Below are 144179 nucleotides of genomic sequence, written 5' to 3'. Positions count from 1 at the left end.
CCACCTATAACGCGTACACACGTACGGCAGAAATACAACTTCCATGGCGCCCTAGCTTATCTTTATCTGAAATGTGCCTTTACTTTCTGTGCTTTTCTGTCTTCTATCTATTAGTTTTAGGTGCACAACAGTGACTTGATATTTGTAAATATAGTAAAATCTTTTCCCTGGTGGCTCGGAGGTTAAAGCGTCTGCCTGCAATGCGGGAGACCCAGGCTCGATCCCTGGATTGGGAAGATCCCCTGGAGAAGGTATAAATAGTAAAATGATCATCAGAATAAGTCTTGATAACATCTGTCACCATACAGAGATACAGTTTTTTTAAATATGCAGTGTAGTGTTATTGACTATAATGTACATTATGTTCCCATGATTTATTTTGTAACTGAAAGTTTGTATCATTTGACTCTCTCGCCCATTTCTCCCACCCTCTGCTCCCCCGTCTCTGACAGCCATCAGGATGAACCATCCTGGATTCATCTTGTGACTTAAACTTATTTCACTAAGTAAGACTGACTCTCGAACAACATGAGATTTAGGGGCAGTGACCCTCAGCACAGTCGAAAATTTGCATTTAACATGCAATTGACTCTCCATTTCTTAGACCTCAAGTAGAGCACAGTTGCTTGGATGAGAATCTCATTCTTTACACTGTTTGCCTCCAGAAAGACAGTGATATATCACTTTTTTCTCAGGTGATAACCTCATAGGAGAGCTGAGACGATCAAATGAAATATTTATTCTTCTCAGACTACTTGGCATACGGTAAGTGCTCAGTGAATAGGAGTGATGTCTTGCTTAGGAATGCCAGTGATAAAAGTATAAATAGGGACTTCCCTGGCAGTCCAGGGGTTCAGATTTTGCCTTCCAGTACAGGGGGTATGGGTTTGATCCCTGGTCAGGGAGCTAAGACCCCACATGCCTCCAGGCCAAAATAACCTATATGTGAAACAGAAGCAATATTGTAACAAATCCAATAAAGATTTTAAAACTGGCCCACGTCAAAAAAAGTCTTCAGAAAAAGTAATCTGCAGAGGAAGCACAACTTTTAACCCACATAAAACTAAGCAATAGGCATTAGCAGTGTGTATGTGTTCAGTCACGTCCGACTCTTTGTGACCCCAGGGGCTGCGGCCCGTCAGGCTCCTCTGTTCATGGGATTCTCCAGGCAGGAATACTGCAGTGGTTATTCCCTTCTACAGGTTATCTTTCCTTCCCAGGGATTGAACCTGCATCTTCTGCACTGCAGGCAGGCTCTTTACCTGCTGAGCCATCAGGGAAGCCCAAGCAATATATAATACATAATTATACATACAATACATAATTAAGTGGTTGTTTGGAATAGCTGAGTGGGGTCAGGAACTAGTGAATACAGTGCGTGCCTTTACAGACGGCAAGATGGAGGTGAGAAGCTGCCAGTCTCAGGGTTAGTGGGAACCTTATATTGATAGATATAAGGGTCATCAAGGTTAAATTCACCCATTCCAGTCCATTTTAGTTCACTGATTCCTAAAATGTTGACGTTAAACCTTTCCATCTCCTGCTTGACCACTTCCAATTTGCCTTGATTCATGGTCCTAACATTCCAGGATCCTATGCAATATTGTTAGAACTGGACATGGAACAACGGACTGGTTTCAAATCAGGAAAGGAGTACGTCAGGCTGTATATTGTCACCCTGCTTATTTAACTTATATGCAGAGCACATCATACGAAATGCTGGGTTAGATGAAGCACAAGCTGGAATCAAGATTGCTGGGAGAAATATCAACAACCTCAGATATCCATATGATGCCACCCTTATGGCCAAAAGCAAAGAACCAAAGAGCCTCTTGATGAAAGAGAAAGAGGAGAGTGAAAACTAAAATCCTGGCATCTGGTCCCATCACTTCATGACAAACAGATGAAGAAGTAACGGGAATAGTTACAGACTTTATTTTGGAGGCTCCAAAATCACTGCAGATGGTGACTGCAGCCATGAAATTAGAAGATGCTTGCTCCTTGGAAGAAAAGCTATGACCGACTTAGAGAGCATATTAAAAAGCAGAGACATTACTTTGCCAACAAAGGTCCATCTACTCAAAGCTATGGTTTTTCCAGTAGTCACATATGGAAGTGAGAGTTGGACTATAAAGAAAGTTGAGTGCCAAAGAATTGGTGCTTTTGAACTGTGGTGTTGGAGAAGACACTTGAGAGTCCCTTGGTCTGCAAGGAGATCTAACCAGTCCATCCTAAAGGAAATCAGTGCTGAATATTCATTGGAAGGACTGATGCTGAAGCTGAAACTCCAATACTTTGGCCACCTGATGCGAAGAGCTGACTCATTGGGAAAGACCCTGATGCTGGGAAAGATTGAAGGCAGGAGGAGAAGGGGACGACAGAGGATGAGATGGGTGGATGGCATCACCAAGTCAATGCATGTGAGTTTGAGTAAACTCCGGGAGTTGGTGATGGACGGGGAGGCCTTGTGTGCTGAGGTCCGTGGGGTCACAAAGAGTTGGGCATGGCTGAGCTGAGCTGAGCTGAGCTGAGAGTGGTATGAAGGCGTGCTCCTGTCATTCAGGTGACAGGATGGGCAGTAAGTCATCCTCCACGCGTCAATAATTCATCCATTTTGCTTCCCTTGTTCTGACAGGTGAAACATCGTTCCAAAACGTCCTTCCTGGAGAACAGCACTGAGGTGAATGAGTTTAGACTCTTGGGACTGATGGATGCCCCAGAGTTGCAAGTCCCCCTGTTTATAATATTCATGCTCATATATCTCATCACTCTCACCGGAAATCTTGGGATGATCACGTTGATTCTGCTGGACTCTCGTCTCCACACCCCCATGTATTTTCTCCTCAGTAACCTCTCTCTGGTGGATTGTGTTTACTCTTCAGCTGTGACTCCCAAGGTGATGGCCGGGCTTCTCACAGGAGATAAGGTCATCTCCTATGGGGGATGTGTGGCTCAGGTGTTCTTCTTTGTGGCCTTTGCCAGTGCACACTGCTTGCTCCTAGCTGCCATGGCCTGTGATCGGCATGCCGTCGTGTGTAAGCCTCTACATCACGCCAGCACTGTGACCCCCAGTGTGTGTGCTCAGATGGTTGTGGCCTGCTATGTCTGGGGATTTGCTGAGTCTGCCATCCACACTGGACTCACTTTCTGCCTCTCCTTCTGCCATTCCAATGTGGTCCATCACTTCTTCTGTGATATTCCTCCAATCCTGGCTCCTTCCTGCTCTGATATCTACGTAAATGAGATGGTGCTCTTTATTCTAGCAGCTTTCAATGTCTTTTTTGCCCTGATGGTAATTGTGAGCTCCTATCTGTTTATATTATTTGCCATCCTGAGAATGCACTCAGCTGAGGGGTGGAAAAAAGCCTTTTCCACCTGTTCTTCTCACCTCACTGCTGTCACCATCTTCTATGGAACTGTGATCTTCATGTCCTTACAGCCAAGTTCTAGTCACTCTATGGACACCGACCAGATGGCATCTGTGTTCTATACAATAATCATCCCCATGTCGAACCCTCTCGTCTATAGTCTAAGGAATAAAGAGGTTAGTAATGCTTTCAGGAGAGCCATTGAGAAGATGAAGCTTCTTTTCAGTACATAGATTTAATTAAAGAGATTATACAATATGTATTGCTAATCAGTTAGCTACTGTTTTGTGATAAACTCCCAAGAAACTTAGTGGCTTAAAGTAGTAGTGAAAAGTGAAAGTGTTCATTGTTCAGATGTGTCCAACTCTTTGTGACCGCAAGGACTGTATCCCACCAGGCTCCTCTGTCCATGGGATTCTCCAGGCGAGAATACTGCAGTGGGTTGCCATTCCCTTCTCCAGGGGATCATCCTGACCCAGAGATCGAATCCAAGTCTCCTGTATTGCAGGCAGATTCTTTACCAGTTAAGCCACCAGGGAAGCTCAGAACAACTGTTTTCATTTCTCTTAGTTCTATGGTTGGCAGGGCGTTTATTTTTCTGCTTTCACGTGGACTCATGAGGTTGCCTATTTTCTGCATGGTCAGCTGGGCTGAAAGCTTAAAGATGCCCCTGTGTACCTGGATGCTGACTCTGGCTGCTGTCTATCTCTTCTACACATGGTCTTTGATCCTCCAGAGGCTGGAAAGCTTTTTCTCATAATATTTTCAGGCTAACATTCTCACAGTGTGATAGCAAAACTAAAAAGCTTCTTCAAGTCCAGACTCCCAATTCACGACATTTTTTTTTTGACCATGTTATACTAATCAATGCAGGTCAAAAGGATGGTTAAGATCCAGACGTGAAGAAAAAGACTCTGTCTCCTGAGGAAAAGAACTGCAAAGAATTTCTACTCATAATTTATTTATCACAATTAGGTGAAAATTCTGTAACAAAGAGAGGCAAAACATAGTGGATTTTAAAATAGAACTATTTATTTCTCAAATAGTGGTAGCTAATGCAGCATGGTGGAAAGGAATTATCTAGAGAACTTATGTGTCTCCGTCATCCTGGGACCAAGTTCACTCCACATTGTCTCTTTCTACCATTGCCTAGAGTCTTGAAAGTCTGTCTTCATTATAATTATTATATCTAGAGGAAAGGAGAAATAAGTAAGCTAGAGGAAAAATAATTTCTTTTCAAGAAAGTGATGTAGACGCTATACACATTATTACTGAATACATTCCATTGGCAAGAATTGACCATAAGCTGTAGCAACATGAATGTATTTGAGTACTTTTGGCTCAGTGGTAGGGACTGCATTGAATTTGTAGGCTGCTTGAGGTGGTATGGCTGTTTAAACAATATTAAGTCTTCCAATCAATGGATATAGACTATCTTTCCTTTTTTTGTATCATCTTTAGTTTTTTTTTAACAATGCTTTGTAACTTTCAGTGTACATACAAGTCTTTCAGTTCTTTGATTAAGTTTATCCTTCAGTATTTTCTTCCTTTTGATGCTATTGCAAATCAGCTGAGCCTCAAACACTCCTCAATATTAGAGGCATGGGCTCTCTGCACAGTTAAAAAAATCACATATAAGTTTAAAACAAATTGCAACTCCATATCTGCAATTCTACATCTGCAGATTCAACCGATCACAGATTGTGTACTACTCTTATACATGTTTAGTGAAAAATAATCAACATATGAGTGGACCCGTTCAGTTTAAACACATGTTGCTCAAAGATCAACTGTACAGCTATCAGTTTCCTTTCCAAATTGTTCATTGTTGGTGGGTTGCAAAAAGAAGAGCTGTTTTCTGCAAAAGAGACACATAAGGAACTATTTAGAGTGATAGAACTGGTCTGTATGGTACTGGGATGATAGATACTGACTCGATGCCCTTGTCAGAACAATGAAACTGTCTTCCTGATGATTCAGACGGTAAAAGAAACTACCTGCGATGCAGGAGACCTGGGGTCAATTCCTGGGTCAGAAAGAGCCCCTGGAGAAGGGCATGGCTACCCGGCTCCAGGATTCTTGCCTGGAGAATTCCAGGACAGAGGAGCCTGGTGGGCTACAGTCCATGGCGTTTCAAAGAGTCAGACACAACTGAACAACTAACGCTTTCGCTTTCACTTTTCCTTTCATGGAACTATCTATATCTATATAGATATAAATATCTATTTATCTCTATATCTCTATATCTATCTATCTATAATATTTATTCCAGGTTTCTCTGCTTAGAGGGCCTGTAATAAGTGATGCCCAGTAGCAACAACTATACCCAACACACCACTCAATACTAAATATCATTATCTAATAAAAGGAAGGAGAGAAGAGGAAGAGAAGGGGACGACGGAGGATGAGATGGTTGAATAGCATCACTGACTTGATGGACATGAGTTTGAGTAAACTCCGTGAGTTGGTGATGGACTGGGAGGCCTGGCTTGCTGCAGTCCATGAGGTTGCAAAGAGTCAGACACGACTGAGCAACTGAACTGAACTGAATAAAAGGAAGTATGGTTCTTTGGAGAACTAGCTGATTACAGGATTGGGACAAGGATAATAACGAATAAACCTGGAATAGCTTGTAGTTCCAGAAAATAAGGAGGAACCCAAAAAACAAAAGGGTTGGGGCATATTAGAAGGAAACAGGAATAAAACGAAACGTGCTGTGAATAGCCAAAGATGGGGCATCTTGAACAATGCAATGAATACCACGGCATCAAGTGTGATCAAAGTATAAAGCAAATATACGCGACTGCATGCCGATACAAATAGCGAGGAAATAAATAACTCTTCCTTGTAGAAAAATTCTAAGCTATATAGTTATACTCCCTTCTACCTTTAATGTGGGCTGAACTTAATGACTTCTTTCTGGAGTACAGAGTGTGAAAGGAGAAAAGTTAGCACTACATTGAAGAACCTGGCAAAAGTCTCTTGAGGAGGTGATTGAGGTTAACATCCCCCAGTGACAAGTCTTGTTGGTAAAATGTATTATCTGATAGGATGTGATACAAAGGTTACTTCTCCTTTCTCAAAACTTATACATTCTGTATAACTGTGACCAAAAAATCAGCAAACATATGTTGAAAGACTTTCAACAAAACACTGGTCCAGTACTCCTTAAGGATATTAAGGGAAAGAAAAATGAGGAGACCGAGAAACTGTCGCAAATAAGAGGAGAATAAAGAGATTCAACAAATATATGCAATGTTGTGCCCTTGATTAGATGTGTGAGAGCGAAATGACGTAATTGAAAATATCAGTGATGATCTGAACAAACTATTGAAGTTTCAGATAGTAGTAACCTGTCAATATTGGTTTCTTAGTTTTGACAAATATGATAAAATAAGGTCCATCTGGTCAAGGCTATGGTTTTTCCAGTGGTCATGTATGGATGTGAGAGTTGGACTGTGAAGAAGGCTGAGCACCGAAGAAATGATGCTTTTGAACTGTGGTGTTGGAGAAGACTCTTGATAGCCCCTTGCACTGCAAGGAGATCCAACCAGTCCATTCTAAAGGAGATCAGCCCTGGGTGGTCTTTGGAAGGAATGATGCTAAAGCTGAAACTCCAGTACTTTGTCCACCTCATGCGAAGAGTTGACTCATTGGGATGCTGGGAGGGATTGGGGCAGGAGGAGAAGGGGACGACAGAGGATGAGATGACTGGATGGCATCACCAACTCAATGGATGTGAGTCTGAGTGAACTCCGGGAGTTGGTGATGGACAGGGAGGCTTGGAGTGCTGCAATTCGTGGGATCGCAAAGAATCGTACACGACTGAGCGACTGAACTGAACTGAACTGAAGATGTTAAAAATAGAGGAAACTGGGTGAGAATTATGTACGTCTTGTCTGTTTAGAATCATTTGAGTTAAATGAATAATTATTTATTAAGAAAATTTGCAAATTGTATCAAGTAGGAAACTTCTCATAGTCTCATAGTTTGCCTTTTTGATTTACTAAATAAAATTCATTTCACGTGTTATTTTCCCCTTAATGAAAAATCACTAATGAAAAATTTATATATGGTTTGATATTAATCACTTAATACTGTTGGTTTCCAAAAAACTAATTTGTCCTAAGGTACAAATAGTGAGTGAGAATATAGAAAAAAAAGCTGTATCTCCTGAAATGCCCTAAAATTATTATCTGAAGAATTCTCTAAAGAGTAGTGAACTATAATTATCAATGATTCAGATATATTGACTTCTGGGCACCAAACTGAATTCTTTAAACAAACGTTTATTGAACTATTAGTATGAATCAGATCATCATTCATGTGTTGTGCATGAAGTTGTTCATAAAGAAGACAAAGTCACTCCTCTGGTGTAGTGTGCGTTTTGGGGAGAAAGGTAAATGAATGGATAAAGAAGGAAATAAGGTCCTTTCCTGGTGGTGCAGTGGCTAAAACTCCATGCTCCCATTGCAGGGGCCTGGGTCCTAACTCTGTTCCGGGAACTATTAACAGATCCTACGTGCCACCGTGAGGATCTCACATGCCACCGCTAAGACCTGGCACAGTCAAATCATTGACTATAAAAAGCCTTAAGACAGGAAATAAATAGGATTTGGGCATTGACCAGAGCAAAGGAAAATAAAGCAAGGAACGGAAGAAGGGAACAGCGTTCAGGGGCGAGGGGAGCCATGATGCGGCAACAGTGAAGCAAGCCTGAAGGAGTGGGAGCCTTTGGTCTTTAGAAGCAGTGAGTGCAAACACCCTGGGGAAGAAGCACGCTGAGATTGTCCAGGAACAGCAAGGAAAGCGGTGTGAAAGAAGTGGGGTGAGTGCCTAGAAGAGGTAAGGTGCCACAAGGCTCATCTAAAACCAGAAGATTTATGAGTGAGTGGCTTTGGCCATTTTATAGTATTTCCAGGGAGGAAAATGGATGACATGACTATTAGTGCATTTTTTTTCAAAATGTAAGAGATAGTGGTCATATATGGGACAACTGGAAAGTTCCGTTATTATTGACTGATCACCTTTTCTTGTCCTGTGGGCTTCTTGCTTCTCAAGATCATCCTGTGACCTACTCTTTCTATCAGATGACACACTAAAGACAGAGATATTGATTTCTGTAAAATGTTATACAAATGTGGTGCTGAATAAATCATCCAATAAAATCATATATTTTTATTAAAAACCCTTGTCACAATTTTCTTCATTCTGGACTCTTTAAGCAGCTTCTCAACTAGATAAATAATGTCAGACATGAACATATATTGATTATTTTAAATTTTTATTTAAAAGCTAGCCATACTCCAACTCCTTTAATAAATCTCTCACTCCTGTGCGTATGTGCAAGGACGAGATTCTCACATATGCTTCTGCTAGTGGGTCTCTGCATGCCATGTTTCATATATGCTGGCATTGCCACATGATAAGGATAATATCAACATGTGAATAAATAAAATATAATTAACAAAATTCACTACAAGCAGGATTTTAGTATTCTTAAGGTCCCTTCTGGCCATCCTCAATCAACTATCACATATTTGAACATAATTTTTTTTGTTTTTCTAGATGATAGATTTTCGAAGAAGGAATGGTGTTACCTCAGTAATTTAGGGGCAGTATGAGCCTTAAAATGTGAATTACTGCATGATGAAGGTCCGAGGGGAATGAAACTAAGTCATTTGGATCCTACAACTTTAAAAGATGAAGCTTAGAAAATTTTGCCTTCATAACCAACTTCTTGAAAGCGTTTTTGACCTCCTTGTTCCTCAAACTATAGATCAAGGGCTTGAGCATGGGGATGGCCATGGTATAGAACACAGATGGAATTTTGTCTGTGTCCATGGAATGCCTGGAGCTGGGCTGGGAGTACGTAAAGATGCCTGGCCCACAGAAGATGGAGACTGTGGTGAGGTGAGACGCGCAGGTGGATAAAGCCTTCTGATATGCCTCAGCCGAGTGCATCTTCAAGATGGTGGTAAATATGAACAGGCAGGAAATCAAGATAACCAGGAGGACAAACACAATGCTGAAACTTGCCACCACATGGAGAATCAGCTCACTGATGCGTTTATCAGGGCAGGAGAGACATCGCAGAAAAAGTGGTGGAGCACATTGGGCCTACAGAAGCAGAACCGGAAGATGTTTCCCGTGTGGATGGAGGGATTCAGGAAACCACAGAAGTAGGGACCCACAGCCATACAGGTACACACACGTGCTGTCATGGTGGTGTTATAAAGTAGGGGGTCGCACACTGCTGCGTAGCGGTCATAGGCCATTGAGGCCAACAGGTGACTTTCCACAGCGGCAAATGCTGCAAAAAAGGATCTCTGAGCAGGGCGTGCATGGTAGGAGATGACCTGGCCTCCTACAAGGAGCTCAGCCATCACCTTGGGCGTGACAGCTATGGAGTGGCAGAAGTCCACCAGAGACACATTTGTAAGGAAAAAGTACATGGCAATGTGGAGACGAGAGTCCAAGAGAATCAGCAGGATCAGTCCCACAGTTCCAACCACGTTGACAAGATAAATGAGCGTGAATATTATAAACAGGGGGACCTGCAGTCCTGGGGCACTGGTGAGTCCCAGCAGGGTGGATTCAGTCACTTCTGTATTATTCTCCATGGATGCAGTTTTTGAATCAAAGGAGGTCCTATGGCGAAGAAAAAGGAAAGGGACACAGTGATAAACAAGCGGGGGAGTGAAAGTGAAATTAATTCAGTACTGTGGGCGCATATGTGTGTATATATGTGTGTGTGTATATACACATATACAAATATTTCATTAATGGGATCATTTGAACTTCAAGATTCTCCACATCTGAAGTACAAACTAAACAAAATTTAAGCCACAAAGTATCTGTAGAGTTTCACACTGTTGAAGCTGAGGCATCTTCATGGATCATTTTCCAACTTTTAAATTTTGTAAGTTCTTGAACTGAGATGTAGAAAATATTATGTCCTGATTAAGATGAACTGTCTTAAATAAATATATCTGTTAATTCAGCTTTTCTCAGCCTAGTAAACACTTAGGTCTAAATTGCTCAAGTGCCCCAAACTGCCCTGAACACTTGACATGTATTTTCTTTTATTTCTCTCAACAACCTCATGAGATTGATTGTTATCTCCATTTAACTCAAGAAGCACAGAGGCTGAGTATTGTATTTAAGTTTATAAAATTATGACTGCCAGAACAATGTTTGTACCCAGCTTCCGGGGTGGCTCAGACAGTAAGGAATCTGCCTGCAATGCAGGAGACTTGGGTTCAATACTTCGGTCAGGAAGATCCCCTGGAGAAGAGAATGACTACCCACTCCAGTATTCTTGCTGGGAGAATCCCATGGACAGAGGAGACTGGAGGGCTACAGTCCATGGGGTCGCAAAGAGTAGGACACAACCGAGGGACTTTCACTCTCAGAGTGATTACACTGCCAGTGTAAGTCCACTGTCTTAACTGAGCTTAAAATCAAGTTGAACTTAATTCAGTTTGCAGTTACTCTGTCTCCAGTATTCTAAACCAGCCTTTGTTTCACAGTGAAGAAACTGAGAGACACTTGCCCTGTGCCCGTGGTGGGGTAACTGGGGTGGGAGGGGCTGTACAACCTGCAGAGACAATTCAGCGAGGGGGGTGCAGCATCCAGCAAGAAGCCTGGGCTCTGGGATGCGATGCCCACAGCCTGCCACCCACTACCTGGGAATCACTGAGCCTGACCTAACTCCCTTGAACCGATCTTTTTCATTTACAAAGTGACAATAGTAATAAGACTAAAAAAGTGTTAGTCGCTCAGTCATCCGACTCTTTGCAACCCATGGACTGCAGCCCACCAGGCTCTTCTGTCCATGGGATTCTCCAGGCAAGAGTACTGGAGTGGGTTGCCATGCCCTCCTCCAGGGGATCTTCCCAACCCAGGGATTGAACCTAGGTTTCCTGTATTGCAGGTAAATTCTTTACCAGCTGAGCCCAGTCCCTGCTTAACGAGACTGAACAAGGTATGATTATGAGAATTAAAGGAGATAAAACATATTAAAAGCAATGAGTAAAATGCTGGGTATTGAGTACAGTCTGATCACATCAGATGTAATGTTAGTATTAAGGTGAGCTGGTCACCTCCGTGATTGAGAAGCGTGGGTGGTGCGGTGCACGGTTCAGGCGTGGGTGAGCTCTGTAGTGCTGCGGCCCTCCTCTCCCCTTCAGTCCACTGACGTTTTCCTGTGTCCTCCAGGGTTTCCCAGGCTGTCCCTCCACAGCTGTCCCTCCACTCCGCCAGAGTGGCTCCTCTGGTCATTCCATGCGAGTGATTCTCTTGCTCAGGTTCCGCCTTTAAAATCTATGTTTTAGCTTGGGTTGAAAGGGTCTCTTTTTTGTTTTTATTTCGGCCAGTCCGTGTGGCTTGTGGGATCTTAGTTCTCCAACCAGGGATTAACCCAGGCCTTCGGCAGGGACAGCCTGGAGTCCTAACCACTGACTGCCAGGGAATTCCCAGAACCTCTTTTTAGAAACTCATCCTTTCTCTTATTACTATCTTCTCATGGTTGGACCACAGAGGTCAAGGGCTGAAAATTTCCTAGTTTGTTGGCAGTCTTCAGCCTGGCTATGGGTCTGGTTTCGTGGTGAGCCCCATGTTTGAAATTTTTATATGAACACGTTCTTGTGTAGGAAGAGTGCCTTAAATATTTCTTACTTGAATTTAATCCTTTAGCAGGCCATCTGTTATTCTTCTCTACCGTTGTACTTCTAATTGTCAGATATATATTTAATTTATTTATTCATGTGTTTATATGTATATATACAGATAGATATCTCTTTTCATTTAATCCTCAGTCATGTTGTAAGGTAGGTATTCTTATTCCTATTTTACCATTAAGAGACCTGAGGATTTGGGAATTACATGAAGCTCTCCATTTACATAGTTAGTATGAGGAAAGTTAAAGATTCAAAACTCAAACTCAGCTGTGATCAAATCAAAAACCTTATTTTTTAGCTCCCTCTCTATTTGGCCTTTATAAAAGTGCTAGTAATAATGATGAGGATGAGGTTATTGGGGAAAGATTACAATGGAATATTGATCTTGCTAATTCAATTATAACACTTCTGTGTTCTAAAGAAGAATTATTTCACTCTGTTCTGGTGTTTTAGTGTTTTTCATTTAAGTTTCTTTTTATTTTCCAATAAAAGGACAAGAAATAGTAAATAAAATGAAGTAAGACAGCATCACTTACTTTTTTTTTGCTAATTTTTTTTTAGGAAGGCAGTATGATGATATTCCTTGTGTCACTAAATTTCCTATTGATGGAAGTTTTGACATTTAAACTCCAGTCTCAACTTACTGTTTTAGGGAAGAAAATTGTCAAAATATCTATTTCTGTGCTCAAATAGTTCATAGTAGCTAAAAGTGACCCACAGATTTTTGCATGAATTACACTCACTAAAAATTTATATGAAACATAAAGTCTTACCTTACTGCTGGAAAAGACAGTCCCGTACAGTGAATCTAGAATCAGCATTTAACCATGGAATAATGCATGTATATAGGTAGAGATTGGTGTTCTCTGTCAGGCACTGGTCAAAATGTTCTAAGACCTCTAAGTTAAGTAAAGATGGAGGAAAGAACCCAACATAGAGTTAGAAACCTGGGAGAAAGTCCTGAATACTTCACTAATTCTTACTTTGCTCTTGGCAGAGTCACTTGTCTTCTGCTTATTTGGAAAATGAAATAATGAAATTACCTCTTCCACATATTTCACAGAATTGGGCCTAGGATTAGCAAATGAAGGAAGTGCTTTAAAATGCCTTGCTGAAGTGCTATCATTTTAAAGTCAATCAATATATATTTTTAAAAATGATTTTCTTTTAAATTGGAGGATCATTGCCTTACAATGCTGTGTTAGTTTCTGCCTTACATCAGCATGAACCAGCCTCAGGCACACATACGTCCCCTCCCCCTAAACCTCCCTCCCGCCTCCCACCTCCCACCCCATCCCGCCCCCCCCCCTCCCACCACCCACCCCATCCCGCCCCCAGCCTCCCACCACCCACCCCATCCCGTCCTCTAGGTTGACACAGAGCCCCAGGATGTTTTCTCTGGCCAAGACTGCAGCATCACAGCAAATCCTCAGGTTGGGGGTTTCAGGGGGAGAACCCCTGCATGTACTTACAACTGCCAACAATCAGAGGAATAGAGATGGCAGCCAAGGGATCTCAGCTAAAATGATGTCATACTGAGTCACACGGGGATTTCAGAGACTAGCTCATGGGAATCAGGAAGGAGTTACAGATACCTGGAGCTCTTCGGGGATATTCCCCACGAGGGCATCTATAGCTCTCATCTCTTTCTTAGGGAAGGAAGAATTGAATTACCTGCGTGATCTAGCTGGATATGTTGATGGTATCATATTGCTTGTTATTTCTTCTTCTTTCTCCATTTTCTAATTAAAATAAATGTGCGCTCAGTTGCTCAGTCATGTCCAGCTCTTTGCGACTCCATTGAACGTAGCCCCACAGGCTCCTCTGTCCATGGGATTTCCCAGGCAAGAATACTGGGGAGGGTTGCCATTCCCTTCTCCAGGGGACCTTCCGGACCCGGGGACTGAACCCATGCTCCTGTGTCTCCTGCACTGGCAGGCAAATTCTTTACCACTAGCAGCAACAAGCACTCAATAGCCATAGATTTTGTGGTTTGCTAAGTCACTTCAGTCGTACCCAACTCTTTGCCACCCCCATTAACTGTAGCCTACCAGGCTCCTCTGTCTGTGGGATTCTCCAGGCAAGAATACTGGAGTGGGTAACCATTCCCTTTTCCAGGGGATCTTCGCAACCCAGGGATCAAACCCAGGTCTTCTGCATTGCAGGTGGATTCTTTACCATCTGAGCCACCAGGGAAGCCCAAAACTCATAGCGTTTAGTGTGTGATTCTAACTGATCAAAGTAGAATCTCATAGGTCAATTTAGAATTGGTCAACCTCACCCACATCTTGAGACCCTACACGTCACCATCCACATTTCCTAAACCAAGATGGAGACTGCCATTTTATCTTAATGAGAACACACGTAGTAAATCACTAGGATTGTGGTGAACACCCATTTGTGCTTTTAAAAAAATGTATTCTCTCATTTAACCATTATAATAATCCAATTTTAGATGTCCTATTAAACTTTTCACTTTGTATACAGAGAAAGAAAGGCTCTAAGAAGTTATTTTATGAATAATGTCTCCCAAATAGTAAATGGTGGGGCTGCTTTTTTAATATATATGTACCTTTTTCCAGAGTCCAAGCTCTGCCTTTGATTCAAAGCTTCACTCTGTCACTTGTAAAGGTCCACAAAACACTTACTCTTTTGTATGACTGTTAAGAGGATCAAGTAGTTTTTAACATCAACCCCATGGACTGTAGCCCTCCAGGCTCCTCTGTCCACAGGATTCTTCAGGCAAGAATACTGGAGTGGGGGGCCATTTCCGTCTCCAGGGGATCTTCCTGACCTAGGGATTGAACCCAGGTCTCCTGCATTATAGGCACATTCTTTTCTGTCTGAGCCACTAGGGAAGCCCAACATGTTAGATGTAAATGTGTACTGAGGGTGAGCATTATATAAATGTAAACTGTTAGCAGATTCAAGTCACTGGACTTGGGAGATGAGTTTGTGGATGTAAATGTGTACTGAGGATGAGCGTTATATAAATGTAAACTGTTAGCAGATTCAAGTCATCGGACCTGGGAGAAGAGTTTATGGTAAATATGTGATCCTAGACAAATTACAACCTCTTTCTGCGCCTTAGTTGGTTCATCTGCACAAGCAGGAAGCTGTGCAATGCGTGTGCCCTGTATGGACCCTGCAGCTTCAACAGGATGGAACTATCAGTTCAGTTCAGTCCAGTCGCTCAGTCATGGCTGACTCTTTGCAACCCCACAGACTGTAGCACGCCTGGCCTCTCTGTCCATCACCAACTCCCGGCACTTATTCAAACTCATGTCCATGGAGTCGGTGATGTCAGCCAACAGTCTCATCCTCTGTCGTTCCCTTCTCCCCACCACCTTCAATCTTGCCCAACATCAGGGTTTTTTTCAAATGAGTCAGTTCTTCGCATCAGGTGGCCAAAGTATTGGAGTTTCAGCTTCAGCATCAGTCCTCCCAACGAATATTCAGGACTGATTTCCTTTAGGATTGACTTGTTGGATCTCCTTGCTGTCCAAGGGCCTCTCAAGAGTCTTCTCCAACACCATGGTTCAAAAGCATCAATTCTTCAGCACTCAGCTTTCTTTATAATCCAACTCTCATATCTATACATGACTACTGGAACCACAGCTTTGACTAGACAAACCTTTGTTGGCAAAGTAATGTCTCTACTTTTTAATATGCTGTCTATGTTGGTCGTAAATTTTCTTCCAAGGAACAAGCGTCTTCTAATTTCATGGCCGCAGTCACCATCTGCAGTGACTTTGGAACCCAAAAACATAAAGTATGCAGCTATAAGATAAATCATACATGTAAGATATTTACTAGTTTTTGTTTGTTTCAAAGCTAAGCTCTAGATGAAAGAATTGTGAAGAATAATTTATTGCCATCATAAAGTGGCAAAATAACCGGGTGTTTCTATGATCCCAGCGCAAACTCTTTGCTGTCTACCAGATGTTCCCTGCTTTCTCATTACCACAGAGAATTTGGAAAATTCCCATGGAGAATGGTACAGAGGGGACAGATTTCATCTTGGTGGGTCTCACCAATGCTCCAGAACTTCAGATCCCCCTCTTTATTGTTTTCACCCTCATTTACCTCATCAGTGTTTTTGGAAACCTGGGGATGATCACACTGATCCTGTTGGACTCCCGTCTCCACACCCCAATGTACTTTTTCATCATTAACCTCTCTTTGGTGGACTTTGGGTACTCCTCAGCTATCACACCGAAAGTGATGGCTGGGTTTCTTAGAGCAGACAAGGTCATCTCATACAATGCCTGTGCTACTCAGATATTCTTTTTCGTAGCCTTTGCCAGTGTGGAAATTTTCCTCTTAGCTGCAATGGCCTATGATCACCACGCCGCAGTGTGTGAACCCCTACGTTACACCATCACCATGAAGACGAGTGTGTGTGCCCGTCTGGCCATAGGCTCCTACGTCTGTGGATTCGTGAATGCCTCCATCCATGTTGGGGGCACATTCAGTCTTTCTCTGTGTAAGTCCAAGGTGGTCCATCACTTTTTCTGTGATATTCCAGCTCTCACGGCTCTCTCTTGCTCTGATAAACATGTTAGAGAGGTGATTCTCGTTTTAATTTCAAGCTTTAATGTCTTTTTTGCTCTTCTGGTAATATTTATTTCCTGCCTTCTCATATTTATCACCGTCTTGAAGATGCAGTCAGCTAAGGGATACCAAAAAGCCTTGTCCACCTGCACTAGTCACCTCTCGGCAGTCAGCATCTTCTATGGGACCATCATCTTCATGTACTTACAACCCAGCGCCAACCATTCCATGGACGCAGACAAAGTGGCCTCTGTGTTCTATGCTATGGTCATCCCCATGCTGAACCCTATAGTCTACAGCCTGAGGAACAAAGAGGTGAAAAGTGCATTCAAGAAGGTTTGGGGGAAGGCAAAATTCTCTCTAGGATTTACATTTTAATGCTGTATTATGCAAAATAATGTAGTTTCGTTTGTCTCAGTTCATTCTATTCTCTCTTTTTAGCCATACAATGCATTTAATTCCTAAAGTTATAGTCTTACCACTTCAAAAATATGTTGTTTGGGGATAATAAAATATGTCTGGAAATGTAATAATTGAAATAGTATAGCTCAGGGAAAGAACAAGATGTTTTGGGTCTTGCTTCTCAAACACCTTAGTCATGGATTTGATTTATTCACTTGTTACACAGGCTTTCTCTCTACCACATGTCAGTGCAAATGTACATGTAAACCAGCGAGACAAGCAAGGCTATGATCAGAAGCACATACATGTGCTCTATGTGGGTGCATACACGTGACAGTGGTGTAAATGTCAGTGATAAAGTGTAGGTGGTTTTTAATAGAATAACAGGATAACTTTGGGGTATTAGAATGTAACCTTATGTTTAATTTATTTATTTAGCTGAATGCCTCTTATAAGTGTCTTAATTAGAGAAATATTTTGTAACTCTAAATGAAAGTATGTGCCTTATTGGCATACATTATTGCTGCTGCTGCTGCTGCTAAGTCCCTTCAGTCATGTCTGACTCTGTGTGACCCCATAGACAGCAGCCCACCAGGCTCCTCCATCCCTGGGATTCTCCAAGCAAGAATACTGGAGTGGGTTGCCATCTCCTTCTCCAACACATTATTGCAAGACACATAAACATCACATTTAAATGGAGCTATGTTTCTGTCTTGGCTGAGTCATTTTGAAGAATCAAAAACCAAACATTTGGTTTTATGAAAGGATGAAAACACTAGAAGAAAAATGGAGGGAAATGAAGCATGTTCAGTTCTTCACAGATGACCACACATTGTCACAATGTTTAAAATGCCCTGAGAGTTGTTGTTCAGTAGCAAAGACGTGTCTGACTCTTTGTGACCCCATGGACTGTAGCATGCCAGGTAGCCTGCTAGGCTCCTCTGCCCACGGGATTTCCCAGGCAAAAATACTGGAGTGGGTTGTCACTTCCTTCTCCAGGGGGTCTTCCCAACCCAGGGATCAAGCCCGCGTCTCCTGCATTGGCAGGCGAATTCTTTACCACTGAGCCAGCAGGGAAGCCCCGTCAGTACGTTTCTCTGCCTGCAAATGCTGTGAAATGGTTAATGTTCATTCCTGGCTGAATTGGGCCATCTCTTGTCACTCCCAGTGTCTGCTTCCCCACTCCATTCATCTGTGATCCTCTTGCTGTTTCCTGACCAGTCTGCACAGGCTTCTGTTTCATTGCTTTTGTACCTGAGGTTCCTTCTGTGGAATGTCTGCTTACTTCACTCAGGGTGTCTTTAAGTGTTATCCTAACATGGAGAGCTTCCCTGATCATTGTTAAAAATAGTCACTCTCTCCTCCCCACATACACATACTCCTCATCCTGTTGAAGGAGGAAACAGAACAGGCTGTATCTTGAAAGCAGGACCCCATCTTGGGTTGGACTGCGGACTTTGAGCTCTACATCCAGTATCTGTGGAAATGGCATATCAACTGGAAAACCAGGCCCCTGAAGGAAGAGCCCCAGGGCGCGTACCTAGACTCTTCCTGGCCTAAAAGAATACCCTAATTATCTGTGTAACCGAATAGAATCATACATTCTTTTATGCTTATTGGGGTATGACCACAGCCCTATTGATAATTGTCCACTGTTAACTACCTAGGCTTAAGGCATATGAATCATGGGTTAACTTTGGTTGTCAGGGAATTGGGGGAGGTGGGTTTGGGCACGCAGGTAGGGTATATAAGGTTTTCACAAAAACTGGTCGGGGTCCTTGGCTAAGAGGAGACTGCCTTGGGCCCGCCGGTGTAATGAACTGCACTCCACTATCTGCGTCGTCTTTCTGCACGAGTTTGTTTCTGAGAATGCTTGGCTACAACAATGGCTTGTACAATGGCAAGTAAGCACCAAATGAGTTCTATTTGGTAAATTAAAAAAAAATACATTAATAAGATTATATTAAATTTACTCAGTTAATTTGGAAAATTACTTCATACATACTGATTATACTTCTAACTGAAATGCTTCATAATATTCACATAAAAATACCTGTCAGTAATAAACATAAGATACATTCTATATCATTATGCATTTAATTTGATCCTCAGGGAACTCGATTCTATACTGAAACTTCAAAGGGAACATGCACCCGTGGCTCCTTTTCCCGTCTCTATCTGACTGTAGACTTCACCATCTCAGCATTGGTGAGATCCTACTGGAATGTGTGAAGACGATCATGCTGCTACGTGTAGGCAGTGAAGTATATCATAAGATTCGCATCTGTCTTTATCATGATGTTTCTCTGTTGAAACTTAATTAGTTAATGTTAGAGCCATTTTTGAGTTATAGTCAGTTTTCAAAGATCGTGTAGAATGTTCCCATGTGAACTTGTGTAGGCTGGGAACCGTGCAGCTGTGGTTATGTTAAGGGTTTAAGACTGAGCAACAGTCCTGGATTATACATGCGGGCCCTAAAGGAAATCACCTGTATCCCTGTAAGAAGAAGTCAGAGAGATTGGCTCACAGAGGAGGGGAAGGCGGTGTAGCTATGGAGACAGAGACTGGAGTGGTGCAATTACCAGAAGTGGAAAAAGCGATAATGGATCCGATCCTACAGCCTCCGAAGGGATCACCGCTGATCTGGCATGGTGAAACTGACGTTGGATGCCTCGCTTTTGGAACTGTGAGAGAATAGCTTTCTGTTCTTTTAAGCCGCCAGGTTTTTAAGTGTTGATTCTGGTTTGGGGGAAGAGGAAAAACAAGAGCATTATGCCGAGAGCGTTCTGTAGTGCCACGAAGTAAAGAAATGCTCAAAGAACAGAAGGCTCGTGCTATGTCAGGGAGACAAAGGATCCAGTGGAAAACTGTTCACGTGGTGAAAATGGGAATAACTAGAGCAAAAAAAATAACCTGGGATTGGATTACAACCCAAGGCACATATGTATGAGAACACACTAACAAAAATACATGACTAAGTAATTAATAAATCGGGAAGAAGAGACAAATCTCACTAACAGAGCTCTTGTTAGAACATTGCCCCCTCTAGGAGGTGGAGCTTAGTTCCACAACACCTGGAGTTCAGTAAGCTCGACTTAGTGACTTATTTCAAAATATAATATAGTCACAACCTGAAAGTAAAGAGCTATTTTATTTGCTGGGAATGTTTAGGACTCCGAGCCAGGGAGACAGCATCTCCGTAGCTCTGAGAAAACTGCTCCAAGGAGGCAGGAGAGGAAGTCAGGCTATATACAAGTTTGCAACAAAGGGAGCAGGCAGTCTGAACGTATCAAGTTAAGGAATTTAGCATTCTTTGTACAGGAGATGCAAGCCCCTGGGCTCTGCGAATTCTTTCCTTTCATGTGCACCTCCCTCCGCTCTCTGGGGCCAATCCTGTTTCCTGGCTCACCCTAAGGGATGGTGGATGTGCAGTAGGTTGCTTCTTGCCTTCCCCAGCTCCTAAGCAATTGCCCTGGAGGGTGGAGGCATCTGAGGGATCCCAGCTTGGGGAGCCCTCATTCATGTTTGGAGGCCAGAAATCGCTGATGGCTGTGACATTTCTTGCTTATTGATATGGCAGGAGATATTTTCATTTCACCATAAAAGTGAAAAAACTAACATTGCAACAGAAAGAGCCACTATTCTACTACCTGTTTCTTTGTATTTAGTTTTCTTAGAGTCCACACATAAGTGAGATCAGGCAGAAATTTTCTTTCCAGTTGTGACTTATTTCACTTAGTATAATGTCCTCCAGGTTTATTTATGCTGTTGCAAAAGGCAATATCTCCTCTTTTTAAGGCTAAATATTATTCCATTGCATGTATATATGCCACACTTTCTTTATCCATGTATCCTTCAGAGACACTTAGATTGTTTCCTTAGCTTGGCTATTGTGAATAATGCTGTGAAATACATACATAGAAAACCAAGTGAGTGTATGAAAAAACGTTTATGTTGATTACATTAACAGCGACAATCATATCACTGTGTATATGTACATTGAAACATCATGTTGCACGCAAATACACGCACCAGTTATTTTTTTAATTTTAGTAAATAAGCAATCCGGGATATAGAGAAAGCTGGGTATGGGTTTATTAGCTTCGTATGGCTTCTACTGCAGATTACATATTTTTATTGTGTATTTTACGTATTTCCACTCGAATCTGTACTATTTCCTGCTTTGTCTAAATTTTGGTTTTAGTGAGTACTTCTTTTCCCTTGAGATTTTACTCATTCCTAAAATAAACACTCACAGCTGTAAGGATCTCTATGAACACTGTTTCTGTTAACTATTCAATGTTTGGTATGTAGTGTTTTCATTTTTATTTGTCTTAATCTATTTTTTATTTCTCTTTATTTGTAATCCCTAAACACTAGAACCAACGTAATGTCTCTGGCACTACTGGTAAAGAACCCGACTCTCAACGCAAGAGGTACAAGAATTCGACCCCTGGGTTGGAAACTTCTCCTGGAAGGGGAAATAACAATCCACTCCAGTATTCTTGCCTGGAAAATTCCATGGACAGGAGCCTGGCAAGCTACAATCTGTAGGGCTGCAAAAAGTCAGACACGAGTGAAGCAACTTAGCATGCATGCACGCAACAAGGAGGAGCTGATGAAAATGGAAGACTATTCAAAAAATTCCACTGATAGTCAGGTTAACAGCATTGATGGATGTTAATTGCATTATAGTAAGTGAAAGAAACAAGACTCCAAGACCAAATATGCTAGAAGTCTAGCTAAGGATATTCTTGCTAAGGCAAAGTTTGTACGCAAGGCATTTGTGTGGTTTCTGGGGGCCGCAGGGAGGAGCAGGAGTGGATCAGAAAGAACCACAGGTTTTGTCGACGTGATAGAACGGTTTTATATCTTGATTGCAGTAACACATAACCATATACGTTAGGCCAAATTTTAAAAACTATATACAAAAACTGTAGATTGTAATATTTGTGAATTATGTATTTAGAAAAACTCAAGAGGAAAGAACAAGTAATACCAAAACATGCATGCACACTCATATGCAATAAGGTCCCCACAGGGTGTTCACCTGCTTCTTCCCTGGGAAGGTGGGGTGAGGAGCTGTAGATGGTCCCACGGGGGCACCCTCGGAGAGCTCCATGTCTATGATTCACTCCTGGTTCCCTTGCACCAGCCTCTGAAACACCAACAACACTCCAAGCAACATCTCTTTAGAGGGGCCTGACTGCATGCCAAGCTCCCTGGTCAGCGTATACTCACCAGAAAGTTAATTATCATCATTGTACAAGGTCTCCCTCCTACCTGAGAAACTGCTATGTGCCTACAACCATGGCCAAGAAAACCACCTCTATATAAAAATGATGCCAACCTTCCCTTATTTACTATCTACAGCGACTAGATCTGTAAATTATGTGAGGGAAGTTATTTTATTACATTTATCTTGCAAATAAGGAGAGGCTAAGTGACTCCTTTTGGGGCACAATAAGAATTGATAATGGATTTGAAACTTGAACCCAGGCTCCTCCATCTTCGTTAGTTTTCTTCCTCTGTATTTCTCTGCTTTAGAGAATTCGGAACCTTTTGACCACTACCCTCTTTCAGTACTGACGAACTATTTTATGGCTGAATTTCTCACTTCACACTCACTATTCAAAATTGATTGTCTCTTCCCGTCAAGGATCAAGGTAAGCTATTATAGTCCATGTATATCAACGTGTGTGTGCTCAGTCCCTCAGTCATGTGTGACTCTTTGCCACCCCATGGACTGTAAACTGCCAGGCTCCTCTGTCCAGGGAATTTTTAAAGAGAGAATATTGAAGTGATTGCCATCTCCTTTTCCAGGGGATCTTCCTAACCCAGGGATTTTTAGTAAAAAGTGCAATCCATTTAAAAGGTGTGGGGAGACTATGCATGCTATGAATTATTAGAGCACAGGAGCAGATGCTTTGAATATTTTTATAATAGTAGTTGGGGCTTCCCTGGTGGCTCAGAAGGTAAAGCATCTGCCTACAATGCGGGAGACCTGGGTTCGATTCCTGGGTCGGTAGAACCTGGGGTATAAATGTCAAAACATTGGTTAGTAAGGGATTTAGTGATAATTATGAGTCCTGCTGCTTCCTGAATAAGTGAAAGTTGCTCAGTCGTGTCTGACTTTTTGTGACCCCATGGACTATACAGTCCATGGAATTCTTTAGGCCAGAATACTGGAGTGGGTAGCCTTTCCCTTCTCCAGGGGATCTTCCCAACCCAGGAACTGAACAGGGGTCTCCTGCATTGCAGGTGGATTCTTTACCAACTGAGCTATCAGGGAAGCCTTGAATAAAAAGAAGTTAAAAAAATAAGATATATGATACTTTGATTGTGTAGGTGTTAATTTCAGCTGGTCTCCCATTGGAGGTTTAAAACAAAGGCATATGTGTGAAAGTGATCATTTTTAAACTGCACAGGGAACCAAATGAACTCGCAAGATCAAACTGCAGTGTAACCTTTTCCCCATAACCTCATCCTTATTATACAGGCGCCTTTAGATATACTGACAATGGAGTGGATAAATGCACACATCTTTTTCATTATATTGAAACTGGACTTCAATCTTGAATTCTGAAAGTTCTTCATACAATGTATTTGTAGAATATCACATAACTTCTCAAAGCTCTAATTCTTGTAGTGGTAACGTAAACATAATAACGCTATCCAGTGTACACACATATATGCACACACACACAAACACACACACACAAACACACACACACAAACACATACACACACAAACACATACACACACAAACACACACACACAAACACATACACACACAAACACATACACACACAAACACACACACACAAACACATACACACACAAACACACACACACAAACACACACACACAAACACATACACACACAAACACACACACACAAACACATACACACAAACACACACACACAAACACATACACACACAAACACATACACACACAAACACACACACAAACACATACACACACAAACACACAAACACACACACACAAACACACACACACGTGTGTGCATGCTAAATCGCTTCAGTCGTGTCCAGCTCTTCGCGACCCTACAGACTGTAGCCCGCCAGGCTTCTCTGTCCATGGGATTCTCCAGGCAGGAATACTGGAATGGGTTGCCATTTCCTACTCCATGGGATCTTCCCAACTTAGGGATCAAACCCACGTCTCTTACGTCTCCTGCATGGGTAGGCGGGTTCTTTACCACGAGTGGCCACATGCACAAACTTAAATGTAAAGCTCTTAGCATTAAATCAAGATAATTTTGAAGTACAAATTATTAATGACATAATGCACAAGGTAATTAGGCACTTCCATTTCATTACAATTTATTATTTCATGGGTCACTTTTCCGTTTATTTCTCATTGCTCCAGGACGTCTCATGGTTCCCAAACAGCACTAATGGAAAACAGCACAGACGTGAGTAGGTTCATCCTCTCGGACTATCCAGTGCCCCGAGCTGCGCAGCCCCCTCTGTATCACGTTCACTCTCACAGACCTCGTCACTCTGGTCGGAAACCTGGGAATGGTCACACTGATTCTCTTGGACTCCCGTCTGCACACTCCTATGTACTTTTTCCTCAGTAACCTGTCTCTGGTGGACTTCGGCTACTCCTTGGCCGTCACTCCAAAAGCCACGGCTGGGGTACTTATCGGAGACAAGTTCATCTCCTACAATGCATGTGCTGCTCAGATGCTCTTCTTCATCGCCTTTGCTACTGTGGAAAATTATCTTCTGGCCTCAATGGCCTATGATCGCTATGCAGCCGTGTGCAGACCTCTGCATTATACCACAACTATGGCGGCAAGCGTGTCTGCTCATCTGGCCATAGGGTCCTACATCTGCGGGTTTCTCAATGCCTGCTTCCATGTTGGAGACGTATTCAGTCTTCCTTTCTGTAAGTCCATCACGGTCCATCATTTCTTCTGTGATGTCCCAGCTGTCCTGGCTCTCTCTTGCTCTGAAAAGCACATTAGCGAGGTGGTTCTTGTTTTCATGTCGAGCTTTAATGTCTCTTTTGCCCTTCTGGTTATACTGATCTCCTACCTGTTCATATTTGTAAACATCTTGAAGATGCACTCAGCTCGGGGTCGCCAGGAGGCCTTCTCCACCTGCGCTTCCCACCTCACCGCTGTCGCCATCTTCTACAGGACCGGCATCTTCGTGTACTTACAGCCCAGCTCCAGCCACTCCCTGGGCTCAGACGAAGTGGCGTCCGTGTTCTACGCCACTGTCATCCCCATGCTGAACCCACTGGTCTACAGCCTGAGGAACAAGGAGGTCAAGAGTGCATTCAAGAAGGTAGTTGAGAAGACAGATATATCTATAGCGTTGGGACTTTTAACACTGTAGTATGCACAGTAATCTTATCTAACTCCTCTCAGACTTTCGCCATGTAACTTGTTGCTTTTCAAGTCTGTGGACTTGAAAAAAATTACATTTTTGAGGTGACATCTTTATCTCTTTAAAAATCTGTCACCCAGTAAAAAATAAAACATATTTTAAAATCTAAAACCTGAATGAGACTGGCTAATGGGAAGCTTTAGAAGTGTTAAGAACCACTTGTCAAAACTTATTGATGCTATTTTCACTTACATTTGGCTGACTACCTGTCAATGCAAACATCAACGCTAAAACAGGAGTACAGTCAAGCCCATAAACAAAGGTGCAGGTATGTGTCTCATGTGGGCACATACACACTGGAAAGAGGAATTTGTCAAAGGTAAATGAAATGTGGCTGGCATAAGAAATAACAAAAGAATGCCATCTGCAGCAACACGGATGGAGCACGAGATTCTCATATGAGTGAAGTCAGTCACACAAAGATATATGATATCACTTATATGTGGAATCAGGAAAAAAAAAGGTAAAATTGACTTATTTACAAAAAAGAAACAGGTTCACAGACATTAGAAGCAAACTCATGGTTACTAGGAGGGAATGGGGAAGGAAGGGATAAATTGGTCAATTGGAACTGACGTGTACCCACTACTGTATGTAAAATAGATAGCTAATGAGAACTTATTGTATAGCACAAGGAACTCTACTTAATATTCTGTAACGACCTATATGGGAAAAGAATCTACAAAAAGTGGACATATATATATATGTGCATAACTGATTCATTTTTCTGTATAACAGAAACTAACAAAGTATTGTAAATCAACCATACTCCAGTAAAACTTCTTTTGAATGAAAAAGTGAACTGTGACTAGTTTTTAATAAAAATAATTTTAGCAGTTATTTGATATTAAATATAAAATTATGTCTATTTGCAGTTATTTCTTTTGTTGAATAACTATTCTGTGATTCTGAATAGGAGAAAAATAATTATTTTAAATGAAATTCTGTACTCTTTTGGCACATTTTATTAGGAGATACATAAATATGTTGAATTAATATTTCTTCTTGACTGAATCACAACATATTCACACTACAATTTTCAATAAGATAAAATAATCAACCCAAATCCATAGCTCACCCTAATGGTATTCTACATGCTACTGGTTTGGACAAATGTATAATGAACTGAATGCATCATTATAATACCATGAAGAGTATTTCGATTTTCCTAAAACTCCTCTTTTTAAATTTTAATTTTTATTTTATATTGGAATGTGAAGCTAGTGATAAAGAATCTGCCTGCCACTGCAGGAGGTTCAGGAGACAGGAGTTCGATCCAAGGAAGACCCCTGGAGGAGGAAATGACAACTCACTCCAGTATTCTTGCCTGGAAAATTCCATGGACAGAGAAGCCTGGCAGGCTACAGTCCATGGATGTGCTAAGAGTTGAATATGACTGAGCGACTGAACACACACATTGTTGATTTACAATATTGTGTTAGTTTTTGGTGTACAGAAAAGCGATTCAGTATATATACATTCTTTTTCAGATTGTTTTCCTATACAATTTATTACAGAATATTGAGTAGAGTTGCAGGGCTATACAGTAGGTCCTTGTTGATTATCTGCTTTGCATATATTAGTGTTTTCATACTAAGTCGTTTCAGTCGTGTCTGACTCTTTGTGACCCCATGGACTATAACCCTCCAGGTTCCTCTGTCCATGTGGTTCTCCAGGCGAGAATACTGGAGTGGGTTGCCGTGACCTCCTCCAGGGGATCTTCCCCACCCAGGGATGGAACCTGCGTCTCTTACGTCTCCTGCGTCGGCTGGCAGGTTCCTTCTAGCACCGCCTGGGAAGCCCCATGCATAGTAGTGTGTGTATGGTAATCCCAGGCTCCTAATTCATTACACCACTTCACCTCTGCATTCTGATAACTGCAAGATTGCTTTCAAAGGTTGTGAGTCTGTTTCATAACTAAGTTCATTAGTGTGATCACTTTTTAAGATTCCACATGTGAGCAGAATAAGGTTCCACATATATCTCTCTCTGTTCGACTTACTTCACTTAGCATGACAGTCTCTAGGTCCAGCCATGTTGCTGCAGATGACGTTATTTCAGTCTTTTTTAACGACTGAGAAATATTCCTCTGTGTACACCTACCGCATCTTCTTCATCCATTCACCTGTCGATGGACATTTAGGTTGTCGCCATGTCCTGGCTATTGTAAACACCTTTGCGATGATCACTGGAGTGCATGTATCTTTTTGAACTATTGTTTTCTCTGAAATGTGCCAGGACTGGGATTGCTGGATTGTGCGCTAGTTCCATTTTCAGCTTTCTGAGGAACCTCCATACTCTTCTCTGTAGTGTGCGAAGTTGCATTCCCATTGACAGTGTAGGAGGATCCCCTTTTCTCCACATCCTCTCCAGATGTTTTGATGACGGTCATTCTGACCATTATGATAATCTAAAACACAAACAGAACAAACTGAAAACATACTCATAGAGAAATAACTGATGGCTGCCCCTGGGGTGGGAGTAAGGGTGCAAAAGAGGTGAAGGGGATGAGAGGCACCAACTTCCAGTGATAAAACACAGGAGCCATGAGAATGTAATACACAGCATACTGAATATGGAAAATGACATTATAATGCCTTTGAAAAATGACATAAGAAATAAATTTAAATTTAAAAACAAATACCAAATAATGGTAAAAATGTAAAATAATTCTAATGCATTGCTGGTAAGAAATTGACATGGTAGAACACTTCAGAAAATATCTTGGCAATGTTTCATTTAAATAAACACATACTCACCCTATGATCAAGCAGCCCATCTAGATATTTATCCAAATGATGTGAATGCTTGTGTTCAAATATCTTAGGCAAATGTTTATGTCAGTTTTATTTCTAATCACCAGACCCTTAAACAAACACTAATGTTCCTCAGCTACGAAGTAGGATAAACAAACTGTAATGTCCATTGTGCAGAATATGATTCTGCAGTAAAGATTCCGTTATGACACAAGTAATAACAAGAGTGAATTCCAAATACTAAGTGAAAGATTACCAACTCAGAGTGCGTATTCCAGGATTGCAGTGAGGGACACTGTTGCAAAGGCAAAGCTCTCTGATTGTCAGGGGTAGTCGATAGGAAAATGTGTTTACCCAAAGAAGTTTATAGGAATTTATTCAGGTGATAGCGGTTCTTTGAAAGTAAACTTAACAAAAGTCTTAGAACTGTACACTAAAATTTTGGATATTACTGTACGTAAATTATATGTAAATTATGTGTTCATAATAAATTGACCAAAATAACAAGAAAAAAAGAAGTAGTAAAAAAACATGTGTGTACAAAGGGAATAATCAGCATGGTCCCCACAGGCAGTTTAATTGCGCCTTTCATGGGAAAGTAGGGTGAGAACCTGTAGACATGCCCACGAGGGAAATTCCTGGCGAACTCTGCGTCTCTATAACATCCTCACGCCCCCCCAGCATTAGCCTTTGAAAGCCCAGTATCCATGTGACCTCATTTTAGAGGGACGGCTCTGCATGCTGAACCCATACAGCCATCATTTATTCATCTGACTAGTCATACTTGTCAGTACACAGAAGCTTCATCCCAGCATTTGACATGTACCTGTACCCAGAGCCAGGGAAACACCCCAAGAGAAAAATGAAGTTGACTGGCTCTTAAAGGATAATCTCTTATTGGAATTTGTTATTTACAGAAACAGTTCTGTGAATTATATGACAGAGGTAATCCTACGATGTTTATTGTTCAAAGGAGGAGGAGTTAAGGAGACAGAGAGAATGCACAGGAAGTTCAGGGATTAAACCATGTTAATATTCTTTCTTCCATTTTCCTGCCTTAGAGACTTTGGGATCATGAGACCATAATTGGAAGGAGAGCTCCTCTGACAGTATTTCTGCATCATTCTACAGCTGATATCGAGGTGAGACTGGGATGCAAACGTCAAACTTCCATCAGTAGAGTTTACTGATACCCAGGAAACCCCATCCTGCTTTCCAAAAGATATGAACAGAAAAATAACCTAGATAGATTCTCTGATTGAGTAGTAATTTCATCTTGTTCATCAAATATTGGCTGCTCCATAGAAGTAAGAAACAAATCAATACTAACGAACAAAAAAAGCAGAGGTAAAAAGATCCTCATGTTACTGAGTCCAAGCTTGCTTGGCTTGCTGCAAGAAAAGTCAATGAATCTGAGATGAGGTGATGGGACTAGGAAGGGACTTTATTTGGAAGCTGGCTGGTGGAGAAGACCGCAAGCTAGTGTCTCAAAATAATCCTCTTGCCGGGGGCTTGGTGGCCAGGTTCTTTTATGGATCAGAGATTTGGGGGGCAAAGGGGAGGTGAGGAAACAAAGTAAAAAGACCATTTAATTCCTGCAAATATCTCCTAGACTGGCGAGCCTCAGGCAGGGGGACGTGTTCACTTCACTTCCTTAAGTCATTTCATGGCTGCTGTGAAACGGAATACCTCCTGTCATGTCGGCTAACGAGGATGCCACATCTACCTGTGATTCTGGCCTCCCAAAGTGGATCTTGGGGCCAGGAGAGTTAGTAGCATGTGAGGGGCACTGGCACTGCCCCTGGGGACACAAAGGCCTCAAGAGTGGGGCATCCTTCCCGGGCGGCCAGAATCAGGCTCTCTCTCTGAGGTAGGCCACTGTGCATGTCTGCAATAACAAAAGCAGCAAAACAAGGCTTAAAGTCGCAGAAGCAGACCCCGTGTAAAATCTAAGTTAACCCTTCCTGCTTACACTTAAACTGTAACAGCACCTGGGCTTCCCTGGTGGCTCACTGTAAAGAAGCTGCCTGCCAGATGAATTCTTCAGTACCATTTTTCTAGATTCCTTATATGTGTGTTAGAATGCGTTGTTTATCTCTCTCTTTCTGACTCACTTCACTAAATAGGTCCTAGGCTCATCCACCTCATTAGAGCTGACTCAGATGTGTTCCTTTTATGGCTGAGTAATATTCCATTGTGTACATATCCACAACTTCTTTATCCATTCATCTGTCGATGCGCATCTAGGTTGCTTTCATGATCTAGCTATTGTAAATAGTGCTGCAATGGACAATGGGAGAAATGGGAGAAAGAGACATAGAGAATAGGCTTACGGGCGTGGGGAGAGGGTGAGACGTATGCAAAGAGTAACATGGAAAGTTGCATTGCCATATTAAAATAGATAGCCATCGGGGACTCGCTGTATGCTCAGGAAACTCCAACAGGGGCTCTGTGTCAACCTAGAGGGGTGGGGTGGGGAGGGAGATGGGAGGGAGGTTCAAAACAGAGGGGATACATGTATACCTATGGCTAATTCACGTTAAGGTTTGACCAAAAACAACAACATTCTGTAAAGCAATTATCCTTCAATAAAAAATAAATTACCTTTTTTAAAAAAGAAGTTGCCTGCCAGTGCAGGAGATGTGGGTTCAATCTCTGGGGCAGGATGATCACTGGAGAAGGAAATGGCAGCCCACTTCAGTGTTCTTGCCTGAGAAATTCCATGGACAGAGGAGCCTGGAGGGCATAAAGAGTTGAACACATCTTAGCAACTGAACAACAGCAACATAAAAGTGTCTAACAGGAATTAACAAACTCCAAACTGCATTTTGACCCTTTCTTCATAATTTCATGCTTATTTTACTAGAATGTGTACACAAGTTAGCAGTGAATGGCTAAAAGCATAGACTTTTGATTTGACCAAAAGTGGATTTAACTCTTGAATCTCGACTCTCATACTAACTGTGCAATATTAGAGCAACACATAACTTCTTAAGTCTTTAATTTCCTAATGGTAAAGTAGAAATCATAATGCTACTTTCCTTACACACACACACACACACACACACACACACACACACACACCACTCATTTATCTATAAAGAACTGGTTGGTAACAAAACATAGTATATGCTAAAAGTGGTCGTGTGTGTTTGGGCTGGTAAACATAATATCTTCAAGGTACAGGCTTGTAAAACGAAGTTGCAAAAGTTTTAGGAGGAAAATGTTCAATTCAGTTCAGTTGCTCAGTTGTGTCCAACTCTTTGCGACCCCATGGACTGCAGCACGCCACACTTCCCTCTCCATCACAAACTCCCAGAGCTTACTCAAACCCATGTCCATTAAGTCGGTGATGCCATCCAACCATCTTATCCTCTGTCGTCCCCTTCTCCTCCCACCTTCAATCTTGCCCAGCATCGGGGTCTTTTCCAATAAGTCAGTTCTTTGAGTCAGGTGGCCAAAGTACTGGAGTTTCAGCTTAAGCATCATTCCTTCCAATGAATATTCAGGACTGATCTCCTTTAGGATGGACTGGTTTGATCTCCTTGCTGTCCACGGGACTCTCAAGAGTCTTCTCCAACACCACAGTTCAAAAGCATCAATTCTTTGGTGCTCAGCTTTCTCTATAGTCCAACTCTCACATCCAACTCTCACATGACTACTGGGAAAACCATAGCTTTGACTAGATGGACCTTGTTGGCAAAGTAATGTCTCTGCTTTTTAATATGCTGTCTAGGTTGGTCATAGCTTTACTTCCAAGGAGCAAGCGTCTTTTAATTTCATGACTTCGGTCACCATCTGCAGTGATTTTGGAGCCCTCAAAAATGAAGTCAACCCCTGTCTCCACTGTTTCCCCATCTATTTGCCATGAAGTGATGGGACCAGATGCCACGATCTTCGTTTTCTGAATGTTGAGCTTGAAGCCAACTTTTTCACTCTCCTCTTTCACTTTCATCAAGAGGCTCTTCTTCTTCGCTTTCTGCCTTAAGGGTGGTGTCATCTGAATACCTGAGGCTATCGGTATTTCTCCCAGCAATCTAAATTCAAGCTTGTGCTTCTTCCAGCCCAGCGTTTCTCATGATGTACTCTGCATATACGTTAAATAAGCAGGGTGACGATATACAGCCTTGATATACTCCTTTCCTTGTTTGAAACCAGTCTGTTGTTCCATGTCCAGTTCTAACTATTGCTTCTTGACCTGCATACGGATTTCTCAGGAGTTAGGTAAGATGGTCTGGTATTCCCATCTCTCTCAGAATTTTCCACTGTTTGTGGTGATCCACACAGTCAAAGGCTTTGGCATAGTCAAAAAAGCAGAAATAGATGTTTTTCTGGAACTTTCTTGCTTTTTCCATGATCCAGTGGATGTTGGCAATTTGATCTCCGCTTCATCTGCCTTTCCTAAATCCAGCTTGAACATCTGGAAATTCATGGTTCACGTAGTGTTGAAGCCTGGTTTGGAGAATTTTGAGCGTTACTTTGATAGCATGTAAGGTGAGTGCAATTGTGTGGTAGTTGGAACATTCTTTGGCATTGCCTTTCTTTGGGATTGGAATGAAAACTGACCTTTTCCAGTCCTGTGGCCAGTGCTGAGTTTTCCAGATTTGCTGGTTTATTAAGTAGAGCACTTTCACAGCATCATCTTTCAGGATTTGAAACAGCTCAACTGGAATTCGATCACCTCCACTAGCTTTGTTCGTAGTGATGCTTTCTAAGGTCCACTTGACTTCACATTCCAGGATGTCTGGCTCTAGGTGAGTGATCACATCATCATGATTATCTGGGTCATGAAGATCTTTTCTGTATAGTTCTTCTGTATATTCTTGTCACTTCTTATTATCTTCTGCTTCTGTTAGGTCCATACCATTTGTGTCCTTTATTGAGCCCATCTTTGCATGAAATGTTCTCTTGGTATCTCTAATTTTCTTGAAGAGATCTCTAGCCTTTCCCATTCTGTTGTATTTCTTTGCACTGATCGCTGAAGAAGGCTTTCTTATCTCTTTTTGTTATTCTTTGGAATTCTGCTTTCAAATGGGTATATCTTTCCTTTTCTTTTTTGCCTTTTGCTTCTCTTCTTTTCTCAGCTATTTATAACGCCTCCCCAGACAGCCATTTTGCTTTTTTGCATTTCTTTTCCATGGGGATGGTCTTGATCCCTGTCTCCTGTACAAAGTCACAAACCTCTGTCCGTAGTTCTTCAGGCACTCTGTCCATCAGATCTAATCCTTTGAATCTATTTGTCACTTCCATGTGTAATTGTAAGGGGTTGGATTTACGTCACACCTCTGTTAGTAGTTAGCATAAGATAGATGCCTTCTAAAGGCTCCCAGTTAGAAGAAAAGTATTTAAAACGCTGTTCCTACACCAGAAGAGATTCTAATGGAATACTTTACAACATTACGCTTGCCACCAAAATAGTGTTGGGGGGAAGAACCAATTCTGACTCCCTACTGAAACTGTTTCTTTGACTTGTTTTTGTTGCTTTTGTTACAACATAACATACATAAAGGCCTGACTCAGAAAACTCTGCCCCTCTGCCAGACTCACACTGAAGTGCCTTTGCTGAGAACCCTGTCCGCCTGTAGATGGCAAGAAGGAAGAAATGAACACACCCCCTGCCCGAGGCTTGCCATTCTAGGAGGTCTTTACAAAATGAACGGCCTTCTTATTTTGCTTCCTCACCTCTCCTCCATCTCTGATCTAGAAAGAACTTGGCATCCAAGCCCTAGTAAGATGATTATTTTGAGACATTTGTTTGCCATCTTCTCAGTCAGCTGGCTTTCTGAATAAAGTCATATTCCCTTCCACAACACCGTGTCTCTCAGATTCATCGGCCTGTCGTCTGGTGAGCAGAGTGAGCTTGGAATCAGTAACAACAGCTCTAGAGAATGAAGACAGCCCGCAAACAAGGGGCTTTCCATGCTAGACCCCTGTGGTTCTGCTGAGACGACAGTAATAAGAGAAAGAATGAGCTTTTTAAAAGGGACTGTTTCAAATAAGGTCTGTATTTCGAGGAAGAAATTAAGCAGGAGAATGGGTCCCATGTAATTACTGAAACAGCCAATCGTATAGGCAGAGCAAGGGCAGCCCGAGAAACACTGGAGGAAACAGAGCGATCTCGGTGCCGCTTGTGTGTGAAAATAGGCAGATTGAGGGGGAAGGTTGTAAGGCTAAAACTTGTGCATTCCTGAAGCCCTCCAGGTCACCACCCAATTTTTGCAAACCAACATATCGATAAGCATCCCATCCTCATAACAGTATAATCACTATTACTCTTAGACTATGCTAACCATCCAGAATTTTACTTTTAAATGTATTACTTTATTTAATTTTCACAACAATACTAAAAATAGGGTCATCAGTTCAGTTCAGTTCAGTTCAGTTCAGTCGCTCAGTCGTGTCTGACTCTTTGTAAACCCATGAATCGCAGCACGCCAGGCCTCCCTGTCCATCACCAACTCCCAGAGTTCACTCAGACTCACGTCCATCGAGTCAGTGATGCCATCCAGCCATCTCATCCTAGGTTGTCCCCTTCTCCTCCTGCCCCCAATCCCTCCCAGCATCAGAGTCTTTTCCAATGAGTCAACTCTTCGCATGAGGTGGCCAAAGTACTGGAGTTTCAGCTTTAGCATCATTCCTTCCAAAGAAATCCCAGAGCTGATCTCCTTCAGAATGGACTGGTTGGATGTCTTTTCAGTTCAAGGGACTCTCAAGAGTTTTCTCCAACACCACAGTTCACAAGCATCAATTCTTTGGTGCTTGGCCTTCTTCACAGTCCAACTCTCACATCCATACATGACCACAGGAAAAACCATAGCCTTGGCTAGACGGACCTTAGTCAGCAAAGTAATGTCTCTCCTTTTGAATATGCTATCTAGGTTGGTCATAACTTTTCTTCCAAGGAGTAAGCGTCTTTTAATTTCATGGCTGCAGTCACCATCTGCAGTGAATTTGGAGCCCCCAAAAATAAAGTCTGACACTGTTTCTACTGTTTTCCCATCTATTTCCCACAAAGTGATGGGACCAGATGCCATGATCTTCGTTTTCTGAATGTTGAGCTTTAAGTCAACTTTTTCGCTCTCCTCTTTCACTTTCATCAAGAGGCTTTTAGCTCCTCTTCATTTTCTGCCATAAGGGTGGTGTCATCTGCATATCTGAGGTTACTGATATTTCTCCCGGCAATCTTGATGCCAGCTTGTGTTTCTTCCAGTCCAGCGTTTCTCATAATGTACTCTGCATATAAGTTAAATAAGCAAGGTGACAATATACCTACTCTTAGACTATGCTAACCATCCAGAATTTTATTTTTAAATGTATTACTTTATTTAATTTTCACAACAATACTATAAAGTAGGGTCCTAATGGTCCTAATTTTGCAGATGGAAATACGAGCTTCAGGTGAGTTAGGTTAGAGTTACTCCCAGGTAGTAAAAGGCAGAGCTAATATCTACCTCATCTCCAACCCTCAGCTCCATACCTAACGCTCTGTCTTCCCCTCAGAACTGCCTGCTGGTTGGTCAGCCCCTGCCGCTTCAGTTATCTCATCACACGCACTATGCACCTGCTTCTCAGCTACTTCTCTGAAACATCAAACGCTGAGTTCAGACCGATGAAGGCAATGAGTAACCAGGAATGGAGTTAAACTCAGTTTGATTTAAACACAATAAAAACCATTATTTCAGGAGCCACTCCGTGTGGCTTCAGAGATTGCCTTGGGTCCAAAGCATGCCTTGTTAATTAACACTCATTTAAAAATAGACAAGATTGCTCAACCTCTTGTGCATTATAATTTAAAGGAATGCAATATCCTATCAAGACACGATGTTCTTGAAATATGATTAATATGTGTTTAGAGTCAGACCCGACTTGGTGACTGCACGACAGCATAGAAGGTGCCGGCAGAAGTTCCTGCAGAGGAACCACATGCAAGGACGGGCTTTTACTGGGCTCGGGAAAGAGTGAGTTGGCAGATGTGTTTATTCTGGGCTAGCTATGAGCAAGTTAGTTTTCTTTTTTAGAGTTTTTATTTGACATTTATACTGTTGGCTGTGCTGGGTTTTCATTGCTGCAGGGCCTCCTCTCTGGCTGTGGAGAGCAGGGGTCACCCTCTGGCTGGGGCCCACGAGCTTCTTGCTGCTGTGGCTTCTCTTGCTGGGAGCCCAGGCCACAGGGTGCACAGGCGCAGAGCTGCGGCACGTGGGCCCAGTCGTCCGGCTCCCAGGCCGTAGAGTACAGGCTCAGTAGTTGTGGTGCGTGGGCTTAGCTGCCCGCAGCATGTGGGACCCGCCCACGTCAGGAACAGAACCCCTGTCTCCTGCACTGGCAGGTGGACTGTACCACTGAGCCGCCGGGGGAGCCCCTATCAAGTTAATTTTCTGCATCTCAGCTTACAAACTCATACACTTTAAAAACTGAGGAGATGATCTGTGAAGACCCGTCAGATCCAACAGCATGTAAATCTCTATGGAATGAATGGACTAAGTCTTGTTGACAAGTGCGTCTTTATCTGGAGTATATTGAAATACGAGCTGTCACTGTAATAAGATAATACTGTAATGAAATATTGCATGCACGCTTTTCAACTGAACTTTCTGTATCTGTCACTGCTTCCGTTTTCTCACAGCCACAGAGCGCTTTGCAGTCCTCTTCCTGATGAAGAACGTGACAGGAGTGACTCAGTTCCTTCTCCTGGGCCTAACCAGGGACCCAGAGCTACAAGTCCCGCTCTTTATAACGTTCACCCTCATCTACCTCTCCACCCTGGTTGGGAACTTGGGCATCATCATGTTGATGCTATTGGACTCGCACCTCCACACACCCATGTATTTTTTCCTCAGTAACCTGTCTCTGGTGGACCTTTGTTACTCCTCAGCTGTCACTCCCACAGTCCTGGCTGGATTCATTCCAGGAGACAAGGTCATTTCCTACGATGCCTGTGCTGCTCAGATGTTCTTTTTTGCAGCCTTTGCCACTGTGGAAAATTACCTTTTGGCCTCAATGGCCTATGATCGCTACATAGCCGTGTGTAAACCCCTACACTACACCACCACCATGACACGAAGTGTGTGCGCTGGTCTGGCTACAGGCTCCTATGTCTGTGGTTTCCTGAACGCCTCCATCCACACTGGAGACACCTTCAGTCTCTCTTTCTGTACGTTCAGTGTGGTCCATCACTTTTTCTGTGATGTTCCAGCCATCATGGTTCTCTCTTGTTCTGACAGACAGGTTAGTGAACTGGTTCTAGTTTGTGTAGTGAGCTTCAATGTCTTTTTTGCTCTCCTGGTTATCTTGATATCCTATATGTCCATATTTATCACCATCCTAAAGATGCCCTCATCTGCAGGGTACCAGAAGGCTTTATCCACCTGTGCCTCCCACTTCGCTGCCGTATCCATCTTCTATGGAACGATTACCTTCATGTACTTACAGCCCAGCTCCAGTCACTCCATGGACACAGACAAAATGGCCTCTGTGTTCTATGCTGTGATCATTCCATTGCTGAACCCTGTGGTCTACAGCCTGAGGAACAAGGAGATAAAGAGTGCATTTATGAAGGCTGTTGTAGGTAAAACTGTCCCTAGGATTATGATTTCAACAATGTAAAATGATATCCTGACCAATAAAAGGTCTCTTGTCCTGAAAAAAAAAAAAAGAAACACTGTGTCCAGAAATATAATACCTGAATAAGACTGGCTAAGATGTCTTGTGGCTGACTAGTTTAAAACCTTATTAAGGACATTGGCCTATTCATTTATCCTGGATGCTTTTTTAACTAAAATATTTAACTCATGTATTAGAATATACGTATGTGTGTAATAGACTTCTATTTCTTTGGTTAAATGCTAACCTGTTAATTTAGCATTTAATTTAAATGTTAAATTTGAAAACAAAATGTTGTACTATTAAATACAAGTATACGATTTGGAGGAGCATGTCTTATCAAGAGAAAAGTATAGCATTTAAAATACATTAATATTTATATCTTGACTGAGTCATTTGATAGAACCAACATGCTCATTTTTACAATTTTCAAAGGATAATGTAGCCAGAGTGTAAGGAAAACAGAGAAAACGAAAAGTAGTTAAAACCCAAGATTTTTAGAAACATTTCTTTATTTATCTGGCTTAGCTGTGGGTCTTAGTTGCAGCGATCTGGATCTTTGCTTGTGGTGCGTGGGATCGGAAGTTGTAGCATGTGGGTTTAGTTGTCCTGTGGCATTTGGGATTTAGTTCCCTGACCATGGATTGAACCCATGTCCCCTGCATTGTAAGACAGATTCTTAACCACTGGACCACCAGAGAAGCCCCTTAAACACAAGATTTTGGTGCTGAGCATGCTCGCTTATATTAGAGTTTCACTTCTAGGCCCTCTTTCTACAGAGGTAGGAAGTATACATACACATGATTTGTATGTATTCATCAGTTCAGTTCAGTTACTCAGTCGTGTCCGATTCCTTGTGACCCCATGGACTACAGCACGCCAGGCCTCCCTGTCCATCACCAACTCCTGGGGCTTGCTCAAACTCATGTCCATGGAGTCAGTGATGCCATCCAACTATCTCATCCTCTGTCATCCCCTTCTCCTCCTGGCTTCAATCTTTCCCAGCATGAGGGTCTTTTCCAACGAGTCAGTTTTTCACATCAGATGGCCAAAGTACTGAAATTTCAGCTTCAGCATCAGTCTTTCCAATGAATATTCAGGACTGATTTCCTTTAGGATGGACTTGTTGGATCTCCTTGCTGTCCAAGGGACTCTCAAGAGTCTTCTCCAACCCCACAGTTCAAAAGCATCAATTCTTCGGCACTCAGCTTTCTTTATAGCCTAACTTTCACATCGATACAGGACTACTGGAAAAACCACAGCTTTGACTAGACAGACCTTTGATGGCAAAGTAATGTCTCTCCTTTTTAATATGCTGTCTAGGTTGATCATAGCTTTTCTTCCAAAGAGCAAGTGTCTTTTAATTTTGTGGTTGCAGTCACCATCTGCAGTGATTTTGGAGCTCCCAAAAATAAAGTTTCTCACTGTTTCCACTGTTTCCCCATCTATTTGCCATGAAGTGATGGGACCAGATGCCATGATCTTAGTTTTCTGAATGTTGAGTTTTAAGCCAGTTTTTTCACTCTCCTCTTTCTCGTTCATCAAGAGGCTCTTTAGTTCTTCTTCACTTTCTGCCATAAGGGTGGTATCATCTGTGAACCTGAGGTTATTGATATTTTGCCCAGTGATCTTGATTCCAGCTTGTGCTTCATCCAGCCCAGCATTTCTCATGATGTACTCTGCATATAAGTTAAATAAGCAGGGTGACAATATACAGCCTTGACGTGCTCCTTTCCCAATTTGGAACCAGTCTGTTGTTGAATATCCAGTTCTGTTACTTCCCGACCTGCATACAGATTTCTCAAGAGGCAGGTCAGGTGGTCTGGTATTCCCATCTCTCTCAGAATTTTCCACAGTTTGTTGTGATCCACACAGTCAAAAGCTTTGGCATAATAAAGTAGAAGCAGATGTTTTTTTGGAACTCTCTTGCTTTTTCTATGATCCAGCAGATTTTGGCAATTTGATCTCTGGTTCCTCTGCCTTTTCTAAATCCAATTTGGACATCTGGAAGTCCACAGTTCACATACTATTGAAGCCTGGCTTGGAGAATTTTGAGCATTACTTTGCTAGCATGTGAGATGAGTGCAGCTGTGTGGTAGTTTGAGCATTCTTTGGCATTGCCATTTTGAGGGATTGGAATGAAAACTGACATTTTCCAGTCCTATGGCCACTGCTGAGTTTTCCAAATTTGCTGGCCTATTGAGTGCAGCACTTTCACAGCATCATCTTTTAGAATTTGAAATAGTTCCTGGAATGCAAAAGTAGGAAGTCAAGAAATACCTGAAGTAACAGACAAATTTAGCCTTGGAGTAGAGAATGAAGCAGGGCAAAGGCTAACAGAGTTTTGCCAAGGGAACATACTGGTCATAGCAAACACCCTCTTCCAACAGCATAAGAGGAGACTCTACAAGTGGACATCACCAGATGGCCAATACCAAAATCAGATTGATTATATTCTGTGCAGCCAAAGATGGAGAAGCTCTATACATATACATTTTTACTATAAAGCAAACAGTTGTTCCAAATTTTGACATATGTGCCGAAATAGCTGGAGGAGAATGAGAGGAAGAGGAAGGGAACTCATGATGACAGTTTTTCTTGTTATCTGTTGTTGTATTAGAAGATTTCTATGTAAGCTTAAATTTAATATTTATATCTTTGTGAAATAAGTATACTGGATATTATATGGATAGGACTTTTAACAGGAATGAAACTAGGATTCAAGGACCAATTAATATTCCCCAAACCAACTCCATCTAAGTTGCTAATTAATCACGCTTATCTGTACAATCTAGGAAAATTACTAAAGTCCATGCTGTACCCTTGGGTAGATAGTCTCTGGGTATCTTCTCCTAAATGATTATAATACGCTTATAATCAAACAAATTGTTCCTTCTAGTTCTTCTCTTGCTTCCATATTTTCTCACTTTATCTCTCTCTTGTCTCTCTCCCTCTTCTCTCTCTCATTCCCTCATTCAGTGTTTAAATGAGTTTCTGATTGTGACTTATACTTTGTTAGTACTATAATATGATCACATTTTATATTTATAGCATTTTTATTGCTTTATACTTTTATCAATACAATCCATTATCTGCTATGTTAGCTCTAAGAGCATTAATAGTACTAATAATAACAGCAGTACTATGAGGAATAGTAGATTTCTATACTACTATGGCTTAATTGACTCCACTCATCTAATTTAAATGGGGAAAATGTTATTATTCTGATTGTTTGGATGAGAAAAGTGACTCTCAGAAAAGTTATTTAATTTGAACTGCATATTTAAAAGGACAATTATGATTATGGATTTTAGACAATTCTGCATGTATTCTAACATCATTTGAGAGCAGGAAATAAATGAAAGAATAATAACTGGTTATCTTTCTGCAACACACAATCTGAAAAGGAAACCAAGAAATCTTGGAAATCAAATACATATTAATAAAATATGCAGAGATTAAAGAACATACTTTTATTTTTTGTAGCAATATTTTATTTTATTTTATTTTATTTACTTTTTGGAGGCTAATTACTTTACAATATTGTATTGGTTTTGCCAAACATTGACATGAATCCTCCACGGGTATACATGTGTCCCCCATCCTGAAGCCCTCTCCCACCTCCCTACCCATCACATCCCTCTGCACCATCCCAGTGCACCAGCCCCGAGTACCCTGTATCCTGCATCAAACATGGACTGGCGATCCATTTCACATATGAAAATATACATGTTTTCAATGCAGAATGTACTTTTTAAAAGTGGATCAAAGAATAAATCTCAAGAGAAATTTTAAGATATTTTGGGCTAAATGAAAATGATAACACAATTTATCAGAATTTGTGGGATACAGAAGTAGTAGTATTCAGAAGGAAATTTACAGCATTGATTGCATATACTGGGGAATAAAAGATTTAAAATGCATAATCTAAGCTTCCACCTTAGGAAACAAGAAAAGAAGAACAAATTAAATCCAAAGTAATCAGACAAAAATAAATAATAAGAATTAGAGCAGGAATCTAGTGGCTCAGATGGTAAAGAATCTGCCTGCAATGCAGGAGACCCAGCTTCAATCCCTGGGTCAGAAAGATCCCCTGGAGAAGGAAATGGCAACACACTCCAGTATTCTTGCCTGGGGAATTCCATGGACAGAGGATCCTGGTGGGCTACAGTCTGTGGGGCCACGAAGAGTCAGACATGACCGAGTAACTAACACTTTAGGAGCAGAAATCAATGAAAGTGAAAACAGGAAATCAAGAAGAGAAAATCGATGAAACTAAGAGCTATTTCTTAGAACAGATTGATAAAATCAATAAGCATCAAACCAAGCTTACTGAAACACAAAGAAAGAGGACACAAATTAGTCACATCAGAAATGAAAGCTGGGATATCATTTCAGATTCTGTGGGCGTTAAATGATCATGAAAGAATAGTAGGAAGAACTCTGCATGCAGATTTGGTTACCTAGATGAAACTGATAATTCCTTGAAAGCCACAGTTTGCCAAAATCTCACAAGAGGACATAGACAATCTCAACTAGCCTATATTTATTAAAGAAGTTGAACTAGCAATTAACAATTCTCCAGAACAGAAATTTTCAGGCCAGTTTATTGAATTTTACCAAACATTTACAAAAAATTTTACCAATCCTTTGCAATCTTTTTCAGAGGGTAGAAGCAGAGGGAATGTTTCTTAACTCATTCTATGAATCCAACAATACCTTAATAACAAAACCAAACAAAGGTATTACAACCAAAAAGGCCAATATCTTTCATAAACATAGATGTAAAAATCCTCAAAAGGTATTTACAGATTAAAGTCAATGGGCAAAAAGAATTATACATCATAGCCACCTGGGATTTATCACAGGCATGCAAGATTGTCTATCATTTGAAAAGCAATTAATGTAATCCATAAAATAAAGAAGCTTAAAATGCATTATCATATCAATATATAAATAAAAACCTTTTGACAAAATCCAATATCCACTTATGATGAAAAATTCTCAGTAAATAAGAACAGAATACTTTGGCCACCTGATGGGAAGAGCCGACTCATTGGAGAAGACTCTGATGCTGGGAAAGATTGAAGGCAGGAGGAGAAGGAGGTGACAGAGGATGAGATGGTTGGATGGCATCATTGACTTAATAGACTTGAGTTTGAGCAAACTCCAGGAGCTAGTGAAGGACAAGGAGGCCTGGTGCACTGCAGTCCACGCACAAAAAGTCAGACATGACAGAGCAACTTAACAACAACAAAATAAAAAAAGGTTAGCTCGCTCGACTTGATAAAGACACCTACAAAATGTCTATGCTAACGTTGTACCCAGTGGTGAGAAAACAGATTTCTCACTAAGATCAGGAATGTCCTTTTATACCATTTCTGTTAGCACTGTACTGGAAGTCCTAGCTAAAGCAATATGATAAGAAAGTGATGTAAAAGGGAGATAGATTGGGAAGGAAGAAATAGAAACTGTCTTTGTTCACAGATAATGTGATCATTTATGTAGAAAATCAAAAAGGATAGACAAAAAACTCTCGGGACTAATAAATGATTAACAAGGCTATAAGATGCAAGGCTGAGATGCAAAATTTTATCACTTTTCTACCTACTGGCGGTGAGCAAGTGGAATTTGAAATTTAAAATGCAAGATTTTTTATATTAGCACCCCAAACATGAAATACAGTCATCCTCACATATCGACAGGGGATTGGCTCTAAGGATGAGTCAGATACCAAAATATACAGACACTCAAGTCCCTTATATAAAACGGTGTAACATTTGCATGTGCACACCCTTCCATTTACTTTAAATCACATTTAGATTATTTAAAATACCTGATACAATGCAAATGCAATGTGAATAGTGGTTGTCATCTGACAAATGCATTTTGCTTTTTGGAAACTTTTAGAATTTCCTTTGAAATATTTTCAATCCAGTGCACTGGTCTGTACAGGGACAATGAGAGCCAAGAGGAGTACCATCAGAGAACCTCCAGGAGAGTGATTTGGAGGAGAAAAGAAATCCATCTGACTACAGATCTAACTTTCCGATTGACTTGTCAGAATTAAGGCACTCAACTCACATGCTAGTAATGCTCAAAATATCTCCAAGCCAGGCTTCAACAATATGTGAACTGTGAACTCCCTGATGTTCAAGCTGGTTTTAGAGAAGGCAGAGGAACCAGAGATCAAATTGCCAAAATCTGCTGGATCATGGAAAAAGCAAGAGAGTTCCAGAAAAACATCCATTTCTGCTTTATTGACTATGCCAAAGCCTTTGACTGTGTGGATCACAATAAACTGTGGAAAATTCTGAAAGACATGGGAATACCAGACCACCTGACCTGCCTCTTGAGAAACCTGTATGCAGGTCAGGAAGCAACAGTTAGAACTGGACATGGAACAACAGACTGGTTCCAAATAGGAAAAGGAGTATGTCAAGGCTGTATGTTGTCACCCTGCTTATTTAATTTCTATGCAGAGTACATCATGAGAAACGCTGGACTGGAAGAAACACAAGGTGGAATCAAGATTGCCAGGAGAAATATCAATCACCTCAGATATGCAGATGACACCACCCTTATGGCAGAAAGTGAAGAGGAGCTAAAATCCTCTTGATGAAAGTGAAAGAGGAGAGTGAAAAAGTTGGCTTAAGGCTCAACATTCAGAAAATGAAGATCATCCGGTCCCATCACTTCATGGGAAATAGATGGGGAAACAGTGGAAACAGTGTCAGACTTTATTTTGGGGGGGTCCAAAATCACTGCAGATGGTGACTGCAGCCATGAAATTAAAAGATGCTTACTCCTTGGAAGGAAAGTTATGACCAACCCAGATAGCATATTCAAAAGCAGAGACATTACTTTGCCGACTAAGGTCTGTCTAGTCAAGGCTATGGTTTTTCCAGTGGTCATGTATGGATGTGAGAGTTGGATTGTGAAGAAGGCTAAGCGCCGAAGAATTGATGCTTTTGAACTGTGGTGTTGGAGAAGACTCTTGAGAGTCCCTTGGACTGCAAGGAGATCCAACCAGTCCATTCTGAAGGAGATCAGCCCTGGGATTTCTTTGGAAGGAATGATGCTAAAGCTGAAGCTCCAGTACTTTGGCCACCTCATGCGAAGAGTTGACTCATTGGAAAAGACTCTGATGCTGGGAAGGACTGGGGGCAGGAGGAGAAGGGGACGACAGAGGATGAGATGGCTGGCTGGCATCACGGACTCGATGGACGTGAGTCTGAGTGAACTCCAGGAGATGGTGATGGACAGGGAGGCCTGGTGTGCTGCGATTCATGGGGTCGCAAAGAGTCGGACACGACTGAGCGACAGAACTGAACTGATATTCTGTCTCTGACACGCACCATATTTGTCTGCCCTTGGTAAACTTGGGAAAGCACAGATATTATTTATCAACTTCTTAACATTTCTAGTAGCCTAACATTTAGTTGTAGCACATAAAAGAATGGAAAGGACACAAACATAATAAAAATGTGACAGATAAATTAATTTTTAGAAATATATTTCAAGTATCAAAAATCAAACTAAATGTAATTTTTGTACTCGATCTTAATTTTTTAAACGGGAGAAGAAAAGATATCAAGAATGCAAATACATGCATGTGCTATTCAACATATCAAATTATGTCCCTGCACACAGTATAACTGTTTCTTCTTTATATCAGGTGGGGTGAGGAGAAGGGATTGCACACAGCTGGGCACCACAGGTGCCGTATTCTCCTGAGGGATGCGCTGGTACAATTCTCTTCTTTTTCTCGTTCATTAGTCTCTGAAATCCCATCTTGACTCCACTTCACATTGTCTTAAAAGGACCAGACTGTAGGCACATCCCATTTGGTCATCATTGATTGAAATAGATGTTTATACTTTTAGTATATACCAGCTTCTTCCCAAACTGAATATTTTCAGTGCGTCTGAAACCACAAGTAAGAAAAGCACTGCAAGATAAACGTTAAATTTATTCATGTTGAAAAAGTTAAACCCTTCTTAAGATATTTTATAAAATTTACTTTCATCTGTTACAGGAAAAAAAATTGCAAAGTGTGTGGGAGAGAGAATTTTATTATCTCTATATCACAAATAAAATTAAGATCCACAGACGGTAAATACTTTTCCGAGTACCCAGAAAAATCTGCAGTAGGTGTAATACTTAAATCCAGGCTTCTAGCTCAGGGATAATGATCTTTTCTTCATCTCTTCACCTTCAAGGAACTTGAAATTTTTTGACCATTACATAAAAAAGGATTTCTCCTGTATTATTTATACGTTCTTCTAAGGCTGAATTTCTGATTTCAGATCCACATTTCAGTATTGTCTTTTCCTTCTTTTCAACAGCAAGGTAAGGGTCTATATTCAACATACACTTCTAATGAAGTGTAATTCATGCAGTCAATGTAATTAAAATGCAATTGATGCAGAAGCAGTGAAAAACCTACGTGTTCTGAGTCTTTGACCTCGTACCTGGTTGTTTGAGCACCTTTTCTGAAACACTGGCATAAGTGTAGAATTCAAATGCATAGCATTTTAACCGGCAGAGAGTAGATTAATATTATGAAATTCCATGCTGCTTTCCTTGAGCTGTGCTTAGTGGCTTGGTCGTATCCGACTCTTTGCGACCCCATAGACTGTGGCCCACCAGGTACCTCTGTCCATGGGGATTCTCCAGGCAAGAACACTGGCAGAGGTTGCCATGCCCTCCTCCAGGCTGCTTTCCTTAAGTGGAAAGACCTACGATGGGTTTCCCCAGTGGCTTGGCCATAACGAAGCTGCCTGCTTTACAGGAGACTCAGGAGCTGTGGGTTCCCTCCCTGACTGGGGAAGATCCCCCTGGAGGAGGTCACGGCAACCCACTCCAGCATACTTGCCCGGAAAATCCCGTGGACAGAGGAGCCTGATGAGCTACAGCCCATAGGCTCGCAAAGAGTCAGACACAACTGAAGCTACTGAGCAAGCACTCATGGAAAGACCTACAACAGATGGCAGGCTGATTGAGTGGGTTGCAAATTCTTTTTGTTTGTCACATGTTGACTTGCCGCTGAAGGGACAGATAGCCAAACGGTGCAACGGCACTTCTTTAAAAACCAGAAAGTTGTTGGTACATCATGAAAGTACCAAGATCCTTACTGCGTTTTCACGATCATTTCCCCACAATCTCACCCTTTCACTACTTGCTTATCTAGAAAACAAATCTGTCAATGCAGTGATTAAATGTACAGGCACTGGAATCGATTAGCCTTGAGTTTGTATGCTGGATAGCTCATACTATTTGTAAAATTTTAAGAAGTCACATTTTAACTGTAAATTAGATTGTGTGTGTGTGAGTGTGTGTATGTCCATGTAGTCTGTATCTCTCTGCTAATGCCTGTTTATGTGTCATCTATTATCAGTATTGTCTGTTATGTGTATATCTATCCCTCCATCTATGAAACAAACTACACGTAAGTAGCAAATTTAAGCTGTCCACTAACTTCGGGAGATCTGTTCGTCATCACAGAACACAGCGGTTTATGTGTGTGTAGATATAGAGATCTACGTCTATATGTATACATCTTATTCTACTGTGTGAGTGAGGTTTTGACAAACACAAATAATTTAAGGGGCAGACACATAAAATAATGTGTTTCAGGGCTGAAAGGAAGATGGTAGAGAATGGTGGTTACCAAGAATGGGTTCCTTTCTCCAATCTCCTTTTTGAATACGAAGATTTCTGTTTGCTCATAAACAGATATACAGGTTAGTATCACCCTCAAAACTATGACTTTTCACCCCTCCACACCTCAGTATCTATTTTCCAGCTAACTGTTGTTAGGAATGACAGCAAGATTGAGTCTAAGATAGGAGAGCACACTCAACACAAGCTAAACTGTGGATCTCAAGAAAGACATTAACAAAAAGAGGCTCTGAAGATGCCTGAGTTCTCATCTAGCATGATTGACCCAGCCAAGAGGACAGACTGAGAAATACAGGGTGAAGCAAAGCATGCGAGTGGACAGCATGTAGGAGAGGGCACATTAAAGACTACGGTCATCGGACTTCAAGCCCACCCGTCTGCGTCCGTCACCTGAATTTCCTAAACCGACCTAGAGACCCGCTGACCTACGCTAATATGATATTACGGCTAGCACTCATCAGAACTGTGTTTCAGATCCACATCGTGCTGTTTCATGGATCATTTCTTTTCACTTTTACAATGATCATTTAAGGTGGGTCTCAACACCACCTTCATTTTCTGACAGATAAAATGAGATGCAGGGAGAAGCTAGGACCAGCGTCTCCTGGGTAGTAAATGGTAGGCCTGCTCTGTCTAACACATGTTTTCTCAGAGTAAATCTTCCCTGCCCAGTGCTTTATCTTCTCTTCAGACCTGGCTTTGTTTGCTATGCATGTAACTCTAATGCTGCATTTAGCCCACATCTAAATGGGCTTATCTGCTGTGCATTTATTTATGTGTAAATCAACCATACTCCTCTATGTGTTAAATTCAGAATTGTAAAGATAACTAAATGTAAACTGAATGAAGGGAAAATCAATTCAAATTTTTTAACGGCCTTTAGGTTGAGAACCACTCAGGGTCTAAAGCGTGGCTTCATTCATCAATAGCATAACATCTGCATAAACTTGAGTAAATTATTCCATCTCTTTGTTGTCAACTTGCCACATATACCAATGAGAAAAATAACTAATCAATCATAGAACTGATAAGAGATTTAAAAGAATATGTACATATAAAGCATCGAATAAGTGAGCACTATAGAAGTATAAACTATTAGAAGACTCAAAATAACTGATTTAGGAGTTGGATTCACTGTCTGCATATGAACTTAGAAAACTTCAGTTCTAGCGGCAACCCAGTTTACTCGTATATAGAAACAAGAACTTGAGAAGGTGATCCTTGAAGACCCTCCCTCTTCAAATGTCTGCTACTGTATAAATAAGATATCACTACACTGCGCTGTCATGCCTATGTTACCAAAATGGTAAACGCTGATGAAAAACTGATTGTTCTAATAAAACAATACATGTGCGTTTCAGCTTCCGTGCAACTGCTTTTTGTTCATCCATGTGTTATTTCTCTTTGCCACAGAGCATCTTGCGACTCTCAAATCACTTTCATGGAAAATAATACAGAGGGAGCTGGCTTCATCCTGCTCGGACTCACAGATGACCCACAGCTGCAGGTCCCTCTATTCATAACCTTCACCTTCGTTTACCTCCTCACTCTGACTGGGAACCTGGGGATGACCACGTTGATCCTGCTGGACTCCCGTCTCCACATCCCTATGTACTTTTTCCTCAGTAACCTGTCTCTCGTGGACTCCTGTTACTCCTCCACCATCACCCCAAAGGTGATGGCTGGGCTCCTTATAGGAGACAAGACCATCTCCTACCATGCGTGTGCCACTCAGATGTTCTTTTTTGTAGCCTTTGCCACTGTGGAAAATTACCTGTTGGCCTCAATGACTTATGACCGCTACGCAGCAGTGTGCAAACTCCTACATTACACCACCACCTTGACCACAGGTGTGTGTGCACGTCTGGCCACAGGCTCTTGCATCTTTGGTATTTTGACTGCTGCTATTGATGTTGGGGACACATTCTATCTCTCTTTTTGTACGTCCAATGTCGTCCATCACTTTTTCTGTGATATTCCAGCAGTCATGTCTCTGACTTGTTCAGATAAAGACATTAATGAGCTGATTGTTTTTCTTATTTCAGGCTTTAATATCTTCTTTGCACTTCTTGTTAGTCTGATTTCCTACTTGCTCATATTTATCACCATTTTGAAGTTGCAGTCAGGTAAAGGATACCAGAAGGCTTTATCCACCTGCGAGTCCCACCTTGTTGCAGTCTCCATATTTTACGGGACCGTCATCTTCATGTACTTACAGCCCAGTTCCAGCCACTCCATGGACACAGACAAAATTGCATCTGTGTTCTATACGATGCTCATCCCCATGCTGAACCCCGTGGTCTATAGCCTAAGGAACAGAGAAGTCAAGAGTGCATTCAAGAAGGTTATTGAGAAGGCAAAGTATTCTCTAGGTTTAACCTTTTAATGGAGTGAAATGCACAGAAGTTATTTCATCTTTCTTAGACCTACTGTATCTCATAACTCAATGTTCACAGCCATGTAGGGACTCGAACATAAAATTTAGTCAAATATTGTTTATTTCTTTAGTTTTGGAACAGGTCCAAGCATTCAAAATTCAGAAATACGATAATCATTTTGAATGTGAAGTCAAGTGGGCCTTAGAAAGCATCACTACAAACAAAGCTAGTGGAGGTGATGGAATTCCAGTGGAGCTATTTCAAATCCTGAAAGATGATGCTGTGAAACTGCTGCACTCAATATGCCAGCAAATTTGGAAAACTCGGCAGTGGCCACAGGACTGGAAAAGATCAGTTTTCATTCCAATCCCAAAGAAAGGCAATGCCAAAGAATGCTCAAACTACCGCACAATTGCACTCATCTCACATGCTAGTAAAGTAATGCTCAAAATTCTCCAAGCCAGGCTTCAGCAATACATGAACTGTCAACTTCCTGATGTTCAAGCTGGTTTTAGAAAAGGCAGAGGAACCAAAGATCAAATTGCCAACATCCGCTGGATCATCGAAAAAGCGAGAGAGTTCCAGAAAAACATCTGCTTCTGCTTTACTGACTATGCCAAAGCCTTTGACTGTGTGGATCACAATAAACTGTGGAAAATTCTGAAAGAGATGGGAATACCAGACCACCTGACCTGCTTCTTGAGAAACCTGTATGCAGGTCAGGAAGCAACAGTTAGAACTGGACATGGAACAAATAGACTGGTTCCAAATAGGAAAAGGAGTCTGTCAAGGCTGTATATTGCCCCCCTGCTTATTTAACTTCTATGCAGAGTACATCATGGGAAACACTGGACTGGAAGAAACACAAGCTGGAATCAAGATTGCCGGGAGAAATATCAATAACCTCAGATATGCAGATGACACCACCCTTATGGCAGAAAGTGAAGAGGAGCTAAAAGGCCTCTTGATGAAAGTAAAAGAGGAGAGTGAAAAAGTTGGCTTAAAGCTCAACATTCAGAAAACTGAGATCATGGCATCTGGTCCCATCACTCCATGGGAAATAGATGGGGAAACAGTGTCAGACTTTATTTTGGGGGGGTCCAAAATCACTGCAGATGGTGATTGCAGCCATGAAATTAAAAGACACTTACTCCTTGGAAGAAAAGTTATGACCAACCTAGATAGCATATTCAAAAGCAGAGACATTACTTTGCCGACTAAGGTCCATCTAGTCAAGGCTATGGTTTTTCCAGTGGTCATGTATGGATGTGAGAGTTGGACTGTGAAGAAGGCTGAGTGCTGAAGAATTGATGCTTTTGAGCTGTGGAGTTGGAGAAGACTCTTGAGAGTCCCTTGGACTGCAAGGACATCCAACCAGTCCATTCTGAAGGAGATCAACCCTGGGATTTCTTTGGAAGGAATGATGCTAAAACTGAAACTCCAGTACTTTGGCCACCTCATGAGAAGAGTTGACTCATTGAAGAAGACTTTGATACTGGGAGGGATTAGGGGCAGGAGGAGAAGGGGACGACCGAGGATGAGATGGCTGGATGGCATCACTGACTCGACTGACATGAGTCTGAGTGAACTCCGGGAGATGGCAATGGACAGGGAGGCCTGGCGTGCTGCGATTCATGGGGTCACAAAGAGTCGGACATGACTGAGCAACTGAACTGAACTGAACTGAACTGAAATGTGGCTTTTGACACATTTTAATAAGATTAAATAATAACATCATCTTAGAAGTTAATGTTTGAGTTGTTACTGAGGGTTTTGGTAAGAGAAAGCATGTTCACATGGCAATTTCCAAAAGATAAATAGTCACGTTAGACTAAAAGTGGAGAGAATATTAAGACTTTTTTTACATTAACTTTATGACTACCATCTCTCTACATTACGTTAGAAATAGTGCAGTGATATTATTAAGGTTATTTTCTTTCATCTTTTTTTCAGAAATGCTTTGAAGTGGCTGATTTCACCATAATATTTAAGCTGAGCTATTACCTTGTCTTATCACTCTCCTACCCACTCACCCGCCTTTTCTCACACTGATTTCTTGCCATTCCTGGACAGTGCCGTGCATGCCCCTGCCTCAGAAGCTTTGTATTTGTCCTTTTCTCTGCCTGGAATACTTCTCAAATCATTCCATATTGCTTGTTAAATGTTATCTGTTTAGGGAAGTCGTTTAGACCTTCCCTGGACTACTTTATAAATTAGTCACTTCACTCTCTCTAAGGCTTCTTCCTTAGCCTGCCTTATTCTTCACAGTTGCCATCAACACTCAGTTCTTTTATCTGCTCACCTGTTCATCTATATCCCTCAACTTGAGTGGAAGCTCCCTGTGAGCTCTAGCTTAATCTTGTAATTTAACTGGAAATAAAACTTGGAATCTTAAATTAAAAGTCATTTTGTTTAGCACTAACAACTCATTAAATTTCAAGTTGTGTTGGTGGAAATAAGCCATAAAAACTCTATAAACTTCAAGAGAGAGAAGGCACCCTAACAACCACTTGATAATGACTTCAAATTTTGTAATAAATTGACATTGCCTGTCACAACAAATATTTGACGCATGAAGCAAAAGCATCTGGAAAACCAAAAAGCTATCTTCAAATACAACTACTGTCTTGATCCAGAGGAATTTCCAAAGTTTATTGTTTCTGTTGTCATCGTTTTTCTTCTTATTGTTCCTGCAGATTTTGAATAATAAGCATAATATTGCTGATGATGATGAATAGGTAGATAGGTAGATAAATTTAGATAGACAGCATATTTATTAGACAGTTTTTGCCTTCCAGGAATTGTGATATTTGCTATTTCTTGTTGTTGCTGTTTAGTCACTAAATCACGTCTGACTTTTTGCACCCCATGGACTGGATAGCCCACTAGGTTCCTCTGTCTACGGGATTTTCCAGCCAAGAATACTAGAGTGGGTTGCTGCTTCCTTCTCCAAGGGACCTTCCTGACCCAGGGATTGAACCCACATCTTCTGCATTGACAGGCAGATTCTTTACCACTGAGCCACCAGGGAAGCCCATGCTTGATATTTGCTATAGGATTTATCTAATTTAATACTCTCCAGAACTCTGTGAGGCATGTTCTACTACTATCCCTGTTTACAGGTAGATGAGGCACCTGAGGCTTAAAGTTGAGTAACTGTCCCAAGGTCAGCAAGCACGGGCTAGATTGGGGCTCCTTACCTGAGCTCTTCATTGTCATTAACACAGTCTTGCTGTGATCTCCTACCTATCCTATATAATCACTCAATCTGAAATTTACTGCTATTGCATTTTTCTTTTTCCTTTTATGTAGTAAAGATAAAAGTTCAGTCTGTAGAGACAGGAAGCCATCCACACCATACGTTTTGTAGCCCTGATGTGCTAGTACTTTGTAACGTGTGCAGCACGTGCAACTCACATACTCATAGTTGTGTGTGAGAAAATGAAGTACCTAGATTAAATGGATAGCATCTTTTGAATTCTAGAAGCTTTATTATAAGGACATAAAAATTTTAGAAAAGTGTTGAGTGGACATGTGTAAGAAACATCGAGGAAAACCACACTGGTAACCATGAGATCTGGATTCGCAAATCAGCCTTTGTTTTCTTTTTCTTGCTTTATTGCACTGGCTTGAACCATCAATACAAGGTTTATTAGTTTTGTATTCCAAATTTGGCCACCTGATGCGAAAAACTGACTCCCTGGAAAAGACTCTGATGCTGGGAAAGACTGAAGGCAGAAGAAGGGGACGACAGAGGATGAAATGGTTGGATGGCATCACCGACTCAATGGACATGAGTTTGAGCAAGCTTGGGGAGTTAGTGATGGACAGGGAAGCCTGGCATGTGGCAGTCCATGGGGGTCGCAAAGAGTTGGAAATGACTGAGTGACTGAACTGAACTTAATCCAGATTTGCTACCATGAGTTCTCCTTGGGTACTTCTTTCTGAGCCTATGGGATATAATTTTGTTTTACATGTCTTAGTTAATATTTTTATTTATTAACTTAATTTTTCTAGTTTTATTGAGATGTACCGAACACATGACAGAAATTTAGAGCATGCAAAGTGATTTGATATATGTATATACAGTGAAATGATTGCTACAATTACTTAACATTCATCACCTGACATAGTTATAAAATTTTTTCCTTGTGATGAGAACGTGTAAGATGTAGTCTATTCAGTTCAGTTGCTCAGTCGTGTCCGACTCTTTGCGACCCCATGAATTGCAGCACGCCAGGCCTCCTTGTCTATCACCAGCTCCCGGAGTCCACCCAAACCCAGGTCCATCGAGTCAGGGATGCCATCCAGCCATCTCATCCTCTGTCGTCCCCTTCTCCTCCTGCCCCCAATCCCTCCTGGCATCAGTCTTTTCCAATGAGTCAACCCTTCGCATGAGGTGGCCAAAGTGAGCAACTTTTGAATATACAGAACAGTATCGCTAACTGCAGTCACCATGTTGTACATTACGTCCCAGGACTTATTTGTCTTACAGCTGGAAGCCTGTGCCTTTTGACTGCCCCCACCCCCAGCTCCCTCACCCTTCACCCTCACCTCCAGTGCCCCCACCCTCTATCCCTTGCCTCTGGAAGCCACACATATCTATTTCCGTGAGTTTGAGTTTTTTAGATTCTACTTATAAGTGAGATCAGATAATATTTGTCTTTCTCTGGCTGACTTATTCACTTCCAATAAAATGTTGAAGAGAAGTGATGAAAATGAAAATCCCCTTCCTGTTCTTGACCTTAGGGACATCTTCGGTCTCTCAGCTTTCATTATGCACAGATGACTTTTTACCAGGTTAAGGGCGTTCCCTCTGATTCCTAGTTCGTTAAGAGTTGGGGGTTTTTTCCCCCCTAAAATCAGGGATGAATACTAGGTTTTGTCCAAAATCAATTTCTGCATCCAGTAAAATGATCAAACAGTTTAATTTTTTGCTTATTAATGTGGTAAATTATAGTAATTGCCTTTGAAATGTAAATAGTGTTAATTTTCTCTGAGAGAAAACATACTTGGTTGTGCTATCCTAATACTTTTATTGTCAAAGAAAGCAGAGGATGTTCCTGAGTATTCTTGGCTGCCGTTAAAAACGGTCACCAAGGGTATTGCCTAAAGTCATCAGCCAGTTTTAAATGGGATTCGTTGTTCTGAGTCATCTAAATTCCTTTGTTAAAAAGAGACTACAGAGAGACATAAGCCGTGGAAGGAAGACAGAGGCGAATAAGACATCTGAGATGTTTCCATCTTCTGGGGAATATGTTCTGCAGGGGGCGTTCCCAATCTGAGTTCAGCCCTGAGGCTGTAGATCTGGCGGGGAGATGGCCAAGGACGAGAGCAGCGTGGACTGAGGAGGGCAGATGAGGACGTGCGGCTTCAGGAGACATATCTGGAGAGATATCTGGTGGGGAGATGGCCAAGGACGAGAGCAGCGTGGACCGAGGAGGGCAGATGAGGACGCGCGGCTTCAGGAGAGGTGGTGGCCCCTGCGGTACTTGAATCAGCTGATCCCCCCTTTCTCTGGAAGAGCTCTCACTTCCTTCCTCCATGTTCGGGACTCTGCTCTGCCTCCTCCTCCAGGGCTGCTGTCCTCAACGTCCTTTGGTGGCTCCGTGTTGCTGGATGTCAGAGTCATCCAGGGCTTAGTCACAGGCCTTCCTCTCCCTCCCTCTGAGGCCACTCGTGGGTAATTTCTTCCCATCTCATGGCTTTAAGTGCTTGAGGTATTTGAATAAAATTCAAACTCTTCATCATGACCTCCAATATTCAACCAGGTTGGGCACCGACTGCCTCCAGGACTATACTTGCTCCCCTTTCCCCTAGTCCAGTGCCCTCACGATCCCTTCAGCATATCGGACATGTTCTCATATCAGGATCTTTATTTATTTATTAAAGGATCTGCTCTTCCCTTTTGTTGGAATGTGTTTTTCCAGATCTTGTCATGGCCCACTCCCTAATTTTATTCAATTCTCAGCTCAAATACCTGAAACAAGCCTTCCTCAACCCCTCAACTTCCTTACTTAAAATAGCTGTTCCAACCAGGGACACTATCAGCTGACCCTACTTTTCCTATCACAGGCCTTCCTGTCCCGCATATTAAAGCCCGCACTGAGTCCATCCCCCACCTCCTGCACAATGAAGCAAGGGCCAGGAAAGCAGTGGCGCTGCTGTCTTCCCTTTTGACACACTATGTACTCAAAGAGCATTTGTTTGGTGAAGAAATAACAAATATTTGCTGCTACTTTATACATTAGGTTTTACAAATCATTTCTACTCAATGTATGGATTTTTTCCCCCATATATTTCTCTTGCAATTGTGTTACCTACATTTAAATGGCAGGGTTTTCTATTAATTTATTCACAAAGCTTAAACTTGCTTTTCTCAGGGATAGAGAACACAAAAGAACAAGAATGTTATAAAATGTGGTTGTCTGTCTCTTGCACAAAATATTTATGCTTTCTAAATCTAAAGAGATGAATTATTGATTAAATGCCGTCTTTGCTTCTCAAGTCTTAAAAATCCTTAATTTTTTTTTCAGTTTCTCTCTTTAGTTTGTGAGTGCATTAAAGGCATAGACTGTGAATTATTCATTCTTTTAGTCCCAGGGCCAGACTTAGAGCCTGGTGAATAGAAGGTTTATAATAGATGTTCCCTGAAAATGACAGAGAAATGATTCAGGGAAATAAAGAATTTAAGTACAGATTTATGTCTTTCTTCTGTAAAAATTGCCAAGGTTTTCATAAAAGTTTGTGATTCCCTATCTTCTTAATTAGCTGTCTTTTGTGTCCCAAACTTGATCTTAATTTAAATTCTCAAAAAACTCCCAACCTGCACTTAAATATATTTCTAACCAACCAACTTCCCCATTACTCACTGCAGATGGAGTGATACCTTAGAACGAATACACCTTCTGTAGGATCTATGAGACAGAAGTAATAGAGGTCCAGGACCGGTCCACAGGGATGAGGCACAACTCAAACCAAATGAGCAAGATCTGGCCATCACGGTTCTTATTCCATCCAATATGGGCTCGATGGAATCACAATAAGGAGAGAAACTTATAACTCTGCCTAACTGATGTTTATGCAACCTAGAAGATTCCGGCATGATGGTTTAGTAGGCAAGACAGCCTTTATTCTTTAAAATTAAATTTAAATAGTGCTTTATTTTTTCCTAGAGTGATAGTCACTGTAAAATGTTAAAATGACATTATTAATATCATAGTATTAATAGATATAGTATTAATCACTCTACCCCATGAAAAAAACCACAGTTTTGGTTACATGCTGCTGTATAACAAACCCCAAATGTAAGGGGCTGAAAATAATATTAGTCATTTGATTGTTGTGTCTCAGAGTTCTAGAAGTTGACTGAAGGCAATCAGGCATTTTTCACTTAGAGCTGTGAAACGTGACGACATTTTTGCCATCAGTGTTGAGGCTGGGATCAGCTGGAGTCTTCACTCCCTCACGTGGCGGGTGCCTGGCAGGGAGACTCAGAGGCTTGTTGGCTGGAACACCCGGGACACCTTGTGCGTCTCTCTCTCCCTCTGTGGTCTCTCCAGCAGGGTGACCTCAGAGTAGCGGGACCTCTTCCATGCTAATTCAGGCCCCAGAGGTGCATTCTTGAGACAGTGCTACAGGAAAGTGTACAAGGTTTTCTAAGAGCCTCGGGGATCATGCAGCACCACTCTGGGATCCTCTGTTGGTCAAAGCCAGCCCCACAGTCCTCCAGGCTCAGGGGGAGGGCCTCAGAATCCACCTCTTGATGAGGAAGTAGCCAGTCCTTCAAGAGCACGTGGGACGGAAATGTTGTCGCGTCCATTCTTGGAAAACATACCCTGCCACGGCCGCTGGTAATCTTTTGCTCACTATCCTCCCAGGCATCTCCTTCTGCATATTCTGTTTTACGTAAGTGGATTTTAATGATACACGCCTTATTTGTTCTTATTAGATCACTTGTTACATTGCTGGTTAGTAACATGTCTTATCACACAGTGAGTTAGCAGCAGACTTGGGCCAGATCCAAAGCCTCTTGACAAATCTAGGTCTCATGCTGATCCACGTGGAATAAAGAAAGCAGAGGTCAAGTGACAGTTCCTGTTGGAGCTATGGGATAGGGTGGATTTTGAGGTACTTGAGGAAGAATGTTAAGAGGATGTTTGGTAACCCATAGAGAAGCAGGTGGATTTGTAGTTTGAAGGAATTTGTAACAACTGTCCTCAAAGACGCACTAGCTAAACTATAGGTACTACAGGCGCTTCTTATTGTCTAAGTTATGAACAATTTTCACAGAATTCTCTAGTTGCATAGATTATAATCAGTATGTGTGCTACTGTTGAGAGTCACCATGGGCATCAGGCACTTTGTTTCCAAGACCAGTGCTGTGTGGAAAAGCCCCAGCCCCACAGTGACTGGAATAGGAGACAGATTTCTGAAAGTTCATCAAAAGTTAAACCATCACATCTATGCCATGAACTCTGAGCAGAATCGGCCATTTGGCAATGGGGACAACGGAATTCAGATGCTGAGGGCACCACAGGGCGAGCCCTTTTCCCCTGGAGGAGTCTCCTCAGGGCCCCTTTCTCGTCCTTGTTCCTCAGGCTGTAGATGAAGGGGTTCACCATGGGGGTCACCACGGTGAGCAGCACCGCCCCGATCCTGATCCTGTCTCGTTATGAGGGTCAGAGGATGAGGGGCAGAAGTAGGCGCCTGCGACGGTCCCGCAGAAGAGGAGCGCGGCTGTCGGGGGGGGGCCACAGGTGGAGGCTTTCCCGCGCCCCCTGCGGGCGAGAGTCTCAGGACAGCCCGCCCGCAGGCGTGGGGGGCGGGGGGCGAAGGGCAGTGACGGCCCCCGGGGGCCGGGGGGCACGGGCGCGCGCCGGGGGGCACGGGCGCGCGCGGGGGCACGGGCGCGCGCCGGGGGCACGGGCGCGCGCCGGGGGGCGCGGGCGCGCGCGGGCCTGAGCGGCGGGGCCGAGGCACAGAGGCAGCGCGGGGGGGCCCTGCCGGCACAGCGGGCCGGGCGGAGGGGCGGAAGGGAGTGAGCCAGGGCGCCGGCGCGTCTGCGGACCCGGGACGGCGGGCAGCCAGAGGCAGGGCCGGGGTCCCATGCGGCCGTCAGCTCAGAGGCGGCCGCGGCCACGAAGCGGTCACAGGCCGTGACCCCCAGAGGAAGTCGCCGGTGACGGCAAAGACGGTGGAAAGACGCACGTGCGTGACGCGGGCCTCACAGGAGACGCAGGGACTCCTGGTCTGAACACCCGTCAGCGTTCTGGGGACTGAGGCGGGAATGGAGGAGACGCCAGCAAAGGCGAGGCTGCCGAGGAAGCGGTGCCTGGGGGCGTGAACCTAAGAGGCCAGGCCGCAGGCCAGAACGGTGAGCCCGGTCCCCAGCACGGCGGCCGCGTGCATAGCCAGGCAGAGCGCGGAGAGGGGCTCCCGCTGCCCAGGTTGGGCGGAGAGTCCGGGAGGCGGAATTCGCAGATGCTCGTGGGGTTTCCTTGATGCATATTTCTGCTGATCTGGAGAAAGGAGCACGAAGTCTTCACCCCCACAAGGAAACCCAATGTGGTACTATTCAACTGGGGCCACGGCAGGGAGGTGGGCACTCCCTGTAGATGGAAGGGGAACAAAGAGTGGCAAAAGGTTACTTAATAAGGGATTCTGTCAGCAGTGCAGAGGCTCAGGAAATGCCTTAGAAAGAAAAGACAGGGGCATGGTAGATACTTCTCGATGAATATGTTTTAAGCTCTAACGTGGTTCCGAATGTGATTTTTACAGTTGGCTCCAAATTAGTGACAAGCCCTGAACTGAGGACAATATATGAGGTATGTTCCATTCTCTAAAGATGTTAGATAGCTTTGAAGGAATTACTTAAAAATGAACTAACCGGTCCCAAGACCTTTTCCACCATTCACCTTCATCCTTTTGAAGAGTCATTAAAGTAGAGAGTTTGGGGAATAGCCAACTGAGTGTTAGGTGTGCTCGTGAGAATACACTACAATGTGGGTTCTCATTCCCACTCAAATTCAAGGGACAACCCCTAAAGGACTGTTCTTGGAGAATGTGTACAAGAAAGGGAGACCAAAAATTTACTTCATTTACGGTTAGATATTAGGTGAATGGAGAAGGTTTAGGGGACAGGTAAGAACCTACAGTCTTGTGTTTTCCTCTGTTGGAAGATGGGAGGCACAGTGGACCAGCTCAGGACTGATACGGCAGGACCATCCTGCATCCTCACACGGGACACAGCGTGAGTTGCCCACAGGCCAAGTGGTGGCTGTAGGAGGTCATTGAGTTCAAGCCTCCTTGTTGGGACTGCAACCAGGAAGAAGCCTTTTGGGGTAGAGGAGGTTATAGAATAAGAGATCAGGGAGGGGCTGTCTTAGGGGCAGTCATAAAGAGATCCGGGAGAAAGCTCATCGCCCTTGTCAAGGAAATGCTTCGTGGACCAGTCCCTGAAAGGCCTCTGAAGAATCCCACGTGTTCTCACAATAGAGCAGGCCTGCCACTCACAACTCACCGTCCCCTAGTATTCCACGGCAGCAGACAGAAGATGCCCCCCTTTCCACTGCCAGCCTTCTCCTTGCGGCTCCCTGCAACATACCCCCACGCTGCAGAGCAGACTCAGCTCAGAAGGGAGGGCGCAGGCTGCGAAGGACGCGAAACTGAAGTTTCTAATTCGGCTGGGCTTTTGGCTACCTGGAAGTGAGCCTTTAGTGCCAAGGTAAAACTTATTTTTAAAACCTAAAAGTGATCAGAAAATGATAAGAACCTCCCAAGGTGTTACCCGGGGCAGGGGTATGGACTGAGTATGGTTTTCCTGGTGACTGTTGGGAAGAACACTGGCTTGAGAGGCAAGAGGCTCGGGTCTCATCCTTCTGCTCTCGTAGTATTGTCTGCCTCTCATGTTTTCTCTCTCTTCTATTATCTCCAAAATCTTCGTCCCTCAAAGATTAGAGAGAGAGCCAAGTCTCCATGTAGGTTTTCTTTCCATGAAGGAGTCAGAAGAAAATCAGTTCTCAACCCCAGGATTCTGGAAAACTGAAGGCAGTGAAAACCGGAGTATGAGGTCTGGGGTCTCTTTGCCCCGATGAAGCGTGGCTCACAGACTCAGAGAGAGAAGCTTAGAGTGGAGGCGCCAAGGCAAGAGTAATGAGAGACAAAGAACCAAGCAGGCCAGACACAGACCAGACATCTAACCTCAGGGCCAGACACGGAGCAGCCTTAGAGGGTCCTGTGAGGGTCAAGCCCTGGACTGGTTTGGGATCGACTAGCATGAGCAAGTGTGTATTTTGAGTGACAGTCTCACCGTCCTGCCCCCAGAAGTCCTGCAAAACTTGCCCGAGTCCCTGGGGCCCCTGCCTAACTAGCTGAGAGCCGCAATGCTACAGTCTAAACGGGCTCACCTCTGAAAGACGCTAGGACCTCAGGAAGTCACTGGGCTCTAGACCCAGTAGCATAGCTTGTTGAGGACAGGGCTGCAGGGGGAGACAGAGAGCAGGTCCCACGTACTTCCCAGAAGCAGGCTCTTTCTCCAAGCACAGAGCTGATAAAGTCACAGTGCCGGGCTCACATGGGACGGTCAGCTACTTCTAGATCCCTGGGGACAGTGTCCCTGAAGGGTTTTCCTCAGGATAGATGGTTGTTTTCACATCCCAGGCTCAGTGAGGTATACGGGGAACAGATGGGCTGCTCAGCTTTTTTGTTTGTTTGCCTTCGGATGCCTCTTCCCACCTGTAATTCCATGTTTGTAGCTTAGTCGCTTATTACCTTTCGTAGCAGGTGAATTGCTTGCTGCATGTCTTATGTTCCTAGTGAGATCGATGGTAAGAATTTTGAGAGTTCCTTCTCTGCTTTCTCGCTAGGGCCAAGTACAGGGAAAACAGTAAACACCTCAAGAGCCAGCGGTAACTCCTGCACTAGGCATTATGACTCCAAAGAGACGCCATCTCTCGTGGAAGGGGGTAGGCCACAATCTCCTTCCCACTTGAATGAATGTCAGTGTTGGACAGGAATCTAGGGACCCAGTGATTTGGCCCTTGGGGCTCATAGTTGCAAACTAAAGAAATAAACTCTGAGTTTTTAATGTTGGAAGGAAACGTATTGCAATGATATTCGGTCGTTCACAGATACACTGGGAAGGCTGGAAATACAGACCGTGAAATAGACAGGAAAAAGGAAGGCTGCGCATACAGTGAAAGTGAAAGGTGCCCAGTTGCGTCCGACTTTTTGCGACCCCACGGAATGCAGCCCACCAGGCTCCTCCATCCATGGGATTCTCCGGGCAAGAATGCTGGAGTAGGGAACTGCCATTCCCTTCTCCAGGGCATCTTCCTGACCCAGGGATTAAACCTGGGTCTCCTGCATTGCAGGCAGATTCTTTACAGTCTGAGCCACCAGGGAAGCTCATACAGCCAGAAAGACAACCGAAATCAGTAGACCCCTACTTCTAATCCCTGCACGTGCTTCATAATCTAGTTCAGTTACTTCTCATCCAAACCAAGAACAGTCATCTCCTCCTCAACAGGAATCAGTGCAAGCTATGGACTGACTGTATAGATATTTGTGACTAATATTTAAAATAACTGAGTAATGGAGAAAAAAAGGCAAATTATTCTATCTGTCTGATCATGACTAGGAAAAAAATGCGTGTGGAGCCAGAACCCTTATTTCCTTACCTTGACCGTGAGGCATATTTTTGAGTTCCTTCTCCTACCACCTCTATGGTCTGAACATTTGTGTCCCCTTTAAATTAATATGCTGAAACACGACCCCAGGTGATGGCATTAGGAGCTGTAGTCTTGAGGTCACGGGGACAGAGCCCCCAGGAATGGGACTAGCATCCTTATAAATGAGGTCTGAGAAGGCTCCCTTGCCCCTTCCACTCCGTGACGATGAATGAGAAAACGGCAGTCCACAAACCCCAAGGCAGACTCTCACAAGGCACTGAATTGCTTGAGTCTTGGTCTTGGGCTTCTAACCTCCAGGACTGTAAGCAATACATTTCTGTTGTTTATAAGCCACCCGATTTATGGTACTTTGTTATAGCAGCCCAGAGGGACTATGATAACTACTATCTCATCACAGGTCTTCTCATTTCTAGAGCCTGAAGGAAGAATTTAAGTCTTGATATTTTATTGGGCAGATGAAATCCCAGGGGTTTAAGGAGGAGGACAATAGAGGGAGCAGAGGCTAGGCTAGATGCAACGCAGTGTGATGAAAGGCACTGTTGCAAGGGAGATTGTTCACAGGGAGCATGGTGTCCTTAGATATGTTCAATCAACACACTCTTCTGGAGAAATGACAGCTGGGATCGGTCCAGTGAGAGGAGAAATGGATACTTATGTGCCCTGTTCCTTTTCGTCTCTTGCTTCCCATCAGCCAGCGTCCATCCCATGGGGGCCTGACAGTCTCGAACTTGCAAGCTGCATGATCTGTCCCCTTGGTGGCCACACAGGAAGTCAGGAATCATATTCCACGAGAAGACTAGTGGAGTCCAGAAGCTGAGGGAAGCTCTGCATGAGCATGCTGGGCATATAGGTTTCATGTGGGTGTCAGCCAGTGAGAAAGCTTGGAAAGAGACTGCAGAGTTCCACAGGTGAACTATGTCATTAGAAAGAAGGCGGCAATATTAGGCTTGTGTCCAACACCATCCAACTCTTGTGCTACTCATATCCATTCACATCCTCTCATTATCTCTAGCTCTCTAGTATATTTTTTGCCACACAATGAACATACTCTGAGAAGGGAAGTTCAAGCCTGATGAGAGCAAGGCTTCTCGTTCTCCTGTCCGTTATTGCCCAGGTATGTCCTTAAGGGGCCTTTATAGAGCCTTTAGTCTCACCTCTCGCCATCTCCCATGAAATCAAACACGATGACATAAGGTTTTGTCTGACAGAGTTGAGTTTGGAAAGGCACAAACCATTAACATGTCTGATTTTTTCACCCCTGAAGGACTTTTACCCTCTTGAGGGTGAATATTATCCTTGTTGAGACCCTCCCAGGGTGGTGGCAACTCTTGATCTCCTGCAAAACTAAGTCAAAAAGGTCCTCATAAAATGTCACAGTCCTCCTGTCTGTAGCTGGTGCTCCCTCCCCCACTAATGGTCTTCCCCTCCCGCCACATCACTCAGTAGATGCCCTCACTCAGGGCTCATCCTATGGTGGGTCTAGATGGTTTTCTGGGGAACGCAGTTTTCCCCTAGCTCCACCACAGTATGAGCCACGAGTGAGGGAATTCACCAAAATAACGCCCTTGTTCACACATACAAAAATTTAGCCAAACTTTAGGCGAGCTTTCTTTATAATCACCAAGCATCAGAAACAACACAGAGGTCCTCACATGAGGAAAGGAAAAACAACAATGAAAAAGCACTGCATAAAATTTACATTACGGAATGCTACTCTGCAACTTAAATATTCTACTGTAGATACCGAGTAGCAACATAGGCGGACCTCAGACTGGACTATTCTAAGTGGAAGAGGCCACAAAGACTGCATATCCCATGATTCTAGTGAAGGGCACACTCTCAAAGGCAAAACTTATGTGGCAAAATTATGGGTTATGAGGGGCAATGGGTTGGCGACTGGCTTAACTGCAAAGAAACTCAGGGAAATTTACAGTGGGTGACTGTGGTAGTGGTTACCTGACTACATTTGATCCGATTCTTAGAGTTATACAGTAAAAAGTATACATCTTACTGTTTGAAAATTATGTGCCAATTAAAAATGAAAATAATATAAAGTAACAAAACAAACATGTACACACTCAAAATATCCAGTGTGGTCCCCACGGATAGTCTAATTACTTCTTCCTAGAAAAGTAGGAAGAATACTGTAGATGTTCTCATGGAGACAGCCCTTGAGAGCATCACGTCTCTGTAAGTCACTCCTGGTTCCCATGCATTAGCTTCTGAAACCCAGCAGACTCTTGATGACCTCCCTTTAGAGGAACCAGACTGTGATCCTAGGCTGTGATCACCCTGTATTCACCTAAATGTTAATAGCTGTTTGTACATGCAGGTCTTCTTCCTGTGACTCTGCAGCCATAGCCTAGGAAACACTCCAAGGTAAAAATGAGATTGAGTAAATATAATAAGCGTTACTTATATTCTGTATAATTTAATTATATTAAAACTATAAACCCTCAAGTTATTTTATAGACATTTTTAAATTTGCTATTTACAAACACAATTCTGTGGATTTGGGGGGACAAGTAATTTTATTACATTTATTTTATAAATTCTATTACATTTATTTTACAAATTCTATTACATTTATTTTACAAATTCTATTACATTTATTTTACATTTATTTTGGTAAAAGATTTCTCCAAGAGCACAGAAAGAATGCATGGAGAATTCTGAACTTGAACCCATATTAACATAGTTTCCACTATTATTCCCTGACTTAGAGACCTTGAAATCTTTGAACACCACTTGAGAGAGCTTTTCTAATAGTATTTATGCATTATTCCATGGCTGAATTCTTTATTCCAAACAACTCTTCAGGATCGGCTGCTGCTTGTTTTTAAGCAGCCAGGTAAGCTTCTATACTCAACTGCTGTTGTTCAGTAACTGAGTTGCATCCAATGCTTTGCAACTTCATGGACTGTAGCCCCCCAGGCTCCTCTGTTCATGGGATTTTGCAGGTGAGAATACTGGACTGGGCTGCCATTCCCTTCTCCAGGGGACCTTCCCGACCAGGGATTGAACTCATGTCTCCTGCACCGTCAGGCAGATTCTTTACTGCATTACACACTTTCAGGGAAAACTGTAATTCATGCAAAAGCAGTGTGGCAGCTACACCCAGTGATTTACTAAGCACAGATACGTTAACAGATATTTTGAAAAATTTTTTAAACATTGAGAAGTTTTAAGAAGCTGCATATTAAATATCAGTAGGAAGTTAGGTGATACTTAGAAACATTATCATGGTGTTCCTCTAAAAAGATTATTGAAAAAAATAGTCTAGGTGATGCTCTGATTAGGTACTAATTTCATCTTGTTCACTACATGTGAGCCTTTTATTAGAGGCAAAGAAAAAAAAAAGGAGAGTTATATGACCCTTCTTTAAATTACAGAAGAGACCAAAGCAAGTTAGTAAGATCCAAATTTCATTTTAATATTTTCCCAGAATTTTATTTTTAACATTTTTAGCATAGCTATCCATGTTGGCAGTGATGTGGATAAAAATATAGGCTTTTGATTAGGTTTTAAATGGGTTTAAATCTTGAATTATCCTCATATCAGCTGTGTAATTGTAAAGCACCACATTTCTTCAAAAATCCTCAATTCTCCAACAGTAAAATAAGAATAAGAATGCTACCTACCTTGCACGCAAACACACTTTTATGTATTACTTTCTTAGCATTTGTTTCAGAACATAGTGTATAATAACATGATTGTGTATGTTAAGTTTGGCAAGCATAAAGCCTTCACAGGCTAGGCTTGTAAAGTGAAGTTGCCAAAGGTTTAGGAGGAAACTGATAGGGAATAGGAGATAGCATTGGATGGCTGTCTGTACAGAGGATTCTGATTCAAATAAAAAGAATTAAAATATTGTTCCTACACAAGAACAGATTTACATAAAATATTTAACAACTTGGGGTTTGCCGCTAAAACAGACCTGCAGGGTTAAGGCAAGCCACAAATAATTATTCACCTTCCATCTGTGATGCAAATATGGGATTATCGTACTGACAAAAGAATGAGTTTAAGAAAAGAAGCAGAGAAGGCAGTGGCACTCCACTCCAGTACTCTTGCCTGGAAAATCCCTTGGACGGAGCAGCCTGGTGGGCTGCAGTCCATGGGGTCGCGAAGAGTCAGACACGACTGAGCAACTTCACTTTGACTTTTCACTTTCATGCACTGGAGAAGGAAATGGCAACCCACTCCAGTGTTCTTGCCTAGAGAATCCCAGGGACGGGAGAGCCTGGTGGGCTGCCGTCTATGGGGTCGCACAGAGTCTGACATGACTGAAGCGACTTAGCAGCAGCAGCAGCATCAAGAAAAGGAGACTCTTTAAACACAAGTTAAAATATGTATTTCAAGGAATAATTTTTTTAAAGAAAACTGGCTACACAAAGTACCAAACCAGGCAATTGTATGAGTGGAGCAGGAACAGAGTGAAACTTACTGGAGGGCCTAGAAAATCTCAGTGACTTTACGGTGCGACAAAAGGCAAATTGAGAAAGACGCTTCAAGATTTCACAACTCACACGTAAAGCACCACATATTGCACCCACCTTGCCAAACCAATGTGGAAACCATCATTCTCTCCCAGTAATGTTACAGCTGACACTGAGCAGGCCATGATAAACAGGCTTACTCATTGGTTTTTAATGCAGTAGCTCATTTAACTATTCGATAACATCTTGAGTTAGATCTCATTACCATTTTCATTTTGTAAATGGAAAACTTTAGGTTCAGGGGACTTATGTTAGGACTCATGATTTCTGGGTAGCAAACAGTAGGGCTGATCTGCACCTCATCCCAGAGTCCAAGCTCTATATGTGATGTTATGCTTTCCCCACAGAATCACCTCTACTGGTTGTAAAAGTCCCTACTGGTCCAGTTATCCCATCACATACACTGTGTATATAAGTCTCAGTAACTACACTGTGAAACTCCAAACACTGGATTTGGACCAATGGAGCGAATGAGTAATTTTAAACTAAGTTAAATTTAATTTGACTTAAATTTAACTTAATTACAGTTAAATTTACTTATTTACAGTTAATACTTTGGCCACCTGATGTGAAGAGCTGACTCACTGGAAAGGACCTTGATGCTGGGAAAGATTGAAGGCATGAGGAGAAGGGGACAACAGAGGATGAGATATTTGGATGGCATCACCGACTCAATGGACATGAGTTTGAGGAAACTCAGAAAGATGATGAAGGGCAGGGAAACCGGCTGAGCTGCGGTCCGTGGGGTTGCAAAGAGTCAGACATGACTGAGGGACTGAACAACAATTTGATTTAAATTCAATTAAGACCATTTTGCTTAGGAATCACTCTATTTGGATCAGAAACTTGGCTTGCCATCAATACTTATATAAATATGAATCAAATCAGTCAGTCCTAAAGGAAATCAACCCCAAATATTCATTGGAAGGACTGATGCTGAAGTTGAAGCGCCAATACTTTGACTACCTGGTGTGAAGAGCTGACTTACTGGAAACGACTCTAACTCTGGGAAAGATTGAGGGCAAAAGGAAAAAGGAGGTGGGAAAGGATGAGAAGGTTAGATAATATCACAGATTCAATGGGCATGAATCTGAACAAATTCTGGGAGATAGTGAAGGACAGGGGAGCCTGGTATGCTGCAGTCCATGGGGTCACAAGGACTTGGGCACGACTTAGCAAAACTGAACAACAATGACAACAACAAAATATGAGTAAATTACTCACCATCTTGTTCCTCACTATTTAAATGAAAACTAACCAACCTCTAGAAATTGCTGAGATGAATCAATGAATGGATATGTATGCAAAGTGTCTAAGCTGCTATGGCAGTTGAGTGATGTACTCGTGTAAGCTTTCACTAGGATAGAGAAAACTGAGTTAGCAGAGACAGAGCACCCCAGATATGTCATCTTGGACAAATCATTAAATTTTCCAAATCTCAATTTACAAATATACAAAATCTTAAAACTAGAGAGATAGGGTCTCTGTTGGTTTGGGAAAGTTTACAATTTAATAGTTTTTAAATCTAGATAATATATTAAATTTTGTAGTTAGATATCAACAATCTTGAAATATGTATTAGCTAAAATGATATAAGCATATGGTATATATGACAGAGGATGAGATGGCTGGATGGCATCACCGACTCAATGGACATTAGTTTGAGTAAACTCTGGGAGCTGGTGATGGACAGGGAGGCCTGGTGTCCTGCAGTCCATGGGGTCACAAAGAGTCGGACGTGACTGAGCAACTGAACTGAGTTGAACTGATATAAACATTTCAGTTTCACTGCAATTTTTATTCCACTTAACACTCTTGTCCTTACTTTCACTTGCTACGGGACATCTCACAATTCCCAAAGAACATCAATAGACAACAGGATGGAAGCGACCCAATTTGCCATCATGTCCGACTCTGCAACGCCATGGACTGTCACCTGCCAGGCTCCTCTGTCCATGGGAGTCTCCAGGCAAGAATACTGGAGTGGGTCGCCATTCCCTTCTCCAGAGGATATTTCCAATCCAGGTTTTGAACCTAGGTCTCCTGCATTGCAGGCAGATTCTTTACTGTCTGAGCCATCAAGGAAGCCCTCTTTGCAGTTTACAAGGTCGTCCCCTATAATGCCTGTGCTGCTCAGATGTTCTTTTTTGCAGCCTTTGCCACTGTGGAAAATTACCTTTCAGCCTCAGTGGCCCATGGTCGCTATGCAGCGTGTGCAGACCCCGACATGATACCACCACCATGACACCACGTGCGTGTGCACATCTGATCATAGGCTGCTATGTTTGTGGCTTCCTGAAAGCCTCCCCCCATGTAGGCAACGCACTGTGTCCCTCTGTCTCTAGACCCAGCGTGGTCCACCACTTTTCCTGTGCTATTCCAGCCATCACGGCTCCGTCTTGTTCTGATAGGCGTGTAAGGGAGAGGGTTCCTGTTTATGTGGCCAACTTCAACATCCTTTTTGTTCTCTTGGTTATCTTCATATCCTACATATTCATATTTACCACTGTCCTAAAGATGCACTCCTCTGCAAGTAGCAGAAGGCTTTATCCACCTGTGCCTCCCACCCTGCAGTCTCCATCTTCTAGGGGGCACTCATTTTCATGTACTTAGAGCCCAGCTCCCGCCATGCGATGGACACAACAACATGGCATCTGTGTTCTACAGCAGGGTCACCCCAAGATCAATTCTGTGGAACAAGGAAGTCAAGAGTGCCTTCAAGAAGATTCTTTCGTAGGCAAAATTGTCTCTAGGTTTGTGATTTTTGATGTCATACGATTCATGGCAACCTTGTTTTATTTTTCTCAGGTCTTCTCCAGGTACGCAAATGACATTTAAAGGCCACACTGAATTGAATTCCTGAAGGGATATCCTTCTCAAAGAAAATTTATGTCCAGAATTATAAAACCTGAATGCAAATGACTAAGATAAAGCACAACATATCTTGTGTCCCACTTGTCAAAAACTTTGTCAAGGAGATTTTTGACTAAATGACTCATTCTATATGCATGTCCTCTACCACATACCACTCTAAAGATACATGTGAAACAGAGGCACAAATGAGCCCACGAACAGAGGTCCAGTACGTGCCTCACACGGATGCATGTATACGGGAGTGTGAAATTTGCCATATATGATGGAATGTGTCTGTTTTTTTTTTAATTTAAATAATTCAAGTAATTAATTGGAGTATTAAAACATCAATTTAAGTTTAATGCTGCTTATTTCTTTTGTTGAATTTCATAAGTGTTATTAAACTTATAAATGTTATGTGTCCTAAATTGAAAATAAAATGATAAATTTTAAATAAAAATATTTGCTTTTTCACCAGCACATTTTATCTATAGATTCATAAGTATAGCACATTAAGTTAATTTTTATGAGTTGACTGAGTCATTTTATACAATCAACATGTTCACGCTAAATTTTCCGAAAGAACAGAAGAGGCAGAGTCCAATAAAAATGGAGAAAAAAATAAAAACATTTTAATTAGAAAATCACTGCATATAAGTTATAATTGACTGAAATTATTCTGAACGTTCATATAAATATAAACACGACATATCTGTCAGTATGTTTCTCATCTTGGAACCATTTCTAATTATTATTTTAAATGGTTCTTTAAGAACTATTTTAGGTTACATAAAATTATCAAAAATAGAACCAAATGTTTCTGTGTAATATTGTGGCAGGCTGAAAATAGCCTGCCTAAAGATCCAAGGCTTAATTACTGGAATCTGTGAATACTAATTTATATGGCAAGAAAAATGACTATTTAGAATGATTATTAAGAATTTTAATTTGAGAGGTTATCCTGAATTATCTGTGTATCCTAAACCCTAAGGAAATCCCATGTATTATTATAGGAAGGAGACAGAGGATAGGATTCTGGGAAAAGGCAGGAAGACCGGGAATATGGGTGCTTATCTAGTCAACAACTGCACAGGCAGAATCTGTCTAGTGTAAAAATTTGAGAACTCTGGACTCTGAAGGCTTGCAACCTTCAGAGGAAGATTTGGATGATAAATTTTGATTGATTCCAGCTCTTAGAGACCCATTCCCCACCCGTCGTGGTGTTACAGGCAGCTGTGTTTGTGTTCCTAGAGCAGCTTGCAGCAGCCAGGGTGGCAAAAAGGACTCTCATCTTCAAGATATTGGGAACTTGTGCCCTGCTTTCTGATTGTTGCTTCTAATCACAAAGTTGCAAGCAAAGAGATACGCAGCCATGGTTGCTGCAAAAGAAAATTAGAGATACCAAGGGAACATTTCATGCAAAACTGGGCACTATAAAGGACAGAAATTGCATGGACCTAACAGAAGCAAAAAAGACTAAGAAGAGGTGGCAAGAATACACAGAACTGAAATGAAATGAAAGTCACTCAGTCACGTCCAACTCTTTGTGACCCCATGACTATACAGTCCATGGAACTCTCCAAGCCAGAATACTGGAGTGGGTAGCTCTTCCTTCTCCAGGGGATCAAACCAACCTAAGGATAGAACCCATATCTCCCTCACTGCAGGCAGATTCTTTACCATCTGAGCCACAAGGGAAACCCAAGAATACTGGAGTAGGTAGCCTATCCCTTCTCCAGCAGCTCTTCCCGACCCAGGAATTGAACCAGGGACTCCTGCATTGCAGGTGGATTCTTTACCAGTTGAGCTACCTGTGAAGCCCAGAATACACAGAACTATACAGAAAAGATTTCAATGACCCAGATAACCATGATGGTGTGATCAGTAACCTAGAGCCAGACATCTTGGAGTGCAAAGCCAAGTGGGCCTTAGGAAGCATCACTATGACCAAGGCTAGTGGAGGTGATGGAATTCCAGCTGAGCTATTAAAAATCCTAAAAGATGATGCTGTGAAAGTGCTGCACTCAATATGCCAGCAAATCTCGAAAACTCAGCAGTGGCTACAGAACTGGAAAAGGTCAGTTTTCATTCCAGTCCCAAAGAAAGGCAATGCCAAAGTATGTTCAAACTACCACACAACTGCACTCATTTCACACACTAGCAAAGCAATGCTCAAAATTCTCCAAGCTAGGCTTCAACAGTATGTGATCTGAGAACTCCCAGATGTTCAAGATGGATTTAGAAAAAGCAGACGAACCAGAGATCAAATTGCCAACATCCACTGGGTCATAGAAAAAGCAAGAGGATTCCAGAAAAACATCTACTACTTCTTCACTGACTATGCTAAAGCTTTTGACTCTGTGGATCCGAACTAACTAATGAAAAGTTTTCAAGAGATGGGAATACCAGACCACTATACCAGCCTTCTGAGAAATCTGTATGCAGGTCAAGAAGCAACAATTAGGACAATAGACTGGTTCCAAATTGGGAAAGAAGTACGTCAAGGCTGTATATTGTCACCCTGCTTATTTAACTTATGTGCAGAGTACATCACGAGAAATGCTTGGCTGGATTAAGCACAAGCTGGAATAAAGATTGCTGGGAGAAATATCAGTAACCTCACATATGCAGATGACACCACCTTTATGGCAGAAAGAGAAGAGGAACTAAAGAGCCTCTTGATGAAGCTAAAACAGGAGAGTGAAAAAGTTGGCTTAAAACTCAACATTCAAAAAACTAAGATCATGGCATGCGGTTCCATCACTTCAAGGCAAACAGGTGGGGAAACAATGACAGACTTTATTTTATTGGGATCCAAAATCACTGCGGATGGTGACTACAGCCATGAAATTAAAAGACACTTGCTCCTTGGAAGAAAAGTTATGACCAACCTAGAAAGTATATTAAAAAGTGGAGACATCACTTTGCTAACACAGATCCATCTAGTCAAAGCTATAGTTTTTCCAGTAGTCATGTATGGATGTGAGAATTGAACCATAAAGAAGGCTGAGCACTGAAGAATTGATGCTTTTGAACTGTGGTGTTGGAGAAGACTCTTGAGAGTTCCTTGGACTGCAAGGAGATCAAACCAGTCAATCCTAATGGAAATCAACCCTGAATATTCATTGGAAGAACTGATGCTGAGCTGAAACTCCAGTACTTTGGCCACCTGATGCGAAGAGCTGACTCAGTGGAAAAGACCCTGATGCTGGGAAACATTAAGGGCAGGAGGAGAGGGAATGCAGAGGATGAGAGGGTAGAATGGCATCACTGACCGGATGGACACGAGTTTGAGTAAACTCCAGGAGATGGTGAAGGACAGAGAAGACTGGCATGCTGCAGTCCATGGGGTTACAGAGTCAGGCATACTGACCAACAACCCCCTTCAGCTGAAATGATTTCCAGGGAATTTAAAAAGATGTGTGTGTGTTAGTCACTCATCATGTTCGACTCTATGTGACCCCATGAACTGTAGCCTGCCAGGATCCTCTGTCCATGGGGTTCTCCAGGCAAGAATACTGGAGTGGGTTGCCATTCTCTTCTCTTGGGGATCTTCCCACTCCAGGGATTGAACTTGGGTCTCCTGCATTGCAGGCGGATGCTTCACCATCTGAGCCACCAGGGAGCTGCATGTAAAAATACAGTGCTCTTTTTATTTGCTCACATTATTTTTCTCTTTTCCCCCTCTTTGGGAGCCCTAAATTAAAATCTAGGACATTCAAAAATGACTACATATATGGGGACATTGGAAAGTGACCACAATTACCCAGGGAAAGTTCAGAAAAGACCTGAGAAGACCTTAAGTTTACATTCCAGGCTGATTCTTGGCATCCTGCAACAATAAAAAGGCAAAAACAAGAAATAAAAGCAATAACAGAAAGCATCAAACCCTGGGGAAAGAAGAGAATCTTATGTCCAGAATTAGCAGATTAAATTGCTTAGTTTTAAACAGTAACAACAAGAAATCAGCAAGCAAACAAACAATTTCAAACAGAAACTGTCTCTGAAAAAGACCTGATTTTAGATTACTAAACAAAAACATGAAAACAGTTGTCTTTAAAGTGCTCAAAGAACTGAAGGAAGATGTGCAAAAAGTCAAGAAAGCAAAATGGAAATCTCAATAAAGAGATAGAAAACCTAACAGTAGAAGCTATCCCTGAGGAAAACCAGATGTCACGCTAACAAGAAAAAAATTTAAATTAGATAACAAAAATCTGGTCAAAGAACTAAAGGATACCAAGTCTGAAAATTCAAAGGAAAAATATGAGAACAATTTCTCACCAAATAGAGAACATCAATATAAATATACAAATTATTTCAAAAACCAAATAGAAATTTTAAGTTGAAAATAAATTAAATATAAAATTTACCAAAGTTGATTAGTAACAAATTTAAGCTGACAGAATAAAAAAGAGTTTTAAGATAGCCAGTCTGAGGAACAAAAATTCAAAAGTAACGAAGAAAATTAAACAGTCTCAGAGACAAACAGGATGCTATAAGATCCCCCATTATATGTATAATTTGGGATCTTAAAAGAAGAGAGAAAGCGCAAAAAGAATATTTGAAGAAATGATGCCCAAAACGTTCCCAAGTCTGAGGAAAGAATGAAATATATATAGATTCAGATATTTTAGCAAAGTGAGACTTAAAATATTAATGACAAAATTATTAACATATTTATAACATTACATAATTTGTTATTGCTTAAAGAATCCACCTGCAATGCGGTTCGTTTTCTGGGTCAGGAAGATCCCCTGGAGAAGGGATAGGCTGCAGTATTCTTGTGCTTCCCTGGTAGCTCAGCTGGTAAAGAATCTACCTGCAATGCAGGAGACCCCGGTTCATTTTCTGGGTCAGGACGATCCCCTGGAGAAGGGACAGGCTGCCCACTGCAGTATTCATGGGCTTCCCTGGTGGCTCAGTTAATAAAAAAACCCACCTGCAATGTGGGAGACCTGGGGTTGATTCCTGGGTTGGGAAGATTCCCTGGAGGAGGGCATGGAGACTCATTCCAGTATTCTTGCCTGGAGAATCCCCATGGACAGAGGAACCTGGCGGGCTGCAGTCCAGGGGGTTGCAAAGAGTTGGACACGACTGAGCAACTAAGCATAGCACATCACATTGTAATTCTTGGTGCTTAAAAGTTTTAAATCAAACTGTATATATTTAAGTCCATTGAAGTATGCCTTTAATTCTCCCTATCATGTTAATAATTCTTTTTTTTTTCTTCTTACAAGATTACATTGCTTTACATGGGCATTTATTTTCCTAACTAAATTTCCATCTTAATAAATTATCTAAAATTAATGTATTTTACATGATAATTTTAATCGAGGAAACATGTAAAGCATGAAAAGAAATGTAATTTTAGGCCTGCCTACCCAGCGCTGTGGGAGCAGGCACACACAGTCTGGCCATACTGCAGCACCCAGGCCTTGGCTGATAGGGAGCCCTGCAGTGACACGGACTAGGCTTTTGTCTTTTAAAAATAAAACTGCTCTAAGAGGAACAAGATGGCGGAGGAGTAGGTGGACGTGGAATATATCTCTCTCCACAGATACATCAGGAATATACCTTCAGATACAGAGGTGCATGCAGAACACCAGCTGAGAGCGGACAGGAGGACCTGACCAACAGAAAAGAATATATAGACCCACGCAAAACTCGAGATCAAGCCTTGAACCTTTGGAGGAGGAGCACTGACTCCAAGACCCTAGACTACCAGAGAATTAACCCTAGGGTGTATCAAATAGTGAGAACTCACACAAAGGAAACCACTGGAATACAAGACCCAGCATCACCCAACCACCAATAACAGCCTGTGTGGGACACCTCATCTAAACAACAAACAAAACAAAAATACAAACCCAATCATCAGCAGACAGGATTACTACCTTACTGAGCCTTGCCCATCAGAGGATAAACAAACAAATGAACAAGCAAGAGCTCAGCACAAAGCTCACCCTATAAGAAGCTTACACAAACCACTGGACCAACTTGAGAGGGCAGAAACCAAAAGGAAGAAAGAATTCAGCCTTGAAGCATGGGAGAAGGAGACCTCAAATACAATAATTTAAAAAATAAGAAAAGGCAGAGAAATGCTACACAAATGAAGGAATAAACTAGAAACACAGAAGTCCAGATAAATGAGGAAACAGGCACACTGCCTGAAAAAGAATTCAGAATAATGATAGTAAACATGATCAAAAACCTTGAAAGCAAAATGGAGAAAATGCAAGAATTAATTAACAAAGACCTAGAAGAACTAAAGAGTAAACATTCAGAGAAACAACACAATTACTGAAATTAGAAAGTCCTCTAGAAGGGATCAATAGTAGAATATCTTAAGCAGAATGAATCAGTGAGCTGGAAGATAAAATGGTGGAAATAACTTCTGAAGAGCCGAATAAGGTGAAAAGAATGAAAAGAACTGAGGATGGTCTCAGAGACATCTAGGACAATATCAAACACACCAACATTCGAATTATAGGGGTCCCAGGAGTAGAAGAGAAAAAGAAAGGATAAAAGAAAATTTTTGAAGAGATTATAGTTGAAAATTTCCCCAACATGGAAAAGGAAATAGTCAATCAAGTCCAAGAGGCACAAAGAGCCCCACACAGGATAAATCCAAGGAGAAACACACCAAGACACATACATAATCAAACTAACAAAAACTAGACAGAAAGAAAGAATATTAAAAGCAGCAAGGGAGAAGCAAAAAGTAACAAACAAGGGAAGCCCCATACACTTAACAGCTGATCTTTCAGCAGAAGCTCTGCAGGCCAAAAGGGAATGGCAGGATATATTTAAAATACTGAAAAGGAAAAATCTACAACCAAGATTACTGTACCTGGCAAGGATCTCATTTAAAATTGATGGAGAAATAAAAAGATTTTCAGATAAGCAAAAGTTAAGAGAATTCAGTACCACCAAACCAGCTTTACAATAAATGTTAAAAGGACTTATATAGTCAAAAAATACAAGAGAAGTAAAGAGATCTACAAAATTAACCCCAAACAATTAAGAAAATGGCATAAGAACATATATATCAATAACTACTTTAAATGTAACTGGATTAAATGCCCCAACCAAAACACACAGACTGGCTGATGGATACAAAAACAAGGCCCATATATATGCTGTCTACAAGAAGCCCACCTCAGACCTTAAGACACATATAGACTGAAAGTGAGAGAATGGAAAAATATATTCCATGCAAATGGGAAGCAAAAAAAAAAAAAAAAAAACTGGAGTAGCAATTCTCATATCAGACCTTAAAATAAAGACAACAAGAGATAAGGAAGGACACTACATAATAATCAAGGGATCAATCTAAGAGGAAGACATAACAATTGTAAATATCTATGCACCCAACATAGGAATACGTCAATACATAAGACAAACACTAATAGACATAAAAGGAGAAACTGACAGTAACACAATAATAGTAGGAGACTTTAACGCCCCACTCACACCATGGACAGATCATCAAAACAGAAAATTAATAGGGAAACACAAGTCCTAAATAATACATTAGATGAGATGGATCTCATTGATATCTTTAGGACATTCCATCCAAATGCAGAAGAATAAACCTTCTTCTCAAGTGCACATGGAACATTCTCCAGGATAGACCACATCTAGGGTCACAAATCAAACCTAAGTAAATTTAAGAAAATTGAAATCATATCAAGCATCTTCTCCAACCACAAAGCTATGAGACTAGATATCAATTACAAAAAAAAAAAAAAAACTGTAAGAAACACAAACACATGGAGATTAAGCAACACACTTCTAACTAACCAACAGCTTACTGAAATCAAAAGGGAAATCAAAAAATTTCTAGAAACAAATGACAATGAAAACACTACAACTCAAAATTTATGGGATGCAGCAAAAGCAGTCCTAAGAGGGAAGTTTATAGCAATACAATCCGACCTCAAGAAACAAGAAACACATCGAACAGACAGCCTAATATTACACCTAAAACAACTGGAAAAAGAAGAACAACAACAACAAAAAAAAACAACAAAATTAATATAAGGAAAGAAACCATAAAGATCAGAGCAGAAATAAGTGAAAAAGAAACAAAAGAAACAATAGTAAAGATTAATAAAACTAAAAGCTGGTTCTTTGAGGAGGTAAACAAAATTGACAAACCTTTAGTCAGACTCATCAAGAGAAAAAGACAGAAGAATCAAATCAACAAAATTAGAAATGAAAAAGGAGTGGTTACAACAGACAATGCAGAAATACAAAGGATTATGTGAGACTATTATGAACAACTCTATGGTGATAAAATGGATAATCTGGAAGAAATGGACAGATTCTAAAAAAATTAAGTCTTCCAAGACTGAACCAGGAAGAAATAGAAATTATGAACAACCCAATTACAAGCACTGAAATTGAAGCTGTGATAAAAAATCTCCCCAAAAAACAAAAGCCCAGAACCAGATGACTTCACAGGAGAATTCTATCAAACATTTAGAGAAGAGCTACTGCCTATCCTTCTAAAACTCTTTCAAAAAATTGCAGAGGAAGGAACACTTCCAAACTCATTCTACGAGGCCACCATCACCCTGATACTAAAACCAGACAAAGACAACACTAAAAAAGAAAACTATAGGCCAATATCACTGATGAACATAGATGCAAAAACCCTCAACAAAATTTTAGCAAACAGAATTCAGCAACACATCCAAAAGCTCATACACCATGATCAAGTTGGGTTTATTCCAGGAATGCAAGGATTCTTCAATATACAGAAATCAATCAATGTGATACACCATATCAACAATTTGAAAGAAAAAAACCATATGATCATCTCAATAGATGCAGAAAAAGCCTTTGACAAAACTCAGAACCCATTTATGACTAAAACTCTTCAAAAAATGGGCATAGAAGGAACCTACCTCAACACAGTAAAGGCCATATATGATAAGCCTACAGCAAACATTATTCTCAATGGTGAAAAACTGAAAGCATTCCCCCTAAGATCAGGAACAAGACAAGAGCATCCACTTTCACCACTATTATTCAACATAGTTCTGGAAGTCCTGGCTACAGCAATCAGAGAAGAAAAAGAAATAAAAGGAATCCAGATTGGAAAAGAAGAAGTAAAGCTCTCACTGTTTGCAGATGACATGATATTGTACACAGAAATTCCTAAAGATACTATCAGAAAATTACTAGAGCTAATCAGTGAATTTAGCAAAGTTGCAGGATACAGAAATCACTTGCATTTCTATATACTAACAATAAAAAATCAGAAAAAGAAATTAAGGAATCAATCCCATTCACCATTGCAACAAAAAGAATTAAATATCTTGGAATAAACTCACCTAAGGAGACAAAAGAACTGTACACAGAAAATTATGACACTGATGAAAGAAATCAAAGATGACATAAACAGCTGGAGAGATATTCCATGTTCTGGGTAGGAAGAATCAATATTGTGAAAATGACTATACTACCAAATGCAATCTATAGATTCAACGTGATCCCTATCAAATTACCAATGGCATTTTTCACAGATCTAAAACAAAAAAATTCACAATTTATATGGAAACATTTCCTTCTCCAGGGGATCTTCCTAACCCAGGGATCAAACCTGGGTCTCCTGCATTGCAAGCAGACGCTTTAAAGTCTGAGCCACCAGGGAAGTCTCATATGGAAACATAAAAGACACCAAATAGGCAAAGCAGTCTTGAGAAAGAAGAATGGAACTGAAGAAATCAACCTTCCTGACTTCAGATTACACTACAAAGCTACAGTCATCAAGACTGCATGGTACTAGCACAAAAACAGAAATAGAACAACATAGAAAGTCCAGAAATAAACCCATGCACCCATGGGTACCGTATTTTTGACAAAGGAGACAAGAATATACAACGGGGCAAAGATAACCTCTTCAATAAAAGGTGCTGGGAAAACTGGACAGCTACATGTAAAAGAATGAAATTAGAACACTTCCTAACACCATACACAAAGATAAACTCAAAATGTATTAAAGACCTAAATGGAAGACCAGAAACTATAAAATCCTTAGAGAAAAACATAAGCAGAATTCTCAATGACATAAATCAAAGCAAGATCCTCTGTGACCCACCTCCTAGAGTAATGGAAATGAAAACAAAAGTAAACAAGTGGGACGTGATTAAATTTAAAAACTTTTGCACAGTAAAGGAAACTACAAGCAAGGTGAAAAGACAACCCTCTGAATGGGAGAAAATGACAGCTAATGACAAAGGATTAATTTCCAAAATATACAAGCAGCTCATACAACTCAATACCAGAAAAACAAACAACCCAATCAAAAAGTGGGGAAAAAACCTAAACAGGCATTTCTCCAAAGAAGACATACAGATGGCTAACAAACACTTGAAAAAATGCTCAACATTGCTCATTATTAGAGAAATGCAAATCAAAACCACAATGAGATATCACCTCACACCAGTCAGAATGGCCATCATCAAAAAGTCTACAAACAATAAATTCTGGAGAGGGTGTGGAGAAAAGGGAACACTCTTGCACTGTTAGTGGGAATGTAAACTGATACAGCCACTATGGAAGATGGTATGGAGATTCCTTTAAAAACTAGGAATAATACCACCACATCACCCAGCAATCCTACTCCTAGGCATATACCCTGAAGGAACCAGGGTTGAAAAAGACACATGTATTCCACTGTTCACTGCAGCACTATTTACAATAGCTAGAATATGGAAGCAACCTAGATGTCCATCAACACATGAACTGATAAAGATGTTATGATACATATACACAATGGAATATTACTCAGCCATAAAAAGGAATACATGTGAGTCAGTTCTGATGAGGTGGGTGAGCCTAGAACCTATTATACAGAGTGAATTGAGTCAGAAAGAGAAAGATAAATATCACATTACAATGCACATATATGGAATCTAGGAAAATGGTTCTGAAGAAATTATTTACAGGCCAGCAATGGAGAAACAGACATAGAGAATAGACTTATGGACATGGGAAGAGGGGAGGAGAGAGTGAGATGTATGGAAAGAGCAACATGGAAACTTACATTACCATATGTAAAATAGATAGGCAATGAGAATTTGCTGTATGGCTCAGGAAACTCAAACAGGGGCTCTGTATCAACCTAGAGGGGTGGAATGGGGAGAGAGATGGGAGGGAGTTTCAAAAGGGAGGGGATACATATATATACCTATGGCTGATTCACATTGAGGTTTGACAGAAAACAAAAAAATTCTGTAAAGCAATTATCCTTCAATAAAAATATAAATTAAAAAGAGAAGTAATTTTATTAAACGCAAGAACAAACAAAAAGGCAATAAGAAATCAATACTCAGATCTTTGGAACTATTTTCATAAAAGTTAATTTTTTTAATATAAAACCTGATGCATTTTCATAAATGAAAGGACAAGGTGAAATATAATTTTAAAAAACTAAATATATAATATTTATATACATTATATACTAACATAGTCTATTTCCATAAGTCAAAATATTTATACTAACACTATATTCTCAGACACCAAAATATAGTTCTACATACTATAACGGTAGATCTATCTCATGTCTGTCTTAAGTTTTTCCATCTGTAATTGTTTGGGTTTCATGAGTTTCTCATGAATGACATGTATGTGTGCATATGCTAACATATGCATGTAAACGTACATGTTTTTGTAAGAGTGTGGGTGAACATGCTTATTAAGAAGAATTTCTGTAATATGAACTCCATGTTCATGAGTGATTTTCTTTAACCTATTACTCCTAGGTCTTATTTTTTTTTTAAGATTTTGCTTTGTAGACTTAACAGTTGGAGAAACTACTATAAGAAATTAGAAAATTGGAAATAAACAGTTAAAGATTTTTCTCAGATGAATCCAAAGTGGATGGACAGTGCCTTACTGTACATTCAAGGTTTTTCCAGTATGAATCCCATAGAAGACTTTGCCTTCCCCACAGCCGTCTTGAAGGCACTCTTGACCTTGATCCTCAGGCCGTAGGCCAGCGGGTTCAGCACGGGGATGGCCGTGGCGTGGAACACGGATGCCACTTGGTCTGAGCCCAGGGAGTGGCTGGAGCTGGGCTGTAAGTGCACGAAGATGCCGGTCCCGCGGAAGACGGCGACGGCGGTGAGGGCAGCGCAGGCGGAGAGGCCTCCTGGCGCCCTTGAGAAGAGCGCATCCTCAGAATGGTGACAAATACAAACAGGCAGGAGACGAAGATGACCAGAACAGAAAAGAGGCCGTTGAAACCCACCGCAGAGAAAGGAACCATCTCACTGGCGTAGCTGTCTGAGCACGAGCGAGCCGGCAGGGGAGCAGCGTCTCAGAAGGAGCGCCTGGCCGCGCCGGCCTCGGGAAGGAGGGCCTGAGAAGCCCCGGCGCGGCCGGAGGCGGCCGGGGAGCCGCGGCGCAGGCAGCCGGCGAGCACGCGCGCACGCCCCGGTCGGCGCGGCGGGGGCGCAGGGCAGGGCTTTGCACGCGGCGGCACGGCGGGCACAAGCCATGGCGCCGAGAGGAGACTTCCTGCGGTGATGAAGGCCACGAAGAAGAAGCACTGGGCGGCACACGCCTCGTAGGAAACGGTTTTGTCTCCTGTGAGGAGTCCAGCCATCACTTTGGGAGTGACCGCTGAGGAGGAACCAACGTCCACCAGCGAGAGCTGGCTGAGAGAGAAGTCCATGGGCGTGTGGAGACGAGAGGCCAGCAGGATCGGCTCGTCACCCCCAGGTTCCCAACCAGGGCGAGGAGGTAGACGAGAGAGAAAGTGGTGAAGAGCAGGGTCTGCACTTCCGGGTCATCGGGTAACCCCGCCAGGACGAACTCAGTCACCTCGTAGTGTTTTCCACGGAGATCAGCTGGGAACTGTGTGGCTGCGCTGTAGCAATGGGAAAATAGAATAAAAATAATAAATGAAAGGAAGGCTCCATTGAAATCAATTAGCATGATCACTGTGCTTTATTTCAGTATTAAAATAACTTGTTTCCAGGACTGTTTAGATTTAAAGCCTGACCACAACAGTTAAAATAATAAGTTATTTAAAGGTCATACAGTATCCCAGTTAAAAGGATTTGGGGATAATGCATCCCAACCTCCTAACTTCATTTGTCACTCAGTTGTGTCCAACTCTTTGTGACCCCATCAACATTAGCCCACAGGCTCCTCTGTCCATGGGATTCTCCAGGCAAGAATACTGGAATGGGTTGCCATTTCCTTCTCCATCTTAACTTTCTAGAAGACTAAATTAAGGCAAAGACAAGAAAAGAAAGAATTTATGCTATTTCATCACGTTGGTTGCTAACTAGAACAGCTCTGGCTCCCAATTCAAAGTTTCCAAAACAAAAACAAAAATTATTCTTTAAACTAAACTTAGTAAAATACATATGAAATTGGATTAATTTTACTTCAGCTTACTTTTTTTGGCTTTCCATTGTGTCAAGAACAGTGTTGTCCTAAAATGTTCTCACTACACTGTACAGTAAATAGGGTATATAATTTACCCCATAGTGGAAAACAATAGAAATTTGTGCCCATGGAATAAAGACATCTATAAAACAAAGTTTTTAATTTTTACTAAATTTATGCAGCTTTTAACTTCTGCACTCAAATGCTCCTGATCTGGACTCATGTTATAGCCATATTAAAAGATGCAGCTTCCAGCATCACCTTGTACAGAACTGACTAATTTCTTTTCTGGTGGCATGCAAGATCACTTGGCTATCAATTATCCCATCAATTTTTCCCAGCAGCCAACTAGGTTGGTAACGCAAACTCAAACTATGTAAGTTGTTAGATATTATAATTCAAACAACAGGTTTGATCTATCTGTATTGGAGAGGTGGATGACCTATAATATGACTTGCCAATAAGGGTGAAATCAAAGGACTGATAACATCATTCATGACATTTGTTTTCCCTACAAATTCCTTCTACTATATAATTTTAAATATGGTGGTCTGAGATAGACTCATTCACAAAAATGAGAGTTTTTAGCAAATGCCTGAACGGAGTAGGGGAGCAGGACTTGAGTATACTAGGGGGAAGGGCACAGCCCAGGCAATGAAAATGAAAATGTCACTCAGTCCTGTCCCTGTCTTTGCAACCCCATGGACTGCAGTCTGTCAGGCTCCTCTGTCCCTGGAATTCTCCAGGCAAGAGTCCTGGAGTGGGTGCCATCCCTTTTCCAGGGGATTTTCCCAACCCAGGGATCAAACGCAGGTCTCCTGCATTGCAGGCAGATTCTTTACCAGCTGAGCCAAAAGGGAAGCCCAAGAATACTGGAGTAGGTAGCCTTTCCCTTCTCCAGCGGATCTTCCCAACCCAGGGATCAAACCCAGGTCTCCTGCACTGCAGGCAGATTCTTTATCCTCTGAGCCACAAAGGGAGCCTGTAACCCAGGCAGAGGAAACAGAAAATACGTGGCTCTGGGATCTTCTGCATTCAAGACTGTTCCAGGAACGGCAAGAAAATCAATAAGGCTGCAGTTGGAAGGTGAGAGAAGTGCAGCAGTGTGAAGCTAAAGTGCTTTCACACACTACTTTAAGTTGTTAAACTTTTATTCTGAAAGAGATTGGAAAGCATCATAGGATTTGAACCCAACATGACCTAATCTGAATTCTTTGAACAGAATCACTCTGGTAGGTCTGTAGATACTTGTATTTAGCAAGATAAAGATGAAAGTTGCAAAAGAAATTATAGGCTATTATATTATTCCAGGTAAGAGAAGATGATGGCTTAGACCAAGGTCGTAGTGAGAGAGATAATAAAAAGTTGTTCAATTTTGGATATATTTCAAAAGTAGAGCTGACTGGATTTACTGATACATTGCATATTGACAGTAGAGAGAGGGATCAGTGCTGACTGCTGTTTTTAAAAGAATGATGGGAAAGGAGCAGTTACTTGGGAAAAAGAGAAAAGGAAATCTTATTAAGTTTGAGATTCCTTTTGGCAATCCAAGTAAAAGTATTATATCAACAGCTCTGATACAGAAGTCTGGAGCTCAGAACAGATGGCCAGATACCTCAGTTCAGTTAAGTTCAGTTCAGTTCAGTCACTCAGTTGTGTCTGACTCTTTGTGACTCCATGGACTGCAGCACGCCAAGCTTCCCTGTCCACCACCAACTCCTGGAGTCTGCTCAAGCTCATGTCCATTAAGTCGGTGATGCCATCCAATAATCTCATCCTCTGTCATCCCCTTCTCCTCCTAGAGAGAGGATGTCTCAAATTAGATTAATTTTAACTTTCTTAGGCTTCCCTGGAGAAGGCAATGGCAAACCACTCCAGTACTCTTGCCTGGAAAATCCCATGGATGGAGGAGCCTGGTAGGCTGCAGTCCATGGGGTCACAGAGTCAGACACGACTGAGCGACTTCACTTTCACTTTTCACTTTCATGCATTGGAGAAGGAAATGGCAACCCACTCCAGTGTTCTTGCCTGGAAAATCCCAGGGACAGGGGAGCCTTGTGGGCTGCCATCTATGGGGTCGAACAGAGTCGGACACGACTGAAGCGACTTAGCAGCAGTAGCAGCAGGCTTCCCTAGTGGCTCAGTTGGTAAAGAATCCATCTGCAATGCAGGAAATCTCCTGCAATGCCAAAGACCTGGGTTTGATCCCTGGGTCAGGAAAATACCCTGGAGAAGGAAATGGCAACCCAACTCCAGTATTCTTGCCTGGGAAATCCCTTGGACAGAGGAACCTGGTGGGCTACAAACCACAGTGTTACAAGAGTCAGACACAACTTAGCAGCTAAACCACCACCATGAAATCTCTTGGAAATTTCTGATGGCTCAGCATACATATGTAATATTAAATCCAACACATTAAAACACCAAAGGGTGCTTCCCTGGTGAGTCAGTGGTAACAACAACAACAAAAAAAAAAAACCTGCCTGTCAATGCAGGAGACACGAGTTTAACCCCTGATCCAGAAAGATCCCACATGTTGCTGAGCAACTAAGCCCAAGTACCCCAACTGCAGAGCCTGTGCTCTAGAACCTAGGAGCCATAGTACCGAGCCCAAGTGCCACAGTACTGAAGCCAGAGCCCCCTAGAGCACATGCTCCGCAGCAAGAGACACCTCCTCAACAAGATACCCTTGAACTGCAACTGGAGTAGCCCCTGCTCACCACAGCTGGAGAAAGCCACACAGCAAGGAAGACCCAGCACAGCCAAAGATAAATAGATACATAAAAGTTCTTAAAAGTATCAAAGAAAGCATTTAGACAGACTAATATTAGATTGCTTTAAGGTCTAAAAAATAAAGAGATTTAGTAGCAAAGGAATATGGGAGAGGAGGTTACTGCCTCCTGAGATAGATAGCTGACCTGTCCCAGGACACAGAGAGATTTTGGTTACACAAGGGAGGTAGAGAACTTTTGAAGGAAAAGTTAAGTGTGTATCGGGTTATGCTGATGGCTGACTGTAAATTCCAGAGTGGAATGATATCAGAAGTTGGGCAGGAGTGGAGCTGGGATCAGTAAAGGAGAGATACAGAGGTGTGTGGGCATGATTTCGTAGGAGTTGAGGGCTGGTATGGCAACCCTGAGCTTCGTGCTGAGTGACGGCAATAAATGTAACAATGAGGTGAGTCCTCCGGTCTCAAGGTGAAAATAGGGGTTGGAAGGTGATTAAACAGGCGAGGGTCATGACCGGAGCATGAAGATTTCTGGGCAAAGGTCACTCCTGCAGCTGGTGGTATGAGAGTCATTTACACAGAGCAGGATGACTAGGATATCCTGTTGATTCCTTAAATACTGCTCACTTAAGTAATAGTGTAGATACAAATTTCCCAAATCCTGGAAACAAAATTTGTTCTAGGAATCAATATAAAACTCCCCACCCAGTTTCTCCTCCACATGGGAAGTCTTAGGTCTTAGTACAACACTCTCCTGGAGGAAAAATGAAGCTAAAGCTTGTTAGTCAAGATAACTACTATGATCACATTCCCTAAAAGGGAAAATTGAGATTGGAACAGTTTAAATAACTTGTTCAAAGTCAAGCAAGCTTATACTCAGCCAAGCAGAGACTCATGGTCTTCCTGTGCTTTTTTCAGTGTCCCATGATAAATATACTTTGTAAATATATAGATATAAATATATGAAATATACAACATAAATATATAGAAGTTCTAATAGGACCTCTATAGTGTTTAGGCAAAAACTTTCAATTGTGTAAAACAGATAAAAGAAATATTCAGAGAACTTAAGCCCCAGCTCTGAATAAATCAAGGGATAAATGGCTTCCTTAATACATTTTCCTGACTATATCTATTTATGCAAATTTATGCACGCAGGAGATTTCATCCAGTTGATTTGTAGGCTTACCTGACTGCCTGAACAATACAACATGCAAATCCAGCACCTTCATACGTGAGTTGACCTCAAATCAGAAACTCAGCTAATGAAAGCAAGTAAACATTCTGTTGTGATGCTTTTCTTTAGTGTTTGACCAAAAGGTTTAAAGTTCCCTAGCTGCAGGAAGAAATTGGAGGGAAAAAAGTGGTTTTAGCCTTGGAAGCAGTGAACAAGAGTTCTACTCCTGGGTCTGGTCCTCACTCTTCCTAAATAAGTCGCTTAACCTCTTTGAGCTTCCGTATCTTTATCTATAAAATAGAAATAATAAAAAGGCAGTCCCAACAACATCTTGCCTGAAGACTACTGCTATGATAAGAAAATCCCTACAATACTTCATACTTGGTAAGGGGTGGTCATCACAATCACAGTCATTATCAGTGTTATTTAAGATTGTTTTTCCCTGGACATTGTTACTGCTCTTAGCAATACCACAGTTGGGGGGAAGGCCATTGTTGCTACTGGACAACCATTAACAAATCAAAAGAAAAATAAATGGCCAAAGGAACTCTGATTCTTGGGCTGCACTTTCTAATATGAGGACAATTAGAGTGATGTGGGAACCAGGAGGGAGTTGTGTAGACATGGAATTCTCAGAGGACAAATACCCTATGAGGGCTACAGACCTCATTATCTCACCTAACTAGGGAACAGGTGATTGACCTGTCTGCGGGGGTCCAGCTCTGCCTGTTGAGGGAGATCGTGAGATTGTGTTCACTATTTGCAATAATTCTCTTTGTTGTTGTTTATTAGTTGCAAAGCCGTGTCTGACACTTTATGACCCCATGGCTGCAGAATGCCAGGCTTTCCGGAGTTTGCTCAGACTCATGTCTATTGAGTCGGTGATGCCATCCAACCATCTCATCCTCTGGCGTCCCCTTCTCCTCCTGCCCTCAATTCTTCCTGAAGTTGCACTAATTCAATCATAGCATGACCCCCAGAGCTGCAATTTGACATAAATACTGGGGGACAGAGACACAGGTTCTGTCATTAAACAAGACATAGTGGACCCATGGACTTAACAGTTCACTTAATTCACCTTAAGTATTTGTACAATGAGAAGAAATATCAGCTCATTAATCCCAGATGGATATAAACTATAACTGTGAGACATGGGACTCTATACCCATGCAAAATTAAACCATTCTTGCATAGGCTTAAGCAATGCTTAAGCTTAGTGAAGAAGATAGGCAGCAAACAAGGAAATAACCTAAGCCTATGAATATATATAGAAAAACATATATTTATATAGCTATATATATATATAAGCATCTGAATGCAGAGTTCCAAAGAATAGCAAGAAGAGATAAGAAAGCCTTCTTCAGCGATCAATGCAAAGAAATAGAGGAAAACAACAGAATGGGAAAGACTAGAGATCTCTTCAAGAAAATTAGAGATACCAAGGGAATAGTTCATGCAAAGATGGGCTTGATAAAGGACAGAAATGGTATGGACCTAACAGAAGCAGAAGATATTAAGAAGAGGTGGCAAGAATACACGGAAGAACTGTACAAAAAAAGATCTTCATGACCCATATAATCATGATGATGTGATCACTAATCTAGAGCCAGACATCTTGGAATGTGAAGTCAAGTGGGCCTTAGAAAGCATCACTACGAAAAAAGCTAGTGGAGGTGATGGATTTTCAGTTGAGCTGTTTCAAATCCTGAAAGATGATGCTGTGAAAGTCCTGCACTCAAGATGCCATCAAATTTGGAAAACTCAGCAGTGGCCACAGGACTGGAAAAGGTCAGTTTTCAACCCAATCCCAAAGAAAGGTAATGCCAAAGAATGCTCAAACTACCTCACAATTGCACTCATCTCACATGCTAGTAAAGTAATGCTCAAAATTCTCCAAGCCAGGCTTCAGCAATACGTGAACCATGAACTTCCTGATGTTCAAGCTGGTTTTAGAAAAGGCAGAGGAACCAGAGATCAAATTGCCAACATCTGCTGGATCATGGAAAAAGCAAGAGAGTTCCAGAAAAACATCTATTTCTGCTTTATTGACTATGCCAAAGCCTTTGACTGTGTGGATCACAATAAACTGTGGAAAATTCTGAAAGAGATGAGAATACCAGACCACCTAACCTGCCTCTTGAGAAATCTGTATGCAGGTCAGGAAGCAACAGTTAGAACTGGACATGGAACAACAGACTGGTTCCAAATAGGAAAAGGAGTATGTCAAGGCTGTATATTGTCACCCTGCTTATTTAACTAATATGCAGAGTCCATCATGAGAAACGCTGGGCTGGAAGAAACACAAGCTGGAATCAAGATTGCCAGGAGAAATATCAATAACCTCAGATATGCAGATGACACCACCCTTGTGGCAGAAAGTGAAGAGGAGCTAAAAAGCCTCTTGATAAAAGTGAAAGAGGAGAGTGAAAAAGTTGGCTTAAAGCTCAACATTCAGAAGACAAAGATCATGGCATCTGGTCCCATCACTTCATGGGAAATAGATGGGGAAACAGTGGAAACAGTGTCAGACTTTATTTTGGGGGGCTCCAAAATCATTGCAGATGTTGATTGCAGCCATGAAATTAAAAGACGCTTACTCTTTGGAAGAAAAGTTATGACCAACCTAGATAGCATATTCAAAAGCAGAGACATTACTTTGCCGACTAAGGTCCGTCTAGTCAAGGCTATGGTTTTTCCTGTGGTCATGTATGGATGTGAGAGTTGGGCTGTGAAGAAGGCTGAGTGCTGAAGAATTGATGCTTTTGAACTGTGGTGTTGGAGACTCTTGAGAGTCCCTTGAACTGCAAGGAGATCCAACCAGTCCATTCTGAAGGAAATCAACCCTGAGATTTCTTTGGAAGGAATGATGCTAAAGCTGAAGCTCCAGTACTTTGGCCACCTCATGCAAAGAGTTGACTCATTGGAAAAGACTCTGATGCTGGGAGTGATTGAGGGCAGGAGGAGAAGGGGATGACCAAGGATGAGATGGCTGGATGGCATCATGGACTCGATGGACGTGAGTCTAAGGGAACTCCGGTAGATGGTGATGAACCAGGAGGCCTGGCGTGCTGCGATTCATGGGGTTGCAAAGAGTCGGACACGACTGAGCGACTGAACTGAACTGATAATTTTGTGTATATGCATATATATGTAACATTATGTATAAGATAAACAAGCAATTGTACATGGAAAAATAAGAGAGACAAGAAGATATCTGACTGGACAGAATGCTTTCTAAGGGAAAGTTAACACATCACCCCGGCCTAAAAATGACAAAGAAACAGTGTGGGAAAAATCATCCCATAGAAAACAAAAAACACGGGATCACAGTTCCAAATTTCAAGTAAATTGCTAGAATCTAAAAGAAGGCGATGTGGCTTCAGCATAGGTCTCAAGGCCTCTTCCTCAGCACTTTACATTTTCACATCCTCCCAGAATAAAACCCTAATAAGAGAAAATAAAAACACCCATTCCCTAAATCGAAACTGTCACCAGGATTATTGGTCTGCATCACTGTACTGTAATAGATGGGTTAAAAGGAAAGCACTAATATCATCCTGCCAGAAGCAATGAACTTTGGGATTCACAATTAGCTTGAAAATTGGAAACTATTTGTTCTCACTAACTTGGAAATCTGTATCATTGGGAGAAAAGCCATCACTGTGCATTAAAGAATATCCATCATGTCAAAAAATTATAGCAAGTGGTTTTAATGATGGTATTAGTGCTCTCTACTGTGTGAGCCGGGCGTGATAGGAAATCTCTCCGCTGCTAAGTCGCTTCAGTCGTGTCCAACTCTGTGTAACCCCATAGACGGCAGCCCACCAGGCTCTGCTGTCCCTGGGATTCTCCAGGCAAGAACACTGGAGTGGGTTGCCATTTCCTTCTCCAATGCATGAAAGTGAAAAGTGAAAGTGAAAGTCATGTCCGACCCTCAGCGACCCCATGGTCTGCAGCCTTCCAGGCTCCTCTGTCCATGGGATTTTCCAGGCAAGAGCACTGGAGTGGGATGCCATTGCCTTCTCCAGGAAATCTCTCTACCTCCTGCTAAATACAGCTCTGAACCTAAAACTATTCTGTAAAACATCTATAAAAAAATTAAGCTATTGGTACATTGCTAAAAGGGCTTCCCTGTTGGCTCAGCGGTAAAGAATTCAACTGCAAAGCAGAAGAAGCAGGTTCAATCCCTGGGTCAGGAAAACCCCCTCAAGAAGGAAATGGCAACCCACTCCAGTGTTTTTGCCTGGGAAATTTCATAGATAGAGGAGCGTAGCCGGCTACAGTCCATGGGGTTGCAAGAGTCAGATGCAGCTTAGCGACTTAACAACACATTGGTAAAAATCAAGTTACATCATTACATCTAGGGCACATATTGGACATAAACATGGGAGTATAGAGACACAGGCTGCAACATTAAACAAGCAAAAAGGATCCCAGACTTACTCCAACCCCTCATTCCTTAAATCTTTACACCACTGTTAAGAATTATCCATTCATTCAACTATTTCTTGATGCCAAGTGAGTATCAGCCACAGTCTGGAGTCTAGGAAGACATATTCATTCAAAACTCCAATATTAGTCTTACTAGTCTACTGTGCCTAAGTTGAGTGGAGAAGACAAGCATGAAAGAAACACACAAATAAGAATATAGTTATAAATAGAAAAGGGTCTCCATATGACAGTGAATAGTAAAAATCTACTGTGAATTGAATGGTCAGAACATTTTCTCAGGAGAATCAACATCTCAGCCAATGCCTGAAGCATAATTAAAAGCTGCAACTATGACGACAAGCGTGTGTGCTGGTCTGTCCGCAGGCCCCTGTGTCTGTGGCTTCCTGAATGCCTCCATCCATGTTGGAATCCCCTTCAGTCTCGCTTTCTGTAGGGCCAATGTGGCCCACCACTTTTTCTGTGATGTTCCAGCAGGCATGGTTCTCTCTTGCTCAGATAGGCATGTTGGTGAGATGGTTCTTGTTTATGTCGGCAGTTTCAACATCTTCTTTGCTCTCCTGGTTATCTTAATATCCTACGTATTCATATTTATCACCGGTCTGGAGAGGCACTCCTCTGCAGGATACCAGAAGGCTTTATCCACCTGTGCCTCCCACCTGGCAGCAGTCTCCATCCTCTATGGTGCAGTCATCACGATGTACTCACAGCCCAGCTCCAGTCATTCCATGGACACTGACAAAATTGCGTCCGTGTTCTATACTGTGATCATCCCCATGCTGAACCCTTTGGTCTATAGTCTGAGCAACAAGGAGGTCAAGAGTGCTTTCAAGAAGAGGATTGCGAAGGCAAGATTGTCTCTAAGATTGTCATTTTAACATTTCAGAATACATAATGATCCAGTTTACTCTGCTCAGATTTTTCCCATGCACTGAGTCACATGCAGAAATTAAGTCCTGGATAACACCCTTATTTTTTTCTAAAGTATATTGTCTAGAATAAGGAAACATTGTGTTCAGAAATGCAACAACTAAATGAAGATGGCCAAAGAGAAGCATAAAATATTTTGGTTCTGCTTGTCAAAAGGCTTGTTAAGGACCTTTCCATGTCCCGCATGCGCTCCAGCATACAGGTAAAGCCGGAAAACAAGCAGCCCGTGAATAGACATGCATGCCTGTGCCCTGTAGACCCACATGCACGCAGGAGAAGAAAATGGCAGGAGACAGATGGAGAGGGCTTGTTTTTACTAAAAATAATGTGAATAGTGACTTAGTGGATTAAAATATAAATTTATATCTAATATTACTTTCTTTAGCTGAATATCTGTTCTAAAAGTCTTAGTCTGAGAAAAAAATAATGAACTTTTGATGAAACTATGTGCTTATTTTGTTGGTGTAGTTTACTGACAGATGTATAAACATACCATCTTAAGTGAATTAATAATTGTCTTGATTGAGTCATTTTATTAAGCTGAATTTTCACATCACAGTTTTCAAAAGGTTACAATAGCCACAGTACAAGAAAAATGGAGGAAAAAATAATATAATAATTTTTAAATTTTTTCATCCATGACTAGCAACATTCACCTTTTTTAAAAAATGCACTGAGACAGCAATAACATTGTATATTTTTCTGTTTGCAGTTGCTTTAAAATAAGCTAATGCTGCTTACTAATTCCCTTTAAGTGGTTTATAGCATTATCTAAGTTTCATATCATTGTTGTTACTGTTTAGTTGCTAGGTCATGTCCAGCTCTTGCAACCCCATGGACTATATGGCCCACCAGGCTCCTCTGTCCATGGGATTTCCCAGGCAAGAATACTAGAGTTGGTTGCTATTTCCTTCTCCAGGGGCTCTTCTTGACCCAGGGATTGCACCCATATCTCGTGCACTGGCAGATGGATTCTTTACCACTGGAACCACCAGAGAAATCCCAAGTCTCATGTGTACAATGTTATATTTCCACTTCTGTATACAGTACAGTGCATTCATCCCTGAAAGTCTAGTTTCTACTCATCACCATACAGCTTACTTCCTTTAACCACTTCACCCAGCCCCTAGCCCTCTTCACCTCTAGAAGCCACTATTCTATTGTTCTACTTGTGTATTTGCTTTTATTTGGTTTGGTTTGTTCGGCCATAAAGAGAATTAAAACTTGCCATTTACTATAACATGGATGGGCCTAGAGGGTATTATGCTAAGTAAAATAAGTCAGAGAAAGAAAGACAAGAAAGACAAATGCTGCACATTTTCAATTACAAGTGGAATAAAACAGTAAAACAAATAAATGAATGTAACAAAACTGAAACAGACTCACAAATGCGAGACCAAACTATTGGTTACTAGTGCGGAGAAGCCAAGGAAAAGGGGCAAGGGAGAGGAAGGAGATTAAGAAGCATGAACTAGGATATAACACAGAGCGCACGGAACAGAGCCCATATTTTATAACTTTAGATTGAGTATGATCTGGAGACCGACTGAATCACTGTTGTGTACCCCAAACTAATACAATATTGCAAATCAACTGTACTTCAATGCAAAATAAGAAAATGAATAAAATAAAGAGTATTAATAGCCAAGCCATGCCTTGGACCCAAGACAACCCTTGAATCTACATTGCGTGGTTCCTAAGACTAATCTGCATTGCTGCTCAGCTCTCAGTCGTGTCTGACTGCAACACACCAGGCTTCCCTGTCCTTCACCGTCTCCCAGAGCTTGCTCAAACTCATGTCCATTGAGTCGGTGATGCCATCCAACCATCTCATCCTCTGTCTTTCCCAGCATCAGGGTCTTTTCAAATGAGTCAGCTCTCCGCATCAGGTGGCCAATGTATTGGAGCTTCAACATCAGTCCTTTCAATGAATATTCAGGGTTGATTGGCTTTAAGTATATTTAGATCAAATTTAATTTAACAAAATTTTCAACTTCACCTTGTCAAGGATTCACATTGAAGTAAAAGATAAGTGCACAGAACATGTGTAGAGGAACTGGATCAACGAGGGCATGTCCATCAGCAGAGGCGACTCTGAGAGGACGGCGTAGCATTGTGCGTGGAGGACAGGCTCTGGGGTAAGGCACACACCAGGCTTCCATTATCTCCCTTAAGGCATTGTGAAAGTGAAAGTGAAGTCGCTCAGTCCTGCCCAGCTCTTTGCAACCCCATGGACTGTAGCCTACCAGGCTCCTCGGTCCATGGGATTCTCCGGGCAAGAATAGTGGACTGGGCTGCCATGCCCTCTCCAGAGAATCTTCCTGATCCAGGGATCGAACCCATGTCTCTTATATCTCCTGCATTGGCAGTCTGGTTCTTTAGAACTAGAGCCACCTGGAAAGCTCTCATTTGGACTAGGCATATGGAGAAGGAAACGGCAACCAACTCCAGTGTTCTTGCCTAGAGAATCCCAGGGACGGGGCAGCCTGGTGGGCTGCCATCTATGGGGTCACACAGAGTCGGACACGACTGAAGTGACTTAGCAGTAGCAGTATGTCCAAATCCACTAGAGAAAGAAATTGCAGCCCACTCCAGTATTCTTGCTGGAGAATCCTATGGACAGAGGAGAACTGGAGGGTTTTAGTCCATGGGGTAGCCAAGAGTCGGACACGACTGAGCAAATAAACAGCAAACAGCATGTCCAAACCCACAGCGTGTAGAACACGCAGAGAGAACCAAGCTATAGAGTTTGGATGATTATTTTATCTTTTTAAAAATTATGATGGCAACATGTTGATTTAACAAAAATGACTCAGTCAAGACAGAAATACTGATTCATTTAAGATATGATATTTATGTATCTCTCAGCAAAATGTGCCGAAAGAGTAGATGCTTTCATTTAAAAGACTATAATTTATCCTTCTAATCAGAATATTAAAACAGTTATTTCACAAAAGAAATAACTGCTATTAGACACAATTTTATACTGAATATCTCAACTAACAATTTAAATTATTTTTATCAAAAACTAGCCATGCTCCGTTTACCTCTGACAAATTTCCCATTCCAGTGTGTACGTGCCCATAATAATGACAAATCAAATATATCAGTACATAATTAGTACTTTACCACACAATGAATCAAATATCAGAAGTAAGTTTTGACAAACAGGTCCCAAATTTTCTAATGCTTTTCCTTAGCTATCTTCATTCAGATATTGAATTTCTGAATATGTTTTCTTTTTACCAAAATCAGACTTTTGAAAAGATAAGGATGTCATCTCAGGAATTTAAATGCAGTGTGGTGCTTAAAAAAAGTAACTCATTGCATGGGGAAAATCTGAGAGGAATTAATGAAGGTTGCTGTACTTACTGGGCTTCCCAGGTGGCGCTGGTGATAAAGAGCCCACCTGCCAGTGCAGGAAACGGAGATGTGAGCTCCATCTCTGGGTCAGGAAGATCCCGTCTTAGGAAATGGCAACCCACTCCAGTATTCTTGCCTGGAAAATTCTGTGGGCAGAGGAGCCTGGTGGGCTGCAGCCCATGGGACCACAAAGAGCTGGGCATGACTGAGCAACTGAGCACACACTGGACACACTGCAATGGTAGAATCTGTAGAAAATGTTGCCTTCTCAGTGACTGTCTTGAACGCATCCTTGACCTCCATGTTCCCCAGACTATACCCCACAGAGGTCAGCATGGGGATGAGCACAGAACAGAACACAGACGCCACTTTGTCTAGGTCCGTGGAGTGCCTGGAGCTGAGCTGTAAGTCCGTGAAGATGATGGTCCTGTAGAAGATGGAGACAGCAGTGCGGTGGGAAGTGCAGGTGGACAAAGCCTTTTGATGCCCCTGAGCTGAGTGCCTCTTCAAGATATTTACAAATAAATAGATAGGAAATCAATATAATCAGAAGAGCAAAAGAGACATTAAAGCTCATGATGGAAACAAGAACCGCTTCATTAATGTGCTGATCAGACCTAGAGAGCGCCAGGACACCTGGAACGTCACAGCCTGATGGGCTACGTGGGACTTGCATAAAGAAGGACCGATTATGTCCCCAGCATGGAAAGAGGCATTCGGAAACCTGCAAACATGGGGTCCCACGGTCAGATGTGCACACACAGGTGGTGTCCTGGCGGTGTGTTATTCCAGGGCTTGCCTACTGCTGAGTAGCGGTCATAAACCGCTGAGGCCAGAAGGCAAGGCTCCACACTTGCAAAGGCTACAGAGAAGAATATTTGAGCAGCACGGGCGTTGTAGGAGACGATCTTGTCTCCAGTGAGTAATCCAGCCTTTACTATGGGAGTGACAGCTGAGGAGGAAGCAGAGTTCGCCAGAGACAGGTTACAAGAAAAAGTGCCCAGGATTGCGCAGACAAGAGTCCAAGAGAGGCAATGTGACCATTCCCAGGTTTCAATCACACTGATGAGGTAAATGATAGCAAGCATGATAAACAGGAGGCTCTACAGCTCTGGGGCACTCTTAGTCAAAGGAGGAGGGCCTGTGTCACTTCCATCTTGGTCTCCATCGATGCTGTTTGGGAATTATGAGAGGTACTGTAGCAGTGAGAAATAAAGGGGGAAAGTGACACACAAAAAAGAAATTGCAAAGAAATTTAAATGCATTATCATTAACAATTTCTACTTCCAAATTATCCTGATCTAATATTCAGAACTCTACATGTGAATGTGTGTGTGAGTACGTGTGTGCTGCTGGGTGTGTGTGTGTGTACAATGTGTAGTACTATTATTTTATTTTGCTATTAAAGGAGTTAGAGATTTGAGAGATTATATGATATTCTACAATTCTATTGATAGTCTAAAAGATTCAAGACTGAAGCCTAATTTTCAAATAATCAAAATCCAGGAGCTTTTAGTCACCTCACTGTCAACACATATAAAAGTACCAATAAATATAAGGATGGTAAAAGGTTAAATTGCTGTTAGATCGTGCTAATTTATTTATCTCCTTTTGTTCTCTGTGTAGTTTAAAGAATAATCCCTTCACACTTATCCTTTTTTTAACTTTAATAAGAGACCAACTGTTAATGAACAAGAAAAAAATATCACTACCTGCTCAATCAGAGCACCATCTGTCTTATTTTTTATTCATCTTCTTTAGGGAAGCAACAGGAGGGTACATAAGTACCACTAAATTTCTCACCAGTGGAAATTTTGATATTAAGACTCCAATCTCAAATCACTATCTTGGAAAAAAGGTTCGAAACATCATTTCTATGCTCAAAAAACTCATAGTATGTATACGCTTCCCATTGTTTTTGCATGAATTACACTTTTCACTAATGGTGTTTATGGAATAATTATCTCACTCCTTGAAGAGAAGGGACAGTCAATCCTGAATAGTGAGTGTGAAATCAGAAATTCAGCCATGAAATAATGCCTAAATAATGATAAAGAAGCTGAACTGTAGGTAGTGGTCAAAAAATGCCAAGTACTTTAAGACAGTGAAAGATCAAGGATGAAACACTAACAAGGACCCAGGAACCAGGACTAACAGGGCCCCAAGAACCCAGATTCAAGTCCCAAATCCACCATTAATTCTTGCTGTGCTCTTGAAGGTACCACTTTCTCCTAGTTTGTAAAATAAGCATTGTGAAATTACTCCTCCCGTAGCTTACAGAATTGTGTCTGTAAATAGCAAATAAGGGAAAGTGTACTGAAAAACTCAGTAGAGAGGGTTACCATTTTAAAGTTATTCAACATAAATTTTATCTTGAGGTGATTTCCTTGGCAATAATGTCGGCTCATAGCAATTCCTCAGGTAGGAGGAAGACCTGTGTGCAAGGACAATGATTAACATTCGGTGAGTGTATGCTAACCAAGGAGCTTGGCACGCAGTCAAGTCCCTCTAAATTGAGGTTGCTTGGAGTGGTGTTGGTATTTCAGGGGCTGGTGTAAGGGAACCAGGAGTGAATTGTAGAGACATGGAGCTCTCCACCGGTACCCCTATGGGACCATCTACTGCTCCTCACCCCAACTTCCCAGAGAAGAAGTAACTGAACACCCTGTGGGGACCTATTGCATATGAGCGTGCATGCATATTTTGGTATTATTTGCTGTTCTTTTTTTTTTCTTTAAATGCATAATTGCAAAACTGCAAAATCCACAAATTTGTGTGTATTATTCCAATAATTTAAATATGTATAGCTATCTAACCATTTATAGAACACTTCTACCATGTAAATGAAACCCATGGTTCTTTGCGGTCCACTCCTTCTCCTAGCCACTGCCCCTGGAAACTACGTAATTGTTTTCTGTGTATAATTTTTTAGCAGTACCCCATTCTTTTGACATTACAGATTGTTTGTTACTCAGTTGAGGAGCGTTATGTTGGTTTAGTGTTTGGTGATTATGAATAAAGCTGATCTACACATATAAAAGGCCCTACGGACAGAGGAGCCTGGTAGGCTGCAGTCCATGGGGTCACGGAGAGTCGGACACGACTGAGCGACTTCGCTTTCGCTTTTCATTTTCATGCATTGGAGAGGGAAATGGCAGCCCACTCCAGTGTTCTTGTCTGGAGAATCCCGGGGATGGGGGAGCCTGGTGAGCTGCCATCTCTGGGGTCGCAGAGTCGGACACGACTGAAGCGACTTAGGAGCAGCAGCAGCAACACATATACCCTAAAGAGTTTTTCCACAAATATAAGTTTTTATTTCATTTAAGTAAATACCTGTGAGAAAGATAGCTTGGCCATACAGTAAATATATGCATAATTTAAAAAGAACGTCAAATAGTTTTCCGACTTTGTTCAACCAGCTGGTTCTCACCTGCAATGCATTCCGCTAGTTTCATATCTTTCCCAGGGCTCAAAGTTTTATTGTGTTTTAAAATTTAACTCTTGTCTCATATCTTTTCTTGCTCTTTCACAAAGATGTCTCAAAGAAATCTCAGAAAATCCTCTTTAAAATCCACATTTGCCTTACCACCACAGCTCTGTCTTAGGAATTTTTTTTCAACAAAGGAATTAGATCCATGATTTCGTCTGTCCTCTTGCCTCTGATCTCACACTCCACCAAAAGACATCACACTGATTTTAGTGCAGCAAATCTAGTGGTCACGCATTTGTTCTATGCATGGAGATGGCGTCACCCTAAATTTAAGTAATTTACTTAACTCCTCCAAACTCCAGTTTCTCATCTGTAAAGAGGGAGATAATAGTATATAAATGTCAAAGGATTGTTAGGAAGATCATGAGATAGCATCTATACCAAGGAGGGTGCAATTTCCAGGAATATCAGGTGTTCCCTAAGGTTAAATATTACTCTTTACTTATTCTCAAAAATCGGTATAGGAATTTTCACAAATATATTGGTGCTCAAACATCTGATTAGCTTTCCCTCACATGTGACTGCTCCATTGCAACTCAGCAGAGATATTTACTAATTGTAGAAAATGGACTTTGGAAAAATGCATCATGTCAGGGTGGGTGAAAGCGTATGTATGATACACTAGCTGTCTCTTCTCCTGACAGACTGAGGAGGCTCAATTTTCTAGCTCAGTTTGCTGCTGTGGATGATGACGCTTTCATTAACAGACGTCTTTTAGTGACCACATTCAGAAGCGCTCTTTTTCACAAAGCAAACTGTAATGGACATAGCAGCATACTGAGAAGCAGATCTGTGAGAGGCTGAATAATGTCTCCAAAGAAATGAGTCCCTAGTATCTTGGACCTTTATATGGCTACTGTTATGACTGAATCATGTCCATCCTCCCCAAATTTAACATAGTGAAGATATAGCCCTTAATGTGACTGTTTTGGAGACAGGGATGACAAAGAGGTAGTGAAATTATATAAGGTCATAACAATTGGCTAATCCGATAGAACTTCTGCCTTATAAGTAGAGGGAAAAGTATCAGAGTTCTCTTTCTCTACCATGTGGGGGCGCAGTGAAAAGACTGGCATCTGCAAGCCACAAAGCAATTCCTCACCAGGAATTGAATTGCCCAGCACTTTGATCTTGCAATTCCCAGCCTCCAGTAATGTAAGAAAGGCAGTGTCTGTTGTTAAGTCACCCAGTCTGCGGCATGCAGTTACGGAAGTCCACGCTGACTAATACAGCTATCTTCTGTGACAAACACTTTGCAGTTGTGATTAAGTTAACAGCATTGACATGGGAAATTAACCCAGATTATTCGGTGGGTCCTAAATGCAATAGCCAGTGTTCTTTAAAGAGATAAGGCAGGAAAACGGCAGATTAAGGAATTCCACAGAAATGCCAAGAGAGCAAGCAGAAATCTCCAGAATCAAATTTTCATCCTAACTCTGAAAAACGTTCAAACGTTTAGAGCAATTAACAAACACTAAATCATAAAAATCATGACTTAACCATGCAGTTTCAGTCAGTTCACTCACTCAGTCATGTCCAGCTCTTTGCGACCCCATGAACTGCAGCATGCCAGGCTTCCCTGTCCATCACCAACTCCCAGAGCTTGCTCAAACTCATGTCCATCTAGTTGGTGATGCCATCCAACCAATCTCATCCTCTGTCGTCCCCTTCTCCTCCCACTTTCAATCTTGCCCAGCATCAGGGTCTTTTCCAATGAGTCAGCTCTTCGCACCTGGTGGCCAAAGTATTGGAGTTTCAGCTTCAACATCAGTTCTTTCAATGAACACCCAGGACTGATCTCCTTTCGGATGGACTGGTTGGATCTCCCTTGGATCTCCAAGGGACTCTCAAGAGTCTTCTCCAACACCACAGTTCAAAAACATCAGTTCTTCGGAGCTCAGCTTTCTTTATAGTCCAACTCTCACATCCATACATGACCACTGGAAAAACCATAGCTTTGACTAGATACACCTTTCTCGGCAAAGTAATGTCTCTGCTTTTTTAATATGCTGTCTAGGTTGGTCATAGCTTTTCTTCCAAGAAGCAACAGTCTTTTAATTTCATGACAGCAGTCACCATCTGCAGTGATTTTGGAGCCCCCCAAAAATAAAATTTGTATATGTCAAACCCATAACTGACCTCAAGGCAAAGGAACAGAGGCTTCTGAAACCTCACATAACAAAGTATACACTCTTAAAAAAAATAGTGTAGAAAACTCTCTGTGAAAGGATTACAACCCACAGCAAGCAGCGACAACAGCATAACAACCCTGGGAGGAGAAAGATTCTGATCTCTGGAGTTACCACACTATAATATTCCAAACGTCCAGTTTTCAACCAAAAAAAAAAGACATTTAAAAAACACGAAAGTATGTTGCATGTACATAAAAATAGAAATTAACAGAAGCACAGACGTTGGACTTACTAGTGAAAGATTTTAAATCAATTGTCTTAAATATCCTTAAAGAATTTAATTAAATATAGAATAAAAGTTTAAAGGAATATTGAGAATGCTTTTTCAACAAATAGAGAATATCAACAAGACATTATAATGGAACCAATAGATTTGGAGTTGAAAAATATAATAAATGACAGTTAAATGTAGTCCTACAATAAATGTAGGATAAGGATGTGTTAGTAATGTTGACTGCTATAATCATTTCACTATATGTAGAATAAATCTTTGTGTTTTATACCTTACATTTATATAATTTTTATTTTTAAATTAAATTAAAAATAAGTACAAAGATCAAACTTTTTAGATGCTAGAGAAAATACCTAGTTAAGACCACTATAATAAAATACCAAAGATTACACAATAAACACTTATCTCTTGTGCTTCAAAAAGCTGAGAAGTCCAAGATCGAGTAGCTGGTCAATTTATATCTGACAAGAACATCTTTTTAGTCTTGCAGATGGCTAACTTCTTGCTATATCCTCACATGGTGAAGAGAGAGAGCTCTTAATGTCTCTTCCTTTCTTTTTAAGCGCATTTCAATTCAGTTCAGTTCAGTTGCTCAGTCGTGTCTGACTCTTTGTGACCCCATGAATCGCAGCACGCCAGGCATCCCTGTCCATCACCAACTCCCGGAGTTCACTCAGACTCACGTCCATCGAGTCTATGAAGCCATCCAGCCATCTCATCCTCGGTCGTCCCCTTCTCCTCCTGCCCCCAATCCCTCCTAGCATCAGAGTCTTTTCCAATGAGTCAACTCTTTGCATGAGGTGGCCAAAGTACTGGAGTTTCAGCTTTAGCATCATTCCTTCCAAAGAAATCCCAGGGCTGATCCCCTTCAGAATGGACTGGTTGGATCTCCTTGCAGTCCAAGGGACTCTCAAGAGTCTTCTCCAACACCACAGTTCAAAAGCATCAATTCTTCGGCACTCAGCCTTCTTCACAGTCCAACTCTCACATCCATACATGACCACAGGAAAAACCATAGCCTTGACTAGACGGACCTTTGTTGGCAAAGTAATGTCTCTGCTTTTGAATATGCTGTCTAAATAAAGGCGTTTAGTCCCCAGCTTATTAACTCCCCACCTTCACGATCAAATCTAACTGTCGATGCCTCTCGGTGCTGCATCTCCAGATGCCATGGCACTGCGTATTAGGGCTTCAGCATAAGAACTGAGAGGAGACACAAAAAATTCACCCGTTGCAGAGGGAGACACAGCATAGTAATAACAGTGATTGTCTTAAATCAGTTTTCTTATTTCAAAAAAAATTGAAGTGATTATTCAGTGGCCTGATAGCTTTTAAAAAAATAGGACAAAATAAATATCAATCTAGATTTCTACAGCCAGATAAACTACTATTTGAATGTGATGGCAAAATCAAACATTATCAGAGATACAAAGGTCAAAAGTCAACATACTATCCACAGGTGCAGAAGTTCAGTGAAAGTGCTTCGGCAGGAGGTAAGAGGTCAGTTCATCAGACTGGGGAATTTGGAAGAAGAGTAGAGCCTAATGTGTTCTTTCTTTTTCTTCATTCTTATCTGCAGCAAAGGCGTCTTTTGATCTTCTATCCTGCTTTGTTTATGTAGAAAAAGTAATGGGAGAGAAACTGCCCAACAAAGGAGAGACCACTAATCCTAGGATAAATAGTGGGTTAGATTTTCCATAAGCAGACCCAGGGTCAAGGATTTGATTTCAGGAAATTCCCTGAGGGTCCAGCGGTTAGGACCCTGCACTTTCACTGCTGAGGTCCCAGGTTCAACCCCTGGTTGGGGAACTAAGATCCCGCAAGCTGAGTAATGTGGCTAAAAAAAGGAGAGGGGGGATTTCATCTCAAATAGTTGTATTTTACAGTTAACAGAAGAAAGCACTGATTGGGTAGCAAGCAAGTGAATCAGGAACAGAAACTTGGCCAATACAGGCATCTTGAGCGAGTGTGTTACCTGTGTGGACAACTAGGGCTCAGTTACACCAGGGGTCACTTGAAGACTGTATAGACATGCCTCAGAGCTTTAGTACCTGAAAGATGAAGAATCCGAGGGATTTATCATTCTGCCTCTATCTGCCAACTACTGATGCCTGCCACCAGAGAAATTATATGGTTCATACATAGACTTCACATATTCTAGCATCAAAAAATAAGCCCTCATTGTAAGAGCTGATACTCTACACAGACAAACTGATTGCCATCGGTTTGTAGACAGGGTACCACTAGCCTATACAAGAGGGTAGTTCCAGATCTGAAGAAGCCCATCTTCCTAGAGACCTAAACCAAAATTTTAAATTATCAGTATTAAAGTTGATTTAATTCCCATCTTTCTTATCCCTGTGCCATATCTGTGTGTTCACTGCAAACCCATAAAAGAAATCAAGATATTGTTTGTCAGTCTCCTAACACTTGCAGTAGTCTAATCTTTGGCTAGAATATTTTTAAAAAAGGAAAATGTTTTGTCCATAAAAACAAAATAAAATTTTAGTAGAGACTCTGATTCTGGGAAAGATTGAAGGCAGGAGGAGAAGGAGACGACAGAGGAAGAGATGGTTGGATGGTATAACTGACTCAATAGACATGAGTTTGAGCAAGCTCCAGGAGCCAGTGATGGACAGGGAAGCCTGGTGTGCTGCAGTCCATGGGGTCACAAAGAATTGGACACAACTGAGCAGAGGAACCAGAGATCAAATTGCCAACATCCACTGGATCATGGAAAAAGCAAGAGAGTTCCAGAAAAACATCTATTTCTGCTTTACTCACTATGCCAAAGCCTTTGACTCTGTGGATCACAATAAAGTGTGGAAAATTCTGAGAGAGATGGGAATACCAGACCACCTGACCTGCCTCTTGAGAAACCTGTATGCAGGTCAGGAAGCAACAGTTAGAACTGGACAGGGAACAACAGACTGGTTCCAAATAGGAAAAGGAGTCCGTCAAGGCTGTATATTGTCACCCTGCTTATTTAACTTATATGCAGAGTACATCATGAGAAACGCTGGGCTGGAAGAAGCACAAGCTGGAATCAAGATTGCCGGGAGAAATATCAATAACCTCAGATATGCAGATGACACCACCCTTAAGGCAGAAAGTGAAGAGGAACTAAAAAGCCTCTTGATGAAAGTCAAAGTGGAGAGTGAAAAAGTTGGCTTAAAGCTCAACATTCAGAAAACGAAGATCTTGGCATCTGGTCCCATCACTTCATGGGAAATAGTGGAAACAATGTCAGACTTTATATTTCTGGCCTCCAAAATCACTGCAGATGGTGACTGCAGCCATGAAATTAAAAGACGCTTACTCTTTGGAAGAAAAGTTATGACCAACCTAGATAGCATATTCAAAAGCAGAGACATTACTTTGCCGACTAAGGTCCGTCTAGTCAAGGCTATGGTTTTCCTGTGGTCATGTATGGATGTGAGAGTAGGACTGTGAAGAAGGCTGAGTGCCGAAGAATTGATGCTTTTGAACTGTGGTGTTGGAGAAGACTCTTGAGGGTCCCTTGGACTGCAAGGAGATCCAACCAGTCCATTCTGAAGGAGATCAGCCCTGGGTGTTTATTGGAAGGACTGATGCTAAAGCTGAAACTCCAATACTTTGGCACCTCATGCAAAGAGTTGACTCATTGGAAAAGACTCTGATGCTGGGAGGGATTGGGGGCAGGAGGAGAAGGGGACAACAGAGGATGAGATGGCTAGATGGCACCACCGACTCGATGGACATGGGAGTTGGTGATGGACAGGGAGGCCTGGCGTGCTGCAACTCATGGTATCACAAAGAGTCAGACACGACTGAGCGACTGAACTGAACTGAGCCACTGAACTGAACTGAACTGATAGTTCAAGTCTCAACAGTCACAATAAATTAAATGGATTAAATCTGCTGTTCATGTACATAAATTACATCTTAGTAAAATATTGGGAGGAGGGTGACATGAGTTGCTGAAAAATGCATCCATGTGCTCCTCAACATACCAAGCTATGTCCCTGTGGGCAGTTGAATTGTTTCTTCCCCAGATAAGTGAGGAAAGAAAAATTGACTGCTCTCATAGGACACCTGCTCCCCCAAGAGCAATGTACCTTTATAATTTTCTCCTGGCTCCCATTTATTAGTCTCAAATCTTATGATGGCACCACATGGCATTGGTTTTTAAGGGCTAGACTCTGAGCAGAGGCCATTTGTTCATCAGTGAAAGCTAATACATTTTAGTCAACACATTGGCCTTTCCTTCAGCTACTTATAGAGAGTCTTTAAAGACAGCAGGGGAAAAGCCCTATGGTAAAAAACTGTATTCATTATTGTTGAAAGGAAGAGGTCTAAGGTCTTTTATAGACCAACTCTCGTTTGCTCTTTATAGGCAAAATACTGCAAAGTATGTGGGAGTGACAACTTTATTATTTCTTTTTTTAATGTCTTAAATAAAAAGGCTGAACTTGGCAGAAGGTAAATAATTCTTCCAAATACTCAGAAAAACCCACTAGATGTGAGACTTGAACTCAAGCTTCCTAGCTCCATATTAATTATCTTTTCTTCATTTCTTTATGATTCAGGGACATTGGAACTTTTGAAGCAGATCGTGACAATCTCCCCAAATAATTTTGAGGGTGATTTCTGACTTCAGATTCATATTTCAAGATTGCCTTTTCCTTTTCTCAAAGAACATGGCAAGCGCCTATATTCAATATTCATTTTTAGTGAAAAATGCAATTCATGTAGAAGCAGGCACATATTTTATGAGTTTCTGAGCTCATCTCTGGCTCTTTGAATACTTTTCCAAAGTCATCATATGGATCTAGTATTTGAATGTAAAAATATTTCAGTCAGGATGTAGTACAGTAATATTTAGGATATGTCAAGCTGCTTTCCCTCAGAGACCGAGCAAAAACCTAGATTAAATGATGCTCTGTTTGAATGGGTCATAAACGCATGTTGCTTTTCTATGCCATGCCCTCCTCCAGGGGATCTTAGGAGCTCATACGTATATGGATAGGAGTATGTATGCACAAACTCTCCTTCTCCTGTCTAATCTCCTATCTATCCATCCATCCATCCATCACCCAGTCATCCACCCATCTGTCCTCTATATTTCTATCTATCTGCCTGCCCGCTTGTCTGTCTTGTCTGGTTTCTGTCTAGCTGAGAGAGAAACTAGCACATAAGCATTATGTCAGAGCTGTCACTGATCCCCATAAACGTGATTTGCGAATGGATTCATTCTACATATATGACTTCGGACAAGTTAATGCTCCTTTCTGTACATCTGTTTATTAATAGACACAACTAGGAATTTGGCCACATGATCTATGAAGACACCTCAGATACAATAATCTCTAATTCTATAGATAATTTATCTATTATATACTTTTTTCATTCCCATTGTAGCAGTCTAAATAATGGCTCTCAAATATGCCCACATTCTAATACTAGAATGTGTGCTTATGTTCTCTAATGTGGTGACAAGAATTGTGTGCATGTGACTGAATTATTAATTTTAAGAAGCCATTATTTTACTGGATTGTCCATTTGGGCCCAATAAGAATTTACCTGTCATCGTAAAACACAGCAAAGCTAAACAAGAAATTATAGCTTATACTATGATTTGAGTGATGTGTTTATACACAAATACAATCAATACAGACACATGAAGGAATGTGCGGAAGGGCCAGGAAGAAAATGGTAACAAGTAGTAGTTACCAGCAGATAAGGCAATGGCTCCCCACTCCAGTACTCTTGCCTGGAAAATCCCATGGACAGAGGAGCCTGGTGGGCTGCGGTCCATGGGGTCGCTAGGAGTCGGACATGACTGAGCGACTTCACTTTCACTTTTCACTTTCATGCATTGGAGAAGGAAATGGCAACCCACTCCAGTGTTATTGCCTGGAGAACCCCAGGGATGGGGGAGCCTGGTGGGCTGCCGTCTCTGGGGTCACACAGAGTCGGACATGACTGGAGCGATTTAGCAGCATCAGCAGCAGAGTAGTTACCAGAAAATGCATGCCCTCTCAAAGACTTAATGTACAAATTAATTGACTTAAAACATTTGTCTGGCTCTTGAGCAATCTGCGAGGTTAAAGTCAACACCACAGACACGAATTTTCAACCCTCAGTATCTGCAATCCAGCTAAAAGTTGACAGTGATGACTCTAAGAATGAGTCTAAGATAGGAGCCAGTCAACACAAGCTAAAATGGGTATCAAACTAAAAAAACTACTTAAACAAAAGAAGTCTTGCAGATCCCTGGGTTCTTGCGTAGAGTAGTTGAGAAAGCCAGTAATACAAGACAGGAATACAGACTGGGAAACACTGTAAATTAATTAAATAAAAGAAAGGTCCAAGTGGACATAGTATATGAAAAAAGTAGAAATCAAAAATAAAACTACAGTAGTTAAAAACCCATCCACACCTTAAAGCCCTGCATGTTGTCACCAACCTTTTCTAAACCAATAGGCTCCATCATTCTAGCTTAATTATAAGATTATAGATGGTACTCATCAAGATTGCACTGAACACCCACATTGTGTGAACTGCTTGTCATGATTATTCTATTCAACTCTCACAAGAACTCTGAAGTAGGTTCCAATATCACCTTCATTCTATTGATAGATGAAAGGAGATTCAGGAAACTTAGTTTAGGACAAAGGTCTCCCAGGCAGTCAATGGTAGGGTTTATATGGGAATGCGTGTGCCTGTCTCCTCAGAACCCAATATCTTACACCGAATCCCATACCTTCTCTTTAGACCTGATTTTGCTGGGTGTATTTGTCTCTAATGCTCTATGTATCTTACTGCATCTATACACATATTTGTGACTCACTCTACTGTGTCATCCCAAGCATAAAACTTGGTAGAATGGATACCATAATCAAACATAAATTGAATGAAATTAAAACCAATTCAAATTCATTAATGTCGTTTACTTTGGAAACCATTCTGCTGACTCTAAAGCATTGCTCTGTCTCTTAATAGCCATGTAAGCTTGAATAAATTACTCAATCTCTCTGTTGCCATGTTACTTATATATGAATAGTTATAACAACTATCAATTTAATAAGAATAATGAGAGTATTAAATAAATACATGTGAGCACTATAAAAGCATAAGCTCTTGGGCTGCTAATTCGCTTCAGTCATGTCTGACTCTTTGCAACCCTATGGACCGTGGCCCACCAGGCTCCCCATTAAAGGAATCCTCCAGGCAAGAATGCTGGAGTGGTTGCCATGCTCTTCTCCAGGGGATCTTCTGCCCCCAGAGACCCAACCCGCATTTCTTACCTCTTCTGCACTGGTAGGCAGGCTCTGTACCAGTAGCCCCACCTCTTGGAAGACTCAAAAACCTGATTTAGAGATCAATCCATTCCAGGCATATAAGCTTCCAAGCTCATTGTCCCTTCCTGTAACTCAGATTTTTCATATAGGAAATTTACCTGTTGGAAAGGTGTCCATGTTGGAAATTTACACCTGTTGGAAAGGTGTCCATGAAGAATCTTCTCTGTGAATTCTATTATAATAATATAATGCTTGTGCGTTTCTATTTCTGTGCAGCTCTTCTTTCTGCATTACTCTCTCCCTTATTTTCATTACGAGAGCATCTTGTGATTCTTAAATCCATGAAGAACAGCACAGAGGTAACCGATTTCATCCTGCTTGGACTCACAGATGACCCGCAGCTGCAGGTTCCTGTCTTCACAATCTTCAGCTTCGTCTACCTCACCACCCTGATTGGGAACCTGGGGGTGATCATGTTGATCCTGCTGGATTCTAGCCTCCACACGCCTGTGTATTTTTCCTCTGTAACCTGCCGCTGGTGGACTTCTGTTACTCCACTGTCAATCCAAAAGTGATGGCTGGGCTCCCGAAAGCAGACAAAGGCGTCTCCCACCATGCATGTGCCGCTCAGATGTCCTTTCCACAGTCTTTCCACTGCGGAAAGTTATCTCTTAGCCTCAACGGCCTGTGACCGCCACGCAGCAGTGTGCAAGCCCCTGCATCACACCACCTGCTACTGCTGCTACTGCTAAGCCACTTCAGTCATGTCCGTACGACCCCATCGACGGCAGCCCACCAGGCTCCCCCGTCCCTGGGATTCTCCAGGCAAGAACACTGGAGTGGGTTGCCATCTCCTTCTCCAATGCATGAAAGTGAAAAGTGAAAGTGGAGTCGCTCAGTCGTGTCCGACTCTTAGCGACCCCATGGACTGCAGCCCACCAGGCTCCTCCACCCATGGGATTTTCCAGGCAAGAGTACTGGAGTGGGGTACCATCGCCTTCTCCGATTACACCACCTCCATGACCACAAAGAGGTGTGCTTGTCTCGTCGTCGGCTCTTACGCGTGTGGTGTTCTGAATGCCTCTGTCGACACTGGAGACACGTTCAGTCTCTCTTTCTGTGGGTCCAAGGTGGTCCATCACTTTTTCTGTGATGTTCCAGCAGGCATGACTCTCTCTTGCTCTGAGAAACGCATCAGTGAAATGATTCTTGTTCTTGTCTCAAGCTTCAATGTCTTGTTTGCACTTTTCATAATCTTGATTTCCTACCTGTTCATACTTTGGACAATTTTGAAGGTTCACTCATAAGAGGGATACCAGAAGGCTCTGTCTACCTGCGCTTCTCACCTCACTACTGTCTCCATATTTTATGGGACCGTCATCGTCATGTACATACAGCCCAGCTCCAGCCACTCCATGGACACAGACAAAATCACATCTGTGTTCTATACGATGCTCATCCGCATGCTGAACCTTGTGGTCTACAGCCTGAGGAACAGAGAAGTCAAGAGTGCATTTAACAAAGCTGCTGAGAAGGCGAAAGTTCCTCTAGATTTTTTCTTGATGTAGAAGCTACTACAGCTCTTTTACCCCTTTTGAATCTGCCCCATGCAGTGACTCAAACAACAATGGCCATTTGGGATGGTAGGATATAGATTTTGTCTCATATTTTTTCTCTCTTTAGTTGAGGAATGGACTAGGCTGAGAAGGCTGAGCACAGAAGAATTGATGCTTTTGAACTGTGGTGTTGGAGAAAACTCTTGAGAGTCCCTTGGACTGCAAGGAGATCCAACCAGGCCATTCTGAAGGAGATCAGCCCTGGGATTTCTTTGGAAGGAAGGATGCTAAAGCTGAAACTCCAGTACTTTGGCCAGCTCAGGCAAAGAGTTGACTCATTGGAAAAGACTCTGATGCTGGGAGGGATTGAGGGCAGGAGGAGAAGGGGACGACAGAGGATGAGATGGCTGGATGGCATCACGGACTTGATGGACGCGAGTCTGAGTGAACTCCAGGAGTTGGTAATGGACAGGGAGCCCTGGTGTGCTGCGATTCATGGGGTCGCAAAGAGTCAGACACAACTGAGAGACTGAACTGAACTGAACTGAACTTAGTTGAGGAATAGTTCCAACCACTTAAAACGCAGACAAAGTATAATAATAGCTTTTAATGAAGTATGTGCTTTTGTTGTCATATTTTATCTAGAGCTAAATAATTATAGCAGCTTAATAAACCAATGCTTCAGTTATTACCGAGTGATTTGGAAAGAAAAAGCACATTCATGTGAAATTTACCAAAGGTAAATAGCCCTGTTAGAATAAAAGGATGCACATGATTCCCTCATTTTTACCTTAATCTTTTTTTTAACCTTTATTTATTTTTTTTAATTGAAGGTTAATTACTTTACAATATTGTATTGGTTTTGCCATACATCCTTAATCTTATGGGCACTAACTCTTCACATTTTGTTTTTAAAATTTCACTGAAAATAATACTACTACTACCCATTTTTGGCAATACATGTTTTGAAATTGTTAATGCCACTCTGTTGTTTATGTTCTAGTCAGCTATCTCATATCTCATCAGTATTCAATTCATTCACTCTGCCTCATTCACACTGATCTCTACCGAATCTGGGCCACTCCAAACTTGCCCTTGTCTCAGCTTCTTTGCACTGATGCTTCCCCTGCATGGAATATACTTCCACTCATTTCAGATTCCCAGTTAAATTTTACCCACCCGGGAGATCACAGAGGCTTGCCATGAGTTACCTGATAAAATGGTCACTTCCCGCCCACGGACTTTTTTTTCTGAAGCCTGCTCTCTCGTCTCCATAGTCACTAGCATCATGCAGCTCTTATATTTATTTACTCACCTGTTCTTCCCTTTTTCTCAACTTGAATGGAAAATCTCTTGAGCAGTAGCTTAACCTGGTTATTGCACTGGAATTAAAGCTTTGAAACTTTATTTTTAAATTATTTTATTGAGCATGATGACAACTTCAGAAATTCAGAATATTTTTTTTTTAAAGCAAGCTGCAAAGACTTTAAGGGGAGAATTCACCAGCATCCACTTGACAACGACCCTGATTTCTTGCACCCGCTAACATTTAATAATCCCTGTTCTTTTGAAGTTCTTCAAACTGCTTACTCACTAGCAGCCAACCAATCACTGACAAATGTACCTGAAGACCTCTCCCAATTCTAAAAACCGTATCTTAATAAAATGCTTGTATTCATACACTGACTTGTATTTATTCATTTTACTCCACAAGCTGTGTGGCACGGCCAAAAAAAACCCCATGGATTTATTTCTGACAGTTCTGGAGGCCAAATGTCAAAGGTCAGTTTCATTGGGGTGAATTATGGTATGTCTGCAGAGGTTCCAGGGAAGAACCTGTCCTCCTAGGTTGCACCTCCAGGTACTTGAAAGCATGCCTTGACATGTATCTGTATTGATGCCATCCCTGCCTTTGTAGTCACACTAGGTTTCTCCCCTTCAATTCAGTTCAGTCGCTCAGTCGTGTCTGACTCTTTGCCACCCCATGAATCGCAGCACGCCAGGTCTCCCTGTCCATCACCAACTCCCGGAGTTCACTCAGACTCACATCCATCAAGTCAGTGATGCCATCCAGCCATCTCATCCTCTGTCGTCCCCTCCTCCTCCTGCCCCCAATTCCTCCCAGCATCAGAGTCTTTTCCAGTGAGTCAACTCTTCGCATGAGGTGGCCAAAGTACTGGAGTTTCAGCTTCAGCATCATTCCTTCCAAAGAAATCCCAGGGCTGATCTCCTTCAGAATGGGCTGGTTGGATCTCCATGCAGTCCAAGGGACTCTCAAGAGTCTTCTCCAACACCACAGTTCAAAAGCATCAATTCTTCAGCACTCAGCCTTCTTCACAGCCCAACTCTCACATCCATACATGACCACAGGAAAACCATAGCCTTGACTAGATGGACCTTAGGCGGCAAAGTAATGTCTCTACTTTGAATATACTATCTAGGTTGATCATAACTTTTCTTCAAAGGAGTAAGTGTCTTTTAATTTCATGGCTGCAATCAACATCTGCAGTGATTTTGGAGCCCAAAGAGATAAAGTCTGACACTGTTTCCACTGTTTCCCCATCTATTTCCCATGAAGTGATGGGACCAGATGCCATGATCTTCGTTTTCTGACCGTTGAGCTTTAAGCCAACATTTCCACTCTCCTCTTTCACTTTCATCAGGAGGCTTTTAGTTCCTCTTCACTGTCTGCCATAAGGGTGGTGTCATCTGCATATCTGAGGTTATTCATATTTCTCCTGGCAATCTTGATTCCAGCTTGTGTTTCTTCCAGTCCAGTGTTTCTCATGATGTACTCTGTATATAAGTTAAATAAGCAGGGTGACAATATACAGCCTTGACATACTCCTTTTCCTATTTGGAACCAGTCTGTTGTTCCATGTCCAGTTCTAACTGTTGCTTCCTGACCTGCATACAGATTTCTCAAGAGGCAGGTCAGGTGGTCTGGTATACCCATCTCTTTCAGAATTTTCCACTGTTTATTGTGATCCACACAGTCAAAGGCTTTGGCATAGTCAATAAAGCAGAAATGGATGTTTTTCTGGAACTCTCTTGCATTTTCGATGATCCAGCAGATGTTGGCAATTTGATCTCTGGTTCCTCTGCCTTTTCTAAAACCAGCTTGAACATCAGGGAGTTCACGGTTCACGTATTGCTGAAGCCTGGCTTGGAGAATTTTGAGCATTACTTTACTAGCATGTGAGATGAGTGCAATCGTGTGGTAGTTTGAGCATTCTTTGGCATTGCCTTTCTTTGGGATTGGAATGAAAACTGACCTTTTCCAGTCCTGTGGCCACTGCTCAGTTTTCCAAATTTGATGGCATCTTGAGTGCAGCACTTTCACAGCATCATCTTTCAGGATTTGAAATAGCTCTAACCGGAATTCCATCACCTCCACTAGCTTTGTTCATAGTGATGCTTTCGAAGGCCCACTTGACTTCACATTCCAGGATGTCTGGCTCTAGATTAGAGATCACATCATCATGATTATCTGGGTCATAAAGATCTTTTTTTGTACAGTTCTTCTGTGTATTCTTGCCACCTCTTCTTAATATCTTCTGCTTCTGTTAGGCCCATACCATTTCTGTCCTTTATCGAGCCCATCTTTGCATGAAATGTTCCCTTGGTATCTCTAATTTTCTTGAAGAGATCTCTAATCTCTCCCATTCTGTTCTTTTCCTCTATTTCTTTGCATTGATCGCTGAAGAAGGCTTTCTTATCTCTTCTAGCTATTCTTTGGAACTCTGCATTCAGATGCTTATATCTTTCCTTTTCTCCTTGGCTTTTCACCTCTCTTCTTTTCTCAGCTATTTGTAAGGCCTCCCCAGACAGCCATTTTGCTTTTTTGCATTTCTTTTCCATGGGGATGGTCTTGATCCCTGTCTCCTGTACAATGTCATGAACCTCATTCCATAGTTCATCAGGCACTCTATCATCAGATCTAGGCCCTTAAATCTATTTCTCACTTCCACTGTATAATCAGAAGGGATTTGATTTAGGTCATACCTGAATGGTCTAGCGGTTTTCCCTACTTTCTTCAATTTCAGTCTGAATTTGGTAATAAGGAGTTCATGATCTGAGCCACAGTCAGCTCCTGGTCTTGGTTTTGTTGACTGTATAGAGCTTCTCCATCTTTGGCTGCAAAGAATATAATCAATCTGATTTCAGTGTTGAGCATCTGGTGATGTCCATGTGTAGAGTCTTCTCTTGTGTTTTGGAAGAGGGTGTTTGCTATGACCAGTGCATTTTCTTGGCAAAACTCTATTAGTCTTTGCCCTGCTTCATTCCGCATTCCAAGGCCAAATTTGCCTGTTACTCCAGGTGTTTCTTGACTTCCTACTTTTGCATTCCAGTCCCCTATAATGAAAAGGACATCTTTTTCGGATGTTAGTTCTAAAAGGTCTTGTAGGTCTTCATAAAACCATTCAACTTCAGCTTCTTCAGCATTATAGGTTGGGGCATAGACTTGGATTACTGTGATATTGAATGGTTTGGAGACGAACAGAGATCATTCTGTCATTTTTGAGCTTGCATCCAAGTACTGCATTTCGGATTTTTCTGTTGACTATGTTGGCTACTCCATTTCTTCTGAGGGATTCCTGCCCGCAGTAGTAGATATAATGGTCATCTCAGTGAAATTCACCCATTCCAGTCCATCTTAGTTCACTGATTCCTAGAATGTCGATGTTCACTCTTGCCATCTCTTGTTTGACCACTTCCAATTTGGCTTGATTCATGGACCTGACATTCCAGGTTCCTATGCAAAGAGTTGGACATGACTGAGCGACTGAACTGAATTGAACTGATGCAATATTGCTCTTTACAGCATCGGACCTTGCTTCCATCACCAGTCACATCCACAGCTGGGTATTGTTTCTGCTTTGGCTCCATCCCTTCATTCTTTCTGGAGTTATTTCTCCACTGATCTCCAGTAGCATATTGGGCGCCTACTGACCTGGGGAGTTCCTCTTTCGGTATCCTATCATTTTGGCTTTTCATACTGTTCATGGGGTTCTCAAGGCAAGAATACTGAAGTGGCTTGCCATTCCCTTCTCCAGTGGACCACATTCTGTCAGATCTCTCCACCATGACCCGCCCGTCTTGGGTTGCCCCGCGGGCATGACTTGGTTTCATTGAGTTAGACAAGGCTGCGGTCCTAGTGTGATTAGATTGACTAGTTTTCTGTGAGTATGGTTTCAGTGTGTCTGCCCTCTGATGCCCTCTTGCAACACCTACCATCTTACTTGGGTTTCTCTTACCTTGGACGTGGGGTATCTCTTCACGGCTGCTCCAGCAAAGCACAGCCACTGCTCCTTACCTTGGACGAGGGGTATCTCCTTACTGCCGCCCTTCCTGACCTTCAAGGTGGGATAGCTCCTCTAGGCCCTCCTGTGGCCACGCAGCCACCACTCCTCGGGTTGCTCCTCCCGGCTGCCCCTGACCTTGGACTTCGGTAGCTCCTCTCGGCGGTCCCTGTGCCATCGCAGCCTGGCACTCTGGGCCGCTGCCCCTGACCTCGGACGTAGGGTAGCTCCTCTCGGCCGCGCTTACTGCACCCGGTCGCAGCCGCCAGCGCTTACACTTCCCCAATCAGACTCTCCAGCCCAACCCCAGCCACCCCAGTGGCCCAATTTTCGCGGCACCCGGACCTGTCCCGGCTCCGAGGCCCCACCCCCTAAGACAGGCTTGGTTCCCCCAGCCCCCGCCCCGGCCCATTCTCGCTGCCTCTCCAAGTGGGCCCAACTAGGTTCTCGGCCTTTCTTGGTCAGGCGTGGCCCCGACACCCCGGCCTCGCGCAGCGCAGGCCTGGAGCCTAGCAGGGGGCGACGAAAGCCGGGGCCAAGCCGGCCGGGGTCGGGTGAGGCTCACTTACCCGGCCTCGGGCGGCAGCAGTGAGGCCTTAGGCTGCGGCTTCTCCTGAGACTCGCGCGGAAGGAGGGAGCCAGAGAGGGAGTAATAAAAAAAAAATAATAAAAACAGAAAGAAAGAAAAAGAAACCGCGGCTGTATGGATCAAATGATTGTACTCTTTTTTGAGATTTTGTTTGATGTGGACAGGTTTTAAAGGTTTTATTGAATTTGTTACAATAGTGCTTCTGTGTTATGTTTCGATTTTCTGGCCGAGAGGCAGGCGGACTCCTAGCTCCCAGAGCAGAGATTGAAATCACACCTCTTGGGCTGGAAAGTGATATCGCAATCACTGGCCTGTCAGGGACGTCCCAATGGTTGTTCTCGTGAGTCTCTCTTGAGAAACAGCTAGAAATGAACGTGAAATAAAACCAAAATACAAATCTTGAAACCAGTTTAGTAATTGTAATGCACTGCTGGGAGGGAATGCAAAATGTGAGTGCAACCTTAGAAAACAGTTTGACAGTTTCCACTCAGTTAAATGTACACTTATTGTCTACCCGGACACTAGTGGTAAAAAATCCACTTGCCAATGCAGGAGACACAAGGTTTGATCCCTGCATCAGAAAGATCCTGTGAAGTAGGAAATGGCAATCCACTCCAGTCTTCTTGCCTGGAAAGTCCCATGGGCAGAGAATCCTGGTGGGATACAGTCCATGGGGCCATAAAGAGTCGGACATGACTGACCAACTTAACACATTATCTAACCAACAAATCTAACTCACATATATTTACCCCAATGAAATTAACACCTATGCACATACAAAAAAAGCTGGTCAAATGTTTAGATGCTTTTTCTTTTTTAATTTCCAGACACTAGAACCAACCCAAATGCCAGTTCAAATGAGAAAGGAGTAACAATCCTGTTTCCATATAATAGAATATCATCTAGCAATAAGAAATATTTCTTGATTGATATATTATGGGTTGAACTGTGTGCCTAAAATTTATATGTTGAAGACCTAATCCCCAGGACCTCAGAAATTGATCTTGTTGAAAATGGGTCATTAGAGATATAATTAGTTAAGATAAGGTCATACCAAAGCAAAGTGTGCTCCTAGATCAGTGTGACTGGTATGCTTATCAGAAGAGAAAATCTGGACACACACGCATATAGACTGATACAGCACACAGAGAACACAGAGACTCACACACACAGAGAACACATGTGAAAACGAAGATGGGGGTCAGGATGAGGCAGCGAAAGTCAAGGAACACCAAATGCTGCCCAGTCACCAAGAGAAAAACATAAAAGCATCTTTTCCCTTTCAGCCTTCAGAAGGAACAACAGAACCAACTCTGCTGGAACCTCAGTTTCAGATTTCTAGGCTCCAGAAATGTGACGCAAGTGATTTCTGTTACTCGTGCCATCCAGGTTCTGGTACTTTTTTAATGACATCTTTAGGGAATTCATGGGCTTCCCTCATAGCTCACTCAGTAAAGATCCGCCTGCGATGCAGGAAACCAGGGTTCGATTCCTGGGTCGGGAAGATCCCCTGGAGACACAAATGGCAACCCACCCCAGTATTCTTGCCTGGAGAATCCCATGGACAGAGGAGCCTGGTGGGCTACAGTCCCTGAGGTTGCAAAGAGTTGGACACGATGTACCAACTAAAACAAAAAGAGAGAGGAAATTCATACAGGCAACCATATGGATATGGATACAATATGGATAAGTCTCAAACACACCATGCTAACTGAACAAAGCCACAGTCAAAGTCAACCTACACTAAGGTTCTGTTTCAATGACATGACATTCTTGCAGAGGCAAAACCATATGGAGAGAAAATAGAGGTTACCACAGACACTGGGTAGAAACAGTGGCGTGTTTAGATGATGGGCCTCTTCTATATCATGGTTATGTCAGTGGTTGCATGATCTTATAAACTGACCAAGCTGAGAATCTGTGCACACTGCTGTTTATGAATTATAATTTAATCTAAAAGTAGGAGAAAAGCAAACAGCAAGTAATACGAAAGCATGTGTGCACTTTCAGCCTATCCAGCTAGATCCCCACAGGTGATGTAATTGGTTTCCTGCTAGGAAAGAGGGATGAGAGCTGTAGATATCCTCTTTGGGGGACAGGGGGCAGTCCCCAAAGAGCTCCACATCTCTGTAACTTTCTCCTCATTCCTAGGAATTAGCCTCTAAAACCCCAACATGACTCAATGTGGTATCATTTTAGAGGGACTGGACTGTGTGCCGAGACCCTCTGGTCAGCACACATTCATTTGAGTGTTAATAGCTGTTAGTATACGCAGCTCTTTTTCTCCTTCCCCCAAATCCTGACCTTAAGATTTGCTATGCGTCTCCAATCATGGCCAGGAAAACATTTCAAAACGAAAATATACTGGTAGACCTTTAAATGATCACTCCTCAGTGAGATGCTTTATAGAGCTTCCCAAGTTTGCTACTTACAGACACTAATCCTTGAACGATGTGAGAGAGGTCATTGTATTCTGTTTTGCAGATAAGAAGATAAGAGACTCCATGGGTACTCAAGGAATGCCTGGCAGTTTTAGGTTCCCAGCTCCAAGTCATGTTTTCCCGTCATGCCTACTTGCCTTAGAGCCTTGGAAATTTTTGACCATTAACCGATAGAAAACATGTTTAAGAGTATGTATGCATTATTCCACAGCTGAATTTCTGATTTCAGACTCACTGTTCAAGAATGGCTGTCCCTTCTTTTCCAACAACAAGGTAAGTTTTTATATTCCATATACACTTTTAGTAACAAGGGTAATTCATGCAAAAGCAATGGGACAGCTATACCTACTGTGAGTTATTTAAGAACAGAAATAGATTTTTTGGATATTTTCCAAAGCAGTGACATAACAAATTTCAAAATATACTTCTGAAACATTATCATGCTGCTCTCCTCAAAGAGATTAGTGGGGGGGAAAAAGTGGATAGGTAATGCTCTGATCAGTGCAGTTCAATCACTCAGTCATGTCCAACTCTTTGCGATCCCAAGGACTGCAGCATGCCAGGCCTCCCTGTCCATCATCAAGTCCCGAAGTTTACTCAAACTCTGTCCATTGAGTCAGTGATGCCATCCAACCACCTCATCTTCTGCTGTCCCCTTCTCCTCCCTCCTTCAATCTTTCCCAGCATCCGGGTATTTTCCAAGGAGTTAGTTCTTCGCATCAGGAGGCCAAAATATTGGAGCCTCAGCTTCAGCATCAGTCCTTCCAATGAATATTCAGGACTGATTTCCTTTAGGATGGACTGGTTGGATATCCTTGAAGTCCAAGAGACTCTCAAGAGTCTTCTCCAGCACCACAGTTCAAAAACAACCATTCTTCAGCACTCAGCTTTCTCTATGGTCCAACTCTCATATCCATACATGACTACTGGAAAAGCCATAGATTTGACTAGATGGGCATCTGTTGGAAAAGTAATGTCTCTCCTTTTTAATGTGCTGTCTAGGTTGGTCATAGCTTTTCTTCCAAGGAGCAAGTGTCTTAATTTCATGGCTGCAGTCACCATTTGCAATGGTTTTGGAGCCCAAGAAAATAAAGTCTCTTTCCACTGTTTCCCCATCTAGTGCCCATGAAGTGATGGGACCAGGTGCCATGATCTTCATTTTTTAAATGTTGAGTTTTAAGCCAGCTTTTCACTCTCCTCTTTCACTTCCATCAAGAGGCTCTTTAGTTCTTCACTTTCTGCCATAAGGGTGGTGTCATCTGCATATCTGAGGTTATTGATATTTCTCCTGGCAATCTTGATTACAGCTTGTGCTTCATCCAGCCTGGCATTTCATATGAATACTCTGCATAGAGGTTAAATAAGCAGAGTGACAATATACAGCCTTGACATATTCCTTTTTCTATCTGGAACCAGTCTGTTGTTCCATGTCAAGTTGTAACTGTTGCTTCTTGATCTTCATACAGATTTCTCAGGAGGCAGGTCAGATGGTCTGGTATTCCCATCTCTTTAAGAATTTTCCACAGTTTGTGGTGATCTGCAGTCAAAGGCTTTGGCATAGTTAATAAGCGAAGTCACTCAGTCATGTCTGACTCTTTGCGACCCTGTGGACTGTAGCCTTCTAGGCTCCTCTGTCCATGGGATTTTCCAGGCAATAGTACTGGCATAGACTGCCATTTCCTTCTCCAGGCGATCTTCCCAACCTAGGGATTGGACCCAGGTCTCCTGCATTGTAGACAGATGCTTTACCATCTAAGCGACCAGGGAAGTCCCTGAAGCAGAAGTAAATGTTTTTCTGGAACTCTCTTGCTTTTTCAATGATCCAATGGATGTTGGCAATTTGATCTCTGGTTCCTCTGCCTTTTCTAAATCCAGCTTGAATGTCTGGAAGTTCTCAGTTCACATACTGTTGAAGCCTGGCTTGGAGAATTTTGAGCATCACTTTGCTAGCATGTGCGATGAGTGCAATTATGTGGTAGTTTGAGCATTCTTTGGCATTGCCTTTCTTTGGGATTAGAATGAAAAGACTAAAGAACTCATCTATAGTTGAGTCTTGCTTTTCATCATCCATGTTTCTCAAACAAACATGTGCTGCGTGCTGAGTCACACAGTCGTGTCCGGCTGTTTGCGACCCCATATACTGCAGCCGTCCAGGCTTCTCTGTCAGTGGAATTCTCCAGGCAGGAATACTGGAGTGGGTTGCCATGCCCTCCTCCAAGGGGTCTTCCCAACCCAGGGATCAAACCCAGGTCTCCCGCATTGCAGGCAGATTTTTTACTGGCTGAGCCACCAGGGAAGCCCCAAGCAAACATGGAGGCAATAATTTCACTTTAATTCTAATATTAAACCTAAGATAACCAGACGCTGCTCAATATCTGGCATTTTACTCACAGTTTCTTATACATTTTATCTTGTTTAATTCTTACAATATACCTTGAGTTCTGTCTCATTATTGTAGATGAAGAATCTGTGGGTCAGGCTCAGTGATTTCCAGGTAGTGAGTGGTAGGGCTGTGGAAATGCAAATTGAATTAAGTTCAATTCAGTTAACAGCATCCCTGGAAAACAATACAGGAGTGACTGAGTTCATCCTGCGGGAACTAAGCAACGCCCCACAGCTGCAGGGCCCCCTCTTGATAACGTTCACTCTCGTTTATCTCATCAGTGTGGTTGCAAACCTGGGAACGATCCAGTTGATTCCCTTGGGTTGTCGTCTCCGCACTCGCGCGTACTTTTCCCTCAGTGACCTGTCTCTGCTGGGCTTCGGCTGCTCTACAGCCGTCAGTCATAAAGTCACGGCTGGATTCCTTGCGGGAGACAAGGTCATCTCCTGCAGCGTGTGTGCTGCTCGGATGTTCTTCCTTTCAGCCTTTGCCACCGTGGAAAATGTACTCCTGGCTCCCACGGCCTAGGGCCGCTGCACAGTAGCGCGTAAACCCCTGCATTACACCGCCATGATGGCGGCAAGCCTGTGGCGCGCCTTGCCGTAGGCCCCTGCGTTCATGGTTTCCTGAACGCCTCCATCCGTGTCAGGGACACACTCAGTTTCTCTTTCCGTACGTCCAAACTAACCCATCACTTTTTCTGTGACGCCCCAACAGTCATGACTCTCTCCTGTTCTGACAGACACATTAGTGAGCTGGTTCTTAGCGCTGTGGCAAGTTTCAATATCCCTTTTGGCCGGCCTAGTTATCTTGATTTCCTACCTGTTCATTTGTGTCACCATCCTGAAGATGCACTCGGCTGAGGGATACCTGAAGGCTTTACCCACCTGCGCGGCTCGCCTCACCACAGCCTCCATCTTCTACGGGACCGTCATCTTCAGGTACTCCCAGCCCAGCTCCAGTCATTCCCTCGACGGAGACAAAATGGCGTCCAAGTTCTCTACGGTGGCCATCCCCGCCCCGAGTCCTGTGGCCTGCAGCCTGAGGGACAAAGTCAAGAGTGCTTTCAAGAAGGCTATTGAGAAGGCAAAATTGTCTCCAAGTTTCATCTCTTAAAGGTATAGAATTGACAATAACCTCCATCTTTTCTGTCAGATCATCTCCATGCATTAAATCATATTTTACTGCTCACACTGCATTAAAATTACTGAGATAACCTTTCTTCCCAAAGCCTGTCACTTGGAAAAAAGAAAATAATATGTCCAGATAAGTAATATCTGAATGAGGATGGCCAAAGGAGATGATGGACTTTTTTAGATCTCATTTGTCATAAATTTTATTTATTATCCTTGATATATTCGTATGCTTATATTTTCTCTACCATGTTCTGTTCAAGTGTATTTATGACAGGGCTAAAACTCATCAATAGAAGCACATGGGTCTTATGTGTGCACATACAAGGGTGAGAAATTTGTTAAAGGAGTCAAATGGACTATAGCTAGTTTTTAATTTAAAAGTTAAAAATAACTATGCTATCAGAATATGTTTAACATTTTTCATTTCTGTGGCTTAAAAAGCTAGAGAAATTCTAAGATGAAGAAAAATATGACATGGATTTTTTTTTAAATAAAGGTATACATTTTGGCTCTTTTTTGTTGTCTCATGTTTTTTTCTTAACTGAAGTAGAGTTGATTTACAATATTATACTTTATTAACTCAGGTGTACAGCACAGTGATCAGCATTTTTCCAGAGCTATGCTAGTACAGCATCATAAAGGAGTTCATATTTCTGCCTTCAGTAAGTCATTTGGTTGAAAAAGTATGGTCACATGATAATTTTCAAAGGCAAGAAAACCAGCGAGCACACACTAAAGATAACTTCATACTGAAGTCTCTGATATAACCGTTTTGTTTCAGCCTTCCCCCTTATTTGTCTGACCAACTCTTTTTTATGTATTTGTTCAACTCTAATATCAGATAAAGCCATTCCAGCACTGTCAGCTGGTACCCCGTGAGCAACAATTTTAACACTGCAATTCAGTCTTGTTGTAGAGTTCCTTTTACTTTTAGACTATGGGGTTGACAATTTCCAGTCAATATATATTTTTTAACATTAGTTAAATCAGCTCTTTTTGCTTCTCCCCTTTCAGTGACTTAGATTCTTTTGTAATAGTCTTCATTCTATCCTGGGGTTGTCCAACCTCCAAATTGATTCCATTTGTTTGTTTGTGACGTTAACAGGTCACTCTTCATGACGAGCAGTTCTGTGGGCCTTGATGAACGCATACATTCATGTATCTGCCACCTCGAAAACATACAGAATAATTTCATCATTCAAAAAATCCCTATGGTGTCCCTTTTATAGACAGTAGCTCCCTGTTCCCCTAGCCCCTGATTGCCACTGAATTATCTTCCATCTCTACCGTTTTTCCTTATGTCATATGAATAGAATCCAATGATGTGTACTGTTTTCGTCTCTTTTTATCAAAAGTGAAAGTGGAAGTCGCTCAGTCGTGTCCGACTCTTTCCGACCGAATACTGGAGTGGGTAGCCTTTCCCTTCTCCTGGGGATTTTCCCAACCCAGGGATCAAACCTAGGTCTCCCACATTGCAGGCAGATTCTTTACCAGCTTGGCCACAAAAAATACACTTTAAATTCATTTATGTTTTGTGGAAATCAATAGCTCACCTCTTTTTTATTATTTGATAGTATTCCATTTACATCTATTAATACCACAGTTTGTTTAGCCATTCACCTTTAGGAGTATGTCTGTTCGCTTCTAGTTTGAGTGAATCTCGGTAAAACTGCAATAAACATCGACAAACAGGATTTTGTGAAACATATGTTTTCAGTTCACTATGGTAAATACTGAAGAGTGCAAACACTGGATCATACGAGAAATCCATACACAATGTTATAAGAAATGGCCAAACTGTCATCAGAAGTGATTGTACCTTTTTGCATTACCATAACAAATCAATGACTGAGGTTCAAATCTTTACTAGTATTTAAGACTATAAGGATTTTTTTTTTCCATTTTAACAAATGCAGAGTAATATATCTTTGTACTTTCAATATTTATTTTCTTCATGGAAAATTAGTGTGTACTTCTCATCCGTATATCTTCTCTTGTAAAGGTTCAGATCCTTTGTGCATTTTTAATTCAGTTGAGCGGTTTTTTTTTTTTTTATTTTGCCTTTAAAGGACTTTCTATATATTCTATAAAACAAATCCTTTATACAGTGACATCAACAAGAGAAGACAGTATCTTTATCCTCCCAAGTAAAACAACAATTAGATGAAGAACCGCAGACAGAAATAGCTCTGGGAAGGCTCAGGAGTCCAATTAAGAATCTGCAGTAACACAGTGGAGGAAAAAAATTAGAGAATAACTACAGAGAAAAGGTCATAGGGGGAGATTGGCAGAGATGAAGCGTCTGGCTGGGAACAAAGGGAGTGTTGATATCAGGGTCAGGCACAGGCTGAGGACCACTGGGGGGCAGTGCCCACTATGAGGACCCCACGCAACCTCTGCCACTGAGGGTCTCAGCAGAGATGCTACCACTCCCCACAGCTTTTGCAATGAGGGAGCCCCATGAACCCCACAGTGTTCATTAATGTAGATTCCACCAAAGACTCCTACCACTTAAGCCACTGAGGTAACCAACAGCCCCTGCAGCTGCAGGCTCTGGAGAGGGAGACACTGGCCCCACCCCTGGACCCCTCACCCAAAGAAAGAGCCACGGCTGGACTTCTCTGGGCCCTGAGCTCACTGCCCCATCCAACCTTCTACTTGCCGTAGACCTTGGAGCCGACCCTACTCGGAACACTGCTTCTGGGGCAATTCTCCTTGTGTCTGCACTCAAGATTCTGGCTCCGAAGCTGCTCTGCACACAGCCACATTCAGTCACCAGGACCACTGTCAGTGCAGACTAACCTGTACCCAGGACTTCAGGACTATGAGCTCTGCACATGCCTGCACCCCAGACCCCAAGTACACAGCCACTTATGGAGTGCCCACATCAAAGACGCTTAGAAACATCTCTGCAACGGGAATGTCCCCAGTCATGTAGAGCTCTGGGCACAACCCTCAGCGAGTAGACCTCAAGTGATCTCATGCAAAGAAATCAATGATAACTATGTGAGGTAATGGATATGCTAATTATCTTGTTATGGTAATAATTTCACAATTTTACACATATATAACTGAAACATTACATAGTACCTCTAAAATATACTGAATTTTTACCTTTCATCCTCAACAAAGCTGGAAAAAATGTAAAGAACCATTTATATGTAAATTGAAAATATTATATGCAAAGACATGTGATTTGCCAATATTTTCTCCTAGCCTATGCTTTCTTTCATACAACAAAAATTCTAATTTTGATAAGTAAACTTTGTCACTTTGTTCTTTCCTAGACCATCCTTTAGACGGTAAAGAATCCCCCTGCCACGCGGGAGACTTGGGTTCCATCCGTTGGTTGGGAAGATCCCCTGGAGGAAGCCATGGCAACCCACTGCAGTGTTCTTGCCCGGAGAATCCCCATGGACAGAGGAGCCTGGGGCCCATGGGGTAGCAAAGAGTCGGACACGACTGAATGACTAAGCACACAGCACAGCACCAACAAATTCAATGCCAAGCTCAGACATTTCTGATTTTCTTCCATATTTTCTTTTAAAAGTTTTATAATTTTATGTTCCACATTTCAGTGGTATCCATCTTGAATTAATTGTTGTTTTAGATATAAGGTACACTTTGAGGCTCATTTGCTTTTGTATATAGACATCAACTGTCGCTGCACTAAAAGGAATGTCACTTTCCCATTTAATTGCTGTGGCAGAAGCTAGTTTGCTATATTGTATGTTTCTATTGATGAAATCTCTATGCTGTTCAAATGATTTATGTGTCTATTCTTTCACCAATATACACTTTCTTGATTAATGTAACTTTAGAGTAAGTCGTGGAATCAGTTAAGGAGCATATTTCAACTTTGTCCTTCTTTTTAAGAATTACTTGAAGTATTCTAGTAGCGCTACCTCTTCATATAAATCTTTCCGCTTGAAAGATTGTTTCCAAAATTCTTACTTGAATTTTTGTTGAGGTCAGATTGAATCTGTAGATAAATATGAAGAAGCTGATATATTAAAGTCTTCCAATCCATGAAAAAATATATCTATACGTATATACACACATACTTGTCTTCTGACTATACAGTTATAATATTTCTTATCAGATACATGATTTGCAAATATATTCTCCCATCCTTGGGTTATATACTCACTTTAGTGATGGTATAATTTGAAACACAAATGTTTTTACTGTCGATTAAGTCTGATTTACTTTTTCTTTTATTACCTAAGTTTCTGCTGTTGTATGTAAGAAGCAACTGCCAAACTCAAAGCCACTGTATCAGTTATCTAGGGCTGCTGTACAAAGTACCACAAACTCTCTAGTTTAAAACAACAGAAATTTCATCTATCACACAGGTCTACGTGTCTGAAATCAAGATGTCAGCAAGAATACTTTTTTTTTTTAATTTTACTTTACAATACTGTAATGGTTTTGCCATACATTGACATGAATCCGCCACAGCTGTACATGAGTTCCCAATCCTGAATCCCCCCTCCTACCTCTCTCCCCATATCATCTCTCTGGGTCATCCCAGTGCACCAGCCCCAAGCATCCTGTATCCTGTATCGAACCTAGACTGGTGATTCATTTCTTAGATGATATTATACATGTTTCAATGCCATTCTCCCAAATCATCCCACCCTCTCCATACAGATGGCTAACAAACACATGAAAAGATGCTCGACATCACTCATTATCAGAGAAATGCAAATCAAGACCACAATGAGATACCATTTCACACAAGTCAGAATAGCTGCAATCCAAAAGTCTACAAGCAATAAATGCTGGAGAGGGTGTGGAGAAAAGGGAACCCTCTTACACTGTTGGTGGGAACCCTTTTACACTGTTGGTGCAAACTAGTACAGCCACTATGGAGAACAGTGTGGAGATTCCTTAAAAAACTGGAATTGAACTGCCTTATGACCCAGCAATCCCACTGCTGGGCATACACACTGAGGAAACCAGAATTGAAAGAGACACATGTACCCCAATGTTCATCGCAGCACTGTTTATAATAGCCAGGACATGGAAGCAACCTAGATGTCCATCAGCAGATGAATGGATAAGAAAGCTGTGGTACATATACACAATGGAGTATTACTCAGCCATTAAAAAGAATCCATTTGAATCTGTTCTAATGAGGCGGATGAAACTGGAGCCGATTATACAGAGTGAAGTAAGCCAGAAAGAAAAACAATAATACAGTATACTAATGCATACATATGGAATTTAGAAAGATGATAAGAATACATCCTTTATGAAACCAGCAGGGAAACGTGTCCTTGTTCTTCTTAGTCTGTAGTGGTTTGATGGCAAACTGTGAAGATCCTTGGCTTGAAGTTGCCTCACTACGTGGCCTGAGCTTGGCACTGATGGAGTGGGGGCCCTGGCCAAGCCACAGCGGCTCCAGGGTGTGAGGCGTGGGCACTGGTGCTCCAGATGTGGGTGCTTGTCGAGCAGCCGCAGAGCTAGTGTCTGGACAAAGACCAGGCAGGGAGCAAGTGCTGCTCTGGGGTCCAGCGCATGGGCATTCCTCCTGCAATGCTGGCGCCAGTGTCATGCGTGTGGGCACTTACGGAGTGGCTGTACGGTTATGATAAACATAAAATAAGTGGAAAGAAATTAAAGACCTGAATAAGTTGAAAGGCATCTGATGTTCATGGGAAGGAAAACAATATTATTAAGATGTTAACACTACACAAAGTGATCTCAGTTCAGTTCAGTTCAGCCATTCAGTGGCATCCGACTATTTGTGACCCCATGGACTGCAGCACCCCAGGTTTCCCTGTCCACCATCAGCTCCTACAGCCTGCTCAAACTCATGTCCATCAAGTCAGTAAAGCCATTCAAACATCTAATCCTCTGTCATCCCCTTCTCTTCTTGCCAGCATCTTTCCCAGCATCAGGGACTTTTCCAATCAGTCAGCTCTTCACATCAGGTGGCCAAAGTATTGTAGCTTCAGCTTCAGCCTCAGTCCTTCCTATGAATATTCAAGACTGATCTCCTGTAGGATGGACTGGTTGGATCTCCTTCCAGTCCAAGGGACTCACAGAGTCTTCTCCAACACCATGATTCAAAAGCATCAATTCTTTAGCACTCAGCTTTTATGGTCCAACTTTCATATCCATACGTGACTACTGGAAAAGCCATAGCTTTGACTAGAGGGACCTTTGTTGGCAAAGTAATGTCTCTGATTTTTAATATGTTGTCTAGTTTGTCATAGTTTTCCTCCAAGGAGCTAGCGTCTTTTAATTTCATGGCTGCAGTCACCATAAGCAGTGGTTTTGGAGCCCAAGAAAATAAAGTCTGTCACTGATTCCATTGTTTCCCCATCTATTTGCCAAGAAGTGATGGAACCAGATACCATGATCTTTGTTTTCTGAATGCTGAGCTTTAAGCCAACTTTTTCACTCTCTTCTTTCACTTTCATCAAGAGGCTCTTTAGCTCCTCTTTGCTTTCTGCCATAAGGGTGGTGTCATCTGCATATCCGAGGTTATTGATATTTCTTTCAGCAGTCTTGATTCCAGTTTGTGCTTCCTTCAGCCCAGCGTTTCTCATGATGTACTCTGCATATAAATTACATAAGCAGGGTGACAGTACACAGCCTTGACATACTCCTTTCCCAGTTTGGAACCAGTCCGATGTTCCATGTCTGGTTTTCACTGTTGCTTCTTGACCTGCATACAGATTTCTCAGGAGGCAGGTAAGATGGTCTGATATTCCCATCTCTTCCAGAATTTTCCATAGTTTGTTGTGATCCACACACTCAAAGGCTTTGGTGTAGTCAACAAAAGTAGATGTTTTTCTGGAACTTTCTTGCTTTTTTGATGATCCACTAGATGTTGCCAATTTGATCTCTGGTTCCTCTGCCTTTTCTAAGTCCATCTTGAACATCTGGAAGTTCATGGTTCATGTACTGTTGAAGCCTTCTTGGAGAATTTTGAGCATTACGTTGCTAGTGTGTGAGATGAGTGCAATTGTGCTGTAGTTTAAACATTTTTGGCATTGCTTTTCTTTGGAATTGGAATGAAAACGGACCTTTTCCAGTCCTGTGGCCACTGCTGAGTTTTCCAAATTTGCTGGCATATTGAGTGCAGCACTTTAACAGTACCATCTTTTAGGATATGAAATAGCCCAACTGGAATTCCATCACCTCCACTTTGTTTGAGAGGACCAATATAATTTCTTTCAAAATCCCATTAGCTTTTTTTTTTTTTTTTGCAAAAACTAAAATGCCAATCCTAAAATTCATATGGAATTGCAAAAAAATCCAAAAATGTCAAAGCAATAGTTGTGGAAGAATAGCTCTAATACCTTGCTGGTGGGAATGAAAAATGATGTAGCTGCTGTTGAAAACCATTTGGTAGGTCTCAGAAAGTCAAACACAAAGTCATCATATAACCCAGCAATTTCACTTCTGAAAATATACCCAAGAGAACTGAAGATGTATGCTCAGCAAAAATTTGTATATGAATATTCATAGAAACATTATTAACAATTGCCCAAAGGTTAAAATACCCCAAATATTCATCAGATAATGAACCCACTGTGGTATATCTATACAACGGAATATTATTCAGCCATAAAATGAAATGAAGAAAAAAATGTTATCACATGGAAGATCTTCAAAAGCATTATGCTAAGTGAAAGCAAATGACATAAAATGACAAAAATTATATGTGCCCACTTTAATAAAATATCTAGACTAGGAATACAAATAAAAACAAAGTTTTGATTACTTGGTGACAGGGAATTTAGGAATAGAAAGAATGGGACTTACTAATATATATGGGCTTTATTTTTGTGGCTATGGAAATATTCAGGAATAAGATTCTTGTGATGATTGCATAACATTGTAAATACAAAAAAACATTGATTGTACACTTTAAAATGGTGAATTCTATGTTATTCATAGGAGAGTGAAAGTGCAAGTTTAAAACTCAACAGTCAGAAAACTAAGATCATGGCATCTAGTCTCATCACTTAGTGGCAAATCAGTTCAGCTCAGTTCAGTTCAGTTCAGTCGCTGAGTCATGTCCAACTCTTTGCGACCCCATGAATCGCACACCAGGCCTCCCTGTCCATCACCAACTCCTGGAGTTCACTCAGACTGACGTTCATCGAGTCCGTGATGCCATCCAGCCATCTCATTCTCTGTCGTCCCCTTCTCCTCCTGACCCCAATCCCTCCCAGCGTCAGAGTCTTTTCCAATGAGTCAACTCTTCGCGTGAGGTGGCCAAAGTACTGGAGTTTCAGCTTTAGCATCATTCCTTCCAAAGAAATCCCAGGGCTGATCTCCTTCAGAATGGACTGGTTGGATCTCCTTGCAGTCCAAGGGACTCTCAAGAGTCTTATCCAACACCACAGTTCAAAAGCATCAATTCTTCGGCACTCAACCTTCTTCACAGTCCAACTCTCACATCTCTGGTTCCTCTTCCTTTTCTAAAACCAGCTTGAACATCAGGAGGTTAGGGTAAAAAATGGAAACTGATAGATTTCATTTTCTTGGACTCCAAAATCACTGCAGATGGTGACTGCAGCCATGAAATTAAAAAATGCTTGCCCCTTGGAAGAAAAGCTATGACAAACCAACACAGCGTCTTAAAAAGCACAGACATCACTTTGCTGACAAAGATTCATAGCTATGGTTTTTCCAGTAGTCAGGTACATAAGTGAGACTTGGACCATAAAGAAGGCTGAGCACCGAAGAATTGATGTTTTTGAATTGTAGTGCTAGAGAAGACTCCTGAGTCCCTTGGACAGCAAGGAAATCAAACCAGTCAGTCCTAAAGGAAATATTCAGGAAATCCTGAATATTCATTGGAAGGACTGATGTTGAAGCTGAAGCTCCAATACTTTGGCCACCTGATGCAAAGAGCTGACTCATTTGAAAAGAGCCTGATGCTGGAAAAGACTGACAACAGGAGGAGAAGGGAATAACAGAGGACGAGATGGTTAGATGGCATCACTGACTCCACGGACAAGATTTTGAGCAAACTCCGGGAGATCATGAAGGACAGGGCAGCCTGGCGTGCTGCAGTTCGTGGGGTCGCAAAGAGTCGGGCAGGACCTAGCTACTGAACACCAACATCTAATGTCATCTTTAGCACTCGCATATGCGTATGTGCTAAGCCACCTCAGTTGTGTCCAGTTCTTTGTGACCTATGGACTGTAGCCCACCAGGCTCCTCTGCCTGATTCTCCAGGCAGGAATGCTGGAGAGGGTTGCCATGCCCTCCTCCAGGGAATCTTCCCAACCCAGGGATCAAGCCTGCGTCTCTTATGTCTCCTGCATTGGTAGATGGGTTCTTTATCTCTAGTGCCACCTGGGAAGCCCCTACTCTCATATGAGGGATTTCAATATTATTGCTCTTCTTCTTATAGGTGATATACTGATTTTTGGAGAGGCTGAATAACTTGACCAGGGTCACCCTGCAACAGATGATGGAACTAGGATTGGAAGGGAGACCATGCTAGTGCAGAGCCCAGATTTATAAAAACTGTACCTGACAGCGCTGATAAAACAGAGAGAACTCTGCCTGGGTGTTAGGGACAGAGAGGACTATGCAGCGGAAAGAATGAATCTGTCTTCTTAGTTCTAAAAAGTAAGAATAAAGGTTTCCCAACATATGCCCAGTCCAGCCGTGTAGTGGTAAAACAAATGGGTATTTTGTTTAAAAGAATTGAGGAGAAGACAGATTTCCAAGTTTTTATGAAAGAGATAGAGAAAGCTTGCATAAGGTTCTGACACCACATAAGCCAGAGATTTTAAGGAAGTTTTAACCTGCATTGCCTGATTTGTCTGTGAGGCTTCCCTGATGGCTTGGCAGTAAAGAATCCGTCTGCCATGCAGGAACCGCAGGAGACCCTCGTTTGAAACCTGGGTGGAGCAGATCCCCTGGAGAAGGTGTGGCCAACGCACTCCAGTATTCCTACCTGGAGAATCCCAAGGGCAGAGGAGCCTGGTGGACTACAGCCCACGGGGTCACAAAGAGTCGGACACGACTGAAGTGATGTAGCACGCACTCACGCAACTTGGCTGGGGCGCTGCTGACTTGCTGGCTAGTTGCTCCTCCTTCTAAGTTTCCATCCTGCCTTGCCTTCATAAACACTCTCGGCTAAAATGCATACAAACATTATCCTCTGCTTCTCCCCGTCAGGTTCAGGTTAGGGGGACCAGTCTGGGACCCGGAGCCTCATGAGATATCCACTCACTTGATACTAAATGTTTCCCCTGAGATTGATTGTGTGACAAGGTCGTTTTCTCTGCCTTGATATTTGGAAGAGCACAAACCCAAGTTATGTTCCGCCATACAGAGCTCTGAGGCTGGGGAAGGACCTTCTCAGCATGAAGCCTTTCTGGATGGGGACTTCTAGTCAGCAGCCTGAGCAGGAAGCTTGTCCTTACTGTCTGCCTCGTACCTTCATCCGTCGAGCCTAGGACAAAAGTAAGTATCAAGAAACCACATCATTACAGCTGATTAGAACGGGAAGGACCTCTAGAAGTTTCAGCTGTTTTAATTCTTGCAAATGAGGATGGGAAAGGCCCAGAGAGTTTAAAGTTAGAGCTAGGTATCATCTCACTCCCAGTTCACCAACTCTTTCCACTCTGCTGTGCCAGACTCCAGCGTCCTTATTTCCGTGCTCATTATAATCAGGTGTCTTAAATAAATGGTGGAGTGATGGTTAGACTCAAAAAGGGAGACTGCGTCCCCTAACTTTTGTTTGTTTGTTTAGAATATACTGCAGGACTAGGTAGAAACATCACAGCTCCCTTTCTGAATATCAGGGCGTGTAGGAAACTTTCAACATCTGTTTGTGATCTCAAATACAAAGCCATTTTCCTTAGAAACATCAAAGTTTGGACATTCATTATTATTGACTGAGTACCCTGCAGTAACCAAGAAAATGTGTGATACACTACAGAAAGCAACTTGTCTCAAATTGTCTGATTTTAAAATGTTAGTACCTTTGTGGTTTCTAAAGAAATTTTATGTCTATTGTCACATCAGAGCAGGATAACAGCTTACAAGAGAGATAAAGAACGTTTTTCATCTTGTGAAATAAGATCTGGCCAGTGGCAGGCCTACACCCAGCTGGTTATTGATAGAACTAGGATTAGAATTGGTCTTGTGTTTGTGGTACAATCCTATCCACACTCCCACACCTCTGAATTTCTGGATCAAAAGGAGATATTTTGTGTCCGTTTGTAACTGTAAGTAGTATAAATAATGTATTTGGTCAATACAAATGTATTTGGCCATTCTTATCACATTCAGTTCAGTTCAGTCGCTCAGTCATGTCTGACTCTTTGTGACCCCATGAATCGCAGCACACCAGGCCTCCCTGTCCATCACCAACTCCCTGAGTTCACCCAAACTCATGTGCATCAAGTCGGTGATGCCATCCAGCCATCTTATCCTCTGTTGTCCCCTTCTCCTCCTTCCCCAATCCCTCCCAGCATCAGGGTCTTTTCCAATGAGTCAGCTCTTTGCATGAGATGGCCAAAGCACTGGAGTTTCAGCCTCAGCATCAGTCCTTCCAGTGAATATCCATTAGTAGAATACAAAAATTAACTTTTTTTTTTTTCAAAAATAGATTTAATCAGATTTGCATGTTTGCGAATTTGGGGCAAATCTGGCAACTCTAGTAAGCACAGACATAAGAACTGATGAATAAGCCTCAGGAGAAAGTAATTCATGGTAAGCAGGGCATTCTGGCATACTCCGGTTACTTTCCTGATCATTTCACTAGACTTATACACACTTTTATCATATCACTTATCACGTTGGGGAGGTAATTGTGGATCTGGTTGTCTCTACCTCCTTAAAAAATCAGGAGTCGTGTTCTTCATCTCATGACACTAGCCCCTGGCACAGAGCTGGTTTACGTGCAAAGCCAACTGGGAAGAGAAGCAGACAGAGAGAGGACTGGCGCTGAACACAGTCCACGCACCGGCGTCATGTTAGCAGGGCTCCGTATGCCGTTCAACCTCAACTTCTCAGATCGCTAAAGTAAGCACGTTGGGTATTACAAGAATTGGGTATTCCACAGACAATCAGACTGAGATTCACAGAGTGTAAGTAAAATTCCCATAGCCACATCCTATCCAAGTTACTAATTAGTGGTTGCTGCTGCTGCTAAGTCGCTTCAGTGGTGTCCGACTCTGTGCGACCCTATAGACGGCAGCCCACGAAGCTCCCCCGTCCCTGGGATTCTCCAGGCAAGAACACTGGAGTGGGCTGCCATTTCCTTCTCCAATGCAGGAAAGTGAAAAGTAGAAGTGAAGCTGCTCAGTCGTGTCCTACTCTTGGCGACCCCATGGTCTGCAGCCCACCAGGCTCCTCCCTCCATGGGATTTTCCAGGCAAGAGTACTGGAGTGGGGTGCCATTGCCTTCTCCGTAATTAGTGGCACTTATTGAAAAAAGTAAACATTTTTTGAAGTTGTGGTTTTGCTTGCTCTTTTATCGAAATACAGTTGATTTTCAGGGCTGCGTTAGTTTAAGGTGTACAGCAAAGTGATTCCATTTTACATATAATGCGGGTGTGTATGCTTTTTCAGATTCTTTCACATTATAGGTATTAAAAGATACGGAATATATTTCCCTGTGGTATACAGTAGGTCCCTGATGCTTATCTGTCTTATGTATAGAGCATGTGTCTGTTAATCCCAAGCTGTTAATTTATCACCCCTTTCCCTTTTGGTAACCAGAAGTTCATCTTCTTTGTCTGTGAGTCTGTTCCCGTTTTGTAGACAAGTTCATTTCTGCCGTTTTTCTAAGATTCCACATATAAGTGATATCGTATCATACTGATCTTTCTCTGACTTGCTTCCCTTGGTGATGGTGATCTCTACCCACCCATGCTGCTGCAGATGGTGTTATTTCATCCTCCTTGGGGCTGAGTGATGTTCCATTGTACGTGTGTACTGCGTTCCCTTTCATCACTGATCAGTCCACGGACACTTGGGGCTGGTTTAAGCGGTGCTGCTGTGAACACTGAGGCGCATGCGTCCTTGCAAGCGAGCGGGTTTTCCTCCTTTGGCTGTACACCCAGGAGTGGGACTGCACGCCCATGTGGTGACTCTATTTTTAGTTTTCTGAGGAACCCCCAGAGTGGCCCAACGTACAGCCCCACCAACACTGAAGGAGGGATGCCTGGAAAAAGCATATTCTTGTTATATTTGATCTAATAGTCACTTTAGACTCTTCTAAATAGTTGTATTATCTATAATCTGACACATTTTTTCTCTTTTAGGTCTCAATCCTAGTTTGCATGTCTACCAATTACTTTCGTACGTCACTCAATCGAGATTTGATTTAGTAATACTTATATACCCAGGTTTCCCTGGTGGCTCAGAGGTTAAAGCGTCTGCCTGGAATGCAGGAGACCCAGGTTCTATCCCTGGGTCGCGAAGATCCCCTGGAGAACGGAATGGCACCCCACTCCAGTACTCTTGCCTGGAGAATCCCATGGAGGGAGGAGCCTGGTAGGCTACAGTCCATGGGGTCACAAAGAGTCGGACACGACTGAGCGACTTCACTTCACTTCATATACTTATAAGTGTCTATTTATACAGTGGTGTTTGCCAGTTCATCCCTTATCTGTGATGCTTCTTCTGCCTGCCAGTAATAGTAGCAGTGACATCTTAAACTTTTGGAGCACTTGCTATGCAATGAACATTGTTTTAAATGTTCTACATGATCTAAGTTATCCTACTCATCTACCTTAAAAGTTGAAAACTGAATTTCCCACTTGGAAGATGAAGAAACTGAAATATAGGAAGATTAATGAACTTGACCTACTGTTTCGAGAAGGATGCTTAGTATTACAGATTTTAGATCATGCTGCCTGGATTCCAATCCCAGTTCTACCATCGAATATGCTACTTGAGCAAGTAATTTACCCCTTTAAATTTTGGTTCCATTTGAAGCAAAATGGAGGTGATAATAGTACCTGCCTAACAGAATTGCAATGGCACCCCACCCTAGTACTCTTGCCTGGAGAATCCAATGGGCAGAGGAGCCTGGTGGGCTGCAGTCCATGGGGTCGGGAAGAGTCGGACACGACTGAGCAATTTCACTTTCACTTTTCACTTTCATGCATTGGAGAAGGAAATGGCAACCCACTCCAGTATTCTTGCCTGGAGAATCCCAGGGATGGAGGAGCCTGGTGGGCTGCCGTCTATGGGGTTGCATAGAGTTGGACACGACTGAAGTGACTTAGTACCAGCAGCAGCAACAGAATTCCTAACTGAAGTAAATGAGTTAATACATGTGACCAGCTTATAACAGTTTCCTGACCCAAAGTAAATGTTATGTGTTTGCTATTTTAATAACTAATATATTATTATTATTTCTTTAGTTTCCAAGCCACAACTGAGGAGTCCTGATCTCCAGAAATGCTTCCTGAGTCCTTGTGTTGGGTAAACCAAACATCCTTTCTAATTCCAAAGGCCACGGGTGTCCCTCCACTTCAGAAATACATTATGACTAATGTTTCTTTTGGATGTAGGTCTCTCCCACTAAGGAATCCTTAAAGACAAGGGCTATATCATGCCCTCCCCTGAATATTTAATAATAGTCAATCCAAGAGGAATGAATGGGACCTAGTATCCCAGAGTCAGAAGTGTCTCTTGGCTCAAGACAGTCTCTCATACTGTAACTACAGCAGCTACAATAAGCTATCCGCGGAGTTACCACTGGAGGTGAGAGCAACCAGATATACTACCTGAAATGGCAGGAGGTCTGTGGTCTGGTTGACGGTACAGAGTTTCTAGGTGAGGACAAAACTAATCCTTCCATCTCCCCTATTCTCTTCACCCATAAATAAGGCAAAGGTGTAGATGACAGCGGAGGACAGAAACTGAGGGCCACTCAGCTGAGGGCCCCATGAACTAGAAGGAAAAAGAAGGTTGGAATCACTGTACATCTCCAGTGAGGTGAGTGAGGGTTCCCTCAGAGACGGAGGAGGCGAATGAGGAGGGCTTGTCAGTGTTATACACCAATGACTGACAAAATGTTTCCTGTATCTTACTTTCTGTTGATTTAAGCCTTTGATGTATACCTTAGGCAAGTGTGCTTGTAAGAGATGGAAATAAAAAGAGTCCTACATGGTTTAAAAGAAGGGGGTATAACAACAGCAAGCAAGCAAGCTGAAATGTGACCCAGAGTCATAACGTGATCCGCTCTTCGCAGCCACAGTCAGTAAGGGCATTCTAGCATTTTCCATACCACTTCTAGATGAACAATCTCACTCAACCCACCACTACCCATCTGGTTCAGCTTCTCACCCATGAGCTCGTTCCCTCCATAAGAAGCTCACACATGAACTAGAGACCCCATTTACAGTTTACTTCCCATGAAGATGACCAAACAGCATCATCTTGGATTTGCTTAGCTTGTCATAGATGCCACTCACGTTGACTCCCCAGCTGATGGAGAACCTTTCAGAGGTGACTGAATTCCTTCTTGTGGGGTTAACAGATGCTCTAGAGATGCAGGTCCCCGTTTACAACCTTCACTCTCATCTACCTCACTACTCTGGTTGGGAACCTCGGGATGATCGTGTTGGTTCTGCTGGACTCTCGACTTCGCACGCCCATGTACTTTCTCCTCGGTAACCTCTCCCTAGTGGACTGTGTTTACGCCTCCTCTGTTACTCCTAAAGTAATGGCGGCGATTCTCACAGGAGATAAGATTATATCCTACGATGCATGTGCTACCCAGATGTTCTTCTTTGCAGCCTTTGCCACTGTTGAAAGTTTTCTCCTGGCCTCGATGGCCTTTGACCGCCAGGCGGCCGTGTGCAAACCCCCGCATTACACCACCACCGTGGCGAGAGCCGTGTGCGCCTTGCTGGCCACCAGCTGCTATGTCTGTGGACTCTTGCAATCTTCCGTCCACGTTGCCCTCACTTTCCCCCTCTCCTTCTGCCGTTCCAGTGTGGTGAATCGCTTTTTCTGTGACATTCCCCCACGGCTGGCTCTCTCTTGCTCTGATATCTACACAAATGAGATTGTGCTCTTCACACTGGCAGCGTGCGACACCTTCTTCGCTCTTCTGGTTATCCTGGGCTCCTACCTCTTCATTTTTATTGCTATCCTGAGGATGTGCTCTTCTCAAGGGCGCCAGGAGGCCTCTCCACCTGCGCTGCCCTCACCGCCGTCGCCATCTTCCGCGGGACCGGCATCTTCGTGTACTTACAGCCCAGCTCCAGCCACTCCCTGGGCTCAGACCAAGTGGCGTCCGTGTTCCACGCCACGGTCATCCCCGTGCTGAACCCACTGGCCTACGGCCTGAGGAACAAGGAGGCCAAGGGTGCCTTTAAAAGGGTGGTTGGAAAAGCAGGCTTCGCTAGGCTTAGCTTACTAATTGGAAACCGCGTGCAAACCATGTGAATCTTCTATTGGACTTCAATGGCCAAGAATGTTGTTTGAAGGTTAATTCTTTCTTGTCTTTTATTTCTTTGAGCTGTTCCTTCCCAGACAAAACTGATTCTATTCACTCTTCATGACTGTAACTGGGTGGAAGAAGTTCCGGATGTCCCCCCCCCAGAAATATAACATTGCTTCTCTCTTAAGATAAAGATTATAATCCTTGATACTATAGGATCCCACATTACATCAGTCTGTTGGTTTAAGGTGCCTTGCAGGTAAATCTCATAGGTGTTTGACAGTAGAGTCCCATTTTCATTTTCTAAAATTAAGAGAACCCTAAGAATCTTCCACACAGCCCAGGGGCGTGTTTCTTAGACATTTATACTCCTAAGAGTTACCTTGAAAGACTACTGAAATAATAGAATTAAGGGATCTAGTCCAGATAATATAACTTAGCATATTTCTGGTAGAGCTCAGAAATCTTTAGAATTATGCCCTGCTCCCATGGGCGAAGGAGCCTGGTGGGCTGCAGTCCATGGGGTCGCTAAGAGTCGGACATGACTGAGGGACTTTACTTTCACTTTTCACTTTCGTGCATTGGAAAAGGAAATGGCAACCTGCTCCAGTGTTTTTCCCTGGAGAATCCCAGGGATGCGGGAGCCTGGTGGGCTGCCGTCTATGGGGTTGCACAGAGTCGGACATGACTGAAGCGACTTAGCAGCAGCAGCAGCATCCACACATACATAGATCCTGAACTTAGTGAGAAGGCCAGTTGTAAATCTGGATAATGAGGGATAGTATATAAGCTAGATCTATTTTATCCTTGAATCTCAGAGAGAAAAACATGCTTCAAAAGGCTGAAATATATCCATACCTATTCCTTACCTGAGTTCTAATAGATAAAATTCATGTAAGAGTCTGGCTAGGGAGAACTGCCTGCATTATTAACAAACTTCCCCTGTATTTCAGATGAGGTTGGGGTGCAGATCACACTTTGAAAACTGTTTCCCTGGAACAGTGGTTCAAAAGCATCATTACCAAGCCAGCAGCATCAGCATGACCTGGAATTTTTTAGAAATGCCAATTACAGGAACCCTCATCCCAGACCCACAGAACTGAAACTCCAGGAGTACAACCAAGCTATCTGTGTTTTTTAACAAGCCCTCCTGGTGATTCTGAAGCAGGCTTAGGTTTGAAAACCAATGCATTCAAGCAACCAAGAAATATTTAGCCTACAGCTGCAGTCCATGCAGTCTCTAATAAGAGTCGGACATGACTGAGCGACTTCATTTTCACTTTTCACTTTCATGCATTGGAGAAGGAAATGGCAACCCACTCCAGTGTTCTTGGCTGGAGAATCCCAGGGAGGGCGGAGCCTGGTGGGCTGCCGTCTATGGGGTCGCACAGAGTCAGACACGACTGAAGCGACTTAGCAGCAGCTGCAGCAGTGGTTCTCAAATTCAGCTGCACATTACAATAACCTGGGGGGGGATTTTTTTAAGTACTATTGGCTGGATCCCACTTCCAGAGAGTATGATATAATAATATGATTTAGCAAAATTTGATCTGGGATAAGACCTGCACACCAGGAGATTGTAAGATGCAGTCACTTCCCTGGAGCCTGATATATAGAAAAGATTAGGACCAGAAAAGAGGTACTATTCATTTAGAATCTAGTGCCTTTCCAAGTATTGCGTATGCTATCTCATTAAGGTCTCACACTAACTCTGAGAGAGTCGACCAGGTAGGAGGAGGAATGGCGTCTCAGATACGGGTGTGTGGGTAATAGGTACTCAGTTGCTCAGTCGTGTCTGACTCTGCAATGCCATGGACTGCAGCCCATCAGGCTCCTCTGTCCATTGGATTCTGCAGGCAAGAATACTGGAGTGGGTTGCCATTTCCTCCCCCAAAGGATCTTCCCGACCCAGAGACTGAACCGGCATCTCTGGCATCTCCTGCATTGGAGGCAGATTTTTACCACTCAGCCACCTGGGAGGATGTGGGTAGATGGAGGCAAAGTGAGAATTTTAAGTCTGTGGAATCCCAAAGCAAATCCTTTCCACCTTAGTTCAGCTAACAATTGTTTGATACTAGGGCAGACTGTAGGACACGTAAAGTGTATTAAGACAAAAAAATCTTTTTATCCAAGAACACTAGTCTTCTCAGTATAACAAAGCTATCTTTTTTTTATTGAAGTATAGCTGGTTTGCAATGCTGTGGCAATTTCTTCTGTATGGCAAAGTGATTTAGATAGCATGATTATCTTTATTACTAAGACATTAGAAGGACGGAAAGAGAAAGTCGGAATATTATTAATTTAGCATCTTTCTTGAATCTGTTTAAATCTCCTTCCTTGCTGATATTCTGAAGACTGCCTGAATCCCCATCACTTGATCACAGGTCTAAGTAGGAGAGCATTAAACAACATGGTTTTTGAGGTCATCAGAGGAATATAAAGGGGACTGAAGCCCGTGTGCCCTGTCCACGTGTTGCTATGTTCTTACAGTAAAGCCCTTGTTAACTGAGAAGACTTGTCGTCCCTGTTTTCTAGAAGTTTTGAACTGCATATTTCGAAGCTTCACTTGGATAAAAAGTTAAGCTAGTATCCTGGGCTTTTGTTTGCTGGAAGATTTCTTGATTACCCAGAGGGATGGTACGGGGAGCGAGGAGGGAGGGGGGTTCAGGATGGGGAACACATGTATACCTGTGGCGGATTCGTGTTGATGTATGGCAAAACCAATACAATATTGTAAAGTAATTAACCTCCAATTAAAATAAATAAATTATGTATATATTTTTAAAGTTAAGCTAGAAAATGTGCATGCTCCAGTAAACATCCACGTTTAGGACTGAAGACCACAATCCTCATAACATGATGTGCTCATCGGCATCAATTCCCACAGGTGCCACTGCCTCACTGAGAAGACACAGGCAAGAGCAGTGAAAGACAGAGGCATGACCGGATGCCTCCACGCCTGACCTTTGCAGTCTCAATGCGTCGGTGTGTGGTGTTAGTCACGCTAGGGCAGCGCACGCAGCAGACAAGTTCAGACAGCAACCTGAGCACGCTGAACCTTCAGTGTGGACCACAATGGAATACTGTAACGGTGCATCCATCTCCAGTCAAATACGCTACTGTAGCTTTCTAAATATGAGAAATGAACATATATTAATACAATTGAAAGCTTCTGTCTGGATTATTTCTGAGAACAGAGGTTGCTGTAGACTGAATATCTGTGTGTCACCAAAATTCCTATGTTACATCCTAATGCCCAGAGCAGTAGGAGGCAGGGTCTGAGGGGAGGCAGCTCCGGTGTCTGGGGAGCCTCCATGGGTGGGCTCAGTGCTCCCCTGAAAGGGGAGGCAGCTCCGGTGTCTGGGGAGACTCCATGGGTGGGCTCAGTGCTCCCCTGAAAGGGGCCCAGCGAGCTCTTTTGTTCCTTGCGCCCTGTGTGGACACAGCAAAGAGTCGTCAGTCTATAAACCGGTGCCTTGATCCTGGACCTCCAAGCCTCCAGAACTGTGAGAAATACATCTTCATTGTTAATAAGCCACCCAGCCTGTGGTATTTTGAAGCATAGACAAACCAAGACGGAAGCCTTAGCAGCAGCAGAATGAGATCAAACCTTCCCCAAACTATGATGATTTTGATTCTAATAAGACATGGAACTCGGGATAAGCAATGAGGGGAAAGGCTTTTAGGCAGACTGCAGAGGAATTAAATAATTTCCTTATTCTTCATTCAGAGGAGTTCGATCAAGCTAAAATGGAATTTATTCTAGTTTTAAAATTCTCTCTGAAGCTGGCATCTAATGGGAATTTTACACTCCTGAGACCGGGATGAACTCATACATCAGCCCTCTCATTCTCTACCAGGCTTGGGTTCTTATGAGTAATCAAATGTTTATTCAATGAAAAAAATGATAAATGGATGGATGAGGATACGTGTGCCTGTATGATAGCGGGCATTAGTAAACGAGCAAGTGAGTGAACTGAGGTTGAATAAACGAGTCAGCACCAGGCTGGGCACCTAATGGCTGGCTACAGGATTCCAGATCTGCTCTTTCTGTGCCCAAAGAGAGGGCATCTCTCAGATCATCCCATGGAGTTGTCTCTTCCATCATCCCACAGAGGTACAAACCACGCTCCTTTTCACTAACTAAGCCCAGCTAGAGTGGGATATGGTTTAATCACTTTGCTGACAAAGATTCATCTAGTCAAAGCTATGGTCTCCAGTAGTCATGTATGGATGTGAGAGTTGGACCATAATGAGCACTGAAGAATCGATGCTTTTGAACTGTGGTGTTGGAGAAGACTCTTGAGACTCCCTTGGACAGAAAGAAGATCAAATGAGTCCATCCTAAAGGAGATCAGTCCTGAATAGTCATTGGAAGGACTGATGTTGAGGCTAAAGCTCCAATACTTTGTCCACCTAATGCGAAGACCCGACTCACTGGAAAAGACCCTGATGCTGGGAAAGACTGAAGGTGGGAGGAGAAGGAGGTGGCAGTGGATGAGATGGTTGGATGGCATCACCGACTGGATGGAGATGAGTTTTAGCAAACTCCACAAGACATTGGGCATCCCTGATAGCTCAGTTGGTAAAGAATCTGCCTATAATGCTGGAGATAGTGGAGGACAGAGGAGCCTGGTGTACTGTAGTCCATGGGGTCACGGTCAAACACAACTTAGCAACTGAACAACAACAATGGTTTAAAGGTATAATACATTTTACATACTTAGTATGGTGCTTGGTGTATTATAAAGAAGAAATATTAAGTATTTTTTATTTTATCTTTAGCAAAAATAGAAGAGAAAGAATCAGAATTATATCTCTCTGCCTTTCTCTAATTTCGGGACCACCTAATTTTATTTCTTCTCTCTTTCATGTTCTTGGACTTAATGAACCAGATCTAGGTTCTTATACTCTCTCCATCTGAGGACATCTTCCTGAGGCCAAGGACCTATAGGGAAACCATAACAAAGACCAATTTCTCTGTCTGGCTTTGTTTAACCCAAACAATCAAGATATGTTTAATATTGTGAGCTCAGCCACAGAATTGTATAATTCTTCTCTCTCTTTTGTGTCCAGGAAATGCATTGAGAATGGAAGAAGTTAGTGTCTTCTCATCAGCAGTACTAACGCTCAAACGTTTTAAAATAACGATGAGATTAGTGATATTCTTGTGTCACAAGTACCCAAAACATATGCGCATTCTCAAGGCTCTGTACGTTACTTCACA

At 42.2% G+C, this 144179-nt stretch overlaps 4 protein-coding genes and 8 pseudogenes across 4 annotated transcripts; 9 read left to right on the top strand and 3 right to left on the bottom strand.

Moving 5' to 3' along the window:
* The first annotated feature begins 1398 nt into the window (after window positions 1-1398).
* Window positions 1399-3601, top strand: LOC101106967 (olfactory receptor 5B2-like). The gene is made up of 2 exons (XM_012096661.3): window positions 1399-1404; window positions 2636-3601. Exons 1-2 carry the CDS (start codon window positions 1399-1401, stop codon window positions 3599-3601), a joined length of 972 nt encoding a protein of 323 aa, XP_011952051.3.
* Window positions 3602-9056: 5455 nt separating this feature from the next.
* Window positions 9057-9991, bottom strand: LOC101106713 (olfactory receptor 5B2-like; annotated as a pseudogene).
* A 6045-nt stretch (window positions 9992-16036) lies between these two features.
* Window positions 16037-16981, top strand: LOC101106460 (olfactory receptor 5B2-like). Its single transcript, XM_004016821.4, has one exon. It carries the CDS (start codon window positions 16037-16039, stop codon window positions 16979-16981), a length of 945 nt encoding a protein of 314 aa, XP_004016870.2.
* A 2608-nt stretch (window positions 16982-19589) lies between these two features.
* On the top strand, window positions 19590-41251 carry LOC101105947 (olfactory receptor 5B3-like). The gene is made up of 5 exons (XM_060400189.1): window positions 19590-19691; window positions 24402-24926; window positions 25180-25330; window positions 29250-29330; window positions 36812-41251. The coding sequence occupies exon 5, from the start codon at window positions 36841-36843 to the stop codon at window positions 37789-37791; it is 951 nt and encodes a 316-aa protein (XP_060256172.1). The 5' UTR covers window positions 19590-19691; window positions 24402-24926; window positions 25180-25330; window positions 29250-29330; window positions 36812-36840; the 3' UTR covers window positions 37792-41251.
* Window positions 24430-25381, top strand: LOC101106202 (olfactory receptor 5B2-like; annotated as a pseudogene).
* Window positions 41252-48910: 7659 nt separating the features above from the next.
* Window positions 48911-49858, top strand: LOC101105687 (olfactory receptor 5B3-like). The gene has a single exon (XM_004016819.3). It carries the CDS (start codon window positions 48914-48916, stop codon window positions 49856-49858), a length of 945 nt encoding a protein of 314 aa, XP_004016868.2. The 5' UTR covers window positions 48911-48913.
* Window positions 49859-61780: 11922 nt separating this feature from the next.
* On the top strand, window positions 61781-70354 carry LOC132657906 (olfactory receptor 5B3-like; annotated as a pseudogene).
* Window positions 70355-70504: 150 nt separating this feature from the next.
* LOC132657905 (olfactory receptor 5B12-like) lies at window positions 70505-82845 on the bottom strand (annotated as a pseudogene).
* Window positions 82846-94667: 11822 nt separating this feature from the next.
* LOC101104686 (olfactory receptor 5B2-like) lies at window positions 94668-108340 on the bottom strand (annotated as a pseudogene).
* A 1146-nt stretch (window positions 108341-109486) lies between these two features.
* On the top strand, window positions 109487-116599 carry LOC114118572 (olfactory receptor 5B2-like; annotated as a pseudogene).
* A 4956-nt stretch (window positions 116600-121555) lies between these two features.
* On the top strand, window positions 121556-122536 carry LOC114118569 (olfactory receptor 5B2-like; annotated as a pseudogene).
* A 15458-nt stretch (window positions 122537-137994) lies between these two features.
* LOC101103922 (olfactory receptor 5B12-like) lies at window positions 137995-138957 on the top strand (annotated as a pseudogene).
* The last annotated feature ends 5222 nt before the right edge of the window (window positions 138958-144179 follow it).

Source organism: Ovis aries, chromosome 15 (assembly GCF_016772045.2).
Source record: "Ovis aries strain OAR_USU_Benz2616 breed Rambouillet chromosome 15, ARS-UI_Ramb_v3.0, whole genome shotgun sequence".
In the NCBI taxonomy this organism is placed as follows: domain Eukaryota; kingdom Metazoa; phylum Chordata; class Mammalia; order Artiodactyla; family Bovidae; genus Ovis; species Ovis aries.
Note: the sequence above shows the minus strand (reverse complement) of the source record. Positions and strands in the feature narration are given on the sequence as shown.

Bases quoted from the DNA above. Each gene is read 5' to 3' on its own strand.
- LOC101106460 (XM_004016821.4), top strand. From the start codon at position 16,037: ATGGAGAATGGTACAGAGGGGACAGATTTCATCTTGGTGGGTCTCACC.
- LOC101105947 (XM_060400189.1), top strand. From the start codon at position 36,841: ATGAAGAACGTGACAGGAGTGACTCAGTTCCTTCTCCTGGGCCTAACC.
- LOC101105687 (XM_004016819.3), top strand. From the start codon at position 48,914: ATGGAAAATAATACAGAGGGAGCTGGCTTCATCCTGCTCGGACTCACA.